This window comes from Oncorhynchus kisutch, linkage group LG17, assembly GCF_002021735.2.
Source record: "Oncorhynchus kisutch isolate 150728-3 linkage group LG17, Okis_V2, whole genome shotgun sequence".
Lineage (NCBI taxonomy): Eukaryota > Metazoa > Chordata > Actinopteri > Salmoniformes > Salmonidae > Oncorhynchus > Oncorhynchus kisutch.
In genome coordinates, this window is record NC_034190.2 from 74,064,953 (window position 1) to 74,209,131 (window position 144,179).

The following is a 144,179-nucleotide window of genomic DNA, read 5'->3' on the forward strand; positions in this document are numbered from 1 at the left end:
ATTGCCAAACAAATAATGCGTTGTTAGGCTGAACCATCAATAAAGAACTTGGTAAATTGTGACTATACTATTTTATATAACGGCCACCACATCAATAGCCACAGTCACCAAAACAATAGGCACTCTGTTGGCCATGAATGAATCGATCCAAACGCGCGTAAAACTAGTACACCCACTGTTTTATTGACCAATATGATTATAACAAATACACTAAACTCGGTGTATTGCATTTCACAATAATCTGCTAAACACACCACAAACTAGATTGTAATTAAAAATCCTGTTTCTGAAAGCAAGGAGCTAATTCACATTGTTATAATCCTAAACATATGCGTTCAAGATCAATGTTCCATTGGTACGTTCCAGCATTTTTACCAAAAATAACTATGATTGGCTAATAATGACATTCTTCCAGTGTTGAGCTTGAAATAAATAGATTGTGCATTTCAACTTGGGCGGAAGGGCAAACAAATGGCTCACAATAACATTTAGATTAAATGTACAATAATTTCCTTCATTCAAAACAGTTTTCTCGTAAAAAAAAACATAATCTTGATTCAGCATTAAATAACTTAAACCCTGTGTCACGTAAAAATAACTCATCAGTATTCGTATAAATCCATGCGATATAACATGCATTTTATATAACTTTGGACTTAAATGAAACCGCACAAATACCTACGAAAACAAAATATATAATATACTATAAATAATCATTCATTCTCTATCCCCCTTCTTAAAGTGGTTTTCTTTTCGCCTTATAACCTTGTAATATCCTCGCCATCCTCTACTCCGGACAGTTCATCGGGAGTAATGCTACCAGTGGCCGAGGAAGTGGCGACAACACCGGCTGATGAGGTTGTGTTGGACCCGGAAGATATGCCCGTGGTGGAGGATCTCACTTTGGTGTTAGGAAGCCTATGGTCTTTTTTCCACTTCATCCTGCGGTTCTGAAACCAAATCTTGATTTGTCGTTCGGAGAGAACCAAGGTATGGGCTATCTCAATGCGCCTCCGCCGAGTTAAATAGCGGTTATAGTGGAATTCCTTCTCCAATTCTAAGACCTGCTGTCGAGTGTAAGCTGTCCTAGACCGCTTGGAATCCGGTCCATTGTAATTCGGGTTCGCTGTAAAGGGGGAGAAGTAAAGAGAGAGAGGGGGAGAGAGAAAGAGAGAGAAAGACAAGGAAGGAAGGAGTGGGTAAACAATAGTGTCCTCAACTGAGACATATGATGGGCAGGGCATAAGGAATGGCTAGATATGCTAGTTATGGTATTAGAAATCATAGAAATGGGAAGTTAAGAACTTGTCTATTTCTCCATAATGAGGGGACACTCACATCCAAGTATGCACTAAATTATTAATGCAAGATTCCAAAGCCAGTCTTTTTTCTGTTCATCTGTCCCCCTCTTCTCTCCATCCCGCACATACATAACAGCAGAAGCCACATGGTGATACGGCTGCCCAGAGTATACCTCTGCTATAAAATTTATGGCGGGTGTAATTACCGACGCCGAGTCGTAAATCCGACTCAATTGTGCCATTTCAAAGGCTTCTCCCCTATCTTAGCAGGGGCTGGGAAGGAGATGGGAGTCAGAGGCACTGATAAAGGGAGGGAAAGGAAGAGAAAGGAGTAGGAGAGTGTAGAGAGAGAGAACAGACAAACACAGACAAGTTGCCTACCGGTGCTGACGTGAATTTTCTTCATCCATGGGTATACCACGGGCTGCTTGGAGGAGGCTGAGCTGTTTGAATGCTCCGGTGTAGCTTGGTTGCAGGCGGAGGATGCAGCTGGTGGAGTGATGGGGGACATGGGTAACTGTGGGGTCTCACATGAGGCTGGCTGCCCTTTCCCTGCAAGCAGGTGCGCAGAATGGGGTAGTCCATGTCCCCTTTGCGTGTCAGGTTCAGGGATGCTTGCACAATTATATTGGCGCTCTTGGTAGCTCGCCCGCGGAGGGTATAACTCCTGATGGTGATGCTGGTAACCAGAGCTAGGGTCCCTGGCGCGGCTGTAATATTCGGGGCTGTGCTCGGGGATGTAGCTGTTTTGTGAATATTCCTCGCATGGAGGAAATTTCGGATCAATGTAGGTAGAGTCCATCAAATACGAGCTCATGATCATTAATTTCTGCAGTGGAAATGTATTTTTCTAGCTTTGTCGTTTTTCTGCTCCATATAGCCCTCCTACTTGCGAGCAGCCCTTGTAAAGTTAGTTTTACCACGTGACCCCACGGCCCAATGGCAGAGTGAGAGCTAGTCCCCGGATAAGGAACCAAAGGTTTTGAAACATATCTTCGGTCGCCATTGTGTGCATAATATCTCTCTCTCTCTCTCTCTGAATTCAATTTTAATTTCTCTCTCACTCTCTCCCTTGTTGTGTTACCAATGCCATTGATATTGCAGCAAAAAATTGAAACACAAACACTTCTTATGTGAATTACCCAGTGTCATTATAGTTATATTATTAGCATAATTTCAGAGGTACAAATAGCAGAAAATAATAATAATAATAAGTATTAATAGTACAAATAATAACCAATAAAAAAGTAGAATGATTAGGCCTGCCTAGATCACAGAAAGTTGGCCTATGACCCTCTCTAAGAATATTATTCTCAAATATAAAATAATCCAACACAAAATGTTGGCCAAATCCTAAATAGGTTAAAAAAAAATACGCCTAATATTCACTTTCACATAGCAGTTCGAATTATGATATATATATATATATATATTTTAACTAGAACTGAGCTTGGCTCATATGAGAAGAAAGTGGACACCAAATGGGCACCGTATCAGTGAAGTAACCACACAATGAGTATTTTGCTTTGCATTTGAGAACTTTCAAAACAGTGTCAATACTTTTCAAACATAGCATTCCAAATACTTTTCAAATGCATTAATACTTTTCAAATGCATTAATACTTTTCGGATGCATTAATACTTTTCAGATGCATTAATACTTTTCAGATGCATTAATACTTTTCAAATGCTTTCATAGTTGTCAAATAGGCCTACTTTGCTATCTTGTGCAATGGACACAAGGGAAGGCAAATATTCTTTAATGATGGTATATCTCTAATGTTTATATCACTGTCATTATTGGATATTGCATTGAGGTCTCTGTCTCTCTCTCTCCATGTTTAGAGACGTATGCATTTGAATACAAATCTTTATAAGGCTGCAATGTTGATGAAACCAGCTTTACGTGCCCTGAAATGACTCGTAGGGACGTTTTGTCCAATCGTAAGTTTATCTCCATCAAAACTAGTGGTTGTCTAAGTGCACGTGTATGGTTATTAATTTGATGTTAAACCTAGATGGGGGAGTAAATCCATTACAAACTCTTGCAGATAAGCTGTCAATTATGTCTGGTAGACTATCCGTTGCCACAGACGCTTTACAGGTACTATTATACTGTCATTAACTGCTGGCTAAATCTGTCAGTGGCTGTAATTCCATGCCTTCAATTATGCACTACACCACAAACCACAGACCTATATAATCAATGTGACCTTTGTGAGTCAATGGAGTTGATAATAATAATAATAATATTAAATATTTAAATATTAAATATTTATATAAAATAAATATATTATAAATGTAGGACCTACTACATACTAGGGATGGATTAAAATAAGATTATATTAACAAGGGTTATAATACGAGGTCAATCCCCTGTTAATCATCATCTAATGTAGCGGTAGTGGCCTTCTTTTAGTCTTATATGAGCAGGTGAAAATGACATAACAGGGCAGATGTTTATGGTTTGTTTATGTGTAGACCGCGCCCGCCATTTCTATTACTTTTGGCAGCGATGTTTGAGGCGTTTTATAGGGCCGTAAAACGCAGTAAATCAGTCCGCTTTAAACGATTGCTGTTTTTTTACATGCTTACTGGTACGGACCGAATACTCGTAGAAGCCCTTTGCTTCCAGATAGCCTACTGTACACAATATAGGCCTATGGACGTCCTGACAATGCCTAGGCTACTTATGTGGAGGTTGAACACATACTGTGTATGCTGCACACAGACTTCTTCTGAGATGTATGCTATTCGTGCCCTATTATTCCTGCTAACACTGCATGCAGCTATAACCTACTGGATAGAAGCGAGGGTTGACCAGACGATTATCTTGACATACGTGGGATTTCAGTAACCCATGTATTCCCGTAGAGACGTACTTGCGATTGTTATCTATTAACACAAATTCGGTTCTACAGGGTACATATAGGCAACTAATGAGTCTTTTCCATTGCAGCCTGAAAAGAAGAGCTCCAACTGGAAGAATTCAGTTAGGTGAAAACCTCTCTCTCTCTCTCTATCTCTCTCACACACACACACACACACACACACGAATAGAGTCTCCTGCGTAATATGTTTTCCTCTATCAGATTCAATCAAAACCCTGCCTTTGAGGTAACTTCTCTAAACTATGAATATTCAGGCAAACACGTGCACTACGGGTACAAAGCGAGCGACCGCGTGACAGCGCAGATGAAATACACGTTTATTTTGTCCCCAACGATTTCTTGTGCTCGCATGCCTCGCTATTACCATACTGACCGCTCCGTAACCCCTCTTCCTGCCACTCCAGAAGTTAATGAGAAGACGGAGATGAAAAATGTTATATCCTGCATGGTGTGAATGTGACCCGTTTCAATAATCCAGAGGGGCAAACATAGGCTACTGAAATCGTTTATATATTTAATATATAGTCTTGAAATAGAATCCAATAGAATGTTTATTTTTTAAGTAATCAAAACAATAACATGTTCACTTAACTTGATAAAATGGTATACCTAGAATATAATATACAATCATCGAAAAGGTGTAGGTAGGCCTGCAAAATACGTCAGCTACCCTGGTAACCATGAGACAAGAGAAGTAGAAAACATACTCAAAATGTAAAGGACCCTTTCGTTCTCATCTTACGTTAGCATCTGCAAATCTCCGCATATTATTATAATTTTTGCATACAAACGCCCCACCCCCGCCCACGCCTTCACAGGCCCCGTGCACGCCCCCAGCACCCCTCTCACCCCAGCTCCAGTGTTGTGGACGCATTTTAATATTCGTTAGACAGCCTGACCTGCGTTTAAACCCTCGCGTTTGACTACTTCCAATAGTTCACTGCCAAGGATTATTGATGGGCGAAAATAAATAAATAATTTCTCCCCACAAATGGCTTTCATCTCTCATCTAGTTCAATATCTAGTTATAATGTAGAACTACAGAAAAACGAGGGCCATAGGCGAACTAATTTGATGTTCCATTTGTTCATGGGAAAAATGGTTAACATTTGCTTTTCTGTTAAATGAAAACCTTTCAGCATGTTCTCTTTCACACGCAAATGCTATGCATATCTGTAACACACGATATGCATGCAACACATGTAGGCTACAACATTGATGGTAGGATGAGAAAAGATTCGTTGTTCTTTCACTGAATAATGTTTTTATTTTTATTTATTTAACCAGACAGACAAGTCAGTTAATTAGGAACAAATTAATATTTACAATGACGGCCTACGCTGTCCAAACCCGGATGACACTGGGCCAATTGTGCGCTGCCCTATGACTCCCAATCACAGTGATTCAGAACCATAGACTGTAGTGACGCCTCTTGCACTGAGATTCAGTACCTTAGGTCGTTGCACCACTCGTGAGCCCAATAGAGCTTTTGAATAGATATCTTTCAGAATATTATAATAAATTGACCACAGTGTGCATGGTGAGGCCCGGTAAGGCCCGGTGAGGCCAAACTGTGTGAAATGCAATGTTTAATAATAAACTCATTGCACAATGGAATTTGTGTGCATATGTCTAGGCTTCGATGAAACCAACTTCTTATCATGAGAACAAATAGCTTCATAGCCATTATCAGGGAACACTGCCCTCTCTGTTGGCTCTGCGCACGGGAAAGGACAGGGCAAGTAGCCTATTTGTGTACAAAATAATAAACAACTTACTGAAACATACATGCTCCCCTTCATTCCGCCTCAGTCCTCGATTGTTGTCTGCAAAATTGAAAAAATATATCGAATTAGATGATCAGTGGGATAACCAATAAGGTTAAAATGCGTATGTATATATTATTCCCACCCCAAATGATTCGGAATGGTTTTAATAAAAGATCTAAAATAGAATAGCCTATGGTGCCATGAAAAACAACATACGATATTGGTAATGGAGGGCCAGGATAGCCTGCAGTATTTTCGAATTTCATAAACCACAAAATGATCGTTATTGTAGAATTATCTAATAAATTAGCAGGTTTGAAATAGCTAAATACTTGTTAATTTGTCAAGTCACAAAAATCAAGTCATACGACACAAATCCCCATTTCTAACGACATCACTCTTTTCCCTGAAATTCTAAATGTATTTGGAAAATACAAACCACATTTAACTTTCCCCATTAAGGAACAATGTTCATGTCTTTGAATTTGGGGACCCTATTAGATTTTTAAAAATTCAATTCAGTCTGGTACCCTCCAAGATGGCGTAGCAGTCAGACGTCTTTTGTCCTCGTCTTGTCGTGTCCCCTGTATATATCTTTTTATGCGCATATCTTTTTTACATTTTTTTCTAAACCTCAACATCAAAACACTCTCCTGCAACCCGCCTCACCCAATGTGGTGCGGATATGTTTTTTTCTAAAGTATTTGTATTCACCTCGAATCCGGAATCCCCCAACAGAAGCTATCCAGCTCACTAGCTAATAGCTAGTAGTCAGCTAACCACTGCTAGCGGTCATCAGCTAACAGTTTAGCTCGGAAAGCTCTCGCCAGTTTGTACAAAGCGACTCAAACCAGAGCATACGGACCTATTTTCTCTCCATATCCCCAGACTCCTACCGCAAGCTCTGGACATTTTCACCTGGATCATCGCAGCTAGCTAGCCGAGTGTCTACTGGCTAACGTCGGTCCCAGAGCAAGCACCAATTAGCCTGGAGCTAGCCCATGCTAGGCCCTTTCTCCCGGTTAGTTAAAGAGGCCCATCAGCCACTCCTGGGCTACAATCCCCGGACGCCTTCTACTGCCGGTACGGGGCACGGAACTCTGCCGATCCTGCACGACTGGACTACGACGTAATCTGCTCAAGGGGGTACTCAACTGGCCTCTACATCACGACGTCCCCTGAATGCCCATCCGCTAGCTGCTAGCCGCTAGCCGCGGCCCACTAGCTGTCTAGAGCATATTGGACTGTTAGCTGTATAGATCCATCGGCCAATTTCTTGGGCCACTATATCTATTTTGCCAATTGGACTTGGACCTCTCTGCTACTCGGAACCCTATTAATCCATCATGACTGGTCTATTGACATCACCACACACGGAGGCTAAAACAGACTTTCCTCCATCGAGATGTTGCTGTAAGGCCCTTCTGCTATCTTGCTAGCCCTGGCCTGCTAGCTGTCTGAATCGCCGTGTCTCCAGCCAACCCAACCACTCACTGGATCCCTATTGATCACCCGGCTACGCATGCCTCTCCCTAATATCAATATGCCTTGTCCATTACTGTCCTGGTTAGTGAATATTGTCTTATTTCACTGTAGAGCCTCTAGCCCTGCTCAATATGCCTTAACCTACCATTTACTTCCACCTCCCACATATGAGGTGACATCACCAGGTTTAAACGTCTCTAGAGACAATATCTCTCTCATCATTACTCAATGCCTAGGTCTACCTCCAATGTACTCACATCCTACCATACCACTGTCTGTACATTATGCCTTGAATCTATTCTCTCACGCCCAGAAATCTGCTCCTTTTACTCTCTGCTCTGAACGCACTAGACGACCAGTCCTGATAGCCTTTAGCCATACCCTCATCCTACTCCTCCTCTGGTCCTCTGGTGATGTAGAGGTTAAACCAGGACCTGCAGTGCCTAGCTCCACTCCTACTCCCCAGGTGCTCTCATTTGTTGACTTCTGTAACTGAAAAAGCCTTGGTTTCATGCATGTTAACATTAGAAGCCTCCTCCCTAAATTTCTTTTATTCACTGCTTTAGCACACTGCCAACCCGGATGTCCTAGCCGTGTCTGAATCCTGGCTTAGGAAGTCCACCAAAATCACTGAAATTTCCATCCCTAACTATAACATTTTCCGACAAGATAGAACTGCAAAGGGGGCGGTGTTGCAATCTACTGCAGAGATAGCCTGCAGAGTTCTGTCTTACTTTCCAGGTCTGTACCCAAACAATTCGAGCTTCTACTTTTAAAAATCCATCTTTCCATAAACAAGTCTCTCACCGTTGCCGCTTGCTATAGACCACCCTCTGCCCCCAGCTGTGCTCTGGACACCATATTTGAATTGATTGGCCCCCATCTATCTTCAGAGCTCGTGCTGCTAGGTGACCTAAACTGTGACATGCTTAACACCCCGGCCATCCTACAATCTAAGCTTGATGCCCTCAATCTCACACAAATTATCAATGAACCCACCAGGTACAACCCCAAATCCGTAAACAGGGGCACCTTCATAGATATCATCCAAACCAACTTGCCCTCCAAATACACCTCTGCTGTACTCAACCAAGATCTCAGTGATCACTGCTTCATTGCCTGCATCCGTAATGGGTCTGCGATTTAACGACCACCCCTCATCACTGTCAAACACTCCCTAAAACACTTCAGCGAGCAGGCCTTTCTAATTCACCTGGCCCGGGTATCCTGGAAGGATATTGAACTCATCCCGTCAGTAGAGGATGCCTGGTTATTCTTTAAAAGTGCCTTTCACCATCTTAAATAAGTATGCCCAATTAAAAAAAATTAGAACCAGGAATAGATATAGCCCTTGGTTCTCTCCAGACCTGACTGCCCTTGACCAGCACAAAAACATCCTGTGGCATTCTGCATTAGCATCGAACAGCCCCCATGATATGCAACTTTTCAGGGAAGTTAGGAACAAATATACACAGGCAGTTACGAAAGCTAAGGCTAGCTTTTTTAAGCAGAAATTTGCATCCTGTAGCACAAACTCAAAAAAGTTCTGGGACACTGTAAAGTCCATGGAGAATAAGAGCACCTCCTCCCAGCTGCCCACTGCACTGAGGCTAGGAAACGCTGTCACCACCAATAAATCCACTATAACTGAGAATTTCAATAAGCATTTTTCTACAGCTGGCCATGCTTTCCACCTGGTTACCCTTACCCCGATCAACAGCCCTCCACCCGCCACAGCAACTCGCCCAAGCCTCCCCATTTCTCCTTCACCCAAATCCAGATAGCTGATGTTCTGAAAGAGGTGCAAAATCTGACCCCTACAAATCAGCCGGGCTAGACAATCTGGACCCTCTTTCTAAAATTATCTGCCGAAATTGTTGCAACCCCTATTACTAGCCTGTTCAACCTCTCTTTCGTATCGTCTGAGATTCCCAAAGATTGGTAAACTGCTACAGACCTATATCTATCCTACTTCCAAAGCCAAGTTAACAAACAGATTACCGACCATTTCGAATCCCACCGTACTTTCTCCGCTATGCAATCTGGTTTCAGAGCTGGTAATGGGTGCAACTCAGCCACGCTCAAGGTCCTAAACGACATCATAACCGCAATCGATAAGAGCCATTACTGTGCAGCCGTATTCATCGACCTGGCCAAGGCTTTTGACTTTTTTGTCAATCACCACATTCTTATTGGCAGACTCGACAGCCTTGGATTCTCAAATGATTGCCTTGCCCGGTTCACCAACTACTTCTCTGATAGAGTTCAGTGTGTCAAATTGGAGGGCCTGTTGTCCGGACCTCTGGCAGTCTCTATGGGGGTGCCACAGGGTTCAATTGGAGGGCCGACTCTTCCCTGGAACATCAATGATGTCGCTCTTGCTGCTGGTGATTCTTTGATCCACCTCTACGCAGGAGACACCATTCTGTATACCTCTGGCCCTTCTTTGGACACTGTGTTAACCAACCTCCAGGTGAGCTTTAATGCCATACAACTATTCTTCCGTGGCCTCCAACTGCTCTTAAATGCAAGTAAAACTAAATGCATGCACTTCAACCGATCACTGCCCACACCTGCCCACCCGTCCAGCATCACTACTCTGGACGGTTCTGACTTAGAATATGTGGACAACTACAAATACCTAGGTGTCTGGTTAGACTGTAAACTCTCCTTCCAGACTCACATTAAACATCTCCAATCCAAAACGAAATCTAGAATCAGCTTCCTATTTCGCAACAAAGCATCCTTCACTCATGCTGCCAAACATACCCTCGTAAAACTGACCATCCTACCGATCCTCGACTTCGGCGATGTCATTTACAAAATAGCCTCCAATACTCTACTCAACAAATTGGATGCAGTCTATCACAGTGCCATCCGTTTTGTCACCAAAGCCCATATACTACCCACCACTGCAACCTGTACCCTTTCGTTGGCTGGCCCTCGCTTCATACTCGTCACCAAACCCACTGGCTCCAGGTCATCTTCAAGTCTCTGCTAGGTAAAGCCACGCCTTATCTCAGCTCACTGGTCACCATAGCAGCACCCACCCGTAGCACGCGCTCCAGCAGGTATATCTCACTGGTCACCCCCAAAGCCAATTCTTCCTTTGGCCGCCTCTCCTTCCAGTTCTCTGCTGCAAATGACTGGAACAAACTGCAAAAATCTCTGAAGCTGGAGACTCTTACCTCCCTCACTAGCTTTAGCACCAGCTATCAGAGCAGCTCACAGATCACTGCACCTGTACATAGGTCATCTGTAAATAGCCCATCCAATCTACCTCATCCCCATACTGTATTTATTTATTTAGCTTTCTCCTTTGCACCCTAGTATCTCTACTTGCGCATTCATCGTCTGCACATTCTACCATTCCAGTGTTTAATTGCCATATTGTAATTACTTCGCCATTATGGCCTATTTATTGCCTTACCTCCCGTATCCTTCCTCATTTGCACACACTGTATATAGACTTTTCTACTGTATTATTGATTGTATGTTTGTTTAATCCATGTGTAACTCTGTGTTTTATGTGTCTAGCTGCTTTTCTTTATCTTGGCCAGGTTGCAGTTGCAAATGAGAACTTGTTCTCAACTAGCCTACCTGGTTAAATAAAGGTGAAATAAAAAATAAATACATAAAAATGAGAACGGTAGCCCCTATCTGCAAAAGCAGGGTGTCTGCGGAAAGCTTCGTGTCTTGGCTATTAATCTTTGCCTTAAAATCGTTTGTGTCATTTACTGCCAAATATGGGTATACGAATGCATAAGGGCAGGCCGAGCCGAATACCTAATTTCAAGATGGCTGCTACCTACGTTCCGGTTTATGTTGTGAAGCATAAACTAAATAAACACGGAATACGTCGATACACACCGAAAGCCGGGACGCCACAGATCATGAGGATGTCTTATTTGTCTGCCAGTGACCTACCGTTATTGATCACCAACGTTTTCACCAAACATCTACAAGGTAAGCTTCGATTTGGTCTGTGTTTGAGCTATAGATACATGGGGAGGTATGAAATGAATCCTTAGGTTTGTAGGAACAAATCTAATCTATTGCCAATGCTATCTGATGATGTATGACTTAATGGAAACATTGAATGTCCACAGAGTGACTATGTCTTTGCGCATGAAAAATGACGTAGGCATCCATTACACAGGGGATTGGCTACTATGGCACCTGACAGTCTTGTAACCAATGGGATAAGCTTTCCAGTGATACAGTGCCTTGCGAAAGTATTCGGCCCCCTTGAACTTTGCGACCTTTTGCCACATTTCAGGCTTCAAACATAAAATTATAAAACTGTATTTTTTTGTGAAGAATCAACAACAAGTGGGACACAATCATGAAGTGGAATGACATTTATTTGATATTTCAAACTTTTTTAACAAATCAAAAACTGAAAAATTGGGCGTGCAAAATTATTCAGCCCCTTTACTTTCAGTGCAGCAAACTCTCTCCAGAAGTTCAGTGAGGATCTCTGAATGATCCAATGTTGACCTAAATGACTAATGATGATAAATACAATCCACCTGTGTGTAATCAAGTCTCCGTATAAATGCACCTGCACTGTGATAGTCTCAGAGGTCCGTTAAAAGCGCAGAGAGCATCATGAAGAACAAGGAACACACCAGGCTGTTCCGAGATACTGTTGTGAAGACGTTTAAAGCCGGATTTGGATACAAAAATATTTCCCAAGCTTTAAACATCCCAAGGAGCACTGTGCAAGCGACAATATTGAAATGGAAGGAGTATCAGACCACTGCAAATCTACCAAGACCTGGCCGTCCCTCTAAACGTTCAGCTCATACAAGGAGAAGACTGATCAGAGATGCAGCCAAGAGGCCCATGATCACTCTGGATGAACTGCAGAGATCTACAGCTGAGGTGGGAGACTCTGTCCATAGGACAACAATCAGTCGTATATTGCACAAATCTGGCCTTTATGGAAGAGTGGCAAGAAGAAAGCCATTTCTTAAAGATATCCATAAAAAGTTTTGTTTAAAGTTTGCCACAAGCCACCTGGGAGACACACCAAACATGTGGAAGAAGGTGCTCTGGTCAGATGAAACCAAAATTGAACTTTTTGGCAACAATGCAAAACGTTATGTTTGGCGTAAAAGCAACACAGCTCATCACCCTGAACACCATCCCCACTGTCAAACATGGTGGTGGCAGCATCATGGTTTGGGCCTGCTTTTCTTCAGCAGGGACAGGGAAGATGGTTCAAATTGATGGGAAGATGGATGGAGCCAAATACAGGACCATTCTGGAAGAAAACCTGATGGAGTCTGCAAAAGACCTGAGACTGGGACGGAGATTTGTCTTCCAACAAGACAATGATCCAAAACATAAAGCAAAATCTACAATGGAATGGTTCAAAAATAAACATATCCAGGTGTTAGAATGGCCAAGTCAAAGTCCAGACCTGAATCCAATCGAGAATCTGTGGAAAGAACTGAAAACTGCTGTTCACAAATGCTCTCCATCCAACCTCACTGAGCTCGAGCTGTTTTGCAAGGAGGAATGGGGAAAAATTTCAGTCTCTCGATGTGCAAAACAGATAGAGAAAATACCCCAAGCGACTTACAGCCGTAATCGCAGCAAAAGGTGGCGCTACAAAGTATTAACTTAAGGGGGCTGAATAATTTTGCACGCCCAATTTTTCAGTTTTTGATTTGTTAAAAAAGTTTGAAATATCAAATAAATGTCGTTCCACTTCATGATTGTGTCCCACTTGTTGTTGATTCTTCACAAAAAAATACAGTTTTATATCTTTATGTTTGAAGCCTGAAATGTGGCAAAAGGTCGCAAAGTTCAAGGGGGCCGAATACTTTCGCATGGCACTGTATGTAGGTGACCTGGGTGGGACAATGCAAGGCCTAGAACCTTTTATGTGTAATGCGTAATGCAAACTATCGCTACCTGGCTCAGAGACGAGACGCATTGAGCAGGTTACACTACATTGTAAACAGCTTTCATCGCTTTAGCATGAAAGCTGGTTTTCTCAAAGGGGGAAAATGTCAAAACGAAGAGTATCGAACAGGAAGCTAAAAAGAAGGCAGCTATGAATAAGTATAACGACATAGAAGCTTTGAATAAAATACCTGTCAGACTCGGATAAGGGAAGCGATTTGGATAACGAGGATTTCGACTCGGCCGATGAGGACTACCTTCTAGAAGGATTGGATCCACTTTTAGATCTGTTAGTCCATTATTTTCATGACTTTATATAGCTAATTTACTATATGTATTTCGTTTTTTATAAGTTGTCTGCTTTTTGTGCTTTGGATTAAGTTTACATTGGCCTATGTAACAAGTCATTTCAATGTTATATAATGCCAATGTAGTTGTTCCTTGTAACTTTGGAGAGGCCACTAAACTCTCATGGCCACTGTTTATTTGTGGTTCTCACCTTTGCCTTTGTGTGTGTGTGCTTCACACCTTCTATGTGAGTCACTGTACAGGTAAAGTTTAGGCTTGGTGTTTTTACTTGACAGTAATGTTGTTTTGTAAATTTAGTCAACTGTAATTCTGTGTGTCTTACAACAGTATATACCTTTATTTTATTCACAACAGAGTGGAGGATGCAGATGATTTGGATGATGGCGTTTGGGAGCCACCCCTCCCCAGCTAGCGCCCCCGCCGGTCAAGGTCTTCATCCCCCACTGCTATGTCAATCACCCGTCTGATGGTTCTACATCCACTTTTCATAGACCTCTTGAAAAAGAAAATGGGGGCTTGTGGCACCATTCGTACTACCATAATTGGTTTCCCCAAGACCAAGGTAAATTACACGACAAAGACAGCGGAGAGGGGGACCATACGTTGGATCAGGACTCACAAGCTGCTTTTTGTGAAATGGAAGGACACTAGGGAAGTAACCATGCTCACCACACAGCATAAGGCATGCAATAACGACCATGTCTCAAGGAGGGTGAAAAAAGGTCTCAATTCCTGTTTCTGTGAAGGACTACGATGCCAGCATTGGGGGTGTCGACCGATCTGATGCTCTGCTAGGCTACTACCAGGTCCTCCACAAGACCAGTAAGTGGTATTACTTTTTTTACCATTTTGTGGACATTGATACAGTAAATTATGACATTTTCTACAAGCAGAAGGTCAAACCCCTCTCTCCCAGTTGGCCTTCCGAGAGCAGCTGGTGTTGGAATTGTCTGAATTGGGGGACCAAAGCAACCTCACAACCATCACAAGACCCCCCACTCAAGGTGAGCGTAGCGTAGCTATCCAAAAAACATGCCAAAAGACAAAATGAAGAACTGCAAGCATTGCACAAAACACAGGGGGGAAAAAGGGGGGAAATGCCAGATCTTCTGTCCGAAATTCCAGTTCGCTTTTTTTCCTGGCAAAGAGGGACTGCTTCAAAGACTACGACGACATGCACGAGCTATGGTGAAATCTAATCATCTACACCTAGGATGTAAAACAAACACAAAGTACACGTTTGTGTTTGAAAATACATTTTCTAATTTGATGTACAGTACCAGTCGGGTTTGGACACAGCCTACTTATTCAAGGGGTTTTCTTGAATTTTTTTTACTATTTTGTAACAGTCTTGAAGGAGTTCCCACATATGCTGAGCACTTTTTGGCTGCTTTTCCTTAACTCTGCGGTCCAACTCATCACAATCCATCTCAATTGGGTTGAGGTCAGGTGATTGTGGAGGCCAGGTCATCTGATGCAGCACTCTCCTTGGTCAAATAGCCCTTACATAGCCTGGAGGTGTGTTTTGGTTCATTGTCCTGTTGAAAAAATGATAATCCCACTAAGTGCAAACCAGATGAGCTGGCTAGTGCTTCAGAATGCTGTGGTAGCCATGCTGGTTAAGTGTGCCTTGAATTTTAAATAAATCACTGACAATGTCACCAGCAAAGAACCCCCACACCATCACACCTCCTCCTCCATGCTTCACGGTGGGAACAACACATGCGGAGAACATCCGTTCACCTACTCTGCATCTCACAAAGACAGCGGTTGGAAACAAAAATCTTAAATTTGGACTCATCAGACCAATGGACATATTTCCACTGGTCTAATGTCTATTGTTCGTGTTTCTTGGCCCAAGAAAGTCTCTTCTTCTTATTGGTGTCCTTTTAGTAGTGATTTCTTCGCAGAAATTTGACCACGAAGGCCTGATTCACACGGCCTCCTCTGAACAGTTGATGTTAAAAAATATATATAATAAAGGGGATACCTAGTCAGTTGTACAACAATGCATTCAACTGAAATGTGTCTTCCGGATCTAACCCAACCCCTCTGAATCAAAGAGGTGCAGGGGGCTGCCTTAATCAACATCCACGTCATCGGCACCCGGTGTGTCTGTTACTTGAACTCAGTAAAGCATTTATTTGGGCTGCAATCTGAGGTGCCGTTTACTCTAATGAACTTATCCTCTGCAGCAGAGGTAACTCTGGGTCTTCCTTTCCTATGGCGGTCCTCATGAGAGCCAGTTTCATTCATTCATTCAAAGTTCTTGAAATGTTCCAGATTGACTGACCTTCATGTCTAAAAGTTATGATGGACTGTCGTTTCTCTTTGCTTATTTAAGCTGTTCTAGCCATAATATGGACTTGGTCCTTACCTTGTCACAACACAACAGATTGGCTCAAACGCATTAAGAAGGAAAGAAATTCCAAAAATTAGCTTTTAACAAGGCACACCTGTTAATTGAAATGCATTTCAGGTGACTATCTCATGAAGTTGGTTGAGAGAATGCCAAGAGTGTGCAAAGCTGTCATCAAGGCAAAGGGTGTCTACTTTGAACAATCTAAAATCTATGTTTGATTTGTTTAAGACTTTTTTGGTTACTACATCATTTCATATGTGTTAGTTCATAGTTGTGATGTCTTCACTATTATTCTACAATGTAGATAATTGTAAAAAATAAAGAGAAACCCTTGAATGAGTAGGCGTATCCAAACTTTTGACTGGTACTGTACGTCTGTTGTAGGTCATTTCCATGTGGGACCAATACATGACCAATACATGACCAATACATGACCAATACATTGGATTTTTTTGTAATGTTTTAAAAATGATTTCTTTATGCCTAGGTTAAACGTTCAGGCACTTTGGAGAGGTTTAAAAAGCACTTGGATATCCCCTGTATGTCCCCAGACACCACCACAATGTTTGAGAGGGGTTGATATGGTAGAAATTATGTTTTTATACTGAACAAATAGCATTTAGGGATTGCAAATATGTAATAGCACTGAAATGATCTAATTTACAGACATGCCACTTTGGAAAGGTTTAGGGACACTTGTAAATGTGCTGTGACCACACCTGACACCACTTACTAAAACATCTGCCCATTTCTAGTTGTTAGGTCTATCAACTCCATTTTGTTTCCTGATATTGTTCACATGTTGTGGAAACCATCTGACATGTTTCCACATGTTGTAGAAGCCATCTGATGTGTTTCCAGCTCTGGGCATCAATAATTCACTTATAGCTTGTCAATGAAAGAATACTTTAACAAATAAATAAACAATGGTTATTTTGTGTGTGCTTGATCTTGTGTATTCTGAACTATGTAACTCCAATCTATTTTCTGATAATTTCCTTATCTCCCAGATGTCTTCTTTCCAAACATACCAATTTTGGCATGTCAGAATCATGTAATTACACATGAATAGCAGTTACTTTTGGGTATGTCTATTTAGGCGGGAAACAAAATGTTGCCATTACATTTACCCGGGGAGCAACAACTGCTCCCCGGGTGCCAATGTCATTGACGTGGATTAAGTCAGCCCCCACACCTCTCTGACTCGGGGGGGTTAAACGCAGAAGACACGTTTCAGTTGAACAACTGACTAGGCATCCCTTTCCTTCCCTATTGTGTTTTATGCAATCTCATCTCATAAAGAAATTATTTTCATAAAGGGAAATTAATATAATCTGAATACATTACAATATTATAAACCATTCAGTCTACAAACAAATGCCTAAGCATAAAAAGCATAATAGAGTTTTCTGTTCATCTAAAAATGTTTGGGCTTCTGGAGGTGGGTCCCTCTACCAACAATTAGGCAATGTTCTCATTGCCAGGTAACACTCTCTCATGATCTAGACTAGACAGTGGCTTTCCTATTGGATGATTATTTGCCAACCATGGGAATACCATGGCTCGATTACAGTCAACAAGATTAGAAAAAGTCAAGAGGAAGACATACCAAGCTTAAGAACAGTGGAGAACTTAGCCACCCCAATGCACTATAATGCAGGCGAATCCCCTCTATAAAAGCATTTCCCAAACTTGGTCCTGAGGCCCACCCTGGGTGCACCTTTTGGGATTTGCCCTAGGACTACACAGCTGATTCAAATAACCAACTCATCATTAAGCCTTGATTATTTGAATCAACTGTGTAGTGCTTGGGCAAAAATCAAAACATGCACTCATGAGGGGCCCCAGGACCGAGTTTGGGATACCCTGCTCTATATCATCATTATTCTCTATTTGGAGGGGGAGCATGTTTAATAGCACCCCCTATTGACTGTGTATCATTGGTTTCCACTCTCTTCATCTAACAGGAAGTAAGTGGTTAAAACTTAACATCAAATTGTATTTGTCACATGTGCCGATACAACCTTACAGTGAAATGCTTACTTACAAGCCTTTAACAATCAATACTTCAAAAAGTTTTTTTTAAAGTGTAAGGTCAAAAATAGATAAATAGAAAATAAAAGTAACAAATAATTAAATAGCAGCAGTAAAATAACAAGCGAGGCTATATACAGGGTGATTAAGGTAATTGAGGTAATATGTTAAAGTGACTATGAGTTAAAGTGACTATGCATAGATTATAAACAGAGAGTAGCAGCAGCGTAAAAGAGGGGTCTGGGTAGCCCCTTGATTAGCTGTTCAGGAACGTGAACCCATCAACTCACTACATCATCAGACCGCTGAGTTCCTACCTGGCCCTTCTGGGAACTGACCAGGAAAACCTCATAATTACAAGGTACTACAAGGGGCCCAGAGTTCATGGGCAGGTCACACGAACAAAACACTCAGGTCAACACAGGATCTTACTGATAAAGGAACTTAACAAAATCAACCACATAACTTTTCCAAATTAACAGAAGCAGAACAAATCAAATCAAACTTGATTTGTCACCTGCGCCGAATACAACATGAGTAGACCTTACCGTGAAATGTTTACTTACAAGCCCTTAACCAACAGCACAGTTCAAGAAAGAGTTAAGAAAAGATTTACCAAAGAAACTAAAGTAAAAAATTATAAAAAGTAATACAATAAAATAACAATAACGAGGCTAAATACTTGGGCTACTGGTACCGAGTCAATGTGCGGGGGTACAGGTTAGTCGAGGTAATTTGTACATGTAGGTAGGGGTGAAGTGACTATGCATAGATAATAAACAGCGAGTAGCAGCAGTGTAAAAAAATGAATGGAAAGGCGGGGTGTCAATGTAAATAATTCGGTGGCCATTTGAGTTATTGTTCAGCAGTCTTATGGCTTGGGGGTAGAAGCTGTTAAGGAGTCTTTTGGTCATAGACTTGGCGCTCTGGTACCACTTGCCATGCGGTAGCAGAGAAAACAGTCTATGACTTGGGTAACTAGAGTCTTTGACAATTTTTGGGGCTTTCCTCTGCCTAGTATATAGGTCCTGGATGGCAGGAAGGTTGACCCAGTGATGTATTGGGCCGTACGCAGTACCCTCTGTAGTGCCTTATGGTCAGATGCCGAGAAGTTACCATACCAGGTGGTGATGCAACCGATCAGGATGCTCTCGATGGTGCAGTTGTTTAACCTTTTGAGGATCTGGGGACCCATGCAAAATCTTTTCAGTCTCCTGAGGGGGAAAAGGTGTTGTCATGCCCTCTTCTAGACTGTCTTGGTGTGTTTGGACCATGATAGTTTGTTGGTGATGTGGACACCAAGGAACTTGAAACTCTCGACCCACACGACTACAGCCCCGTCGATGTTAATGGGGACCTGTTCGGCCCGCCTTTTACTGTAGACCACAGTTAGCTCCTTTGTCTTGATCATATTGAGGGAGACGTTGTTGTCCTGGCACCACACTGCCAGGTCTCTGACCTCCTCCCTATAGGCTGTTTCATGGATCCTCGACTCGTCATTAACAAAATAGCTTCCAATAGTCTACTCAGCAAACTGGATGCAGTCTATCACAGTGCCATCCGTTTTGTCACAAAACCCCTTATACCACCTACCACTGCGACCTGTATGGTCTAGTCGTCTGGCCCTCGCTACATATTCGGCGCCAGACCCACTGGCTCCAGGTCATCTATAAGTCTATGCTAGGTAAAGCTCCACCTTATCTCAGCTCACTGGTCACGATAACAACACCCACCCGTAGCACGCGCTCCAGCAGGTGAATCTCACTGGTCGTCCCCAAAGCCAACACCTCCTTTGGCCGCCTTTCCTTCCAGTTCTCTGCTGCCAATGACTGGAACGAATTGCAAAAACCACTGAAGCTGGAGACTTATATCTCCCTCAATAACTTTAAACATCAGCTATCTGAGCAGCTAACCGATCGCTGCAGCTGTACATAGCCCATCTGTAAATAACCCACCGAATCTACCTACCTCATCCCCATATTGCTTTTATTTACTTTTCTGCTCTTTTGCATACAAGTATTTCATCATCTGCTCATATATCACTCCAGTGTTAATTTGCTAAATTGGAATTACTTCGCTACTATGGCCTATTTATTGCCTTACCTCCTCACGCCATTTGCACACACTGTATATAGACTTTTTTTTCTATTGTGTTATTGACTGTACACTTGTTTATTCCATGTGTAACTCTGTGTTGTTGTTTGTGTCGCACTGCTTTGCTTTATCTTGGCCAGGTCGCAGTTGTAAATGAGAACTTGTTCTCAACTAGCTTATCTGGTTAAATAAAGGTGAAAAAAAGAAGAAGAAGAAGAAGAATTGTTGTCGGTGATCAGGCCTACCACTGTTGTGTCGTCAACAAACTTAATGATAGTGTTGGAGTCGTATTTGGCCACACAGTCATGGGTGTAGGGAGTACAGGAGGGGACTAAGCACACACACCTGAGGGGCCCCTGTGTTGAGGATCAGTGTGGCAGATGTGTTGTTGCCTACCCTCCCCACCTGGGGGCGGCCCATCAGGAAGTCCAGGATCCAGTTGCAGAGGGAGGTGTTAAGTTCCAGGGTCCTTAGCTTAGTGATGAACTTTGTGGGCACTATGGTGTTGAATGCTGAGCTGTAGTCAATGAAAAGCATTCTCACATAGGTGTTCCTTTTGTCCAGGTGGGAAAGGGCATTGTGGAGTGCGATTGAGATTGCGTCATCTGTGGATCTACAGGGGCGGTATGCAAATTGGAGTGGGTCTTAGAGTTTCTGGGACAATGCTGTTGATGTGAGCCATGACCAGCCTTTAAAGCACTTCATGGTTACCGACGTGAGTGCTACGGGGCGATAACCATTTAGGCAGGTTACCTTCGCTTCCTTGGGCACAGGGACAATGGTGGTCTGCTTGAAACATGTAGGTATTACAGACTCAGTCAGGGAGGGGTTGAAAATAACAGTGAAGACACTTAACAGTTGGTCCGCGCCTGCTTTGAGTACACATCCTGGTAATCCGTCTGGCCCCTCGGCTTTGTGAATATTGACCTGTTGAAAGGTCTTGCTCACATGGGCTTACGAGAGTGTTATCACACAATCGTCCAGAACAGCTTGAACTCTCAAGCATGCTTCAGTGTTGCTTGCCTCGAAGTGAGCATAAAAGGCATTTAGCTCGTCGTGTCACTGGGCAGCTCATGGCTGGGTTTCCCTTTGTAGTCCGTAATAGTTTTCAAGCCCTGCCACATCCAACGAGCATCAGAGCCGGTGTAGTAGGTTTAGTGTGGATGTTGCCTGTAATCCATGGCTTCTGGTTGGGATATGTACGTACGGTCACTGTGGGGGCGACGTTGTCAACGCACTTATTGATGAAGACGATGACTGAGGTGGTGTACTCCTCAATGCCATTGGATAAATACCGGAACATATTCCAGTCTGTGCTAGCAAAACAGTCCTGTAACGTAGCATCCATGTCATCTGACCACTTCCGTATTGGGCGAGTCACTGGCACTTCCTGCTTTAGTTTTTGCTTGTAAGCAGGAATCGGGAGGACAGAATTATTGTCAGATTTGCCAAATGGAGGGCGGGGGAGAGATTTGTATGCATCTCTGTGTGTGGAGTAAAAGTGGTCGAGAGTTTTTTCCCCCTCTGGTTGCACATGTGACATGCTGGTAGAAATGAGGTAAAATGGATTTAAGTTTGTCTGCATTAAAGTCCCTGGCCACTAGGAGCACCGCTTCTGGATGAACATTTTCTTGTTTGCTTATGGTCATGGTCATGGTTATACAAATGGTTGAGTGCGGTCTAGTGCCAGCAACGGTTTGTGGTGGTAAATAGACAGCTACGAATAATATCGATGAGAACTCTCTTGGTAGATATTGTGGTCTACAGCTTATCATAAGGTACACATGGTTAGCAGATGTTAATGTGAGTGTAGCGAAATGCTTGTGCTTCTAGTTCTGACCGTGCAGTAATATCTAACAAGAAGTCTAACAATTTCACAACAACTACCTTAAACACACAAGTGTAAAGGAATGAATAAGTACATATGTACATATAAATATATGGATGAACAATGGCCAAACGGCTTCGGCAAGATGCAAAAGATTGTATAGAGTACAGCATATACATATGAGATAAACAATGTTGGGTATGTAAACATTATATAAAGTGGCATTGTTTAAAGTGACTAGTGATACATTTATTACATCCAATTTTTAATTATTAAAGTGGCTAGAGATTTGAGTCAGTATGTTTGCAGCAGCCACTCAATGTTGGTGATGGCTGTTTATCAGTCAGATGGCCTTGAGATAGAAGCTGTTTTACAGTCTCTCGGTCCCAGCTTTGATGCACCTGTACTGAACTCGCCTTCTGGATGATAACAGGGTGAACAGGCAATGGCTCACCTGGTTGTTGTCCTTGATTATATTACTTGTGACATTGGGTGGTGTAGGTGTCCTGGAGGGCAGGTTGTTTGCCACCGGTGATGCGTTGTGAAGAACTCACTACCCTCTGGAGAGCCTTACGGTTGTGGGCGGAGCAGTTGCCATACTAGACGGTGCTACAGTCGGACAGGATGCTCTCGATTGTGCATCTGTAGAAGTTTGTGAGGGTTTTAGGTGACATGCCAAATTTCTTCAGCCTCCTGAAGTTTAAAGAGATGCTGTTGCACCTTCTTCACCATGCTGTCTGTCTGGGTGGACCATTTCAGTTTGTCCGTGTATTGTATGCCGAGGAACTTAAAACTTTCCACCTTCTCCACTACTGTCCCATCAATGTGGATAGGGGGGTGCTCCCTCTGCTGTTTCCTGAAGTCCACGATTATCTCCTTTGTTTTGTGTGAAGTTATATTCCTGACACCACACTCCAAGGGCCCTCACTTCCTCCCTGTAGGCCATCTCGTTGTTGTTGGTAATCAAGCCTACCACTGTAGTGTCGTCTGCAAACTTGACGATTGAGTTGGAGGCGTCCATGGCCACGCAGTCATGGGTGAACAGAGAGGGCTGAGAACGCACCCTTGTGGGGCCCCAGTGTTGAGGATCAGTGGGGTGGAGATGTTATTTCCTACCCTCACCATCTGGGGGCGGCCCGTCAGGAAGTCCAGGACCCAGTTTCACAGGGCGGGGTCGAGACCCAGGGTCTCAAGCTTAAGGATGAGTTTGGAGGGTACTTGATGTAATTGATGAACAGCATTCTTGATGAACAGGATTCTTACATAGGTATTCCTCTTGTCCAGATTGGTTAGGGCAGTGTGCAGTGTGATTGCGATTGCGTCGTCTGTGGACCTATTGGGGTGGTAAGAATATTGGAGTGCGTCTAGGGTGTCAGGTAGGGGGGAGGTGATATGATCCTTGACTAGTCTCTCAAAGCACTTCATGATGACTTAAGTCAGTGCAAGGGGGCGATAGCCATTTAGCTCAGTTTACCTTAGCTTTCTTGGGAACATGCCCTCTTGAAGCATGTGGGAATAGCAGACTGGGATAGGGATTGAATGAATATGTCCGTAAACAGACCAGCCAGCTGGTCTGCGCATGCTCTGAGGATGCGGCTAGGGATGCCGTCTGGGCCGGCAGCCTTGCGAGGGTTAACACATTTAAATGTTTTACTCACGTTGGCTGCGGTGAAGGAGAGCCCGCAGGTTTTGGTAGCTGGCCCTGTCAGTGGCACTGTATTGTCCTCAAAGCGAGCAAAGAAGTTGTTAAGTTCGTCTGGGAGCAAGACATCAGTGTCCGAGATGGGGCTGGTTTTATTTTTGTAATCCGTGATTGACTGTAGACCCTGCCACATACATCTCGTGTCTACTGGGATCCGATCCATTGTCCTGGGTGGTGGTCCAAACAGAGGAAAAGTCGGGAATATCGTATTCCTGGTCGTAATGTTGGTAAGTTGACGTTGCTCTTATATCCAATAGTTACTCCCGGCTCTATGTAATAAGACTTAATATTTCCTGGGGTAAGAGTGTAAGAAATAATAGATTCAAAAACAAAATACTGCATAGTTTCCTAAGAATGCGAAGCGAGGCGACCATCTCTGTCGGCGCCATCACGGCGAGCAATGCCTCGAGACTTCTTTAATATTGGACACCCCCACACCTCGTCTTACCAGACGTAGCTGCTCTGTCCTGACGGTGTATGGAAAATCCTGCCAGTTCTATATTAGGTGAGGTGAGATACAATGTAACAATTGAGATTTAACTTGTCACGCTGCTCTTAAACAAATGTTGGCTTCCATAACCTTCCAGAATAATTTCTATGTTAACATTCCATTCCTCAACTACAAAAATAAACAGTATCACATCTGTGTGTTGATTATGGGATGGCAGGGGATGGATGACATATATCCAATGGACTGCTATACCATGACAGGTATCAATTGGACTGGCCTACAAAGTTAAAGATAGTCAAACCATTGAGCAGTGAACATGATACACTCATCAGTTTCTCTGTCAACAGTGTGATTTAGCAATATCTTACCAAGACAATCCTGAAAAGTGGGTTGCTATGTTTATTCAAGCACAAGTATGAACTTGTAATTTATACACACATCCCAGCTCTGAAACCTGACTGCATTTTTGTGGGAGCATAGCTGTACATAGTAGCTTCAGTTAGTACTGTATGATAGGACATTAACACACACACACACACACAAACTCTTATTTTGGTTATCTGACAATTGTGTAACAGTAACATGAAGCATTTGACAATGTGCAGAACATTATCTAAATTAATAAATTGTGTTCTGTTTAAAGATGTATCGTATGCCTAATGAATGAGAGGAGAGTAAATTAGAACCCAGTCAGGAAAGCTAGAACAGAACTGTCTTTCAGAAGTAACTCTATTTTACTATAGTGGGTTAGGGACCATGCATGATCCATACATTAACACGTTTGTAATCTATTGGAAGACATATCTCCTCTACGGACAAACAAACAGCAAGCAGAGCCAGATATAACATTAAGATTGGTTATAATAATTATAAGGAATGTGTGCCACAAAAACAATTGAACAAATCCTGTTGTATCGAAAACATTAAGCCAACCGAAACACAACATCAAATACAAAAGAAACGCTATAGGTTGACGCAACATGCATGTTAGTAAAAATATGATAAACTTACTGGAGCATTTAAGGATCCATTTGCGACCGAGATATCAGCACCACCACTACAGACGGACTAGTCCTGGCCAGGGTAATCCACACTAACTGAGACAAAGCCCTTTCTTCCTCAGGTAATAGAAGCCAGCAGCTGCGATCCAGGACAAGATTATATATGATGTGTATATATCGAAGGTTTGTCAGTTTTTCCAGGCCATAAACCCCACTTTAATGGCACCACGTGCTCCCTGTGCACCATTCACAGGCCCTGCTCGAGGCAATTGGCATAAATAACATTTCAAACTTTAAAATACTAAAAGAAAGAGACACTAAAAGGGGAATGCGTTAGCCCTATATAACAATGTAGCACGGTTAGGCCCGACAGTGCCATTGAGAAATCAGTCCATGCTCTGTTGTATTTATATAGCAGTGAAACTAGGCTAATATCTGCAAGGTGAGTGAAATATATATATATTTTTCATATGAGGCAACATTTCCTACAGGAAAAGGCATCTGATTAATCCTTTTCCCTGAAACTAGATTTTTGTTTTGTTAAGACATCTTGTTACAATACGTGTCAATAATTAGGCCAGCAGTGTGCCAAATACAGGTCAATGCAAAGCTGTGTTTCAACTTATGGTTTTGTCTACTACACTAGCGTACAATATTGACTCACATGATAAAATATCTACTTAAAGCTATATTAATAAACCGTTTTTTTGTTAGCTTTAAAAAAATGTTTTGATATAGACTGAATATAAACATATAGCATACTCTTAACATATTTCATAACCATAGCTTTACATTTGGTCCGTGAGTAAGGCCACTGAAACATCCAAGTCTGTGAGTGGCTAGGCCTATGGAGAAAGTTAGCCTATACATCTCAACCCATATGAATTTAGAAGCAGCTAGCTATGCTCGCTGGCTCAATCATGTTAAAACAGGAACCATTTTATATCTGTGGTGGAGAGGTGGAAACGCAGTAATACAGTTTTATTGGGGGCTTAAACGTGTATGTGCATGCGTCTGTCTGTCAGGGATAGATAGGCCTACTGTAAATGTTTTAAATAGACGTGTGGGACCTCGAATCTATTTCTTAATACTAAGTGCCTATACATGTGTACTGATACAAAACTGCGACACGAATGTGCTGGTAATACGGTATGGGAGGTTTATTCAAACGTTTTCTCAACACCTGTAAGCGTTTTGATTGAATCACAAGCTTAATTCAGACAATTGTACAATAGGCCTTCTGTACATATGCAATTATTGAGCATCTATGGGGGTGGCAGATTATTCAATATGTACACTGTTTCGATTGGTTCAGACAACTGCGAACATATATATATATATATATATATATATATATATATATATATATATATATATATATATATATATATATATATATATATATATATATATATATATATATATATAAGATATGGAATGGTAGGCCTATAGGTATGGGTGCTGTCCTCAAATACCATCACGAAAGTCTTACATATTTGGTTGGACATAATCCATAGTTCAAAAAGTCAACCGTCTGTTTGCTGTAAGCCCGAATACAACAAAGTCACTCAGCGCCCAAATATGAATTTTAAGACATTTAATCAAATAAAAAATGTTCGTCATTATAAGAGACACGAACAGTTAGGTCTCCTCGCTTTGATTGTATTACCACTCAGGATCACTCACTGACATGTTCTTAATTATTATCTCAAGGATAAAAGAATAGGCAGAATGTTCGTGTATTCGCATTGAAACATGAAAGAGGGAGTGGCCTTATAGTCCACAGCTCCTCCCTAAGACTTCCAAAGGTCTTTACACAATCTTTACATTTAGACAACACATTACTATATTTTTGTTCAATATTTTCCTTCCATTTTTACATCCATCAAGCAAAGAATAAAAGTCCACATGTAAAGTTACAAACACGTAATATGCTAATAATGTAATAGTCCGTAACACAAGTGCTGATTTATGAAAACGGCCTTCACGTTTCGAATAATGGTCTCCCTCTGCATACTTCTTTTAGCAGTTCGTCTCCAGATCAGTCATCAACTCCATGTTTATATTGAGTCCTTTGATTTCAGTTTCGAATCCTTCTTCCACTTCATACGTCGATTCTGGAACCAAATTTTGATTTGCCTCTCGTTCAGACAGAGGGAATTGGCGAGGTCAATGCGCCTGCGACGGGTGAGGTAGTGGTTGAAATGGAAGTCTTTCTCCAACTCCAGAGTCTGGTAGCGGGTGTAACTGGTTCGAGAGCGTTTACCGTCAGATGATTCTGAAGTGGTATTAGAGAAAATATGCATTAGCCTACATTTTAGGAAAATCCAAGAGTTATCGAATATTATAAAATCTTAATTCACATAAAAAATAACCTGAGGTCAAGGTTAATGTCGAATGACGTGAGATGAAGATACTGCCTCTCTATTTTGAGTTGCAGCATCTAAAATGATTCAAATCGTTTACAAATGATGAAACGTTCAAGTGACTAAGCCCCAAAGAAGTGAAACTATTTCAATTCAAATTAACTGCTTGAACGAAATAATGAAATTGAAATCATGGGACAAAAGCTCTGGATGAATGAAATGAAATTGTATTCGTCCCTTGCAGGTGTAAAAGGTGTAAACTAACAGTGAAATTAATGTTCTTCTAATTCTATTTCATTGAATACAAAAGCGTATTTATTCTGGCGTTTGTTCATTTCAAATAAATCTTGGAGAAAAAAAACAGCATTTGCTGCACTGGGAAATCCAGATAAATATTAAAAGGAAGAACACTCGCAAAACTATAATTTTGGTCTTTAAAAGTCTTTAATAACCCACCAAATGCAGTGGTAATATTTAGTGGTAACTCCGGCAGTAGGCTATAGCCTAATGGGCAATAGTGGATTTTGGACATGAATACCATCTTTCAATTATATCTGGAGCTTTCCAAGGTGAAAAGTTCACACGGAGGTCAGGGCACATACTTCAACTAGACTATAGCCTATACTCATCTTAGAGTATGATAACCTGTTAGGAGCTGAAAAGCATTAATACATTCACGTAAAAAAGACTACTCGTTTATCGTTTTCTAATATTTTTGTTTCTCTTATCCAATTATGCAGCCATAAATCTAACCGTGGCAGATCACCTCTTCACAGTAACAGAACAGGTTTACGAGCAATAGACGCCTTTGTCATAACATTTATGACCGCCAGTGTTATTATTTCCTGCGTTTGGCCTATAAAACTCAAGACGAAAAACGGTGAATGGACAAAGCAGGATAGCAGGCGAGAGAGAGTGAGTGAGGGAAGTAGTAGGCTTTAAGTTGGCTTTTTTTTTTCAGTTTACCGTGGCTCAAGTGTAGTTTTGTCATCCAGGGAAAAATCTGCGGTTGCTGTTGACTGTCTTGGTGCTTCTTCGAATGGTTTTGACATTTCACGGGTTGCATAGTTTCGACTTTGATTGCGTTTTCTTCAGTCATAGGGTTTTCGACCACTTCCATTGGCCTTCCAGTCCCTTTGCTCAGTACCCCATCACGAAGGCAGTTTTGCACGGAGTTCCGGGAGCTCGCAGCTGAGCAAGACTGTAGTCGTGGTGGAGGTTGAGTGTCCGTATTGCCTCGCAGGCTAGTTTCCATCTCTTCTCGTTTCAGAGAGTTCGCAGTGGAATCAGAGGAGGTGAATGTTCCGTTGAAATGAAGACCTCCGTTATAGGCATAATTGGCTTGATGGAGGGAAGAGAGAGAGCCATAACTGCCAAAACTATTCATGGTGTTAAAGGAGGATGCCTCGTGCGTTTGCTCCTTAAAAATGTTGTTTGCTACGTACGAGCTCATCTTACACGAAACACACAAAAACGGTGCGCAGGGGATTCATGAAGTAAAAACGGCAATAGACTAACAATACATATTGTATCCGAGAGTAGCCTGGGCTAAATATTTTGCTGTTATATTGTTATTTATATTAGTTGTTGCTATTCATAGGAAGCTCTTTGGAAGTTCAAGGGGTATCTTTTTTTTTAATACCACGGTTTATAGGTGGTGGCATTCATATATGTTTTTTTCTTGATTCGACGTGTAATGCCCAAATATGGGGAATAGGATCACGTGCTGATGTTGGCCAGTCATGCATTGGCTTGATATTCCCGGGGGTATATTGATGAATAGGGGGAATGTGCCCGGTAAACTTTGTGCTTTGGGCTGTTGGGGACCATGTTGGGGTCTGGGTGAGGAAAAGGGCGAGACTGTAAGACAATAGCGTCATCTGGTGTCTGGTGTAGGGCAGACCAGGGCGGTCATCTCATCTATGCCCCTCCATAGGCCCACTTCCCTTGCCCTGCTGCATTACATTACGTACCAGCCTCTAGTGGGGGTGGGGCGGTTTGCCCCATAGAGGCACTATGAACAGCAACACTGATTGAGCAATACAAAACGACAAATGCTCCATAGTCGGCTATCGTAATAATAATAATAATTATTATTATTATTATAATTATTATTATATTAAAATGCTGTGCTATTTGAGGCGCCATTATGCTATGTAGGTTTATCTTAATTTGGTTTAAATCGTGTTGATAGTCATCCCGGAAGTGCGGAAGAAATAGGTCCCTGTGCCCAAACTGCCCATATCAACGTTTATTGAGCAGCATAAACAATCTCTAAGCCATTGTTTATAGGCCGATTGCCTAAAGGTTGGACTAGCTTTCAGCTTTATAGTACAATATGGTTTATGGCTTATGTTTGAGTTGATTTTGGTATCCAAAACTTGTTTCCGTTGCTTCTTCATTTGGAAATGTGGATTGGCTACTATGACTATAGAAACCAATACGGATGCTTTCTTAAACAGTAATATGTCAAGTAATATTCATACATGGAAAGATCCATTCACTTAATACTTTGTAGGCTACCTGTAATACATTAAATACTTTGTAGGCTACCTGTAATACATTAAATACTTTGTAGGCTACCAGTAATACATTAAATACTTTGTAGGCTACCTGTAATACATTAAATACTTTGTAGGCTACCTGTAATACATTAAATACTTTGTAGGCTACCTGTAATACATTAAATACTTTGTAGGCTACCAGTAATACATTAAATACTTTGTAGGCTACCTGTAATACATTAAATACTTTGTAGGCTACCAGTAATACATTAAATACTTTGTAGGCTACCAGTAATATATTAAATACTTTGTAGGCTACCTGTAATACATTAAATACTTTGTAGGCTACCTGTAATACATTAAATACTTTGTAGGCTACCTGTAATACATTAAATACTTTGTAGGCTACCTGTAATACATTAAATACTTTGCCAGACTAAACACAGAAATTGTGCAAAACAACATCACTGTCGTATCTGGATTGTAGTGGAGGTTAGTGATCTGTATTGTGATGACCCGTTGCTCAGAATTGTACAAAAGACAGGGACGGACATGTTTTGAAAACATTTTATTCAATGATACACAATTATGATCAAACATAAATTCACAAACCTAAACAACGTGATTGCTCGTGTATTATTTGTCCTCTTTATTAGGTAGTCTTGGGTAACCCAAAACGTTTATTAGGCTAAACAGTGGTAAGTGCCACTTTATGAGAACGTCCATTTGAGCTACACAGGGTACACATAAGCGTACATAGAATATATACAGGCATATCTACAATTTAGGTAGTGTTGTTCACCCCATGAGAGCTTTCAGGATATTTGCTAGATGCATATTGCACAACACACAATTACGATGGGATTCATGGGAAAGTAAAGCTTCAAATACCTATATTATCAAAAACAAAATAAGTGTGCCTTCGCATTTCCTTCACATTTGGAATGCTTATGCATATTGTGTTTGTAAACCATGCCTATGAATTACTTATGTGAATTGGTTGAAGTGATACAAATCGATACATAGATGGGGGGTGGGCAAATAGCAGAATAATATCATGCATTAGAGTTTCTGGTCCTTGAATGGCTAGGTAGTTTAGTTGTAGTCTCATGATTTCGTTTTAAGTGTCTTTCTTTCATTCATTTTGATTTTTTCCCTCTTCCTTCTCCACGCCGTCTCCTTCCTCCACGGAGGTCCCTGTTAATTCACTCCCTGTCACCGTAGACGTTAGAATGCTCTCTTTCTTCCATTTCATACGACGGTTCTGGAACCAAATTTTGATCTGACGTTCTGTCAAACAGAGAGCGTTTGCTATTTCGATACGTCTACGTCTGGTTAGATAGCGGTTGAAATGGAACTCTTTCTCCAGTTCCAGTGTTTGGTAACGGGAGTATATCTGGCGTCCTCTGCGTCTGTCTGATCCAAATCCAACTCCTGTGCAGTTAAAAGAAAAGAAAACAAAGTATTGGATTACACACACACACACACACACACACATATACATAACCAATCTGTACATTTTTCTGATATCAGATTATTTAATCACCATCATCTAGATTAGACATTACAAAAGTACTGACAATGTGATGGCAGCGATTCATGTCCAAAATAGCCTATTTCTGCTCCGGGTAGTAACGCATCTGGCATGCTGTGAAATAAACAAGCGGTTCTCCAAACCATGATACGTAATATGTCCAACGTCTGTTTGTAAAATATACATTATTTATGCAAATTGTTTAAATTAAATATATAAGATTCAGGTTAAACAAAACATACAATTTGGGGCAACTCTTAGAATAGTTACGCATACTCAGAAAGGAGGCCTTTCACCAGGGCGAGACGATACAATGATGTTTTATGGGGCCATAAAAACGAAGTTGCTCTGTTGCTAAGACATATCGTAAAACTGACCCATTTACTTAATTTATTTGTTGTAGTAAAACTCACCGCTGTGAGAGTTCATTCGCTGCATCCAGGGGTAAATCTGGACGTTAGCTTTCTGCTCCTGCGATCCTCCTCTGGCGTGATCCAAGCTGTACTCCTGAGCACTGTGGCTTTGTGCATTCAGCCCTCTGCTTGTTTGTCTGCAACTGGCAAGACCCCCATCCTTGTCTTGAAGAAACACATTAGATCCATACTCATAGGATGCCCGGCTCGGCCCAAAAACAACATTGTCTTGGGGAGAATAGAAAGGATTTGAGTATATTCGATTCTGGTTCACAGCAGCCCCATACGAGGAAAAATGTCTCACTGTGTCATAAGTTGTGGAATTTAGGGACACGTTTGGCAAAACATCTTGACCACCGGATAAATGGCAGGAGAGCGACGGGTTTGCGAAATACGAATTCATACCTTGCCTGTAACCCTCTCCTTTAACTCTCCCCACTTTATCGTTTTTTTTTATCTTCACTTCCCTCTCTCAGTAGCTCCCCCTTCCCGTCTCTCTTTATACTCTGTCTATCTCACACACCTTTGCAAAACCTTCCTTTTATACGTTATCTGCTTCTGTAAAATGGACGGTTCCTTGAGATTTCAATATTATTAATTTCCAGTAAGACGCACTAACCCGAGTGTTTTAGCTGAGGCTCCGAGAGGGAAAATATGACAATGTCAGCTGACCATTCTCCACCAATTGAGAGCAAGGAGTTAAAAGGAAACCGTAGCTTTTAGATAACCAGCTTTAGCTCTAACAACACAGTCAGAAAACACATGCATGAAGTTAGTGAAGCTACTCAGCAAGAAAACAAGACAATATAAACATATAAGTGACATGTGTATCTGTCAGCAATATCAAACTGCTGCCTGTCCAAAACCAGAATACAGTTTATGTCATTTTATAAATGGGACAACTCAATTGATATCTTTACCTCTGTTTAGCCTGCTTATGGGGAATAGTGGAATATTGTGTGTGTGTGTGTGTGTGTGTGTGTGTGTGTGTGGGTGTGTGTGTGTGTGAGAGAGAGAGAGAGAGAGAGAGAGAGAGAGAGAGAGAGAGAGAAGGTAGTTTGCAAGCACATATTTTGCATATTGTAAATGCCACTAACAAGTACAATGTACAAATATATTTGTATAATGTAATTGTTTGACCTGAGCACTGTACACCATTTCAGGGTGAGTTGTACATTTAGACGTTTATGTATCGGTAGCACTCTCATAAAACTCGCGTGCTTTGTTGGTTCTTGTGTTTTTGCTGAAGCAAGAATTTCTTACATTCTTTCCATGATTTACATCGTGTATGAAATGCATTACATGACGTAGGTAAGTATCGTGGCTCGGCTCTGAACTGGTCATTCCGATTGTTAGGGGGAAGGTCGGGGATGCTAAGAATGCGTTTAGGGTCTCCTCTGTGATGGGCAATAAAACCAACTGACGTTGCCCAGCTCACCAATAAATAACTCTATGTATAAATCTCGAGCCTCTGAAACGAATGTGTTGGATTATAATCTCAAAGAAAAATACTAAAATATGTTTTATTTAAAGTTACTACGCTATTAACTGTTTCCACCTTCTATCCTGATAATCCAACAATCAACCGTGAGTACAGCATTGATCAGGCTATGTCAGAGGATGTACCCACAGAGCACTTTTACGGATACAATCACATCTTAGAAATTTAGAGCTAGGTATTTATTCACCTAACCACAATACTCTCTCACCAAATACTGTAATATCAGTCCCAAATTGCATATTATAAACCGGGTTGTTAGAGTCCTGAATGCTGATTGGCTGAAAGCTATGGTATTTCTGACCATATACCACGTGAATGATAAAAAAAACAATTTTTTTACTGTTCTAATTATGTTGGTAATAAGTTTATAATAGCAATAAGGCACCTGGGGAATTTGTGGTATATGGCCACAGCTATTATTTTTTGTAACTTTATTTGACTAGGCAAGTCAGTTAAGAACAAATTCTTATTTTCAATGACGGCCTAGGAACAGTGGGTTAACTGCCTGTTCAGAGGCAGAACGCCAGATTTGTACCTTGTCAGCTCGGGGGTTTGAACTCGCAACCTTCCGGTTACTTGTCAAACGCTCTAACCACTAGGCTACCCTGCCGCTACCTTGCCGCTACCTTGCCGCCCCTGAATACAGCTAAGGGCTGTACAGCTAACTGTACAGCTAACTGTACAGCCCTTAGCTGTATTCAGGGGCGGCAAGGTAGCGGCAGGGTAGCCTAGTGGTTAGAGCGTTTGACAAGGGCTGTATTCAGGCACTCCGCGTTGCGTCGTCTGGGTATAGCCCCTGGCCGTGGTATATTGTCCATATACCACACCCCTCATGCGTTATTGCTTAAATATATGTTATGTGTGTTTCTTTCACACAAATATTACATAAATGAACAATATTTATATGATTTTAGTATCGGTGACATGATGTAGGCTATCTTAAACAAGGAGGTATATTTTGAAATAGCCCAGGACTTTAGCTCTACACCATATGTATGTAAATTGTAAAGTATTAGGTTTGTAATGTTCTTTTCGTTATGTGTCGGACCTCAGCACTACTAGATGTTGCCATTGGCGTCGGCTAATGGGGGTCCTAATAAATCAAATCAAATCAAAAATAGACTTATAATTGTGTTATATGTAGGCCTATGACATGAGCTCGTGCATAACTGAGGGAATTGAGTCATTTATCATTAACAAGAGTCATTAATCATTGAATGAATACCCGGATAAAATGAGGTACAAACTCGACACAACTGTTGTGATCTTGCAGATAGGATACCAATATTCCCCATTGAAGTCTTTTGTTCTCCGTGTGTGACAAAGTTCATTCAACAATAGACTACTGCAAAGCCTTCCATCTGCAGCATCAAAACAGACCTGCACGTAAATCAATTCAGATTGATTCATTTGATTGTTCAAACAACCTTCAAGCTATTCGATAACAAAACGTTGATTAGAGAACGATATTAGCTAAACATTGCCGATATTTCCAAATTGTTTTCAATAATCAATAGTAATAATATATAGTATTGACAATACATTGAGATTTCACAGTATTGAAACTACAAATGTATACAAATGTATTTGACAAGGGGATATCTATACAGACAACAACAAAACGAATCTTTAACTTGCAGATGTAGGTCTATGCTCCTGTTCTGGCCTAAACAGGCCATAAAAGCGAGGACAGAACAAAGACGAGGAAGTCTGTGGTGCAATAAATGTTTCCCACTGGATTAGTGGCCATATGTGACATCCGCAGACTGGCAAACAGGGAGAAAAAAAATAGGAAAACCAAGAAGGAATATTTCATCTTAAAAACCTCTAATTGTAAACAGTATTACATGTGTGTTATTGTGTTAACTACTTGAGGAAATGAAAGGCAGTTGAAAGTGCGTCATAACTCCGAAATGAGACCTATATGCCGATATCCTTCCCATTAAATGTTCTATTAAAGTTGCTTTCGTTTATACTCACAAGTTTGCATTTCACTAGCCTACATAAATAGTGTCCCCATTCTGTGAATAGAATTAGGATTCTCCTCCTACACTCAACTAAGCCAAAATGGTCGCAGACTGTATAGGACTACTGCTTGGGCTACATAAGTCTGGGTGCCTAGCAAATGATGAGAGCCATACAGCCGAGCGCGCGACCGAAATCAGCAATACTCACAATGTATCAACATCACGTACTTCAATGTGTTGTCAACTGTGACTGAGGAGATGTCTGAGTGCGAACCTCAATGATATGACTGCACTTAATACATCGGTATTTCACTTTTTATACCCTTTATAGGCTCTATACATTTTACCCCTATATGACCGAAGTATTTTACATAATTGTTTATAAACCAACTCTGATGATTTTTGTTTTTATACCCTGGAGTTTGTGGTAGTTCCATTGCATAATTCACAAGAGCTGTTGGTATGCGGTATAGTGATGTGAGCTGGGAGAATGAGCTGTATGCCTATGCCTAAGTGGTTTATGGCAGCCCACAAATTACGTGCTTTTGAAGCAGAGAGGAAAGAGCCCGTTTGGCCGGTATTTCTTTGAAGAGGAACATCTGCACTGTTGCACTTTATAGGCTATATGCGTGTAGCTTACTACCCTATTATCTACTAGGCCTACTACTGCTGCCAATAATAATACTAATAATTTACTCAAAACGATATCATTATTTTAATGATCATTCTTAGTAGTAGTAGTAAATGAGGAAACAAGCCAGAACAGTCCAATTAGGCCTAATAATGGTATCACACACTTGTAGTTGTAATCAGGAGGAGCAACCCGGGGTGTCAAAAACAATTCAAAATTTGACTTTGGAGGAACTTCGAAATTTGACATAAGTGCAATAACGTATATTTCTGCAGTGAGACTGAGAGCTTGTTGGTTGTAATAGCCTACTGTTGCAACGTTTGATCTTAAACTGTAACAACATAATAAAATAGAAATACGAAATACCCTTACCAAATCCAATTAGCTTCCCACGTTGATGCAACGTCATCACATATTTTTTGGGGGGGGTTGAAATGACGTGGAAACTACATTGATTTAACCAGTTTTAGCCCAGTGGGGTATAGGCTTTATGCCTGTTATGCACAAGGCTAATGAGAGATGAGGCTGTTTAAGGTGACTAAAACACATCGTAAATCATGTTAATTAGAAATTATATTCTATTTTGATTGCTGATTCAACAACAATGTGTAATAGACATTAAAACCTTTGACCGTACAGCGCATGGCCCTATTATAAGTTTCAAATCCCCAATAAAAAATAACCCCATAGGCATTTGCTATATTTTCTAAATATAAAAATGTATGATATCCATTGGGTTTGATAAACCTTTAAAAAAGCAGCCAAATACAGACAAACAATAAATCACTATTTTCTGCATTAATAAAGCCAGTGTATATCTGCAAACTGACATCTGGAATATTATACACTCTATTCATTTTTACAAGTGAGTTGGGTCAATCGTTGATGTAAGATTTTGAAGTGTAACGTTAGTTACAAGGGGTTGGGGAAGCGAGTTCGCATGTTAGTAATATATGGCTTCTGTGTTATGAATTTTTTATTTGAAGGATATTTCTCTCACTCTGTCTCTGTCTCTGTCTCGCTCTCTCTCTCTCTCTCAAGGATAACCCACTGAAGAGCTAAGATGTAACCCCCATGACAAGCACAATAGGAAACCATGGGGGGAAAAAGGTTCGCGCACAATGACCTAACATTTGATAGGTGCCAGTATGAATTAAACGCACCTGCGAGCATGCTGAAGTGATCAAATGCTCTTCTTTTAGCAATAATGGCTTTACTTTAGGCTATAGAAATAAATAGAAAAGACACAATATGTAACCCCCCCCCCCCCCCCTTTCACGTAGCTTTGCCATCACTACACATGCATGCCATGTGTATTTAGGGCAAATTAATGTACAAGTGTTTACCATATTTAACCAATTATGCACAGGTAAAGGGTTATATCCTATGGAGCTCAGTATACACTATTGGTGATCCAAAAATGATGACGCTCGTGCGTAAAATCTCCTGCGGGAAGCTTAACGAAGCTCGTGCGTAAACCTTAGCAATTTGATTTACGCGCAAGTTGTAGGCTAGTTAGGCGTGGATATCTTAAGCAAGGATTCTGCCCTATGTGTGTGCATATGAATGTTTATAGGGAATGTGATCATGACGATTATTTTGATAATGATTTATTGTTATTTTTGTTATTATGATTTTGACCATGTTTGCTGTTGCTGGTGTTCCTTCAGTTAATATAATTAAATATTGAATCCTTGTTGTTGTGTACAGCTTTATTATTGTATCAGAAAAGAAAATGTTTATTTTCTACTCATAGGCCGTCTCACAACCCACCAATACAGACATAATTTCAAAATGGGGACGGTTGAAATATTTCATACGATATTCCAAGCTGCGTGCATGCTGGTGACAGGTTCAGTCATTTTGGTATGCACATATTTCAGCTCTATATGAAGTTATATCCACACTATTGTGGTATATATAGCCAGCCTACAGACTGACTAACAGATGTAGTTCTGTCCTTGAGCTATTCATGTCTAATAATGTTCTGTATTATGTCATGTTCCATGTTTTGTTTAGACACCAGGAAGAGTAGCTGCTTCATTCGCAACAGCTAGTGGGGATCCCAATAAAATACCCCCCCAATACCAAATAACCCACTACTCCCCCTACACTACCCCTAACCCCCGCCGTGGAAGCGGTAGGCACAAGGGGGCACTGTTAATAGCAGTGAACAACAGTCGTGTGTGTGTGTGTGTGTGTGTGTGTGTGTGTGTGTGTGTGTGTGTGTGTGTGTGTGTGTGTGTGCGTGTGTGTATGTGTGTGTGTGTGTGTGTGTGTGTGTGTGTGTGTGTGTGTGTGTGTGTGTGTGTGTGTGTGTGTGTGTGTGTGTGTGTGTGTGTGTGTGTGTGTGTGTGTCCAAAACACAGTTCAATGTCATCTCTATAATCTGGAAGAATGGCAAAGAAAGATTCAAGCCCCAAATGAACATAGCGCTGCTTACCACAAAACAACATGGTCCCCACAGTGGATCCTCTCGCAATATTTACCCACCCAAGGCAAGCTATCTTCGACAAAACAAACCACACTCTAGCATAACATATGATTACATCTAGACGGTGCGTCATTGATTTTCTGAACAGTGCACTACTGAAGTATCAATTTACAAGCGGAGGCAGTCTTGCATACTATAGGGAAACAACTGAGGTTACAGTAGCCTGCAGGTCAGGTCACGAATACGCAAAATATACATCAATAGCATTCATATCCAATGTCTTTCCCCTCACGTATCTGATACCATATAGCGTGAATGGCATAACGTCTCAAATGCCCCCTTCTAACAGATACGGTTCATATCCAGATACAAGCCAGTGAGGAAGGATCACGGAATCGCTATCTTACCCGCATCTGCGTTCTCGGAGTTGTTTGTAGTGACCGTGACGCAGGATCACTGGTCCAGTGGAAGGGTATGTCGGTGATCCTGGCAAATGGACCTCTACGCCGCTACACCGCGCATGGCAAATGTCTCCAAATCTGCCGACGGATCGAAAAGCAAAAACTAAATTGAACAATTTGGTAACCAGCATAATTTACTGTCCGCTGCTTTCTCTTTCTCTCTTTGTGCAACCGTTGGGTTATTGTTCCTCTAGGATAGGCTACCGTAGACAGGGGCTGGTAAAGGCTGTGACTGTCGTGAAGCCATTTCCAACGGCGAGGCAGGAGCACGTCGGGAAGGGAATGTAGCCTAGACCAAATGCGTTCCATATCCAAAAGCTTAACTGCTATTTAGTCTATACTGAAGGAAAATAATGTATTGGCGATATAATTTCTAAGCCCCTGCTGGGAGAGCTGCTTATATAACGTGAGATCCGAGGAATAGAGAACAGCATAAAGTTCATGTTCACCGAGCGGGTGTGCCACGTGGCTCGCTGCAACCAATCCCAGAATGGATTCAGTCGTAAACGTTGATTACTCAGCTGTAAATGTATCCCAAAACAACTAGGAATGTATTGGACATCCTAGTACTTTTCTCCTTCTTGAGGACAAAGTTCTATAGACCTAAATATTTTCTTAATATTTCTAGTGTAATAAAGAGCAAAACGGAAGCAATGCAAATACCTGTTCCACCTCAATGATGTGAGAGTATTCCCCAATATGCTACTTTATATCAATATCTCAATGTATCCACCAATGTGAACATTGGCAATGAATAAACTATTGGAAGCTTCACAAACACAAACACAAACACACACACACACACACACACACACACACACACACACACACACACACACACACACACACACACACACACACACACACACACACACACACACACACACACACACACACACACACACACACACACACAGCCTATTAGGTAAGTAGATATAGTTTGAGGCCATGCACCTCAATCAACACCTTCAATATAGTAGGTTTATGCTCAGGTTCAATTAATTCGATTCATCAATCTTCATTCGATTCAAATATATGCTACTATATGCACAGACCTACAACGTGTGAAAATTATATCCTTTCGTTTTTCATATTCTCATGAATACTTCATATAGGGTAAGTGTTAGATATTTCCCACACCCAAAAGCTTGATTTAGCCTTTCCGTCCAAGAACATATAGAGGATTGGAAAGCTTCACATGTGAATTTAAACATTTAGGCATATTCGCTGAAAATGTTAGACAGAACATTGCAGTGAAGTGTACATCTGAAAATCAGACGGAACTAGGGATATAGGCCTATTTGAGCAAAACAAGTCAGTAGGCAGACCTCTTTTAGGATACTGTAAAATAGAAAGGTTCCGAATAAAGATGAGGTAATGTGAAGATCTAGCCCAGGCCTTATGGCATTTAAAGTTGGAAGAGTACATTTCTCGGATAATTCAAAAGAGCAGGCGGTGATATTGGAGAGAAACACGTTTGATTTGTTTCGCAGTAGGTATACTATAAGCCTACAATAGTTGATTACATTTTTTTCAGGCCTACAACATTTTCCATCCTCTTGGCATTCCAAATAGATCTAGTCTTGTCGCTTAACACAGACAAAGGCTATATCATTAGTCTCTCTGTGAGATAAGAAAGAAAGATAGATAATTTTGTAAATTCCACAGCTATGATTAAGATATAAATAAATGATATACATACACCGAGGCAAGTTGCATCTTGTCTGTGCAGGCCATGTGCCATGTCGCAGGATGAGTCGACATTGCACACCATAAAAAGAAAAACACCGTGTTTCCGGATATAGCTAGCCCCATTTATAGCACTATTAAAGTTTATGGCAAGTAGACTAAACCTAAACGGGAATCTGTTAAAAGTATACACACAAAAGCCCGACGGTCAGACAATTCTTACAGATAATTGTTGATTGCACGGAAGCTTCCTGTATTTTCAATACGCTACAAGCATGCAATAATAGTTTTAAAATAAATAACCTTACCTAATGCCAAGTCATTTATCAGTAGGATACGAAAAAAAATGAAAACACTGATAGGCCTATATTTTTTGTGCTACTTTTGGAATGACAACCGAGAAGATTTGAACTACATTTTACAATGTGCATTCATGCAAGTTCCTGAATTTTTATTGAATAGCCGTTTCATTCGAGATAATTATTTTATTTGAGAAAAACAAGTTGTGCAATAACTTATTAAGTAGGTATCTTATAGTAGTAGGCTTTAGAAAATAGGCTATAGGCCTTTAAAATATTATCCTCCTCATTCTTCTTTTGTTTTCGATTTACAGAAACATATCAACACAGAAAATACATCGTTAAGTATCAGTTTTGAATGTTTAAGATGCATTTTGAATGACATTTTGGGATAATATCTGAATATAATTTGTGTTTTGGACTACTGTTGTTTACATGTTTACATCCAATTTTTATTGAGGTGATGCATATTGCTGCAATTAATTAAGTTAAACAATATTTATTTTTAGTATGTGACTAGTTATGATGGTGTATATTGAGGTTGATTTCCATGTAGTAACTGGTTATACAATTTAGGCCGTCATTGTAAATAAGAATTTGTTCTTAACTGACTTGCCTAGTTAAATAAAGGTTAAATAAATAAATGGTTCGAGATAGCCAGGTTGCTCGAGATGCCCCAAAACACATCTTATAGAAAACGGCAAACACATTCTGATAAGGGTGATTGCTATACATCTCCATACATTACCAAAGCTGTACAGTGGCACACAGTTCAAGTCCTACAATAGGGAGTGCAGAATAGCAATGGGCCTCAACCCCGGGCTCAAAACTAATCCCTGTGGAATAGGCCTTGTTTTACGGGGATTTTATCTTTCTCTGAGAACATTTGATCAAACAGTAGAAAGCAAAGGTATGACACACTTGTTTCCTAAATAACAATATAACATTACCAGATTGGTTCATAAACACATTTCTATTCAAGATGTGGGAGCTCTAATCTCTCAAGAATAAACAGACTCCTTCTGATGTTGTTGTCTCCAACACTGCAGTTTTATATGATCCATTCACCCATGCATAAACAATTATGTTATCCCAAAGGTTCGAATCCCGGGTCAGGCAATAGAAGAGACTAACCCACAACTGGAGGGCTGCTAGTTTCAGAACCAAGCTACAATTGGCTGCCTTTGTGCCCTTGAGCAAGACACTTAACCCCTAGCTAACTCCTGGCATGCTACACTGCAGCTGACCCTGTGCTCCTCCCAATGTGCGGTGTGTTTGTCTTTGGGAGGATTGGAACAGAAAAAAATAAGAATGGCTTTCTCTGATGAAGCAATATAGAAGGACTATTATTTTCTCTGATTCTATGGGCTGAACCATTGCTTCTCTACTGTTGGACCTTCAGTCCCTGTATTCATAGAACCATACTCAATGGTCCAAATGCAGAAGACTGGGGTTTGTCTTAACTCCATATTTAAAAGTTATGATTGATAACATCTAAATTCCAATGTTCCACACGTGTTCACACATAAATCTAAAGTAAGTCACTGCTGTCTCTGGGAAATCAGCCTGCAGCCATCATAATTATGATTAACAGTATGGCGAGGAGCAGTCTGTAAACCTTACCTCTTTTGAGGGTGGTGAGAGGTGATACATTTCCTGCAACTTCAATGAATGTTTATGCATGTGGAGCTATGTATGTATAAATGTATTTAATGTTTATGTATATGAATGCTCTGAAGAAGGCTTTGAGGCCATGGCCAATATTTAACCTCAATAAATCAGTGATACTGTCAAGTGCAGAGTGCATTAAGTGTTTTTATTTTATTTTAAGTTATGTATGAAGGTATACAAATACACTGGTCACCTTACATGCAAAAAATTTGGGTTCCTCAAGGGTTCTTTAGGAAGGGTGATGGTTCTATGTGGAACCATACTGACCCAAAGAACACTTAGAGCCCTTCAATGGTTCTTTGCATTTCAAAAAAGTGTTTTTCTCATCTTTAAGTGATAATTAAAATGTGGGGGCGATTGCAGTTCATCCAATCTGTTGTGTTGCCTGTTCCATATTTGATATGACTGAGGCCAGTGACGGTGTGTTGTGAAAGTATGGTCTTGTGTCTATTGAGAACAGTTGACTAGTCAGTAGTTCCTAGTTCTCTCCTCAAGGACCTCCAGCTGTTCCAGAGCTAGCACACCTGATTCAACTTGTTAATAAACACAATAATGAACCTATGGAATTTAAACAATATAATATAGCTATTAAACCAGACCCAGCATGGTTCTACAAAGAAACGTTGAGATTGAGAAAGCATTATCCATAAAGGTTCTATAAAGAACCATAAAAATGGTTCTATAAAGCCATAAAAGGGTTGTAAACATAGTGGAACCCTTTTTTGATGCATTCAGAAAGTATTCACACCCCTTGACTTTTCCACATTTTGTTGTGTTACAAGGTGGGATTAAATTGATTTGTCTTGTTTTGTCAAGGATGTTCACAGAATACTAAATCATTTCAAAGTGGAAGAAAAATACTAACATGTGTAAAAAATTAAAAAATTAAAACATAATAATAATGACAAATAAACACTAATATATCTTGAGTCACTACATGTTAAAATCGCCTTTGTCAGCGATCACAGCTGTGTCATTCTGGGTAAGTCTCTAAGAGCTTTGCACACCTGGATTGTGCAACATTTGCACATTCTTTTTTAACATTTTCAACCTCTGTCAAGTTGTTTGTTGATCATTGCTAGACAGATATTTTCAAGCCTTGCCATAAACTTTCAGACCAATTTAAGTCAAAACTGTAAGTAAGCCACTCAAGAACATTCAATGTCGTCTTGGTAAGCAACTCTGGTGTCTATTTTACCTTGTGTTTTCAGTTATTGTCCTGCTGAAAGGTGAATTTGTCTCCCAGTGTCTGTTGGAAAGCAGACTGAACCAGGTTTTCCTCCTCTGCTTAGCTCTATTCCATTTCTTTTTATCCTAAATAAAACTCTGTAGTCCTTGCTGACGACAAGCATACCCACAACATGATGCAGCCACCACCATTGAAAATATGAAGAGTGGTACTCAGTGATGTGTTGTTGGATATGTCCTAAACATAACACGTTGTATTCAGGACATAAAGAACAAATTCGTATTTACAATGACAGCCTACCCAACCAAACCCTAACCCCAGATGATGCTGGGCTAATTGTGCACCACCCTATGGGACTCCCAATCACAGCCTGGAATTGAACCAGGGTCTGTAGTAATGCCTCAAGCACTAAGATGCAGTGCTTAGACAGCTGCACCACTCAGGATCCCCATCATGGAGTAAGTACAATGTTGTGGATCCATCCTCAGTTTTCTCCTATCACAGCCATTAAACTGTAATTGTTTTAAAGTCACCATTGGCCTCATGGTGAAATCACTGGGAGGTTTCCTTCCTCTTCAGCAACTGGATCAGGAAGGATGCCTGCATGTATCTTTGTAGTGACTGGATGTATTGATACACCATTCAACATTTATTTAATAACATCACCATGCTCAAAGGAAAATACATGTATGTATATTTGTTTTACCCATCTAGCTATAGGTGCCCCAGCTTTTCATTTTTTATTAATTTGTAAAAATGTCTTAAAACGTAATTCCACTTAGACATTATGGTGTATTGTGTGTAGGCCAGTGACACACAATGTCAATATAATAAATTGTAAATTCAGGCTGTAACACAACAAAATAGGGCTACACTTGACCTGTTCCACTGTGTAATGTGAACAGGGATGTCTGAACCATATTCAGTTATTGATATAATGACTCTGCAGTTACATCTAGTAACACTTTTATCACCATTTACATTGAAATGACCAGCAGGTGTAATCAATCATTTCATACAGAGTTAGAAATCCATCAATCATATTACCAATAGACAAACACTCTGTGGCTCGACATGTTTTGAGCGATAGTTTTCCAGTACCAAGTACAATGAGAATTGTTCTATCGGTCTCTTGGAGACACAGTCAACGATAGAGCTAGTATCTCAAAATAATTGCCCTAATGCGGATTTAACACAACAAAATGTGAAATAAGTCAAGGGGCTGTGGCACTGAGAAGCTTCTGGCCGTCAAAGTGGACTATGGAGAAATATGCAGGCTACGAGTACAACTTCAAGTTAAGTGGCAATATTGCATCAGAGCTCCACTGTAAAAAGTCATTCGTTTTGCTAACAATTTTCCGTTGTCGTGGAAACCTGTTGCCAAGAATCATTTGAGTAACTCAACTCAAACACAGGAGGTTGGTTGCATCTTAATTGGGGAGAACGGGGTCATAGTAATGGCTGGAACGGAATCAGTGGAATGGTATTAAATACATGAAACATGGTTTCCATGTGTTTGATGCCATTCCATTTACTCCATTTCAGCTATTATTATGAGCTGTCCTCCCCTCAGCAGCCTCCACTGAACTGAACGTATTTCAGTGTTCAATACATAAGTAATGAAGTGTTTTGGTTCTCCTTTGAAATTCGGATTAGTGATTTTCAGTGGTCGTGTCTTAATGTTTAACATTGTTTTATGTATTTGACCATTTGTCATTTTATTCCACTTTATAGCAGGCATTGTTGAGCACAGTGCTCATTCCTCTAGCAGTAACTGGAGAGAGGACGAAATGACAGGAAGCTGCATTAGCCTCTATCATGAAGAGTGGTACTACACACCTTGTTGATGGTGGGAATGACTTGTCTCATTATTCAACATCAATTTGCCTGACGGTTTTGATATCTATTCATCATGATCAATTACAACTTGTAGCATAACATATGCTTAATACTATTTTAGAAATAAACATTTCTTTCTTTAAACATGCATACAACATTGTGTGAAAGTATCATAAATAAAAACATATATACATTAACCACGTAGCACTAGTATATTCATAACTTGCAAATACGTAATAATTCTATATCAGCACAACACAGAAGTGTTTTTTACTCAAATATCAATGTGTTTGACTCTTACTTTATTCATTTAAGTACAGATGCAAAACATAATAGAATCAAACAAGAGCAACTTATTTAATAAACATTAGATTTACTTTAAAATATGAAATAATTATGACTTGTAAAATCTCAATCACTTTAGATTAGCAGAACACAAATAAATGAAGTTATACTTACTCAATAACCTAATATTTGTTAACTGTACTCAAAAACATTAAGTGATAAGAAATCTTGTTGACATCTGAGTTAGTACGACTTTTATGATTTGAGTTCTACTGACTGTTGGAGATGTTTGAGTAGCCACTACTCAATTTCTTTAATGAGTTCGACAGTTACTTTTTATAGTGTAGTCTAATGGGTATTGGCACAATAATAATCAACAGTGTGCCATTCCTTTAAAATGTTTTGAGGGTATTGTCTAGTCCAGGGCTGCCCAACCCTCTTCCTGGAGGTCTACTGTCCTGTAGGTTTTCAGTCCAACCCTAATTTAGCATATCTGATTCTGCTAGTTAAGGTCTTGTTGAGCAGCTAATTAGTAGAATCCGGTGTGCAGCCCTTGTCTGCTCTGTAGCCTACACTGTAAATGGGGTTACTGTGATTTTGACAGTAGCTTACAGGCACCTCGGTGGCATGTAAAATTCTGCATTTCATATCACACTTACTGTAATATAAACATGGTATCAAAGCAAGTACTGTGCAACGACACATACTACAATACAATACAATTGACTGCATTATACTGTAAAAAAGTCGAGGCTACCATAATCGGAATGAATGAAATTGAGGGGAGGAGTTTGTATTTCACATTATTTTACTGTAATTGCGAGGGATTGGCGCAAGCAGGTTGGCTGCTAGGTAACGTGTTTACTAACATTGCAGCATATTTAAGCAATATGGCCAAAGGTGGTGTGGCGTCTGGCCAATATACTACGGCCAAGGGCTGCTCTTATGCAAGACCCAACACGGAGTGCCTGGATACAGCCCTATTTGTGTTTTGTGCTATATTGGCCATATACCACTAGGTGCCTTATTGCTATTACAAACTGGTTACCAGTGTAATTAGAGCAGTAAAAATAAATGTTTTGTCATGCCTATGGTACATGGTCTGATATACCACGACTGTCAGCCAATCAGCATTCAGGGCTTGAACAACCCAGTTGATAAAAATGTATATTTGGTTTATATATCACATGCACTTTTATAGACCTTAACAAAGGCTTATAAACCGGCAGCGACTACATGGCAAATGTTAAGGTTCAAGGCTTGCTGCCGCTCCAATCTTTCCCCTATACATTTTAAGTTGGTGGGCACGATAACCACATAGGAGCTAAGTTGGTACAGCATTCTCACTCACGTGTGCAACAAATATAGCCTCTGACAATGCATGTCTCAAAATATGCTATTGAGCCAGAAACAACACTACCATGCACCCACTAATGGTCAAAAGGTTGTGGGTGCCCCAAAAATACAGTATTATGTGGGGTGGAATTACAGTAGTATTCCAAATACAGCCATTATTTCCGGAACACAACATTTCCCCACAATGTACCATAATTGACAGTTTGCAGCAGTACAACATATTTTACTGTTCATAATTTAAAACAAATAGCATGTAATTGAGTTTTCCATTGCAGTGTACATGAGGGATTGCTCGGTGTTGTGTAGCGGACAGACAGGAGAAACAGTCATCTAGCACATGCACGCTCAGCCATTTAGCATTCAGTCAACAAGTTCTTACAGCCAAGAAGAGGAACGATTGTGAGCCATCTTGTTTATTCATCTTTTTATGTCAAAAAACAATGGCGGGGACACACAATTCCGTCGTTCACATGGGAAACACCAGCAAACGAGCCTATTAACATCAAGAATATAACAAGACGTACATAAAGATTATATTCAGTGCAAAAAAACTACTCTATTATCACCAGCACATTAAAAGAACACCCTTTACTTCTTAAAACCCTTGCAATTGTAGCAGGTATTATTATCACACACAGTCATGTGCGTTTTCTATAGGCAGTTTTAGTTGTTGGGGAAAATATAGATTTTCATCTAAACATAGCAGTGCCATTATTATTGAATACAAAATGAAGTAAAAGGCAAAGCTCTGTTTTAGTAGGTAGTGCCGTGGTACAATCTGAACGACAAATCGTTGACTTGGCTTTGAGCTAACTGTGTCTTCCTAAGACTCACAAATTGTCTTAAACAAGCATAGGTATATATTGGGCAAATGATATATAATGTAATCATATAACGTTGATATAACACTATAAAAACAATATCATTTCAAATCTCTATTTACAAATCTCTATTGCATTTCCCCTGTTTTAGGTAGCGTCTTGAGGATTTTAAACGATTGCATGTCCCTGGTAATTCTAACAAAACTATATATGAAGTAAGAACCACATGTTCTTGTCTTGGCCATTCACCACAAATGACAATGAAGTATAATAAAAACAATGAAAACATATGTTTTACATATGAGCCTGCTGCTAATCAATGTTATATCCCTCAGAAGTCATACTGCTGTCATGACATTGAACATTGTTTTTAGTTACGTTTTGCTTACGATTTTAAATCACATGTTCGCAAAGATGTCTATTGTGAATGTGTTGTGTATTTACAAGATTAGATTGGCATTGGCCAACGTTTGTTGGACCTTGCGTTGTCTTCCTATATGCATTTGTTTGGTTGTGCTTTTGTCAGATAAACCAAACAAACCATATTCTAAAAGTAGCCTAGCCTACTCTGTTAATTAAACATGCGTTTAAAGTTAACCCATACAAAGATCACCTATGTGCTACCATTACCTTTCCCAGATGTAATATTGGCAAATGTATATTGTAAGGAAACGTCCAAAACGACAAAATAACTCATTTGTATCTCTAAAGCATCGTGATGAGGGAGAAATAGATAAATGATTATGCCAGCAATATCTGTAAGATCTTTTTTCTCTTTCCCTTGTTGACTAATAAAACCGTGTCCATAAAGTTGACGCTCTCTGTCTTCTTCTCTCCTCTCCCCGTCTACTATATGGGACCTCTTTTTACTCTTTTTCTGCCATTAAACCATAAATGACCATAAAATCACTCCTTGGGATCAACTTTCTTTTTCTCTTCCACTTCTTTCTCTTCCCCCTCTTCCCCGTCACCGTCCTCGTTGACCTCCTCCTCAGGCTCGGCATCAGCATCCGCCTCTCCTCTCTGTCCCGGAAACTTGTCTTTGTTGTTTTCTTTTTTCCACTTCATTCGTCGATTTTGAAACCATATCTTGACCTGCCTCTCTGTGAGACTCAGGGCATGGGACACCTCGATCCGCCGCTTGCGTGTAAGATAAGGATTGAAGAGAAACTCCTTCTCCAGCTCCAGAGTTTGGTAGCGACTGTAGGTTTGTCTTCCATTTCGCCTCCCTGGTGCTTAAATTAAATAGTAAATAAGGTTAGTAAATAAGAATGAATTTGATGGTGGCATTCAAATTTCAGGATGAAAGAAAAAACAACTCTCAATTAAATACTGTAGAGGCCCATAGTGCGATTACTTAAATAAATGCGATCATCTTCGTGCATAAGATAAAAGGACATACAATAATAGCTATGATGGTTTGTATTTGGAGTCGGTTTAGGCATTGAAATGTGCATGAGGTAGAAAGTACAACCTAACATTTACTTTTTCAATGATGTAACAGGTAACTGTGTACGCAGGCACACACACACACACACACTCACGCACGCACACACAACACACACAAAACATCACACACCTCACACACACAATGGATACAAGTTCTTCTGCAGATTGTGGAGGAAAGTATATTTAGGCCTAAAAAACATCTATCTAGTATCACATTAAAAACAATCTAAACGATCTAGTCCACAAGGTTTCATTCTAACTATTTAACATCCACTAGCCTATTAGCTTGGTTTAGGGTAAGGAAATCTGAACGGGATGAACGTAGTAGTCATGTTAGCAGCATTACAAAGTACCTCACATTTGTTTTAAATTAATTTATTGTTACTGTAATAATTTGGTCATATTGGTCATAACATTTTTAGGGCATTCTGGTTAGTAGGTTTCTAATAGATTTAGGATGCACTTAGTTGTACTTCTGGTACTTCAAATCACCATTGTTTTAACTGCATTTCTGTTTGTTTTTTTGTCATTTCAGATTTACTCAAGCAAAACACAATCTTTATCACCAAAACCTTCGTCAAGTTAGCCAGCATTGGTTGTTAATTATTTGGGAATTATTACATGAGAACCTGGTTGTTTGTAAGAAGGTCATATGTTTATGTTATACTTTACATAATACAGTGCTAATGTTGTGTATACTTGCGAGAGCTATAGATAGGCCTAATCCACTTACTTTGGGTGAAATGTATATTTGTTGCACAAAAATGTAACAAATAAATAGATACAGCCTCCATCGCTTATTACATATTTTGTTTTTACGCACGTAGGTTACACACACACACACACACACACACACACACACACACACACACACACACACACACACACACACACACACACACACACACACACACACACACACACACACACACACACACACACACACACACACACACACACACACACACATTTATAGCTATATAAAAAAAAGAACACAAAATAATTCTAACCGTGGGGTCTCATCCAAGGAAACATAAGAGTGGGAGACGAGTTCTGATTTAAATGGCCTTGTCCTTCTCCGGGGTTAGAGCCGTTAGACGATTTACAGTCTGGGTATTGCGCGAGGCTTGGCTCTTGCTGGGTACCATAAAGCGGTTGTCTCGGAAGAGCTTCATATCCATAAAATTTCGTTGCGTCTCCATGGCAAGCCAGTGCGCAGGGGTTCTGTTGGTATGCAGGGTTGGAGATCCCCGTGGTCCCATGGTGGAAAAAATCCTGGACATGATGGGACGGCTGTTGAAAGCCCGATGCAGCTGCCCCGGGTCCGTAGACCAGCGTGTGGCTACGGGCAACGCTTTGTGGGAACCTGCAGTCGTAGTAAGTTGGCTCCAGTGATTCACAGCCTTTGTATTTGGAGAAAAGAGGGTTAACAAAATATGAGCTCATTGTTTAGTTTGCATTAAACCACAGACGAGGTTTCTTCGTTGTAGAATATCCCCTTTTGGATTGTGGCAGCCTTTTGTTTAGGTTCCCAGTCGCACACAGCGCAGACTGACAAACCGGAACTAGATGGAGAAACGCTGCCCCCTTAGACAGTCTCAGGCAGCTCTCTTGCGCTCCAACACTCTTCTCTTCGAGTCTCTCTCACTATCTCCAGTATCTTCTATTTTTCAGCCTCAAATCCGGCTCATGGTCTGTGCTTTGGATGCATTGAGGTTCAAGCTGGCTTGCTCCGCGGACAGAGTCACGAGCGTTCCTTTTTTGTTGCTTCCCACCCAACCACCCCCACCACAATTTCCCCTCCCAACACCAATCACCCCCCCCCCCCTTAATTTTTCTACAAGCTGTCAGCGGGTAGGCTACATACCCTTTAAGAGGCAACATGCCCTAACCATTCTATTAGATAGAGGAGTTCAAATTGATGCATAAGATGTGAAAATGATCAAATCAAAATATCGTTGTGGTCATATTACTCTTACACGGTGCTTACATGATACATAGAAGTACACACGTATAGCCTAACGAATATAATAAAAAGGCTTTGTTCATAAAGTCCTCATGTGTACCCTCATGTTTTACAGTTTCTGAGCCATTCCTTATATCAACAAAGGTTTAAATTGGATGCTGTTAGCCTAGACTACCATAAATACTTAGCTTACACAATAGCACTGCTTGCTATACTGCCTGCTATTATGACAGTGAAACTAAACATAGAGTCCTATATAACTTTAAAAACGAGTAGACCAGGCTTAGCATATACAACATGCGTAAGTCTACTGATAATGGCGTACAATAATAAGGCTATAATGACATCTTTAACAAAATCACAAAAATATAAAAATATCTAACCCTCATTGCTCAACATTACCCCATGCTACGTGTTCATACTTGAGATATATATAGGTCTACGCGATTTCCCATGTCTCTCGCGCACTACAACTACAGAAGGCGGTGAAACACCGTTACGCTCAAATATAAACACGACCTGTTGTGAATACCCGACTCACTGTACTGACCCTGTTAAACCTGAGTAGATGTAGTAAATATGCCGCTTGCATTAGATGTCTCGTTATTTCTGCGTACATATTGCTGGTACAATATTTATTTCAGTTGTGTCTAGTGTAGTTGCAGCAAAGTCTCTCCCTGAATGCGCTCATGTGGGCTTTGTGGTGTTACTGACGATTTTTACACATGATCGTAAAATAGGAAAGGCACAGAGAAAATTTATAGACTTGTCGTACAGTCTATAAATATGCTGATTGCTGGTCTTTGTTGCAATTTACCGTCGTGGAAATTTGAGCTGCTGTTATAGACATATTTCAACAACAAAAACACAGAGGATAACTATAAAAACCTCACTATACTAGGCTACTGTTATAATACTGCTTCTGATGTAGGCCTATAATTGCTAATAATAACATTATTATTACAATAATTATTCTTCTAGTATTATAATATTATTATTAGGATCTAGTATTAATGTTAAAATGTGTATTAGGGTAATTGATTATTGAAGCCTATAGTGTTATTTGTCAATACATTGAAATAAATACTTTCTTTATTTGTTCATTTGACTTTGAAGATGTTTTCTTCTTAAAGTGGTTTGATATGGAAATGTATCATATTCTATTAAGTATATATATGGTGACTATTACACGTTTATGGTGCACGGTCCACGCCTCTCCACAGGAAAACTAGGCCACACCACTGGTGTAAAAGAAGAGACAAAGAAGTGATTTAAATTGCGCTTAACTTGAAAAGTGTGATGTTTTCAAATGTTAGTCCAAATGTTAATTGAGCATCAATGTTGGTGCACATATACAGAATCAACCTAATCGATTTTCTAGCAGTTGTTAACAGTTTACAATCATGAATAATGAATCCATAACATGTATACAAAACAGCTTTAGTGTGTTAACAAATACTAGGCTAATGTTCTACTAATTTAAAGGTCATAAAATGTGGAAATGGGACATTTAGGTAAAGGAATGTACAAATGCAAAATAGACCTATCCTAGAAATAGCCTACAATTATTAGGCAATACACACAACACAAGCGCATGAAAGGCTCAACAGGCATAATCTATGGCTCCTGTACCCAGACCTACAAGTGAGACAGTCAATTATATCAAAACATTTTTTCTTAAAAATGTGATGAACGACCGAAGCAGCATTTCTTTCATCAGTAGACCTACAGACATACGCCTAGCCTTCTCCCTGTTTTTGCACCATGCAAATCCACAGCACGGAGGCACTAGCGGTACAGGCCCAAAGAGTCGGTCAACAGCGTCATCTAGTGTTAAGGTCGATCACCAACATTCAACTGCACCATGCATGGTTTTATCAAACCCACATATATTACACGAGGGGGAAAATGCAGTAGACGACATAACAAATGTGTTGAATATGTATTTCACGATCCGTCAAATAAACTATATTAGTAGGCTTCCTACGTTTAGCGTCTGCTTTTATTTCAGTAGACTCAGGATATTTGTTTATTTTCATGATACTATCCTATGGGTTGTCTGCTAACTACTATAGATACATGTACATTGTCCAATGCGCATATGCTGCTTTTGACGTTGGTTTCTTCTTGCGGTCAGATAGCCTATGTCTACTCTGACCTGCTCAGAGAGGGAGCTGCCCTTAGAGTTTGGCAAATGTAGCCTAGTAGTTAGAGCGTTGGGCCAGTAACTAAAAGGTTGCTGGATCGAATTCCCAAGCTGACAAGGTAAAAAACTGTCGTTCTGCTCCTGAACAAGGCAGTAAAACCCACTGGTCCCCAATAGGTCGTCATTGTAAATAATAATTTGTTCTTAACTGACTTGCCTGGTTAAATAAAACATTTGTTTTAAAGGCAGCGGCATGTTTGCGGTGGGCCCAACAGACAAACTAGCTGCAGCAAGCCCCCTTTGAACGAGCCCAACATCACCCACCGTCCCACCATTAAAACCATAAAGTAATTTAGCCCAGACGTCTAGCCAGTTAGTCGGGTTTGCTTTGTTCGTCTGCATTTGAGACAAGCAACTGAGTTCTAGCAGAGCTGTAAACGCAGCATTTTTGTCCTGTGCGGAAATGCACTGGATTGGGCTTTTAAATTACAGCATCCTGTCCGTATTGTTCGACACCACAAAAAGGCAATTTAGGCCAAGACCCAGTAAACAAATGCCAGACATGGGAATTTATTTTCACGTTAGAACATTTTCATTTCGTTACCTTTCAAATAGGTCCAATGTCTCGAAATGTGTTTCTAACTGTAATTTAGTTGAGGTAAAAATATTTATTTTTCAAATAAGCAAGTTGACTGGAAGAAGGTTTAGGTTATAGCTTAAATCCAGGATTCCAGTCGAACGATTCTTACAGGCACTAAACTCTTCCCTTAGCTTTACACACACGTAACGGTATAGGGCCTTATTCAATTGAGAAAATGTGCCAAATTATTAAAGGTTAAAAATATAATAGTATCTTAACCAGCAGCTGTTAGTATTCCTGCTTTGAAAAAGTATTTCAAGTGACACAGATATGACAGGTCTGTGATGACACACAGGTTTATTTGTCAAATTTGCATATGAAGTTGACAACCACATTTCGGTTGTTTGTCTGCCATTTTTATCACGAAATAAATGTATATATATTTTTTCCAAGTTATGAGTAATGACGGTATCTAATTTGTTCTATAAAACATTTGACTACTAAATGTTGATTTATTTGTTTTGGATGTTTACAATTAGACCTAAATGTGGTTTAAATGTGGTTGTTTGTGGATACTTGTGGTGGCCTGTGCATACCTAGTGGACTTGTAAACATATATTAATGCATTCAAATATAATTTGTGTCACAACACCATATAAAAGGAGTACACAAATGCTTCGTTAAATCATATTTAGTTACATCATTGTGGTGTTGCGTTTCCTAATCTACTCGAAATAATCACCCATTTACGGGCGCGCGTGGTAGCCCTAAGAGTCTGCCTAGCCTGGAAATGCTAACAGAAGATTAGGAAACGTTCCATCTGCTTCCAATATTCCACTTGCGGGGAAATTCGGCTATTTAAGGTATTAGAGCTGTTTCTCTCCAGGTTAACAGCAATCTGGTTTGTGTGCATTTGTGTTGACATCATTAATATACTGGCTTGGTCTATTTGAAGCGCCTCAAATGTGTGCTCTACGTCGCAATATTTTGTTTTACATTGGTTTGCACGGGTAGTAAGATTCTATGCATATCTACGTCTGTTTTGTTAAGAGATTGCTTGAAAATACAGAAAACACAAGAGCCTCATGATCATCTTTATATTTGAGTAGGTCTATATCTACACTTTCTATAATGAATGGCACGTGTTGTCTACACAATCAAAATAATACGAAACGCACAAATAAGTACACCGAACGGATACGTTACCACATATACACAAGACAGACATACATTTGTTAAGAGGGCAAATGTTCTCTTTCTGTACAAAATATGCCACAACACCTGCATAACATTCACAAGAAACAAACATGTAAGGAATATTCGCACGGACGTCATAAATTATGGAGGGTAGAAATTAAAATAATTCCAGTGTTCCATTCCTTATACTTTGGGACAGTTATACATTTGTTCAAAATATGTTTAATGTTTAAAATGTTCCTTATGTAAATGAACATAGAGGCCTACGGGTATCTTCACAAGTGCAAATGTTTTCTTTCCTTAAAGGTTATTTTAAACCTGGACAAGGAAAGGTGCATGTGGAGAAACCAAACATATTTAGCATCAAACATGGAAGGTGGGGTTAATAAAAAAACTAAAACATCATCCAACACAAAATCCAACATTGAGAAGGGGGCGTCATGTATTTTTGTTTATCTTTGTTGTTATCCATGGCAATAGTGGTTATTTTACTGTGTCTGATTCTTGTTTTTGTTCTTTGTCGTTGTTGTAACCATTCCTTTATTATTGTTCTTTGTCGTTGTTGTAACCATTCCTTTATTATTGTTCTTTGTTGCGGTCGGTTTTTTCTTTGTTCATTTTCTTCATCTTCATGCGCCGGTTCTGGAACCAGATTTTGACCTGCCTCTCCGTGAGGTTGAGGACTCTTGCCACCTCGTATCGACGGTCTCTGGTTAGGTACATATTGAACAAAAACTCCTTTTCAAGTTCGAGAGTCTGGTATTTTGAATAAGGGCACCGCTTCTTCCTTGTTGAACGCGCGTGAATCCAGTTTGCAACTGGGTTATCTGAAAATCAACACATAAAAACAGATAACACATTATCAGTCAGCAATAATATCAAACTTGAAGCTATGACGCATGATAAGGCCTTGTACTTTTGGGTCTCCAAAAGCTATGCTAGATCTCAGAGGTAGTGGTGGTCCCTCAAATGTATTAGTAAATATAATGCTGTAGGAAAGAAACGTCAAATGTATCTTTTAACTTTAGAACATTTAGTGTTGCTCTTCCAGCTTTTCCTTTTCTTGGACTTCTGAGAAATGCCGTCGTAAAATACTCAATGCCTATTCGCTTTATAGGCCCATAAAAACGGCCTGTATTTCAAGCCTTACATCCAGTGAAAGTCCCTCGAATATGTTGCAAACATTCCTCAACTGTTGGAGTTATATCGACATTTGGTTTGGAATGGAAAAAGATTATGTAGGATGACAACAGACAAAATACACTTACGCTACACCGCGTGTTCATGTGTTGCCATGCTACTGTAGTTCCTTATCAGGGTTTCTCTTTGGTGTTTTTCTAGGGAGGATCCAGTTTTACTGGATATACTTGACATAGCAACATAATATCTCTTTAAAATATAATTGTAGTTTATTTAGTAGTAGACTATGGGGGATATAGTGGCATAGTCTACTAGCATCGTAAACCATAGTGGCCATAAAACATGGTTTATAATGATTATTAATATTGACAGTTCCAATTCTCGGGCAAAAAGTATTTGGCATCTAAAACAGATTTGCTGAGATGCGGGCATGTTGCAGAGTCCCTCAAATTTACAACGTCCATAGGTTTTTCGAGTAGTCCCCTATTTTATAACCCGCTCGTCGTTTTATAGCCCAATCCAACTAGCGTTTGTCTCTTTATAGTCCCTCAAGGTAGCCCCCCTAGCCGAGTAGATTCAGTCGAGGAAAGAAAGGGGGATGAAATTGTGGCAGAGAGACGCTATGGTCTAGCTCTAAACCAAATTAAATGAACACAGACAGAATCTCTTCCAAACTACTCACATTCCCGGTTTTGAACAAGGGGCTCGAACTTACTCGGGTCTAATTCTGGCTTCTCGTCTTTATGCTTCCCGAAAGCCAAAGGCTCGGTCTCGGGAGAAGGGATGTTTGGTTGGGTCTTTTCTCGGATGTCAGCGGTGGTGCAATATATATAATCCGTGTAGGTGCGTCCGTTGGAGGCTAGGCAGTCACTGGCTCGATGCTCCTGGAAGGCGTCGGGCTTCAGCCCATAGTGTCTGGCGTTGGCAGGGTAGCCTGGAAAGGACATTGCCCCCGAGATCGGCTCCAGCCATGACCGCACATACCTTGAGTCCGTTCCTAGATGAGGTTGATGGCTGTATGGATGGTAGACCACTGAGGACTGGGAGTGAACAGGGGTCCAGGATGTAGTGAAAACGGATGGTTTAGAGGCAAAGCTGCAGGAGGGATAGTCACCACACTCCGATACGAGGGACGTCGGACGAGGGCCGGTAGGGTGCGAACCAGAACCCGAGAATCGAGCCGCAATATCATCCTCGCTTTCGTGGTTTATCAAGGAATCTACATAATAATTACTTAAGGGAACCGTGGCCGACATGTCGATGCTGCCCCTCTATTTTACATGCATCCGATAATTTTTTTGAGCGTATGTGTACTTTTTTTATCTACCCATAGAACAATCAAGGCAGGTAATTATTTCTCAAAGCTTCCCCGGCTGCTATTGGCTGCCGAAGCAACACGTGATTATATTTACCCCCCAAAAAATTGCACTGTGGATCAATGCGCGAGTTATCCTGGCATAGCATTGCACTAGACATGGATTATAAAATCATATTCAGATGTTTTTTCCCTGGATGCATAAGAGGTAAATTCAACAGTATTATGTTCTGACGTTGATCAAATAGCAGCAAAAATGAGTAGAATATGTGAAACTAGTCGTCAAACAGGCTGGGGTTGGCTAGGTATGAAATCGTAGGCACTATTTGCTGATGTAATCAATCTCTGTCTAATGTCTCCGTAGTCCAGTTTTATGCGCGAATAGACTTAGTTCAGTAGTAAAATGGATCATTAAACTCACTCTCTAACACATTAGGCTCTGAATTATTCTGCGTTTTTCATTGTATAACCGTATTTATCTTTTCATTTGGAGAAAATATAGTTTACTTGATTTTATTTTATGAGCAGCCTGCATAGATAATATTGTACATTCTATCCTACTACCATTGCACCATAATGTATATACAAGAGAAAAGTTTGCACAGACAACAAAGAAGCAGAATTGGGATATCCCCCCCCCCCCCCCCCCAAATGATGTTTGGATAGATAGAGGACAGAGTTACTACTACGATGCTTGAAACTTGGCCAACTACAGCGGCTATATTCGACAAGTGGCAGTGCATGTTTTTATGCCCTTCAATAAATGTTTACGAGGACCATTTGATTGTTCATAAACGTGTCGTTAATAAAACTACAGTCGAGTTCCTAGCTTAACATAAAACCAACACTGGAACAGTGAGGACAGACAGCAACGACAGGGACTAAGGGATTTTTGTGCTGCAGGGGAGATGAGATATTGGTTCAAGGAATAATCAGGCTTGAGATGTAGGCTTGCAACAAGAGGAATACACTTTCTTGTTTTGTGAGACTAATATGGCATACACTGGTCTATGATCCGAGAATAAGCCATTGTGTTGTCATATATGCCTAGAGAAGAAGTCTACGAATACTCTAATACTCTAGAAAAACATATTAATCTAATCAAATTGTATTTGTCCAGTATTTTTTTTTAGCAGGTGCAGCGAAATGCTTATGTTTCTCCAACAGTGCAGTAATACTTAACAAAACTAAATGTGCATTTGTGTAATCCGAATGGGCATTTGTGTAATCCGAATGGGCATTTGTGTAATCCGAATGGGCATTTGTGTAATCCGATTGGGCATTTGTGTAATCCGAATGGGCATTTGTGTAATCCGAATGGGCATTTGTGTAATCCGAATGGGCATTTGTGTAATCCGATTGGGCATTTGTGTAATCCGAATGGGCATTTGTGTATTCCCGAATGGGCATTTTCTCATCTCAGCCATGTATAGGCATCTCTAAAAAATAAAATGCAAAATCACATTTTATTTGTCACATGCTTCGTAAACAACAGGTGTAGACTAACAGTGAAATACTTACTTAATTAAGGGTCATTTTCCAACCACGCAGAGTTAAAGATAACGATACAAAAAAGCTTGATTCAGATTAACTGCGATAACGACGACAGACTTGACTCTAAGGGATAGTGGGTAGTTAGTGGATAAAGGTTGACATTGGTGATACATGTTGCAAATCGTTGTATGCATGAATCCAATGTAAGACACATACTTTCATCATCAAAATATTCCATTTGAGCTTTTGCAGTCTAAACGAATAACAGACAATAATGCACAATGTTGCCTCCAAAATGACAAACTAGATATAGCCTATTATCTCAAATGTAACTTTTGAATAGTAGATTTTTATTATATTCGTCAAGGGGACTATAACGATGGCCCCTTCGACTGTATCTTAATGTTTTTATTTGACAACTGCTAGTGTGAAGTCATTGCGTTGGTGACCTACAAGATCAAGGGAGGTCATTCGTTTTTGCTTTAAACTGAATAAATGTATGCAAACTTACATCTCAAAATGTGATTATTTAATTATTTCACTAACTACTGCATCATTTGAACTTCCTGTAATGAAAACATGTATATGCTGTACATCATCCTTAGATTTTGAAGTATATTTCTCTTTCATGGCTGTTTGGTTCAGATTCAACCATGAAATATGAACACCTAATAATTATGTAACCTATAGCAGGTGTTTGTGTAGTACAGTATGGTCTTACGGTATTATGGATGGTGGTGAAGAAGGCGACTTGCAAAGTTAGGCAATGTAATGTTTAGGTTGTGTTATAACTTGTGTTTTAAATATTGTGACGAGTAATCCATATATTCTTATCAATACGATGCCACTAAATATCAAGACAGGCAAATAGAAAGTATTTTGCTCAAATTAAAAAGCATAAACCTTGAGCTCACTAACGTTGAGTATTTTCTCATACACGGTTAACATTCAGGCTCAATGAGAGCACAAGCCTATTTTAACCCTAGGGGTTACCCATGATATCAACACCATGAAATCCTAAATATAGCGTATCTATTATAGCCAAGGTAATCTTTCATTAACAAAAGTCTAAAATACATCTATCTGTCATACTGTATTTCAAACCAATGCGTAATGCACGCTCTATAATTTTCCGCATAAAAGGCAGCCGGTACTGATGAAACTAATGAACTATTCACAATAATATCTACTAATATAAATATTTATATGTGGTTAGGATCAGATCAGTTAAATTACAGCTGGTCGGCATTTTGCAACACGTTTTGACTAAACAGATCTTCCTCATACAGCCTTGGAAAAGGGTAGGCTATTGTTTAGTGATTTAATTGATCATTTTATTAGTATAAATTACATTCATTTATTTAAACGGATACTTCTGGATTTTGGGAATGAGGCCCTTTATATACTTCCCCAGAGTCAGATGAACTCGTGATTACCACTTCCATGTCTCTGTGTCCAGTATGAAGGAAGTTTAAGAGGTAGTTTCACAATCCAATGCTAAATAGCGTTAGCGCTATGACTGGAAGTCTATGGGTATCTGCTAGCATGCTGGTAGATACCCATAGAGCCAGTAGACTATCTGCACGTATATCTAAGACACAGAGCAGTTTGAGTCTTGTTCAGTATTGTTAGCCACATATGAAATTAATCTACCAATATTAATCTTGGAATTGCCTATTGAATGGAACATTCACAGGACAAATGTAATTATATCAGGAGACAAATACTAATTTGAGCATGGCTATTCCCTTATTTTTGTCATTACTTTGCTTTCTTGTTATTTATGTTTGAATGTATTTATTGTCCTAATGATTATTGATAATAAAATAAAATATCCAATGTATGTATCCTGGTTTTCATAATATTTTGTGGATACTAGGCTTATTTCCTTTTCTGTTATTGACCATACTTTGAATTCTCTGATAACTTCAGGCTATTAGCCTATTAGCGTGTTGCCTGTGTCGTGACAGCTATTGTTATGATGCTATATGTAGGCCTACTGATAGAATAAACTACGCCATAATGCAACCCCTGATTGGAAAGCCTAGTATAGAATTACTGTTCATTCATTCACTTCAAGTACATTTCATAATATGATACGCTAGAGCAATCCATATGCTGTGCGACCCAAATTCGCTCTTTCGCACGTCACCATGATCCTTTTTATTTATCGTTTGTTCTGGTTAAATCAAAAGAGCCTAACTAAATTGCCAAATATTTTGTATTTTCTCCATAGCCTACTTTATCATCCCTAACAATGTTATTCTATCAAATTCCACTAATGTTGTACATGTATCTTGGACATTCAATATTAGGAAATGCTTTGAAATAATGTATTTACACTGACTGTCAACTTGTGGTTTGACATTTGTTTAGAGCAATGGCATTGGAATTCATTGTCCAAATATGGTGAATTAGTTAGGGCGAGGGCTGCAGGAGATGAAAAGGTGCCGACTGTCACCGTAGACAACAGTAGTGTCCAAAGGTGCTGTCGTCTCAGTGCAGGGGTCAGACTGCAATATCATTTTAGCAGTCGGATTCCCAACTCTTCATTCAGAAATGCTACAAGAGACGCTTATTAGAAATCCATATTTTTTTGCGCATGCATGTTTCAGTCAATCAATAACCAAAACATAAGGCTACTGTTTACGATACATAGGTCTACTAGCTAGCCTACATAATAACGACCATAAGTTGAAGGGAAACAGTACAAAAAAAAGTCCCTTTCCGCTTTGTTAGTAGGCCTACTTTGCGCAATAATATGTTTAAATAAAAAATCATCAGAATCCATAGAACCATTTTTAATTTGAAATGTGATTAGATATAGACCTACCCCTAAATAATTTGCGAATTTTTAAACGTCTTATGTCACATTATATGGATCAACGTCATTGTTGGAAACTATGATGGCAAATGTGTGGAGCTAAAATAATATTCAAATCAGGAGGATAGTATACTGGCTAACTAGAATTTGAATCCACATTTTCCCATTAGTAAATTCTAGGTTTGATCTGAACCCTGCATCTATGTCGCATAACCAATTAAGATTTTTCTGAATGAATTGTGAAAATATCGTATTACAGTCATCAGTTTATTCACGTGCATTACTACGTGAAGGAATCTCAAGTAAATACTTGTTTTCATAGCCTATATGATACATATATTTGAACAAGGGACATGTTGTTGTATTGTCAAAGCTAATTTGAATTGACAAATGAATAGGCCTATACCGTTCAGAATTGGCATGTTGAACTCGTACCCTCAAACATGTATGATGAATCACCAAGGTGTCTATTTGGAAACTATTCAGGGAACATATTGTTATTCTGATAAATAACAGAAACGTAATACCGTCCAAAAACATTCACATACAGTAAGTATATGGTTAAGGCCACTTGGAAAACAAGTGTTATAATTCATACTTTTAAGTGCTATCCTCTGGGTCCACATTGTACATTCTGTTGTATATGTTTTTTACACAAATAAATTAAATTCAAGGCAACAGCTAATTTAGGAAATTAAGGATGAGGTAGGTCTATGAGTTACCCCAAATACTTCAAATAGCACAATAATCTTTAGATGCTACAAAATCTGCCATAAGGTTTCATAAGGCTTCTCATGACGCCCTTCATGACTAAATGGTTATAAAGCGTTATAACACGTCACTTAATTTAATTGGTTAATTAATAATAAACCCAGACCACTAGTAGAACAGCCAAGTGCTTCTTCCCGTGTCAGATCACAAAAGATAGGCAGAATGAAAGTTTAAAGGCCCAGTGCACTCAAAAACGTGGTTTCCATGTATTTTACATATATTACCACACTATGAGGTTGGAATAATACTGTGAAATTTTGAAAATTATGCCCATGGCCTTTTAGTGTAAGAGCTGTTTGAAAAGATAATCTGGAATTTCAGTCTTTTTTTGATGGGATGGAGTTTTGGCCTTCTATGGTGACATCACCATGCATAAATGAGTTAATAGACCAATAAGAAAGATAGTTCCAAACCTCTCTGCCAATAAGAGGACATTATAAGTTTTCCTCTCCCCACTAAAGACCACTCCTAGACAGTCCTAGCAAAATTCTTTACTCCATACCCGAATGACATTGCTCATCCTAATATTTATATATTTCTTAATGCCATTATTTTACTTTTAGATCTGTGTGTATTGTTGTGAATTGTTAGATATACTGCACTGTTGGAGCTAGAAACACAAGCATTTCCCTACACCTGCAACAACATCTGCTAAATATGTGTATGGACCAATAAAATGTGATTTGATAACAAACTAGCACATTCTGAAGAGAGATATAGCTGGTTACTGAGGTGTAGATAGCTTATTTTTACTGCCCAAAGTTATGCAGGTGGGGCGGCAGGTACCCTAGTGGTTAGAGCGTTGGGCCCGAAAGGTAGCTGGATCGAATCCCTGAGCTGACAAGGTAAACATCTGTCATTCTGCCCCTGGACAAGGCAAACCCTCTGTTCCTCATTGTAAATAAGAATTTGTTATTAATTAAATAAATGGTTGAATGCAATCATCGTTGTAATGGTCATTCATTATATATTTTACAAACTGCTAAACATTATTAACAATATTTAAACCAATTCGGATGTAATCAATGTGCTTGCACTGCGTGCCTGCTTGCATTTGAACATTTGACACAGTATAGGCATAGGCCTAATTGAACGTTTTACTGCAGTGGGCTATATCAGGGTCACTGAGTGTTTCTTGGTAGTCTTAAACAAATCTACTTTGAAACAAGTATACACCTCACACACATGGTTATGGGCTTAAAAAAAGAAGACACTTGTACCATGTCAGATATAGTATTCCATTTTTAGTTTGCATTCTAACATTACACTTTAAATACATCACAGAAGACTGAAAGATAACACAAACGTATGACATAGAAAGAACGGATTTTCGGTGGCTTTAAAAAACATGATGGCGCCTTTTTAAAATTATGTTTATTAATTATGAAATTATGAAAATGATTGCCTATAGTGTCTGTATAGTGTATTATCTCCTCATAACTCTGATAATATTCGACAATTCATAAAATTCATAAAATTAACAACGCATGGACACACACACACACACACTAAGGTTACACTAGGCTACTTGCCACTGTGATGCACCATTTCGTTTCAGAATATAGGCCCACCGCAAATGCTTGAATCCGGTACGAGATACCTCTGGTTATGCCTATTCAGATAGCAGTAATCATGCACACATTTTGTTTTGCCATCACACAACAATCAGTGCTAGCCGCTCTCACACGATCCAGCCTTACATCAGCCAGCATTAGGCCTACACATACCCAGACACACGGATGGTTGTGACAATGAGTTAGCCTTTATTAATAGTTAACAACTCTAGTACTTCCCTAGCCGCTCACAGACAGAGATACTGGCCTAGTGGACTGTGAAGACATGTAACAAATACCTCCATTAGCCTAGCTATTCCCTTATTTTCTTCTTCCGTGCTTCACCTGCTTTCGAATTTAAAATGGGTTAATCAAATGCCACTGTGCAGTTGCTGACAGCATGCTATTTTCTATTGAAATTGCTATTAATTTGAGAAATAATAACTTGTGGACAAAAGAGGCAAAAGTATTATCGATGTAACGAGAACCTTTATTTTTAAAAAGTTGCTACATACGTGCGTAATGGCTGTGCGTAATTGTGCGTTAGTGCGTAATTGTGCGTTAGTGCGTAATTGTACACTAGGGCGAATTACGCACGTCTCAGTGTGTAAGCAATGTGTGTTTCCTGTGGGTGCTATTTGGAGTGGTGTAAACTCTTTGTCAGTGATGCATTCCAGGGGGAGACGCCTATTCACTAAACTGAATGAAAATGACTTTGGATTCCAGACTGTCTCTGCTAGTTGCACTTACTGCTGTGATGATGGGAGTTTGAGAAAACAACAAGACAAAATCGCGAAAGAAAATATAAACACATGCTCTCCCAGTGAGGGGACGTTGACTGTGCCATGTAAAAAAGTTATTGGCTAAACATGAAATAATTTCAACATTAAATAATGTTGTTGTGTATTATGAATACAACACACAGATGATATTCCAAATAAAATGGATAACACATGTTTCTCGGCCACGTCTTGTCATTTGGGTCATGTGAATGAAATCAGTTAAATTATTACCACAAACATTTCAAATAAAATTAAATTAAATCAACCTATATGGCCCAACATTCCAATGCTGATAACTTGACATAACCATAACCCTGGGGCGGCAGGGTAGCCTAGTGGTTAGAGCCGAAAGGTTGCAAGTTCGAATCCCCGAGCTGACAAGATACAAATCTGTCGTTCTGCCCCTGAACAGGCCCTGAACAGGCAGTTAACCCACTGTGCCGTCATTGAAAATAAGAATTTGTTCTTAACTGACTTGCCTAGTAAAATAAAGGTACAATTTAAATTTTAAAAAATAAAAAAACTACATGAATGATTCATAAAGAATAATAACATAACATTTGCGAAATACAATTTGTCCACATATGCACAAATGAAATAGGAACAGGACATAATACATAAATAAATATTATGTAATATACCCAGCGTATTTCGTCTATAGGCTAATCTACCCAATTCCTTTCCATTGAATGAATATTTTGTAAATGATTAGATTTTTTTTATTAACGACTTCTTCCTCTGGACGCATTATAGTCTAAATCCAGTCTATGACCAAGTTTCTTGAATCAGAACACGTTTTGTCTTTTGATAAAGTTGAGGAAACGGAAACAATCAAAGGAACTGTGGCGGCAGGTAACCTAGTGGTTAGAGCGTTGTACTAGTAACCGAAAGGTTGCTAGATCGAATCCCGAGCTGACAAGGTAAAAATCAGTCCTTCTGCCCCTGAACAAAGCAGTTAACCCACCGTTCCTAGGCCATCATTGAAAATAAGAAATTGTTCATAACTGAGTTGCCTAGTTAAATACGATAAAAATGTCATGGTAAATATATTATGACGATGGAGTCATTTCCCCTTGATTTAAACAGGTGGCAAATGCGTTACAGGTCAGCAAAACCTACGGGATATTCAAAGGTCCATTCTGTTAACCCACACACAGTGCCACAATCAGAAAAATACTGGACTAACGAAAACTTATATTCAGAAGAAGATTAAAGAGCCCACATGAATACAACATACATTGTTTTAAGATCAATAATATTTGACGCATTTTAGAGAAAAGAAGAATTATGTCAACATTTGGCTGGTTGGCCTGATAGCCATGTGATCTTTAGATGGTGGCCGATCAAGCTAAGCCTGTAAAGGACATTCCCATCATTTCATGGTCTAGAAACCAAAACCCAACCTAAACCAAAATCAGGGGAAACCTAACCAAAAACCAGGAACAAAATGATAAGGCAACAATAGCGGTCTAACGTCTACCCCATGTCGTTTACAACTCATTCTCCATCTGAGAAGCTAGAGTACTTTTTACAGCCCGCCACAAACATGAGAGCCGGGGAGAAAAAGTGTCCGTCCCGGCTATTAAAGCTCCAGTTCATTTACAATGCCATTTGTGATGATTTCAGTCAGAGCCTAGGGTGTAATTTAAACGAAAGTGTCGCCCTTGATGAAGACGAACTGACGTAATCAAGGCAGTTTCTTGTTGCGGAGCCAGGAAGCGAATCCCAACAACATGAAACTACCTAAACCACGCTTCAGCTGCGCGAGACGTGGTGTTCCAACCGGAAGGGAAACGAAATAAACAGCAAAAATATTCAAAGCCAAGTAAGGATTTTATTGTATGTCTACAATAACATAGCTATTACCCGAATGATATTCTTGCCTCTCTCATGCTATCCTAAATAGGCTTATCGTGTAAACTATTAATATAAGAATAATACATGGTGTCTAAAAAAGGCCGAACCAATAAAAGGGAAAGCTCGTTAGACAAAATGCTGAAGAACATCAGAATATGTCATAAACTGTTCTAACGTCTCCAGAAATGGCAATCATGTAGACATGAAAGACAAGACCAGTAGCAGCAATAACAAGAGCTGTCAACCAAGTGCCTTTGGCTGAGCAACCGGCGGACATAGGCTACTCATCTCAAAATAACAGCAGAATAAATATCTATTTGTGTCCTACCTTGCATTTCCTCACACACCCTCTGTCGTCGTGGTCCTCATTTATCCATGCTGTCCTTGTTGTCGTTGTAATTGTTGTTGATAATCATCCATCTGTTTCCTTTCTTGCTGAGATGCGGTATCCACAATAGAAGGCTGTAGCCTGCATCCATAGCAGAGGGAACCCCCCGAGCGCATTCGTTCTATCCAGTAGGCATAGCAGACCCTCTCCTATGTGTAGAGTAGCCTGTCCCTCCTCTCCTCCACACACCTTTAAACGATGCATCTTAACTGCAGCAGCCAGCTAGCACATTATATTTGCAGATCATAAAATCCACCCCTAGCTGTGCGCTTCTACCACGAGACGATTCTGACGTTAGAATTTAATGACCTTGACTTACTGTGCTCACCTGGATAATAATTAAATCAACGTAATGGTCTCTCTCTTCTATTAAAACGGCCATGATCTTCCCAATTTCTCTTATCCGCAACCTCTCTCTCATTCCCTCTCTGTTTCTCTCTCTCTCTCTTAACATAGTGCCAAATGGATAATAAGGGGAAGGACAAACTCTATTTTCTATAGGAATAATCAACGGGACAAATATGACGCGAGCAACAATGTGGATGCAAAAAGTCCAGTGCAAGAATAGCCTATGACACATAGCAGCAGAAAACTAAAGGCAACACGATGAAGCTAGGGAGTAAGAGGACATTGCTCAAGAACAAACAAAACAAAGTATTTTTTCATTCCCGCAGTTCTAAGCTGCTTGAGTGTTGGTGTTCATTACAGGCCTTCACTTATGTGTTTGCTTTTTATAACAATGGAAACGGCACCGCTATTTAATGTTCATGTGTTGAAAGGCAAACTCAAGTGCTGAAGTCCTTCCTTCATAAAGTCGTGTACTCTTGGGTATCGTTCAAATATTGTCATTGTATGACGGAATACTGTGTGTGTGTGTGTGTGTGTGTGTGTGTGTGTGTGTGTGTGTGTGTGTGTGTGTGTGTGTGTGTGTGTGTGTGTGTGTGTGTAAATGGAAGGGTTTTATAGATAATATAATTTCAGGTGAAGTTGTAGGCCGCCATAAGATGATCCCGACCCCGACTTTCACTATTGAGTTTCTTGAGCTTCATCCTTCGGTTCTGGAACCAGATCTTTACCTGTCTATCGGTCAGATCGATACTCTTACTGATCTCCAGACGGCGCTCGCGAGACAGATACATGTTAAACAAGAACTCCTTTTCCAGCTCGAGCGTCTGATGCTTCGTGTACGGGCATCTCTTCTTCCGTCCAGTTTTGGCTTTTAACCAGTTTCCTGGAGCATTTTCCAATGTAAAATCATCTGTAGACATAAAAACATGGAAAAGGTGAGCATGGGCCTACTGAAGGTCTACTTCCATGTTCAAGACAGACTATATCAGAAATACTGCATTCCAATTGGTCTGCGTCAGGTCTGCACTGCCGCACGGCAATGTCTGGACGGTCTCTGCCAGTCTTTATCTCAAATGCACATTCAAGTTCTTGAGCTTGAATCAAATGTCCACGCTCTTTAAATACACGGGTTTAATAAGTACCTATTTTTTCCTTTCTTGGAACGCTTGGAACGAAAATACAAATAGTTAAAATTGAAACATAATTTAGGCCTATTTATTTTGACGTGATTCTACAGTGTCTGTCCCTGTGCTATAGGCCTACAGACAATATACAAGCCCAGACACCATGTAGCCTTTATGTGCTATAGGCCTACAGACAATATACAAGCCCAGACACCATGTAGCCTTTATGTGCTACAGGCCTACAGACAATATACAAGCCCAGACACCATGTAGCCTTTATGTGCTATAGGCCACAGACAATATACAAGCCCAGACACCATGTAGCCTTTATGTGGTTTGAGGCTATAGGGGAACTATACAAGCCCAGACACCATATAGCCTTTATGTGGTTTGAGGCTATAGGGGAACTATACAAGCCCAGACACCATATAGCCTTTATGTGGTTTGAGGCTATAGGGGAACTATACAAGCCCAGACACCATATAGCCTTTATGTGGTTTGAGGCTATAGGGGAACTATACAAGCCCAGACACCATATAGCCTTTATCTGGTTTGAGGCTATAGGGGAACTTTACAAGCCCAGACACCATATAGCCTTTATGTGGTTTGAGGCTATAGGGGAACTATACAAGCCCAGACACCATATAGCCTTTATGTGGTTTGAGGCTATAGGGGAACTATACACGCCCAGACACCATATAGCCTTTATGTGGTTTGAGGCTATACGGACACGCAAATTAGATTGGAAATAGTTTAATAATTAATTACGCATATTCCATATTTCAGGGTACATGGATAACATGTTTGTTATTCCTACTCTTTGATTGCCTATTAAATGCCAAACCTTTTTAAACGATTGATGAAATTAATTCAAACAAAAGAGGAGAATATAAGAAGGGCATCTCTGGATTATCAACGGTCTTATTTCGCTCCTAAAAGACGACGCAAAGGGAATAATATAGTGTTAATGAATGGTCCATAATACCAAAAGGAAGGCTACATTGTAGCGATTAAAATAACCCGATGTGTTGCGCATTTAGCCTACAAATAGCGGTACCGGAAAATATGTAGTCGACACTGTTGAGAAAACAGTGTCGACTAATTAGCAGCATAAACTGGAATGTTATGGGGACTGTAATGATGGTTGCATTTTAATGGTTGTTTTGTTGAATCTTAGTTGTATAATCATAATAATTATAATAATAATACATTGAACATTCGTTAACAATATATATATATATATTCACCATTTGTGTTTCCTTGTATACGCTATCTATCCACCATAATAATTAAAATGCCGTTTAAGCCTTTTCTCAATCAAAGATCTGTAAGGAAAGTAGTATTACCTCTCCATCTTTATGAATGTTATTTCAATCTAAAAAGTAAATCGCAGGCCTACACTGTTTTACCAAAAACAGTAATTATGGAAATTGAGGCCTCATAATTACTGTGTTTGTCTGGTCTATCTGTTTTACGGTGCACGCGCGTTATGAGTGTGTGATCTTGTTAATTTCAATGATAACTGCCCAACTCACCTTCGCACATTAAATAGAAAGGTGATAAGTGCCGTCGCCACAGTAACCCCTGCTAGGCCTGTTAGGCCTGTTCAGAATGTCTCCGATATATACATAGCGTAGATATACAGTAGCAAACCAACAATATAAAAACGCAAACACTGAATGATATGCATGCAGAGGATATTTTAGTATACTCTCTAGCAGAGGCTTTATTGTAGGATTGTAAGTACATAGCACTGTGTGTGTGTGTGTGTGTGTGTGTGCGTGTGTGTGTGTGTGTGTGTGTGTGTGTGTGTGTGTGTGTGTGTGTGTGTGTGTGTGCGCGCGCGTGCGTGTGCGTGAGAGAGAGAGAAGGAGAGAGAGAGAGTGGGGGGTGGGAGCTTTCTGGATTACCTTTCAATTCGTCAGAGTTATCAGAACAACTGTCAGTCTTTGCACTCTCTTCTTTCTTGCGCTTTCGCTGTTCTTCCTCTTCGATGCCTGTTTCCTCGCTAACTTTCTCCTGCGTAGATTTGTTAACCGTTGATTCTCTTGGTGATTCAACAGATGTCTTCACCGGGGCCAAAGACGCAAAGCCTGTCCCGAACTGCTCCTCTCGCTGTCCCCTGCTCTCTCCTGGGTATACCCCTCTTACTCCTCCATAACATTCGGACACCTCCGAGACAGCGGTTTGGTCCGTCTGGCTGCTGCTATTGTTCCCAAGCCGAATGTAAGTAGCCGACTCTGTATTGTCCGTATTAGCCCTGCTGCTACTGTCACCCTGATACAGACAACAGAACGCCTCCTTTTTGACGTTGTCGATTGGAAACGAACACGGTTGTAAACTGGACTGGGCAACAGGTTGCTCGTCACTGTTAGTTTTAGAAACAGAGGTCCAAGTGCCCAGTTGGGATGACAGGTAAAGCGCATCTTGGTAGGAGCCGAGAGGGTGGCTACTCGGAGGAACCTCGTCTTTTTTGGGAAGGGGCGATCCAACTACTCCAAAATGTCTCATCATTGAGCATCCATACTCAGATGCAGCCGAGTGGATGTACATTCCTGGGTTGCTGCTGGAGAAGCCCTCGCCTCTATAGGAAGAAGATGATCCTCCCATCAAAGAATCCATCAGGAAATGACCCGCAGCAATGTTATCCTGGCATGACATTATTTTTTATTGTTGGTGTTGTTGGTGTCTTTTGTGTTCCTGTGGTAACGGTTTTTCTCGAGGAGAATAAGGACAGTAGGACACTGACAACTTTTTGGAGCCAAAAATATCAGCAACATAATTATGGATTCTTGGAGCTCCATGTCATGTGATTTTCAGACCAATAGCGGCGTGGAAGTGGCATTGACGCTCCAGACTAAGGTGACGTCAAAGCGGTCAAGTTGTTAAATAAATGGATTTTTGCACGGTGAAAGGGCGCCACCTAGCGGAGGGATTTAGGGGGGAAGCCACGGGAGGAAGGAACAAAGGGGTGGAGAAAATATTTTGCAATCAGTTACGTGGGTATAGCCGAAATGAAATATAGTTCAATAAGTAATCGTTAAGATAGGCTAACATAAAAACAAGACCGCGCAAATAATTCGATAAATATGATTATTTCTTGGAAGTCGCTGCAAACGCCACTATAGGAAAGTCACTTAGTTCTGGTATTCGTCAATACATTAAGACAATCCAATGGACGTACATATTATCAGCCCCACTCTCGGGTAGGCCTAGACTTGTTAGGCAAACTGATTTTCATAAGAGGTAGACTTTGCATTAAGCTAACCTATACAATCAAATAACTGTAACTAGTCGTTGTTGCACCAGCAGTTGCACAAGAACGTTTGTTCGATTAAAATCTATTTAAAATGTTAACCAATGTGAGTATTCCAAAGTGTATTTTTGTCATTAATTACTTTAGCAGCCCTATTTTTCTAGAGCATTTTACGGTAGTGCTATTCCTTGTATGTGTACTCCTAGAAGTCCTAGTAACGCCTAAGCATATTTAGGTGTTTTTTTAATCACCAAAAGCTATTCAATTAAATATGACCTCTATGATCCATCTACAATTTATCAGGAGTCTATAAAGAATGGTTGGTGGTAAAATATTTTTCTTTACGTTTAAAATTATATCAAGGATTATTATAGTTCTGGCCTTTCTTTTCCACTCCAAGTCGTTTGTAATTCGTGTGTAATATGTCATTCATATAAATGCAGGCGTGATATCAAAATGTATGCCACGTGTAAATTGTTTATTGAAGACAAAGGACCAGAACTTTTCTAGACCAATATCAAGTGTAATTTCATGTGGACATATAGACTATTAAGCAGACATTAGTGTAGGTTTTTTAATTTAGTACTAATTGAAGCGTCGACTCAGACATTCTTAAATCTATTGCGAATATATATGTTGTTATATATATACTATATTCTATAGTTTATACCCATTCTTAGAAAAAACACATCTGGATAGAACCAAAAACGGTTCTATGCTTGCTTCATATATGGCACCCCTTAAGGTTCAATATATAACCGAAATTGGGTTCCCAAAGGTTCTATATCGATTAATTCCATTAAAGAACCCAAATGGAACCCAACGGTTCTATGTGGAACCCGTTTTGGTTCAGTGAAGAAGAAGCTATCTGATCAAAGGTCAAAGGGTTCTGTATAGAACCTTTAGGGGTGTCATATATTAAGCAAGCAATATAACCTTTTTGCTTCTACCCAGAACCTTTTTTCACAGAGTGTACGGTACTATAGTTTCCCCATGAAAATAACGTTCTAGCATTTAAAACGTTGCATAACAATAGGGCTCTAGTTCATGTTTTCTGATATTGATAAACCAAGGCGAAAGTAACATTTTACTTTGAATTCATGTTTTTTAAAATTCCTATTCACATATTGTTTTGAAGTTAAAATGTAAGAGGACGAGTATAAAAATCCTATTTGCTGGACGGTTTGCATGTTAGATGATTGTGTTTCCTTATTTCGAATCACCTTCACAGTGTGAGTCAACACCAGAATCAAAAAGATGCGCATAGTTTTTTCAGCCGAAGGCCTATGAAAATGGCTCTCCATAAGGCATATGTCTAGTGTTTTGTTGTTTTATACTCGAATATATATCCTCAACACGATTGATATTCCCATTACTAAGGTAATACAGTGACATCGACAAACAGTAGGCTACCAGGTTTAGCAACTACTGCCAAACAATGCAGGGCCCCTTGTGTGTTGAGTGTTGTTATTGCTCGTGTGTTGGCTATGACGCTTTATAATGAAAGGGGCAATCCAACCTCTTTAAAAAAAAATGTAATTTCATCACGAGCAATGATAAATAGGGATTATCAGACTTTGCACGTCTTGTATTCTAAACTGATGCAAAAATGTAACAATGGTTACTAGGCCTATGTCTCATTTGAATTGGAACGTTGAATGAAACGTGTCCGTGAATTTCGAGGTTGTTTAAGTCTGGCCCATCGGCCCACGACTTCTTCTGTTCCTTAAATCTAATTCAGATAACACCAGAGCAATTTCAGTTGCATAGCAATAAGTTCAAACGAACCGGATGAAAAAGGTTTAAGCATATTGACAATTAGAGACTCTTTGATTAATTTCGAAACAAGTAACAAATAGTCTAGCTAATAGCCTAACAGAAATTCATGTACATTATTCATGTTTATGTATATTGAATGGTGTGATGCCAAGGCCATTTTCACCTAAAATAAATCATATTAGCTAAATGCTGTGGCCTATTTCAAATAGGAAGATTATGCTAATACATATAGGCTTTGGAGAATGCTGATATTTCTCCACCAACCACTAAACGCTAGAAGTAATACCAGACTGTTTTGATTGGTTTCCTCACCTGTCCATCATTTCACCATCTTGTTAGAAATTGAATCCAGGGGTCTCTTCAATCAGATCCGCTTTAGCCAACATCTGTATTGGGGTTGTTTTGGCGTTGTCCGAGGTGGAACTGAGTTAGAGCTATCAAATCCACAAGCGGCTCCTGGCAAATCCATGCGGCCTTGTTTACAAGATGGAACCCTGGAATGTGAGATGTAATCTACACCTCCATTAGGATTATAGAAACCTTCATTATTTCGTTTAATGAATTTCAATTTGAGCGTCATTATTTCTATAACGCCTAAACTTTCTAATTCTGAACTTCTAACGCGAGTGAGGTGGGTGTGTTTTCGGTACAATGATCACAAGAGCAGCTGCTCGCCGTTTTGACAGCTCCAACGCAGCTACACCTCCAAAACCACCAAAACATCTGCTATGCAGGTGTCTGCTATCACCGGTTAGCGCTTGATCTGATTGAATCTAGGCCTCACAGTCTTCCATTCTAAAGCTAGAATTCAATTTTTGTATTCATGTCTCAGAATATGTTAACAATATCTAATACTGAAATTTACAATAAAATTTATATTTTTGTCCATGTATGCTCTTCAATGGCATGTAGCCTGTAGGCTGAACGCTATTTATGTGTGTCTTGATTTCGTTCTGAACATTCCCACACACAAGCAACTACATGTAAACAATGTTTCATTTTTAGAGTAAGTTTAGTGCACCAACATAGTATAATTGTACACATGTATGGAAAAAAGGGATATTATGTTTATGATCTTACAATTTCCATTAAAACCACTTTTCTTGTTTTCACATACATGGAACCTGGGGTATGACCTCGAGGACTCATCTTTGAATCTGTGCCATTAAGCACCTGTGACAGCATGAGCGCCATCGAGGCTATCTCCATTTTGAAGTAGTCAATTTACTTCATTACTATTTCTTATCCCTCCTGATGACCCAGTTGGACATGACTCCAACAGGGAGCCCATGCTGATATGGCCTTTTGGCCACTAGAGGCCTCTATCATTCTCTATGGGTATGGCATTATATTATATTCTATAAAATGAAAAAGTATTCTCAAATGGGTTTTTATTGTTTTATGATAGAGAGATAATGTTAAATGCTGCTGTAATGTCACCTTTAGGAGGCTATTAAGTTTGCAAACTGAAACCAGCATCCTGAAATCATGACATGCATGTGTGTAATACCGATGCCATAACCTTGAGTGAAAATGCTGTGTGTGAGTTGTACCTTACTCTATCTACCTCGAAATTTTGGCGTTTGAGGAACATTGGAACACGTCTAATTCTGCCGTGAGATGTACGCACGTATGTACAGGCCTACTTACTTAAGCGTGCGCGCACACACAGACGTAGGGGTACGTTTCATTTGCTCGTAGGTATGTCCTTTCCATTCGTTATATTACTAAATAGTTGTTGATTTGTATTTAGTATAAAATAAGCACCGGCACATTTATGTTTTACGTCTTTAAACTTTATTCAGTCTACTAATATATTTACCATCATGCCGAGTAAAGAAAACAGACAGGCTACCCACATTCAGGATTACGCATAAACCGCCCATCCCCTTCCCATATTGAGCATATAGAGACCGAGGGACGCCAAAACTAGTTTGCATTGCAGGCCGCCATGACCACCATGATATATCTTTCCAATTTGATGTAACGAGGTTGAGCTCCTTGCAAGCAGACGTCCACACCCTGTGAATGTGGGAATGTATGGCTGAGGCATGTAGCTTCTTAAAGACAATTATAAATCAAAGGTGGTAATCGGAAAGCACACATTGATATTATATTACATTCCAATATGGTTACGACCACACAAGGGACCGCAGGTTAGTTTCTTCGACGTAGGCTACTGTATATCTACAGCTTTGGGCTTTCATCACATAGGGGGAAGGTAAGCCACCTATGTACGTATAAGCGCATGTACATTGGAAATCACTATGGCGAGAACACATTGCAAAACAAATATTAAATTGTAATTTGTATCAAAATGGACATTTTTCATTTTTGATGTAATCTATTTGTTGGTTGTAAGCACCCGTTCATTTGTTCATTTGTTGTCATTTGGATATATGTTGAGTGCGTCATCTCCCTTCACGTAAGAACTCATTGCAGAATTATTTTCAAAATCTAGGCCTTTAAGTTAGACTCTGAGGAACTTGATAGCGCGGGCTTGTGCTTTCAAAACACTGCGCTCCTGTTATAAACCACCTTTGTTTTTATTTATTTATTTTTATTGAACCTTTGTTTAACTAGTCCTGACATAGCACCTGACTAAAATGTGGACAAAATGATTGAGCACAAACATATTTTCAAGAAATCCACCTTTAATTACAACGACACGTAATTTAGACAGTGTATTTATACTTCCCAACTGAAACCATGTATGGATAAGATAAAGGAATGTTAAAAACATAAAAGAAATTAAATAGTCCTTCAGTACTCACAAAACACATAAACCATAACAATGACACATACATGGAGTCAAAAACACATACATTCTAATTATTTGATCGGTGCCTAAAATGCCATACAATCCATTCAAATAACCATTAGCTACTATCACTTCGAAAAGAGTCATTCAAGATTTCGCTATTTGTTAGGTTAGTTCCTTTTCAACATGATTGAATCACCTGCTATGTACTTGCTCTTACGAAATCTCCAGGCCGTCTCATTGCGTTCGTCTGTGACAGACCCGCCATTTTCCTTCCTAATAGCCAAGCGCCCAACGGGATCAGCTCAACTGAACCAACCGCCGGCTGCATAGTATCCCTTCTCTCGTCGTTTCTCAGGATCAACCACGACCATCACATTAAAACTATAAGACAACTAAAACAAAATAAAATGTAATTCAATATCGAAGATTCCTTGTAGGCCTACATTTTAATGACGTATGAATAAAAGCATCCATCAAAAGAATAACATGATGTTTCTAGTGTCCTATAACTTTATAAAGCCTATTGAAGGAAAGGAAACAAAACAATGCTCTCCCATTGTGCGACCAACACATTCCGGGGTGAATTCTGGCCCCCTGTGGTTGATAGGCAGTTTGAGGAGTCTCGAGCCTCTGCAGAGGACGGTGAATATGTGTGGCAAAGAAATCCAACAAATTACCGACGTCATCGTCCCAGGGCCAAGGTTGGTGGGTGTGACAAGTGAAGTCTTCTAGCCTTGATCTCTGCCTTCTAGCATCTCCCTCCTCATCTCCTGTCACAAACAACATCCCCCTCTTCCGCCCTCAGCTTCATTCTGGAGGGTGACTGGGTAGTGTGTTACATAGAAAAAACACACACACACAAAGAGAGAGAGAGAGAGAGAGCGAGAGAGAGATAACAACATTGAATGTAATTCTGCATCCTCTCAAAGAAGAACATAACCCAAATGCATTATCTATACATTATTTTCCACAAGAAACGATGGAAATATGAAATAGCTATTAAAGCTCATGCCAACATGTTATAAAACTTCTCATGCGTGAAAACATATACATTTTACAGGGACAATAAAGTGTATTTACTGGGCGTGCTAAAGCTGGAAAAGTTACCTGCTGTAGTTTAATGGCATGGGTCAAAGTTGGACTCTCTACACATTCCTTTTTCTGTTCCCACTCACTCCCATTGGTCGATACCCCTCCTGCGCAAATTTCCGGGCAAAAGGGGCTCCTTGATTCCACTTTATTGCAGCGGGTTAGAGGTGAAAGCCTTGACATTATTGAAGTTCAAAGACTACTTTTAATTATAAATTGTAGTTAATACATACACGTGCAATCTTCCATAGACATATGCTCTGTGAGCACGCGGGCGCAGGCACGTAGGCCTATCCACACACACACAAAATCTATCAAATCAGTCACACACCAGTGATGTCCTCGATATTTATAGATATGCACATACACCTACCACCATTGACCTGGAATTCCAAGATCTAATTTTAGGGATCCGTTTTAATCAGCCATATGGCTAAAGTGTGTGTGTGTGTGTGTGCGTGCGTGTGTGCGTTTGTGTGTGTATGTGTGTGTGTGTATCATATATGCAGTCGTATGTGCACAACACCGGCCCGAGGTCAGGTTGAACAGTGTAGTTGTCAAGTTTTTTTGTTCCGACAGCCAGTCTTACTTGTTTACTATTTACTGCGGAAGTGAGCACCATTCCCCCGAACAGACGGTGCAATTAAGAGAAAAAATGTCAATTTAGTGCCTTTGTCTTTATGGCAGTGTCTAGACTGCAAGAGTGGCGATTCCATTTAGTGGGCACTAAAGAAGGATCCCGTACCTCTTTCTTTCTCTGCGTTTCTGAAATTTAGCCTAGTTTGCATGTTGTTGTTTGTGTCTAACCCATATTTGAGCAAAAGCTCACATATGCACTCCTATATGAATGTACCCCTCGACAGTCCCACAACACACTCCCTCAACTTTTTTTGTCAGAAAATGTTTGCATAAAAAGGGAAGGCCTATTCCTAGATGACAATAGTTGAAATACATAAATACCCCGAGAAATACCCCACTCAAATCCCTTAAAAATTAACATCAGATAGGCTTAATGGTTAAAAATAAAATCTAAGACACAAATGCAGTCAGATGTTTTGGCAATACTTTTCAACCATTGGCTACCACTCTTAATCACTTCCCTTTGAAAATGACCAGCAGATAGCCATGGTCAATAATAAAATCTATGACAAAATCCACCAGAGTCTGTTTGTTGTCTATATGTCTGTTTATTTCATAGGTATCTATATAATAATGATACACAGGCACAGCTCCATATTTTCCTCCTCATCTTCCATAGCCAACACCGAGCATAAAGCATATCATTTAAAGGAGCGTTAACATTAAAGCTTTTAAAGTACATCGCTTGTTTGGGCGGTGTAAAGAAAATAGCAGCACCGAAAGGGGGTGAGAAATGAAAAATGAAATCATATTTACAATCACGAATGCACATAGTTGCATAGTCTGTACAAGGGAAACCATCAATACAAATTGTACACGTCACAGTTCTCAATGGCAAAAATGAAGCCTGTAAATACTATTTTGTGTTCAATAGTCTAGTCGAAAAGAGAATCGTGGTTTCATGGTAGGCTACACATAGGCAATACATATACCTATACAAAGACCAGAGGGAAGATACATTTTTAAATATCCAATACAGGCCTATCATTGCTTCCAAATTGTGTTGTAACATTTAATATTCAACAAATAATATACTTGTGAAATGCACAAGTAAATACAGGGAATTAAAATTTGTGGTAAATACATGGAAATTCATATGAACTACGGCATATCAATGATTATTATATCACCTGTAGGCCTATATCTGAAATAGAAATGATTCTGTGCACGAAGGCTACAGGAAAATGGCGGCTTATTACGCATACATAGAGAAACCCCATATGTTGTAAATAGAAATAACCTCATCATAATATTTAGTTGCTCAACGTGGCTGCTGATCTGGGCTCTTTTTTGTAACTTGAACTTTGTTTATTACTGGTGATAAGAATTCACTGAGAAAAGAGTGTCATTGACCTTTGACTATAATCATTAGGCCTATGCTTTAACACTCCTCAGATGCTCACAATAGAGGGTTTCCAGAAAAATATTGCAAACGATCTCTGCTTAATTTCTTTTCTTTCATTCTTCGATTCTGAAACCAGATTTTAACCTGTCGGTCGGTGAGGTTCAGCATCCGGGAAAGCTGCAGCCGTTTCTCTTTATTGATGTAAACGTTAAAGAAGAACTCCCGCTCCAATTCTCGGATCTGGAATTTGGAGTATGGACATCTCTTCTTCCTCGTGCGAGGAGTACCTGGGGTAATCAAACAGGAAGGACATGATCAACGAAAGTTTCAAGGAATAGTTTGTCATTCACGAACGGATATTCACATGAAGTTAAGGTAGCCTAGCTAACACGTATTAACATCAACATAAAGTACGTAGGCTCTTTCTGTGAATACACTATTCAGGTTTTTCTAGAAGCATTAATTTAATGGTACCAATTCTGTCAACATCCAACACGTAATATATGAAAACAATCAGCCATAAAGACTATTAAATTATCCCACGCACTCAAAGTGCAAAGAATATAAACTTACAGCCTCTAAGTATGTGTTTATTTATTATAAATATACAATAACAAAATGTATACGGCTGCAGGTTGCGGGGCATTCCCATGGAATTCAACTATACATTTGCACACTCCTTCATGGTTGTTTGAAACGTTGTTATATATATATATGAGATGAATCCTCTTGTAAAGCTAAAATGGCTCTCAAAATGGCAATACATCACAGTTGTGGTCAAAATCTCATGAAAAAGACTAAGTACAACGACATAAAACATCTCTACAGTAATGCTCTGATTGCGCAACATTAGGCTACACAAACAGACGCCAATGTGTGTGTGTGTGTGTGTGTGTGTGTGTGTGTGTGTGTGTGTGTGTGTGTGTGTGTGTGTGTGTGTGTGTGTGTGTGTGTGTGTGTGTGTGTGTGTGTGTGTGTGTGTGTGTGTGTGTGTGTGTGTGTGTGTGTGTGTGTGTGTGGGGTGTGGTGTGTGTGTGTGTGTGCGTGTGTGTGTATAAATCACTGCAAATTCAGACATAGATATTTCAGGGCTAACCGAATGGGAAGGGGTTCTCAGTTCATACTGACCACAATTTACACATACCCATTCATAACTAAATGCAATACACATAGATGTAGCTTGGATGCTAACACAAATGTAGCTACATAGACTACATTTGGACAGAATGTGTTTTCATAGTCAGTGTTGGGGAAGCTACTTTGAAAATATAGTTTAACAAGCTATCAATTACTTCACACTGGAATAATTTAAGATACACTAAAAATACCCTTAAGAAACATACAACCTTAACTGGAGTAACTTTGAAAAAGTAGTTCACTTCATGCAAACTACTTCATGAAAAAATATCATACCTTAATCTGACTACAAATGACAAGAACAGGTCTCACCTTGGAGTTAGATGTTCACATAATGTGTAATTTAGCTTATTTAACCCCAAAACTATGTTTCAAGGGAAAGTCCGGCAGTTGGTCTGATGCAGAAAAAGAAAGGAAATTCCTGCCTACTTTACCCATCATTTATTTTAGCTACACCGCTACATGGTAAAAACAGTAATAAACTACTGAAAACAGTACCAAGATTTGAATTTATTTCAACGACCAAGCTACAGCAAATTTGAATGAAATTACTAGTTGAACTAGCCTACATGTAGTTCACTACTCCCCAACACTGTTCATACTGCGGTACAGAGCTTGCATTGCGGACACAAGCATGGTCCAGATATGGACACAAACACATAACCGAGTCTCTACGACTGATTTAATTTTTCTCCAGATACATATAAATAGCCTAGATGGATACTTATGGAGCCTGTCATATGGTCAATAGCTGAATTAAGAATACTAGTTTGCCTCCAAGTGCACAAGGCTAATAATCTCCCAGCATCTTTTAGTAGGGTTAGTTTGCATGCAAGCTGCTAAAAGAAAATTAACAAGATACCAAAAGCAATGTTCTGCCCAATTGGTTTTTACTCACGACAGACCAAGGAGAAAATCCCTTAAAATGCCCAACGCAAGTTCATGATCAAAGTTAGCATTTGTCACAATAGCGCGCTCTTAAAATTTCACGGACTCTAAGATAGAAGCGTCTGTGTATAACATGCTTTTTTTTCAAAGCACTTTCCCATCGTAAAAAGTATTCTCGTTGTAAGAAAGAGCTTTGTAGGTTACAATAAAATCCTTTGAATGCTTATAAAACTCCACATAAAATCTGACCGACAAAACACTCGGCTAGTCCCTTAACCTTTCCTCATTTATAGCTTCGATACCTACTCGAGTGGCTGTTCTTGCTGGCACTGCCGTCCTTTGTGGCTGAAGAAGTACACGAGCCCGAATGTGTATGTTCCTCCTCATCCTCTGGGTCCTTGTCTTGGTCTGGGGCGCCCAGTAGAGCCGCTGGCTGCTGGGACTCTGTTTCCAGTTTACTAGACTCGCTCTTATGTAAACAATTCTCTGCTGACTGATTGTCCGCGCCGCAGTATGCGGTCTCAAAAAAGCGGTCGAAACCTTGAGGGAGGACGTTGTTTTTCCCCACTCCGGGGTAGAACCCTGTGGAGGAATGGTTGGAGCTGGGATGGTGGTGGTGGTGGTGGTGATGACTGTACACACTCTCGTTCGTTTTCATAAGCATTTCTGTCATGGTGGATGACGGAAGACAGTCCCTGTGCACCAGATCCTCTCCAGAGTAGCATGATGCATAATTGCTTCTATGGTGCCATTTACTAGAAGGGTCCAATCCATAGGAAACTTCCCGTACCGGCTGCACGTGAGGCAGATTTGAGGAATATGGGTAGGTTATCTGCCGCGACGAGGCCTGTGGAAGAAACGTAGAGACGGCGGAAAATTCGGGGACGTAGTAGGTGCAGTTCGGGAGATAGATGTTTGAGGCGCAGCCCGTTCTGTCCCCAAACTCGGATGTCCGGTCTTTGTGCGTCTGGGAGCAGAAGTTTCCCAGATTCACCGAGTTAAACATCTTTCCCCCGTACTCCGTACTATAGATAGATGTTTTGGATTCGAACTGCAGAAGGGGGAAATTTAGGAAGGCAAGATGACGCGCAATCCGTCTAAGTCGCCAAAGACACGTGATCGAAAGTAGATATTGTCATATATCAATTTGGAACACTTGGATGTGTAGTAGTTCACTTAGGTAAGATCTAGGAGGTTCAAACGATTAATTTAAACACCACAGGAGCACTAAGAAAACCAGTAACATAATCCTGTTTGTTGGCTTAGGTTATGGCAATTATAAAGATAAGCTTGAGTATGAGGCTATTTATGTATGAGAGTGGGCTAGGGTAGCACAGTTTAGCATGTGATATAGCAGACTAAATTTGATTTTGAATTCTACAGGTAAGACCTTACTATTATTATGACTATTATGATTATTATTACTACTACTACCATAGCATAGTATACCTCATGTTGTATATTGTACAATAGCATATAGCCTACTGGTAGACAGCAGAATTTACTCTCACACATTGTAATGTATGACTAAACACTACCAACAAAGTGTACCGAGATCACTGTGAAGTTAAAACAAATCCATGCTTTACAATGAGACCAAGATTCCAACACCACACTCGAAGCGCCCCTGTTTTGAAAAGTGTGTTTTCACACATAGCCTAGCAGGCTTTATGCGATTATAGGTAAATATCTATCGTGAATCTATGACTAACCTCTCTGAAACTGCTCCTCATCAAGGCAATGATTGTGACTGTTTTTGGTTGATATAGATGTTGTCTTGCTTAAGATATTGCAGTTTTGAAATGTGGGGTATTTTTCATCTAAACCACTTTTATAGCCTATATTTACATTTTTAACAGCCACTAACAGACTAACATTTCCCTATAAGGAAAAAAAAACATTAAAACTCAATGTTCAAAATTAACATTTTGAATACGCATTTGGCTACATTCACGTGTTTGAAGGACATTTTTCTATTTAGTTTTTCTCCGGATGGTATATTATTTTATCAAGACATGGCCTTGATGGAAGCCTATATCTTTGGTGTTGTCTCAAAATAAATGTGAACTAAACGGGAATAAAACAAGGATACACAACATAATGTTTAGGGTGCCTTAGTTCGACAAAATCACTCATTTTCTTCATTATTTTCCTTTCTCTTGGATCATGTTAGAGCTGGAGGAGAATAGCCGAGAAACTCAAGACCAAGGTTCCAGGCTGAACGTGGAGGAGAGAAGAGCACAAGTGAAATTTAACCTTGGTCGACAACGGCTGTCAAAACAGCTGTAATCCACCAACCGCGGAGTGTAAAATATAAAATAATCTTAACTTTGAATTGCAGAAATGAACAGTGTTTTAGAAAATGATAGTCTACTCGAGAGGTGACCTAGCTATATTTAAGCAAAAAGTCTAAAGGAGACCATTTATTTTGTTTTGAATTAGGCTTGAGGACATATTTCTGCTAAGGCCCCACAGTTTCACTGGGCAACAAATGAATCGATTTGTCATGGAATACTTTCACTCTGACAGCTGTTGAGAAATAAGAAATCCTTTACTGTATGTCTTTAGGGCTACATCGTGTAACTACTGTACATAGATGCCCGATTAAATATGCATTGTTTTCCAGAGAGAAAACAAATCTCGTTATTGATTCGTTTTAATTGTACTCCCAGACAGAACATACGTTGGTTATTACCTTCGAAATATACATGACGTCTGGAATCCCCATCACAAACGTGGCTGGGCCATGTGATCAAGTAGAGGGATGTATGGTATTTAAATCATGTAATTGCATTTATTCAAATAATACCTCCGTGTGCGATTTCTCTTATGTGGGAAACTTTCACCGTTGTTGAATCACGTGAACCATACTGGCCAATCATCAATACAAAGTAAAACTATGATCATTGTATTGATTATGATAAATATCATTAACTTCCTCTGTTCCAAAATATGTTTTCTGAAGGGTAATCTGTATGCAAATTATATAATTGCATAGCCCAAACCCTATTGTTTCAATAATTTAAATGTTTGTGTGTGTAATCATGTAGGCGCATTTTGGTAGTCGCCTTAAAGCACATTACAGGAAGAAAAACCCACATTACGTCTGCTGTTCCATTTAAACCATCATAAATAAATAATACTATAATAACTAGACCTAGGTATTTTGGAGAGGTATGTGGCAGTGGCATTGAAATATGTTTGTTTACAGACCCCTTTCAGAAGATTAAAGGTTGAAGTACACGATGCCTGCATCCAAGTACAAAGAAAGCAGACAGCTGCCTAGACACAGCACTTGAATTTGACCACTAAAATCTTCTACGTGCCTAACCATAAAACGCCGAATGGCTGTAAGAAAAAGCTAAATCCCTTTGTTCTATAGAACACAATAAAGTGAGAGGGAGAGTAAGGAGTTTAAAAAAATGGAACACTAATAAGTTATACCCTGCACATATGAAGTAGTCTAACCATGCAGTCATACTGTCTATATGAAAACACAAAATGAACAATTCCACGTCACACCACAAGGGACGGGTAAAAGAAGTTGAAAGCATTTTCGAAAATAGCTTATGTTGGACAAATGTTACTTAGCTACCATTAGTTAGTCTGGCTATCTATAGCCTAGAGCGCAGTGAGTCAATTCCCTCTCGTTCAGGCTTGTAGCGTCTAATATTGTAGCCTAATAGAACATGGTGAAAGTTCGGATCCTATAATGACATTCAAAGACTTTGCATACCATATTGGGAAACCATTGGAATATCATGACGCATGACCATAAACCATATGGATATAATTCAGGCCCTGACAGAAGTATATTGCATTATATAGGCCTATTTAATTATTCAGGTTTAGACAATCCATAAACGCACACAAAGAAGCGATAGCTCGACTCTCAAATGCATAGGCCTAAAGCTACCATCCAGTTCTAGGAAGGATTAGTATTCATATTTTGTAAGGAATTCTATATCTTGGATAATGAATATCACAAATCACGATTGGATTATAATAGCGCTTTTTGCTCAAGGCGCTTTGCATTATTTAGGAGAAGCGCGCCTCAAGAACTGATATAATACGTTTAATTGGGAACTTCATACATTCCAAAAAGTAAACTAGTCGAAAACATAATAATAAACCATTCATATTGACAGGTTGTAGAAAATGTACTGTCGTTGTGCTGTTGAGTCATTTCAATAAAGAGTTCTAAACGGCGCTAATTATCCAAAGCCAAAAACAACATTTACTGTAAACCAAATCAAATCAAATCAAATGTATTTATATAGCCCTTCGTACTGTACAGTGCTGTACAGAAACCCAGCCTAAAACCCCAAACAGCAAGCAATGCAGGTGTAGAAGCACGGAAAACGAAGCCTCCACGCAGAATAATTAATTATTAGGTCCTTTGTGGAATTCATTATCGTCGATAGCAAGACAACAACAAACAAAGTGCATAGTGGCCTTCATGTAATAGCCTTCATGTCCATAACACTGTCAGATATTCTCCAGCTCAGAAATCACTAACAACAGCGTTTTCTGCATGCGCTCTAATTCATATGCACAATGATTTTGAAAAGGATAATCAAGCTAGGCCTTAACTGAAAGGCCTAATCGCTGAAACAGGGATATACCTATATACCAGTCGTGTACAATATCAAACAGAGATGCCAACACATTGTCTGTGGTATTACATAAATGGCATGCCCACAACACTTGGGTAGTAAGGAAAATGAACACCGTGGGTAATCCTCCTTCGAATACCTAAAACGATTAATGTCTTACGGGGCTGAAGCTCTAATGCCATCATTCGGGGGATACGATTTACCATGTGTTTATTCTTCTTGGATTTAAGTTAAAGTAAAGGATTTTAGTCTGTAATATTCCACCCACAGTAGGACCCTGGAAGTGGATGGCTGGTGCGCCCTTTCTCGAAATAAGAACCCACTGGGCACAGACGTTATTTCAAATTCTATTTCATGTTGAGTCAGGGTAATTTCAATGAAATGAGGTGGAAACAACGTTGATTCAACCAGTGTATGCCCAGTGGGAAGAGTTTCCTTCATTAATGTTTTTGACTAACTTAAGTCCCTGACGAATATGTCTTCCACACGCAGCGAGTATGATCATAAAATGTACGAAAATACAGGCAGAGGCTTCAACTTAGTAGCCACACATGGCATTTGGAGTCCTGAGAATTTCCTGAAAGAAGGAGGTGTTGTAAATATTTGCCATTCTCTGGTTAAACATCACTGTTCGTGAGCACAAGCTTTTACGACTATGTCAGGAATATAGGCAATGTATTTATACCTCGCACCATTATTACAATGGTAGGTTAAATGTTTTTTAGAACACAAATAACTATCTGGACAAAAATTAACACTAAAAAAGTACATGGGAATAAGTTGAAGTCGTAGGCTATTCTGTTTATAGCCTATGATCGATAGCATGTCTATTATGTGGTCTGGTTCATAGCCTAAACGTATTATGGACTATTCCTTTTCCTTAGCTTTTGGGAACAGACAATGCTGTAAATAACTTAATCATCCACATTTTTGCTTCTGTGCTCCAGACACAGACCTTGTTTCGTCACCACCACGCACCAAAATGGAAGGAAGCACAGTTATCCTGTTGAGAGGCGCACGGCCGGCCCGGCGCGCCTCAAATTAAAGCGGTCTGAACCAGGGCTAAATGTGGGGAGCGTGAGTAATCATGTTACTGTCCCCCCATGGCCTAGATACATTTAATTGGATGTACGTCGGGCTGTTAAACGTGGTTCTATGAGCTGCGAAGAGTTTCAAGCACAACAAGAAAGGCCCTTATTTTTACTGAGGTCTCAGTGAATGCACCTAGCTTGAACGCATTTGTACTGGGAACCAGTAGGTTACAAGATCAGATGATATAAACGCGATAAAAGGGCTCTCCAGAGTCTATTTGTGGACTATAGGAGCACAAAGGTTGACAAACCATTATAGGCCGTTGATTAGTCCTCTCATCACAAAGATATACATTCAAGTTAAAGGAACTCCAGCGTGTGGACATTTAAATAGCTTTGTATTATTTGCGGACAATAATTTGGTGTGTTTTACAATAGTTTTTTTACAATAATGATCAATGAAATGTTGTCATCAATTCTGTGAAAGTGTCAAATTATTTCACACATATTGGCAATTTATTTTATGTTTATCTTCATCCATATTTATCCAGTGATGTGTTGAAGTAGAAACAAACGTCTGCTCCTCTGAGGAGTTTATTATCATAAGCTATGGTAAATATTATTGACTGGTCAAATCCTTTTTATTGCATGGCGGCAAAGTGTAGTGGGCATCCTAAAAACAAAACCAGCTCTTGTTTGGCCTACTTATGAACATGAATAAAAAGGCACACAAAAAATAATCAATAATTGCAGGCCTGAATAACTTCACTTTTTTAAACAGTTATTAAACCTCCCTCTATTATGTTGCACCTACATAAAAAAAAAAACTTTCCTTACCACAATTTGTTTGCATATGAGTCTGGATATGTCCTAAATTCATAAAGTTCTAAATACACAAATCACACTAAAATACATATTTTGACTTTTTTGTAGGTTATATTATCAACTACAAGTATACTTCCATTGCGAAAAGAAGAATATCTTATTACATAAATCGTAAAGATAAATATATTGCACAGGTGCGTCACAGTTCAATAAACGTGTCTATATGAAGTTACATTTTAGTGTGAAATGGAATACATCAGAGCAAAAAAAGTAAATAGGTTAATTTCTGCACGTCTAATCTATACTAAAACGAATCCAAATGTAACTATTTCATGTAGCAAATGTAGCCTGCTTACCCAAATTCAGTTATTGCTATAATTACATTTTACGTAGCCCTATTACTTGATTTGGTTTATTTTGCTGCGATATTTGTTACTATAGTTTCAATTGATGAGTTAGCAAAGCATACCCCTGTTATTGTGTGTGTCAATAAAGATGGATCCCTACCTAATTGCTTTGTGGGTTTCCCTGTCTGCGTTTGTTAGTTCACCTTTGAAGTCGGGGCGGCAGGTACCCTAGTAGTTAGAGCGTTGGGCCAGTAAACCGAAAGGTTGCAGGATCGAATCCCCTAGCTGACCCTGAACAAGGCACTGAACTTTCTGTGAGCCGTCGTTGCAAATAAGAATGTGTTCTTAACTGAGTCGTGTAGTTAAATAAAGCTAAAAAAAAACTCAACACGTCATTTCCCATGCAGTGAGATATTATATACAATGGTAAAGGCCTAAATGTTGCGGTACAATTAGGCATGACAAACGATTGAATTGAACGAGGCCGCGGCTGTGTTGATCAGTGAGCCTAGCATGTCTATACATCATCACCCAAGTCCTGCTTTATTCTAGGAAACAACTGACACTGAGCATTGAATAACGCACATGCGTTACTCGATATAAGCTTGAAGGACTAAAGTGCATGCATATTAAAGAAGCGTAGCGTTTTTTAGGATAATTTCGTAAAGTAGGCCTACTATTTCAATACCACAACGTTTCAAATATAAGTCAACGCATCGTCTGTATTTACCAGTCAGAACTCAATCAGAGTCAATTTTCCCGTTGCACAGCTATTAGGCTGACAGCTCAGCTCAAAGTAAGCACTGTTCCCGCCCACACATGGTGTTCAATGCATTTTACCAACGGTAAGTAAAACAAAATACAAAAATGGAAACTAGTGAGACGTTTGTTTTTGTTTTGCTCCCAGTCGGTTCTATTGCACCCAGTCAGCCAGTCAGCCAGTCAGTCAGTCAGTGTGTTGGTCAGTGTGTTGGTCAGTCAGTCAGTCAGTGTGTTGGTACACTACGGATCCATATAAGGTACTAACTTGACCTTCAGTTTGTGCACTGTTCCCGCCCACACGTATCAGTTAAAGGAGTGGGGGTGAGGAGAACCTATAGAAAACACTCCCCACAACCTTGGATAGGCCCCGAAATAGATTGTGCACGCAGGCATAATGTTAAACAAATAACAAATACAAGCTGAGGAGCTTTGGAAGATCAAAATCCAGTTTGATTGGCAAAACCATGATACTTAAGCTGACAAAATGAATCCGCTAACAAATACACAGTTCACGTTTAGTTCGTCACAGCGTTAGGTTTGTCTGGACCACAGGATTTAGATAAGAATGAAAGGTACCCAATAAATGCTTGTAAAAACGAGAGGGGGACACTCTGGTACAAAGGTCCTCCTCTAAATTGCTATTTCGTCACAAGTATTTATATTAATGCCACTATTGTTATTATATAATTATTATTGGTATTATTATGCTATAATTATTATTATGTCATTATTATTAGGCTAATTATAAAGATAATGCTGGACGATGCTCTCCGATGTTATTCAACACACACACACACACACACACACACACACACACACACACACACACACACACACACACACACACACACACACACACACACACACACACACACACACACACACACACACACACACACACACACACACACACACACGCAAGTGAATATCGTTGCAAACTACTTTTCCTCTCTCTCTAACATGCTTGGTGTCATAAACGGTATGATAGAGAGGGTGATAGAGAGAGGAGAGAGCAAGAGAGAGAGAGAGCTAGAGAGAAAGCGAGCGAGAAAGAAAGGCCACCGAAGGCAGACCTGGCTCTCAAGAGAAGACAGGCTCTGTGCAGGCTCTGTGCAGACCACATACAGGCTCTGTGCAGACCACATACAGGCTCTGTGCAGACTGCCCACTTCCTAACTTCCTGCAAATTGACCATACACATATTTCCCTCAGATTTCACAGACCCACAAATAATTCGAAAACAAATCCAATTTTGACAAACTCCCATATCTATTGGGTGATACACCAATCACAACAGCAATATTTATGTATATGCACATAATATGACATTTGAAATGTCTTTATTATTTTCGAACTTTTGTAAGAGTAGTGTTTACAGTAAATGTTTTATTGTTTATTATCTATTTATCTTGTTTCGGCAATGTAAACATATGTTTCCCATGCCAAGAAAGCCCTCAAATTCTATTTAATTGAAATTGAATTGAGAGAGAGAGCGAGAGAGAGAGAGAGCGCGAGAGAGAGAGAGCGCGCGCGAGAGAGAGAGAGTGTGTGAGAGAGAGAATGTGGCGGTTCTGGGGTGCCTGCTAGGCCACGTGGCTATCTGTGAAGTTCTCTGTGAAGGGCATGCACGTACCGTTTACTGACCTCTGTGACGGGGCACGAAGGGAGACAAGCCACCATAAACAGATTTAGCCAGTCTCAAAGTCAAAAGTGCGATCGGTGTGCATGCAGACCACATATAACCTCATATCTGCATTCTACACAAGAACGAAGAACATCGTCTCAGAGATGGTTTCTTCACTGACATTACCATCATATTTTGAAGGCTACATTTGAGTCAAATGTGCCTCTTTTTCATTGCTGGATACAATGACCGATGCGTAAAAGCACATAACACTAGAAGTAGCATTATGCAATTTACGCATTACGCAATTTACTATAACTGTTCCAAGTCGAATATGTGTTTTCGAAGTGGGAAAAAAACACAGGGAGAAAATGATAACCTGTGATTGATTGCTTATATGTACTCATTTTCTAAGATGCAAATACTTTTTGAAATATAGCCCATATCCAGACAATATGTAGGCTGTATATTGCATAACATACAAAATACTTATATTATTATGATTTTTAAAAAAATTGTATGAGGTACTGGGATAATATTCGTAGTACAATATACTCTCTAATTTAACACATCAAAGGCATTCGACATTGAAACTGCGAGAAAATTCTCTGTGTAATCTCTGCGTAAAACCACTCCAATGAAGACACACACAGAATGTAACCCGAATATTTTCATCTTCAAATACCAGTTTTCAGAGTTCAAATTTGCATGCATTCACTTCTATTAATAAGTACGGTATAATCTAACATGTTAGACTATTATAGAAAATCAGGACCACAATATTGTTTTGTCTTGTGCGTAAAATTCACACATTTTCCACCATGCATTCTCCACAATGTCTCAGGTAGAATACAGCTGAACTTCAATTTTTCTCGATTTAACATTATTAAACGGATGCACCACTAAATACTTATTATTCAGATGATTGCTAGTTGTGTATAGTAGGCTAGTACCCAAAACACGTTCTCTCTCTTTTCTCATTTGTTGACTTTATCTATAAGCAAATCCATAGGCTGCTGCTAGAAACTAGCGTATGGTAAAAGCATTATGGTCTAATGCATCTCTCCGTTGATGACTCAATGCACTTCTCAATATCCTGACTGTAGAAACTGTGAACACGGGTTAGTTAAAATGTCAAAATCACAATAATAATATTGCAGAAGAAATGAGGGAAGCTGAAAGGACGGAATAGTAACTGTGGCAACGTATCACCTCAATGTTCGCAATGTGATGATGGATCAAAATTTGCGGCCTTCTAAATTCTCAATAAACTCATGTATATTTTGAAGATATTGTTGAGATATACTAAGTTCAACACAGTATAGTCAGACAGTTTATAGTAGGATAGAAAGATATAGTTCAACACTGTATAGTAGGAAAGAAAGATACTGTTCAATACTGTATAGAAGGCTAGTAAACTATATTCAACACGGTATGGTAGGCTAGTAAACTATATTCAACACGGTATGGTAGGCTAGTAAACTATATTTAACACGGTATGGTAGGCTAGTAAACTATATTCAACACGGTATGGTAGGCTAGTAAACTATATTCAACACGGTATGGTAGGCTAGTAAACTATATTCAACACGGTATGGTAGGCTAGTAAACTATATTCAACACGGTATGGTAGGCTAGTAAACTATATTTAACACGGTATGGTAGGCTAGTAAACTATATTCAACACGGTATGGTAGGCTAGTAAACTATATTCAACACGGTATGGTAGGCTAGTAAACTATATTCAACACGGTATGGTAGGCTAGTAAACTATATTCAACACGGTATGGTAGGCTAGTAAGCTATATTCAACACTGTATGGTAGGCTAGTAAACTATATTCAAAACGGTATGGTAGGCTAATAAGCTATATTCAACACGGTATGGTAGGCTAGTAAGCTATATTCAAAACGGTATGGTAGGCTAGTAAGCTATATTCAACACGGTATGGTAGGCTAGTAAGCTATATTCAAAACGGTATGGTAGGCTAGTAAGCTATATTCAACACGGTATGGTAGGCTAGTAAACTATATTCAACACGGTATGGTAGGCTAGTAAGCTATATTCAAAACGGTATGGTAGGCTAGTAAGCTATATTCAACACGGTATGGTAGGCTAGTAAACTATATTCAAAACGGTATGGTAGGCTAGTAAGCTATATTCAACACGGTATGGTAGACTAGTAAGCTATATTCAACACGGTATGGTATATATTCAACACGGTATGGTAGGCTAGTAAACTATATTCAACACGGTATGGTATATATTAAACACGGTATGGTATATATTCAACACGGTATGGTATATATTCAACACGGTATGGTATATATTCAACATGGTATGGTAGGCTAGTAAACTATATTCATCACGGTATGGTAGGCTAGTAAACTATATTCAACACGGTATGGTAGGCTAGTAAACTATATTCAAAACGGTATGGTAGGCTAGTAAGCTATATTCAACACGGTATGGTAGGCTAGTAAGCTATATTCAACACGGTATGGTATATATTCAACACGGTATGGTAGGCTAGTAAACTATATTCAACACGGTATGGTATATATTCAACACGGTATGGTAGGCTAGTAAACTATATTCAACACGGTATGGTATATATTCAACACGGTGTGGTAGGCTAGTAAACTCTATTCAACACGGTATGGTAGGCTAGTAAGCTATATTCAACACGGTATGGTATATATTCAACACGGTATGGTAGGCTAGTAAACTCTATTCAACACGGTATGGTAGGCTAGTAAGCTATATTCAACACGGTATGGTATATATTCAACACGGTATGGTAGGCTAGTAAACTATATTCAACACGGTATGGTATATATTAAACACGGTATGGTAGGCTAGTAAACTATAGGCAAAACGCACAAGTGGCAGCAGCGTATGATGTAGGCGTAAGTTTTTTTTGATATACAGGGACTAATGGTGCCAGGAGTCGGTCGCCGGATCCGGCCATCCACAGTTCACTGAAATGCCAACAAATGATCTCAATTCAGAAAAAAACACAAGCCGCCACTTTATTTTGACAAACCCTTAATACCCATTTTTTTCTCAATGATAATTATGTTTGAGAGTTATTTGGCTGACATGTGCAACGCAAACTCCATATTTTCTGTTTACCTGTCATTACCACATAACCAGTGTATCATATTGTTTTACCATTCCAAATGAGAGCGCTTTCGTGTATATCCAAACAAGAATCCAACGCAATAACCGTGTGTAATGCGACTCATTTGTTGTGCCATTATCACATAATAAAGTACTTGAAACAACAGTAAAATGACAGTGGTATAACCTTTTTTATTTTGTAAAGATTCTGTTTATTAGAAACCTTATTCATACATAGATACATTCATGTCATTTTTACTTTTATACAACACAACGTTTTATTAAGCAACCCTCACAAGAGCAAATAAGGGAACGCAATATTGTACAAAAAAATAAGGAACAATAACGTAACACTATCAGACTGAGAAAGGGGATCCTGAAATATCATGTAAATAGTATCATATCATACAATTTTTTATAACCATGTCATGGCTGTATGAAATCTTCATTTCATATAACCATTTACAACCGCAAATAATGGGAATGCGAGATTGTATATTGGAACATTAACATAAAACACTATTATATTGAGATAGGATATCCCCAAATATCATATTATTTCCATACTTTTACAATTTGCTACACGTTATAAGGTAAAAAGAGACACCATATAGTACATAACGAATACCAAATACAGTAGCCTACAAATGATAGTCAGTACCTCCGACCAATGCATTATAATCATTATAATTATAACATGCATATATCATAAAGGTTTTTAAAATGCGACGATATGTCTTTCAATCTTTCAGTTGTTTCTACTTTAAAAGTCATAAGGTACCGAGCAATCATTATGTATCATCCATTTGTTTATTTTTCACATAATCACTAACATGCTTCACTGTGTCTGGGGTTTAATCCATATACATTCAACACTATAATACATTGTGCTGCCCAGATGTTAAAGGTTCACACACCAGCGTTTAGATTTTGTATGTCATATATGTTTATAATACGATATTTCTTTCCACTGAGCCTATTTTTCAGTCAAGTTCTACTTCCAATGATGCCCATTTCAAATGTGCACTTTTCCAGCGGTAACCGTTATTCCTGGGCCTATATCAAGTACAAAAAGCTTATTGAAAGTCTATCTATGGGATGTGCATTTACGAAGAAGACATATATCTCTGCATGTTATTGCAATAAGGATCTCCAACAACTCTATGGTGGAAGAATAATTGAAGAATAATTGTCAGCACGTCTACGAGAACTATGATCTTCGATAGCAGCCAGCACGAACCCGTGTTTAAACAACAACCTCATCTGTTCTGATCCAACCCCCCAAAGTTATTCAGAGGCTGTTGGGGGAGGGGGGGGGGGGCAATATCAAATATCTTGAGAAAGTTGTCAGCACATGAACGAATTCATGGCAAATAATATTTCAAAGCGCTGCAGCCATAGAGAGGTTGGCTTGGAGGTTTAAGAGCCTCTGATTTGCGGCTTGGAGTCTGACTCCTTGCTCGTGACCGTGAACGTGCCGAAACACATGGCAGGGAACTAGAGGAAGCGGATAAGGGCATTGTGTTCATCTCAACCAATGTCATTCGTCTTAACCAATCTACATTGCCAGTGACAGAATTGGTGAAGAATTGGCCTGATAGGTTTATCGCAAACTCTGGCCTGATAGGTTTATCGCAAACTCTGGCCTGATAGGTTTATCGCAAACTCGTCTCGTGTTTATTATATTGCTTTTCATTTTGTTAATTTAGTTTTCAAATAATTTATCAAAATAAATGGTTCATTTTCAAGGGTTTAGGAAATTACATCAGTCATGGACATCATGCACTAATTCCGTCCTTTGGGACGCAATAATATAATCTCACAGTTGATTAACGTCTGTAGGCTATAGGTGTTTTACCACAACACTATGGTAGTACTATCCTGCATAACTCGGCCGATATTCTAAGTTATCGCAGCAGTATCACTTGGTCGTTTTCCTTAGGGCCTACACCTAAAATATTTTCCTGAACATTTTGCACCTTCTGATGGAGATGGAGCGAGAGTAGGCTAGGTGAGTGCATGCATGCATTTATAGCAATTGCAGACAGGAGAAACACTGCCTGTCAATCGATTATCCTTATGGTGCCACGTCTCTACTAAATCTAAAAGAAGCCCATAGCTTGCTCCCTCATCATCAGTCTCTTCTTCTTCATACGCCGGTTCTGGAACCAGATTTTAACCTGTTGATCGCTGAGGTTGAGGCGATTAGACAGCTCCCTCCGCCGCTGTCTGGTGATGAACTCATTCAGTATGAACTCGCCCTCCAGTTCGGCCAGTTGGAGCTTGGAGTAGGGCTTGCGTTTCTTTCTGGTCCGGGTGTGCATCGGGTACCACGGGGCACCTGGAGGGGGCATACAAGATATGGATAAATCACACCAGTTGGGACTACAAATTAAGCTCACAGTCACCTCCAAGACTATTCTCCTTTCAATGTGACTTCCTGTGCTGCGCACATAAACATGTGTTGTGTTACACTTTACTTGTTGTGGTCTAATCTATATAGACCTTTCTAAGTCTGAATCTTATTCGATGACATGGGGAATGTTTGTTTAGAAGCTGCAGCTGAAATTCTGTTTCCTTCTTCGGAGTTTATACATAAAGGCAAAGGGACCACTAATTTACAGTAGTTTGTGTCACATGAACTTTTACTGATGCAGTTAAAGCTGATGCAGTTAACGCGATAATTAAGTATTTCCTTGCAAAACCCCCAACATTCCCCCCCCCCCCCTTTAAAGTACACAGCGACAGATATTAATTATGTTAACGAGTCATTAAAACGAAACCCCTCTCTATTTCATGCAGTCATCCACAGCGCCTCACCTCTTCAAATCACTGCACTCATTTGTTCTGCCTAATATTTGCGTAATATACATGTTATAACAAGCTAAATGATGCAGATAAACCAAACTGATACGTTCACATCGATAAGCTTATTCGTAATTATTTTGTCTCTGACCCTGAGACGCATGCAGTGGCAGTAAGACCCAAGACCGTGGACTAAAATGGTCTGCAGCCTAAAGTCTCCTGGTTGAACACAAACGCTTGAAGCATGACGGAACATTTTAAGGAAACCCCTAGCGGCGTTTGTCTGCCACGCAAGTGAAGTCGCCTACAGGCAAAAAACAAAACATGAGCATCATGATAACAAATCGCTAGAGCCAACAACAAACCTCTGGCTATGCTGAACTACACAATTCCTTTGATAATAAACGAGCATTTTGGGGATTTATAATATCATATAACAGTGTTTGGATGAATGAGGATGGGACCCACCTCCGCATGCAGCTATGTTGCCCGAATGGGCGGTGTGGTTTCCTGGTGACAGAAGGGTCTGAGGGTCGCTGGAGGAAGTTTTGCTGCCCTCGTTGAGAAGCGAGGAGCTGGAATCGGATTCCAGAGATTGGCAGGACGGCGGGTCTTGAGCGAGTTGCTCGGTCCCATAATTACACTTAGAAAATGCACCAATGTTATTGCTGCCCATGCCAGAGTGCATCCCGTGATCAGATGTTATGAATGATGATGTGTCCCTCGCTTTATCCTCTCGCTTTAGGCTGCTCCCGCCACCACCTGAACAGCTCTCTCTGCTGCTCACGCTGCCATTGCTATAATAACATTTACTCTCCTCCGGTCGAGTAATTTCACACGACCGGTTGAAAGAAGGGTTAATAGACACGGGGCTGCTAAAATATGATTGAGAGTATCCATTGCAGGGCTCGGATGGGTTCCACGGGAGGGAGCAAACATTGTCCCTTCTCGGGTAGGGGAGAGATGGTAGCCCCGCCAGTTGTCCCCCCGAGGCTCGGAAATTCGGAAAGTAAAAAGTGTCTCCAGTGTGGATGTTTACCAAAGGTCCCACAAACCCGGGATTAAGAAGATTATGCTCGCCCATTTCCGCGGGCCCGACCAACAGCTTCTAGTTTATTGCAATCTGACATTTAACGTAGTTAAACCTGGGGGTGCACCTGATTGGTCAACCTAAAGTCATGTGATCTAAGGACTAAATTATGCTACACAAGGGTACCACCCACTTGGTCCACCTCAGACAAAACAAAACATTAACTGTATTACGGGGTTTATGTGCTTTAAAAAAATACTATAAATGTTTTATTAAATATGTATAATCTTGTTTTTCTTCTCTGGAACCCAGTCGATTCCAAACCTACTTCTCCTTTTTTCTCCTCTACTATACAAATATATGTAACAGTCCCTAGTCTCGTTTAATATTTTTATTAGCTGGCAAAGGTTTTAAAATACTATTTCTTATGAAAACTATTTATTTTCCTAGAAGGAGAAGGTGCATCGTTTTTTCGAGCAAATTATGTTTGAATTAAATGTCAAATAAAGCTGTGATGTCCGTCTTTTACAAGCTTGTTTTAAGAAAAGACTGATGCTCATTGCCGCTCTCTACTTTAGCGGCTCTGTTAAAATCAGACGTTATTCTATAAGGTTACTTTAAGAGTGTATATCTCACATAATATTATCCCATACACCCATGAACAACTTTAACAGATACCCCCTATAAACATTCGCAGCCAAACTCTATGAGGACGGTGATAGGCCTATACCTCTCACAATTATTTGATATAAACTTTACAAGTTAGCAGAGGGAACTTAACAGATTCAATCGGTGGAGACGTGCTGAACCATATTCCATTAATTAGTTGATTTGTAGTATTATCATTCTGAAGATGCTCTGTAGGAATCGCTATTATGCATCACAGTGTAGCTGTTATAATAGCAAAGCACCACTAGAGAGCAATTTTAGAGGAAAAATACTTTCTTATATGCTATAGTACAACAGCAAAAATGAATGCTTAGTCTCAGCAAAAAAAAATGTAATCACTTTACCATATTTAAAAAAAATACAACTCCTATGCATATCATTCAGGCACGTAGCCAACAGTTAGCAAATACATTCCAATGTGGTCTAAGCCTGTCAAAATGTTCAACATATACGCCAGAGGATGGTATGGTACCATATTCTTTCTCTTTCTTCTCCTCCCATCTGGTCCACAGATCCTCTCATCAATTGCATTGAAGGTATCTGGAAATGCTTAGACTCAGAGTGCATTCTTAGATATAAATCCTTCTAATATATAGCTTAGTACTGACACTCATATTAATTCTTCTGAAGTTACGTAATGTTTAGACACCGGGCGAGACCGACAAAAACAAACTTATCTACACCTACATTACACGTAATTTAGCAGACGCTCTTATCTAGAGCGATTTACAGGAGCAATTAGGCTTAAGTGCATTGCTCAAGGGCACATCGATAGATTTTTCACCCAGTCTACTCTGGAATTGGAACCAGCAAATTGTTGATTACTGTGCCAACACTCTCAACCGCTAGGCTAACTGCCGCCTCAGATCTGTAAATTTGTAATCAAAAATGCATACCCCTTTTAAATGTAATTATGTAACGTCTCTTATGCGCACGTGTGTATACTTATGGGTTAAGGCTCATTGCCTATGATCCCAGATGTCTGTAGCACTGGTGACGATTAGTAGGCATAAATAAGGCCTACTAAATAAAGACTTAAAATAAATTAATGAATGTATATTGCTCTGAATATGTCCGTTCTACTCAAGTGCATGAGCAAAATTGCGCTTTATTGATCTTAAAACATGTTAACCATTCACATTATTTTCATGAAGAATGCGTTACCATAATATCAATTAAATATCACGCGCGGTTTTACGTCATAAGGATATTGCAACATATATAACTGTGTTGAGGGTATGGTAAAGGAATATAACTCCTTACCATCCTATTTGATGTATAATAATGTATAATAATACTGATGATCTGCTATAACGTGGATTTATAACTCTTTGTCCAAAACAATTTGACAATTTACGTTAAGTTCATATTATACGTCATAACAGCATAACTATGTAAAATAGAAAATAGAAAACATCGGTAAATAAAATAACGTAATTGTAGTAGTTATATAACATTTTAGATGCAAATGTTAAATATGTGGCATTTTGTACCTTGCAATTTGAATATTCCCGCATATACAAGAAGTACAAAGCCTTTTCTGAGAATACTAGCCTAATTAGTTTTACATAGGCTACATTGGTCGCTGCACAATTTTCAACTCAGACATTATTTGATGCAACCCACACGTTATTTGATCCATCATCAGCAGTGACAGATATCACAGAGAACCAGCGCGCCTCAGCCTCTAAATAGAACGAAAAATATACATCTGAAATTGGAGACGCTGCTTTGAATTATTTGAGTTTTAATCTGGCCTCGTGCACTTTCAGAATTTCTTCTCCAATCATTGCAGACCCTTAGTAAGTATTGCAATGCAGTACAACAACATAAATGTTATTATATGTTGTGAGTCTAGCTGCAGCCGTCTGAGCACTATGGGAGATTACTTAGTATCGGTTTAGTTCACAACCTCTCATGTTCTTAATTACGACATAGTAATCCATTCTAGGAAAAGTTGCCAAAGCAAAAACCTTAATTACAAGACGAGATAATGTCTGTAACCATGTAATGATAAGTCCATGACCATTTTCAAAGTAGAGCTTTAATTATCGATATATATATATATATATTAAAAGTGAATCTGCATTATATATAATGGTTCCACTTTACCTCAAAGAGAATAGAGGCAACAGCGTCGTTGTGCCGCAGCAGACAGCAGACCAGACCCCCCAATGCCACCACGCCTTCGATCCAGACCAGCTCTCCAACAAGCCTAGTTCACATTCACACTGAACGATTTCTGGATTCACATTTGATACAGACGATACCTTTGGAAGCGTAGGGGAATTGAGCAACACTCAACTGATATTCTGTGATATTCTGAGAAAGTAAGTATTTTTGATAGGTCTATATTATTTTACAAAACGACAGTTGGGAAATACTGGTTGTCAGTTCAAGGTCACTGTCTCGTGCGTTGTCTGGAGGCTCGGGATTGGAATTTCTGTCTTGGAATCTCTCGGCCTGTCCAGACAGGGCAATAGCGGAAACAAAGGACTTTTTTTTACTCCCCTTTGATTTTGTGCAGACAGGTTGCCACGGTTATGGCCTCGGATATTTTTTAAAGTTCCCCTCAAGGATAAGACCTCCCTGATTGTGAACAACGCTTAGAGAACTGCAAGATTTTAAGTGTAGCCTATTTAATTCTGTCTATTTTAATATAGGAAGAAATTTCCATTTAGAAAAAATAATAGTGAACTAGAGTAAACTGTTAAAATAGGCTTCTGTTAGAAAATATGGTTATATTAAACTTTAAATTATAAATAATTAGGATTTAATATCATACCTATAACGAAGTGGCTCGTGCTACAATATTAGATATTTTAACACCAGTCTATGGGTGCACACCCTTTGAACTTGACCGTCAAAACATTTGTTCAAAACATTTGTTTTTGGAAGATCATTGCGAAATATCATATAATTGCCTGTAATATTTTTTTAAATAAATTATAAAGTTCTATAACTATTCGGCCAGTGTAAGCCTGTGCATAGTGACACGTAATATGTGTGTGTGTGTGTGTGTGTGTGTGTGTGTGTGTGTGTGTGTGTGTGTGTGTGTGTGTGTGTGTGTGTGTGTGTGTGTGTGTGTGTGTGTGTGTGTGCGTGCGTGCGTGCGTGCGTGCGTGTATGTGGTTCTGCCTAGCAATTATCAAATTCTTTCAAAACAGCTGAGGGAATTGATTAATATATTTAGTGGTTACAAATCAATCACAATCTATCTATTTTCAATCAATTAACAAATACTCAGGCATTTTACGCATAGCCCAATTATGCATAACATTATTATTCCTAATCCGTTAGAACAGCAATCAGTAGGCCTAAGTAAATAGCTACAAACAAACCACCATCTACATAATTTGGCGTTGGAAGAGCCTGTAGCTATAGCTAAAAAATGACGCAAATAGCATTACCAACACAACATAAACCATTCATATGAATAATCTTGAAAATATTAATCATGTGTCTAAGAGGAAATAGTCGCTAAAACTCAAAATCGCTATGGGCCGTCGTTATGTTGGGATATAAGAAATGTATAAACGCTATGGAGCATAATCGTTATGTTGGGATTTAAGAAATGGATAACATCACCACAACAAAACAACAATATGCATAATGAATATAGCGTACTGTATAATGATAACAAAAACAAAAGTAAAACTTCACTAACAACAATAATAAGAACCACAAATTCAGTCAGTCACATGGACGAGTTGGTTGTTTAGGGTTGGCTTAGATTGTTGACAACATGTAAACTATATTTCGTCTCCAATGTTTATTTGAAAACATAAACACATTTGCACAATGAGCACTTGTTGTCTCTCAAATACATTGTTATAGTTATCGGTTAACTAGCTAGCGAATTTGAGCCATATTAGCATGGACATTAGTCAAAACACCTCAAAACAAGACATGGCATAAATTTAACAGCCACAATAATAACAATACTATGTTATAATATGAATATGGATTTAGTGTTAGGCTCATATATAGGCCTATTGATGTTAAAAAGTAATAGCCTAATAGTAATAATGATCATTGTAAGATGGAGCATCGTTTGTTGTATAGATGGGTTAGCTGACAATGTCACGAAAACAATGCGTGCGCGTCAACAGGGGCAGAAGTCTGTTTGTTGTTGTGATTCTGGATAGCCATATAGCTAGCAACAATTACAATAACTACCATGTGGGGAATCGTAGTTGGCTCGTTTCAGCTGGCTTTATATTGTTCTTGATACCATGTCTTGTTTTGAGGTGTTTTGACTAATGTCTATGCTAATATGGCTAAAATTCGCTAGCTTAATAATCAACATCTGTAACGATGTATTTGAGAGACAAGAAGTGCTCATTGTGCAAATGTATTTACGTTTTCAATAAACATTGGAGAGGAAATATATTTGATATGTTATCAACAATCTAAGCCAACCCTAAACAACCAACCCGTCCATGTGACTGACTGAATGAATTCAAAAATAAATCCAAGTTTAATTTCTACAGCCTGGTATTTTCACCTTGCCACCACCAGAGGTTATCAGCCCCCTTCTCAATTCAGCTTTTTCCCTCTAGAACCCTGCCCAGCAACATGCTGGCTGGGGCCAGCGCCATCTATTTGGTTGGGCCGGGGCCTGGCAGCATCCACAAGCTATTCACTCTATAGCCCTATTTCATATTTTAACCAGACTAAGCCTACACATTAGCCAAAGCTTTGAAACTTGTATCAAATAAGTACTTTTTGGCTACTTGTTCTAATCTAAAGGAAGTAAGTGTACGACTACATGCCATTTTCACTGGACAAATTATTCCATTCCATTTGGAGTGAAGGTGTCTTGTGTTTTTGATTGGACAAAACACTCTTTCCTGAAATTATCCGTTAGAATGCCGAAAATGATTGACAATATTGAGTGAATAAACATTTAAAACAAACGATATAAGCCTTTGTGTGAATGATTCAAGAATTTCGACACCCTCGGTGCCTGACTCAAGACGCAATATCTAAGCTTGTCACATCATAGATATGAGTCAATTTTCATAATTCTCAATTTAAAACGTTCTCAGATATTGTAGATTGAGCGTGATGTATGAAAATTAACTAGGCTAATATGAAATCCTGGATTATATAAAGTAAACGTCTGAATAATTGTTCTGGATTTGTCATGATTCAAATTGTCCATTCACTTTCAGTGTATTTAGTGCAAATACAAGATTTGTAGAAGTATGAAGTAAGTTTACAACAAATAGTTTGTGTGTTGGGTGGTGTGGGTGGTGTGGTTGGGGGGGGCTATTTGTCATTTGGTTTGCCTTCATTGCAAAATATTGTTTTAAATAAAATCGTGTATGTAATATTTGAATAGAAAGGCGGCATATTGACATCCTTAAATAAAGCACCGTGATTTACTTGTCTGTACATGACGATATCTCAAGTAATCAAAGAATGGATAACTATATATGATATGGATAACTATATATGATATGGATAACTATATATAATATGGATAACTATATATGATATGGATAACTATATATGATATGGATAACTATATATGATATGGATAACTATATATGATATGGATAACTATATATGATATGGATAACTATATATGTTTTGAATTTGAGATTAACAATTGCAAACTGAAACCACAATCACATCTCATTTATTTTCAGCATTTATCTTACCCAAAACATTATTAGAACATAGCCAAAACATTCCCCAGAGAGAACCAATTAATTCTTCATGTGTTAAAAACCCCTCTTGTCAAATACAACTATATTTCCTAACACAACAATGCAAACTGGTCGGTCTATTTTGACATACTAAGAGTCAAATTTCCAAAGTTGATAAGAGATTGCATTGTTATTGCACATGAATAACAATGCCTATAGCAGCTGAACCAAGCAAAGTTGTACTTTCTAGCACAAAAAGGAATACCAGTTGTCTAAAATGTGCTGTCATTTGACCAAATATGCATAAATTAAATAAGAAAATGGCTATTACCTTAAATCGGTATGCTGTGGGCGACACTTCGGCATATTTCATTTATTCTCAGACAGAAGCTGCGCATGAGGTTAGCGGTGTCTCGAGCCCAGGACACGTCATGGCTGCTCCCTGCAGTCAGATAGGCGTCGGTGTTTGGAGACGTCAACGTTCTACCTGTCCTTTGTGGTCAATAACACACACGCACACTTCATGATGAGTGCATGAAACCATTGGTTGGTTTTGAGTAGCACGGGGCTGGGAGAGAGAGAGAGAGAGAGAGAGAGAGAGAGAGGAGAGAAGAGAATAACCCACTTTGAGAGAAAGGTATGCTCTGTTTAACACAAACGATGACACAGAAACCCAAATGTTAACGAAAAGGCTCACTCAGAGTTGGTCACCAGTCAGAGATGGTCAGGCCAGTAGGATATCGGTGCATTTCCCCTTTTTATGTATTTATGGCATGTCATTAAGTCTAGCTGTCTAGACAGGGGAAAAACACATTATTTGCCTGCAAACAACCCGTGGGCCTTCCCTGCTAAGCTCGCCCAGCCCCCTGTTTAGTATTCACGCACTGCTCTGATGTCAAGGTCAAAGTGGCTGGCTGCATAGTCACGGTCAAGGGTAAAGAGGTGCCCCAGACGTCAAACACCGCTATTTATACGCTTCGCATTTGCTTACTACAATTTAAAAGAAGCATTATCAGGTTGACCAATGAAGCATATGGCCACAAGTAGTCCTGTGGGTAATGGTGCGTAAATGTTTCAAGAAACTGAGAAAAAGGCATAGTGTTATTTGCTTGATGTTTGGTGAGTGGTCCCATCTCTCTGTGTGTGTGTGTGTGTGTGTGTGTGTGTGTGGTGTGTCCTTTAAAACCAGAAATAAGCCTGGTAACAATAAAAAAAATCTAAGAACATCTACAGTATATTGTTTCTATAGAATAGGCCCAACAATGGCGGAGACGATGATACTATAACTGCTTCAATACATGTACAGAATGAATAGGTTATGGACTTTGGACGGAATTCTATAGCTTGGAATACGGGCGTGTGAACCAACTTTAAGCAGAAATCGATAAATGAATTTAAACGCAAGTTTATATCCAGTTTTAGGCGCAAAATACTTACTTTACATTCCTTGAAAAATTATAGCTAACATATGACATATATATGACACATACACTATTACTCAAGTATACGAAAAGGTATTTCGGAGGCTCGTAATCAACCTGAAAAAGCAAGTCAATATCACGAGTCACGAGTAACTGCGGGTAAATCATGGAGAAGGTCTCCTCTGTTATGGAATGCGTCGTTATTTCTAGGGTAAGGAAAACATATGTGGATGCATTAACTTGCTGTAAGTCTATGGATTTAGTGAAACTGAAGTACGTTACTTTAGCATGAACTTGGATTTAAAGAATATAGCCTAGCTGTCGAAATATCAACATTGTGTGTGCGTGTTTTTTTGTGTGTTTGTGTGTTATGGAATATTTGATTTATTCAGGGTATTGTGTTTCTTTGGGAAGGTAAGAAGACATTAAGACATTGTATAAGGCATTGCTTTGATCTAAATGTAGGTGCGCATGAAAAACCAAATATAGCCTATCACTGATCGTTTATTCGTTTGCTGTTCAATACCGAACACGAGGCTAGCGAATACTGTTGCTGTGTCCTGGTACATTTGGTAAGCAGACGTTTCTATTATATTGAGTTGAGTTAGAAGGAAGTAATTGGAAGAATCAGAAAGATCCAAGAAGACGTCGTAATCTCACATTGCAAGCCTCCACATTAAACTTTGTGGAAAGGTTAATTCTCTACTTAAACAACAGTGCAATATAAACTTATTATACAGGCCTGTATTAGGTGGGCCTATTACATAAGCCTACCCATACAACCTATCCTAAGTTAACGCGTCAAAGGATACACAGTTGAATATGAATCATTTTTGTCCTATGGATCTCCTAGGCGTACATGTCAATTTCATACATGTCTATCCAAAGCACGTATACACATATATCCTCTTCTATACAAACCGTTCGTCAATACCAGGGCTGTTCAATGTCAGTCCTGCTTGTTGGACTGGCCACGAGGATGTCAGACAGAATGCACTGCAAACTAAGTTCCACTGAGTGATATGATTACTTACTACAGGCGTCAGGAAAGAACCACAATATTTAATTCATGATATTTCAACAGATAACCTTGTTTGACCGGGGTGAAAATATTGAAATGATGTTAATCATCATCATGTCTTTATGAAACATGTCACCAGTATGTTTAAAACACCAACATACAGTGCACATAGCCTACCGCAGGAGATACAGCTACAAGACTGTTTGCTTCCGAGGCACCTGAACAGCTCCTAATGATCTGTACTGTATTTAGCCCACTATAAACAGAAACCAAAAGAAAACGAATGTGCATTTATGTGTAATATTCACGGACTTTATTTGCTTACAATCATTCAAGTTGCATGACAGACATTATCCTTCACTGATAAAGGAACACATAAAGAGTTTGAGACATTCCAATTTACAGCCCTGTCATACGAGAGAATATGCATTAAATAATGAAGGCATTGCACTGTACATGTATAACAATAGCAGCCTTGCTTTTACCCTATTAACAAGAAAGACAGAAAAGACAGGAGGACAACATATATAGCTTCTGAAATCCGGAACGGGAGCAGTTTTAAAGAACCATTGTATCATCCGTCGCCCCCGCAAAAACCCAGTCTGTGAGTTCTTGGCTGAAGAAAATACATCTCGTTGTTTTTTTGTGTAGAATTTCGAGTTAATTGAAGTTATCGTTCTCCCTGACAAGTTTATGTCCATATTTCAGTTAACTTCTGTTGATGACGTGAGGAAAATATCTTGTTTTCATCTGGCTGTCTGTTGGATGAAAAGTCTTGGAAATGTCAATATTCCTCGTGAGATTGGTTTGAGAGAAAAAAACACGCAATCCTTGTGTCTTTTTGAAATACAAATATCGTTTTAAATATTATATATTTATATATGTACATTCATATAAAACAAAGTTGAACTGATTTTTCAATATTTTCACAGTTTTTAGAGCATTTCTTTCTGTAAATCGAAAAAAGAGGGTTTGTAGCGTGGAGTGTGTGGACCATTGGAATTTAATTGAAATACACTGCCGACGTGTTCTTCTGGCTTGTTTGTCGCTAAGAGGTAAATCATGGATTGGAAGATGGTGGGATGGATATCAGATGCAGTGTAGAATGGACCGGGAATCTATCAAGTTGTATGCATATGATTACTAGTCTTGGATTTACTGACAAATTTCTTCTCTTTCACCCGTCGGTTCTGGAACCAAATTGTGACTTGGCGCTCTGAGAGGTTGGTCCCGGCAGAGATGCGTCTTCTCTTGTCTTTGGTGATGAACTTGCTGCCAGCGTACTCTTTCTCCAGCTCCTTCAGTTGGAGCTTGGTGTAGGGAACCCGCTTCTTACGTCCACGACGGTAGTTACTGACCTCAGGCTGCAAAGGGACAACGTCTGGAGAGAAAAGGAGATATGTATTACGCAAACACATTTCCCACCACTATTCACTAATCTGATTAATTCAAATGTACTTCATGTATCAATATGTTTGTTATGGAGATGCCTTTTATGTCAAAAATACCTCATAGACATTAGATTCAGCCTAATAAATTATCTATGCGCGAAATTTAAACATGACGCACGATATTTTTGGACGCACAATTGGTATTTACTTTTTTATTGGTATACGTTTTTATCTATAAGCTTTCCTCCTTGATGTTCAAATACAAGCATATATCAAGCACATTGTTATATATATTTAGCTAGGTACGCGAGGTGTATGAGGTATTAGAACATATTTTCTTTGAGTTACAGGCACTCAGTATACATGACAAATTTGTGAAATATTTTATTTCTTCAAAATATAAGAATCTTGATCCGTAATAAAGATATGAACGACACAGAAATGGGCCTTGGGGGTCGATACATCGTTTATACCTCCTTGTATACATCGAAAAGAGGATGTAAGTATAGTATTTTTTCAGATTTTTATGAGAAAAACATGTTTAGCCTTGCTGATGTACACAATGTTACCCCCAAATACTTAACGATGTTCATATAATACTCACAATGTTTATGGTTTTGAAATAAATATATAAATGTATCAACAACACCTATTTCAACAGTGGACATATCTTTGCGTAATTATGCAGGTATGCCCTGGATCTTTGAAGATGTCTGGTATTGTACTGTGATGATCCGATGAGCACTTACTAATCAAGAAACCCGTTGACGCGCTCAACCTTTTGCATAACATCTGACGTTTGATTTAAGTTGGGAATTGGGATGCGACTTGAGCTACCTATAGCTATGAGTTAGGATTGTCTGGCTTGCTCAAAAAGTTGTCTATAACAGACCCATAGGCTACGTGTGTGTGTGTGTGTGTGTGTGTGTGTGTGTGTGTGTGTGTGTGTGTGTGTGTGTGTGTGTGTGTGTGTGTGTGTGTGTGTGTGTGTGTGTGTGTGTGTGTGTGTGTGTGTGTGTGTGTGTGTGTGTGTGTGTGTGTGTGTGTGTGTGTGAGAGAGAGAGAGAGAGAGAGAGAGTGTGAGAGATAGAGAGAGAGAGAGAGTTTTGTGTGTGTGTGAGAGAGAGTTTTTTTGTGTTTGTGTTTGTTTTGTGCGTGTGTTGTGCGTCATGCTCGCGCGCTCGTCGTCCGCGTGTGTGTTTTTGAGGAATCTCCTGGAAAAGGAGGCAAAATGGCGTGAGGGGAGAGCTAGCTAGGGCAACAACTCCTCCGTGTCCGAAATGCAAATACACATTTCACCAAGACGATAAAACCTTGTGGTTAACTAAGCACTCTAGTAAACACCGTGTAAACAGCATACTGGACGCTTATGGACCGTGTTTTCTTTATCAAATATCAGACTAGGCTATGTTGCCAATACAAAAGGAAAGCTTGTCTTTCCAAAAGCCATTGAATTATAAATACTTATGAAATACTTATGCAACACAGTATTTGAGTCAGATATTAGATGCTTTGGTCATGGGCGAATGGAACATTGATTCTCACATGCAAAACGCGCCCTCGCGAAACATTGGGCGCTGTTGACAAAGATTCGGCAGAGATTTATTGGCACAATCCAAACAGTAGCCTAGCTTGCTTTTATAATACAAGCGGCAAAGGTATGTTGTTATGCCGCTGCATGACTGACTACCTGGTTTAAGCACTATTGTATTCATGTTGTGACTGGTAAATAACAAAGCTGAGACTAATTGTTTTGTTTCTACAATGCGCGTTTATGGTGTTTATCACCAGATACATAAAATCACACCGGGTAAGCTATTTTCTAAGACTATAGATTTTTCAGCTGTGATTTCAACTAAAGCACAAACCATTGTGTTGAGTTAAATTGAAGGACGTGACATTGATTTTGGCATATTGAAGCGATCAGCCTCATAACCAGCCAACCGCGCCAACACTGTATTAGAGGACCCAGTGGATGAAAATAGCCTACCATGCCTGACTGTCATTTTCATTACGCTGTGAAATTTTGCACAAATATTACGCTGTCCCTACAGAATGTATCAAATGGATGCTATACATTGTCGTTTATATATAACTCTACACACAACACTTGACATAAAGGCTTAGCCATGGCTTTGGTTTGCCACATGGTAAATTATAAGGCTACGTTATGATGAGGAAACCATTGCATTTAATGATAGGTAATAACAAGGGTGGGGGTTATGACATTTTAAAAATGTTTAATTTCATACCTGGAAATGAAGATTTCCAAAGATGAGTGGACTGTGTTTGCTCCTTGGAACAGTACACCTGCCCATCCCAGCCATTCGACAGAGCCCAGTGCTGGTAGCCCTCCATAGGAATCAACGCGTCGTGCCTGGGTTCGGGGTGGCTGATCCCGGGAACCACTGACATATCTAGATATCCAGGAACCGCTTGGTATGAGCTAGCAAAACTGGGGTAGAAGGCGAACTCTTTCGCCCTGCTAGACAGCTCTTCGGTGGGCAAAGCGGTGCTGGTGGGGTCGCCATATTTCTCTGCAGGGTGGTACGAGCAGGGCTTCTGCTGCAAGTTCACGTTGTGCGAGTGAGATAACCTACAACCGTAATAAGGGTTTCCAAACGGATAACCGTAGCTCAGAGATGGACTGGAGGAGGTTTGGGGAGCAGGACACTGTCGGCCGGTGTCTGGGGAAGATATATCCGAGTACATAGAGCCCTGATGGGTCGCTATAGTGCCCGAATGTCGCCCCAACCCAGGGTGCGACATTAGGTCCCTGCAATGGGTCGCCGGGCAATTCCCGCTCAATCCCTCCATTGTTTGGTTTTTATTCGGATTATTTTCATTCGGGCTTTTTTCATAAACGTACATCAAGGTGTCCGCCCAGCGTGGATGCAGAACCAGTGAAGTTGTCATATCAGGGGTTGCGGATGCTTTTTAAAAGTCGACTACTCCAAGACGGACACCTCATTTCCAACTACATATTACGCGAGCGCATGCGCAACCATGACCCCGTGTGTCCAGTTCGTTATGGTTCTGACACGTGATATGCTAACCAGCCCGAAGAGATTGAGGCTTGTGAGTGGGGGGAGAACATCCCTATAAACAACTAGCAGCTCAAGTTTCATCGCTTCTTTCTGGGGAATACAGGGTCCTATCATTGGCTGAAGTCACATACGCGAACATCTTTAAAGGGGAGGTTGGAAACCTTAGACGAAGAAGGGGAAATGAAAACAACCTGCAAAGTTTGGCCGACACTGGAAAACATTAAACTGAAGTAGCCGCAGGTACTCTAGTGGTTAGAGCGTTGGACTGTTAACTGAAAGGTTACTAGTTCGAATCCCCGAGCGGACAAAGTGAAAAGTATGTGAATTTAACCTTGAGCAAGCCAATTAACCATTATTGCTCTGGACAAGAGCGTCTGCTAAATTACTTAAATGTAAAGGAACATTTAATTACTGAGCGTGAGGAAAAAAACATGTTATTATAATAAATGAATATGCAGGTCTAGGCATTTTTATATTTATACTAAAGTAAACATATTGCATCATATTTCATTCGCTTCAATGCGTGACTGTGTGCTGGTTTCACTAACAAATGCAATGTTCCATACAATAATCTCTTTTAGAGTCAGAGTGGAAAATGTTTTGGCTGCATGACGATTAAAATGCATATTCAGACTTGCATATTCACAGGAGTGGTTAACACACTATTGACCATGTCTACATTTGTTTTAATATCATATTTTTTTCGACTAACATTGGTATGGCAATGCAGACACAAATGCACATTTCTTAGGAATACACATCGTAATGATACGATCGACCATTGGTAAATCATCAAGGCTATATGTTTGTCAGTAAACTGTGTCAACTACGGCTAATCAGTTTCAGGATTTCGAAACTGTGTTGGCATGAATTCAACTTCTTGGTCTAATTTGTAAAAAAAATAATTCAGAGCTTTGAATTATGCTACAGGATTGCACGTATTCCAAATGCACTTTATTTCAGTTCTGAAGATGACTTATCCTTTCTTTTTAAAACAATAATAATCATATTTGTGAGAGAAAATATTGGGCATCACATTTGGCACCTTTTGGGTAATCCAAAGGTAACGCGTAAAAGCTGAATCTTGGGTCAGGTTTAACTAAAATAAGCCAGATCTGTCTATATTTTGTTCTTATCGTCTGCCTTCGTCTTCGAAGAAATATTGATAGCTATGCTTTTGCAAAAAGCTTCAGTTTTTCCAGCCTTTTGCAATCGGTAGACTTCAGAAAGACTTCAGAAAAATTAACCTCGCAAGTGAGTTTTGTTAGTTCCACTATTTTTAATAATACCCTGTCCGCTGAAATAAAAAATAAGCGGTTGGACCTATTCATAGTTTGGAATAAAGATTCCGTTTCTGATTAATTTGTCCTTCTTTCCTTTGGACTAATGCATTAATGTCTATAACTGGTAATAATAGTCTAAATTAACATGTGGAAATCATAAAAATCATAAAATCATAGACAATGAAAATGTTCTGATGGAAGTCACATGTTTCTAATATGTGTTTAGGACGCCAAAGGTTGTCCCGGTGTTTTGGAGGTTGACAATTGGATAGGACTACTGAATATTCAACAAATTAAACAGTTTTACTTGTGATTCTTAGGCCTATCCTAAAATATGTCACCGACTCAGACAACTAATTCCGATCACTTGAATCTCTGGTCCAATCGACTGTAAAGCTGACAGCGAAACAGTTGTACCACCATTGTGCAAGTGTTGTGCACATTAGATGGATATCTACACAGGAAAAGGAAAGCCAGGCTACAACTAGATGGCTGTAATTCGTCGTCAGAGAGACAACTAGTACTCTGTTGTCCGGAGATTACAGATATGGAGGGCCGGCTCATCCAAATGGCAGCTGCACGGAAGTCCAAGGTCAAGGTAAAAAAAAAAACGTAGACAAACAAGGTCGTAATCAGAGTCTAGACAGACAAGAATGAACTTCACACTCACGCTGTCGAGTATGCATGAAAACTCCTTCTGTAGTTTACAGACCCTGGCTCTGAAATACCTGCGGAGGGCTAGTAAGTATAAAGACAAGAAAGGACTGCACTCCAATAGTGGCTCGAGTAATTTCCGGTGTTTTTAAAGGGACAAGACAACTAATAGGTATGTGGTTGTGTGGAGAAGAGGACACAGACAGACGTGCCATAACAATGCATTAGGTAAAACTACAACTAACGCAAGTGCTTTCTATCATGAAACTTTGCCACTGTGAGGTGTTAATAAATGTTATCCATTTTATATGGATTTCGATGGGTGGTTTATAGGCTTATACAAATGTTGCAATGTAATATTTAGCGAGGTATACCCACCACACGATTCCAAGTATACATAGTGTTCTCTTGTTAACCGGGAGTTGCCAAGCCGGCAGTTTAAAAAAAATAAAACCTTTAACTTGTAACCAAATATTGAACATTTTTCCCTTGAGATACATATTTACCTGATAAAGATATATTTTTCAAACTTGTTCCTCTGGTTGAGAGTGGAAGTGTCATAGAAAATGTAAGTTTGGGTGTTATACAGGTATTTATTAAACTAACACCAAGGTTCTGTATCGGGCGGTCAGCTTCTTGAAAAGTGTGCAGGCCCGGCCTATGACAATACAGTTATAGTCCTTTGCGTCCTTATACGTGTAAAGACAACAACATGTATTTTGGGTAGATGAGTTACATTACATTTCCCTGCGCAATAAAATGTCTACTTAACGATAGTTATAATTACATTACTTTGGGTTATAAGACCATTATTCGTTCAGGATATCCTTTATCTGCAGTAAACTAGTACCCAACAATGACACAATACCAGTTTCAGTGCTTCGAAAGTCCAAATATTTCCTCCTATACCATAACCTAATTCTAACGAAGCCATATGATCATGCAAAAGTAGATCTTCCTATCATCTCTTAGTATTCTGATAACTGAGATTTCTAAACATTCTAGTGAAGGTACCCTCATGCGAGCTATGGAACATCCTCTATATAATTATAATACATGCTAATGATTAAACATCTCAATGAGACTTAAAATGTTATATCTCCATGAGCCAAATCATGTCCAATATCCTGTTATATTTCCTTATTTCCCCACATAGCAAACCTATAAACAGTGTTGGGGAAGCTACTCTGAAAAAATAGTTTTACCAAGCTACCAATTACTTCAGACTGGGAGAAGTTTTAAGCTACACTTAAGCTACTCTTAAGAAACACATAGTTGAATTAACTAAAGTTACTTTGAAAAAGTAGTTCGCTACATGCAAACTACTTCGTGATAAATTAGCATATCTAAATCTGAAATGTCATAGACTACAGATTGCATGAACAGATCACTTTGGAGTCAGATCTTAACAGAATGTGTAATTTGGCCTATTAAACAAGAACAAAAATATATGTTTCAAGTGAGAATCAGGCAGGTGGAGCTTCTGAGAAAGAAATGAAATTATTGACTACTCCCATATTTTATTTTTGCAAAGAAAGTAGTGTGTAGTTCCAGTAATTAACTACTGGAAACACTACCATCATTTGAATATAGTTCAGCTACCACCAAACTACTGCAAAATGTAGTTCAATTACTAGTTGACTACTACATGTAGTTCACTACTCCCCAACACCGCTTATAAATATACAAGAAACAACTGATCCAGAAGTCTAGTATGCTGCAACATGCATGCAGGAAAGAGGTCAGGATAGGGGTCGACTTTCATCAATTCCATTCCAGCAACCTTATGCGAAAATGAAACAATGGAAATTATGGTGAACGTTCAATTCAAGAACTGATTCATTTCCTAAATTGACCGGAAATAGATCGGATGGAACCTCACAAGCATAGGCTCGGGCAGCGTTTCCCAAACTCGGTCCTGGGGACCCCAAAGTGTGAACATTTGGATGTTTGCACTTCACAGCTGATTCAAATAGTCAACTAATCATCAAGCATTGTTTAATTGAATAAGCTGTGTGGTGCTAGGGAAAAAAACCTAAACGTGCACCCCTTGGGGTCCCCAGGACCGATTTGGGAAACGCTAGCCTAGCTGTACACCATCAACTAAAATCAACCACTTGCCGACATTTACGCATGTACTTTTCAAGCACCAATAGAATCATTTCACTAAAGTGTGATATAGCTTAGCCTAGTGTAGTGTTGTGAACAAGCATTGAACAGCAGCTGCTAAATGCACATGCCAGGAATTGAGTTCTGTCCAGATTTAACACACAAGTCCTTAAAATCGTGCTGGCTCTGTCTCGCCGGGCAGCAAGGCTGGAAGAATAATTTGGGAAGTAAACTTTGGGTTGGGGCCCACATCACCACCACACCCGCTAGGCAGGTCCCCATGGTGATGGTGGACAGACCGCGTAGGAACCTACATACCTGTGGTGGGGCTACCATGTGTGCTCCTCTGCCTGCTCACCACATAAAGCATGCGATTTAGTACCAGTCATTTGTTTACATAAGGATGTCCTCTATAGCGCAGTGAATTATTAATTATTTTCTATGCGGATTCTTTAACAATGTGTCGGTTTTTCCAATGCAATAGATTAGAACATAGTATAATATAATAGAACATAATAGAATAGAATAGAACAGAATAGAATAGAACAGAACAGAATAGAACAGAATAGAATAGAACAGAACAGAACAGAACAGAACAGAATAGAATAGAATAGAATAGAATAGAACAAAACAGAATACAATAGAATAAAACAGAACAGAACAGAATATAATAGAATAGAACAGAATATAATAGAACAGAACAGAATAGAACAGAATAGAACATAACAGAATATAATAGAATAGAACATAATAGAATAGAATAGAACAGAATAGAACAAGCCAGATCATGTAGGATCTTAATTTGATCACCTTGTTGCAGGAAAACCTTCATGCAATGCATGACGTTTTAATTTAAATTTGTAGTGTATTTGAGGTTCAAAAAGGCTTCTGAAGTTTGACATTTCAGACTTGATTTTCCATTACGAAAATGTATCAACCCCTATAAAAAAATGTAATGAATTGATATCCTCATAGTATTTAACATTTTCTGTTGTTGCAGGATTATTTTCCTGCTGTAACAAACTGTCTCAAATAGTTCTACATCTGTACAAAACGGCAACATTGCAATGTCTAAAACTGTGGTGCAATCTCACTGGTGGAATGACGCAGTATCTTGGCGGATCACGTAGAATTCTCTGAAGTAGCCTCTGGTGTGCAAGCATATGATGGATGGTGGGATGGATGGATGGAGTGATGGAGTGAGTGATGGATGGATGGCCGGATGGATGGAGTGAGTGATGGAGTGAGTGATGGATGGATGGATGGAGTGATTGACTGCAGGTAAATCTCTATGTCGAAACTACTACAGTTATTTACGACTAGCTAACTGCCTTGTCAACAACTTCAGGCTATGCTTGAAAATCTAACAAATTATTATCATAATTACCACAAAAATATGTTACTCGTTTAAATCATCAAAGTGTAGTGAATATGCTAGTTTGTAGTTGATTAATCGAATAAGCATACTACAAAGATCAATCTCGAGATGGAGTTTCGTGCACGTAATGGAACCTAAATATGCGCTCACATTTGGAAACATGGTTTGACACATATCCTGCACGATCATGATATCTGTAAAGTAATGAACTCTAAAATACATTTATAGGCATGAAACACTCATATCAATCAAAATATCCATTCGTAAAACCATGCATAAAAGTGAATTGGAATTATCATAGATAACTTTTCAAAGCAACCCACAAATAAAATCATTTCAATATCTTGTTCGAGTTTTTTTATTGATAGGAACATGGAAATATATATTAATCGAATTAAAGTATGGAATGAGACGTCAGATTAAAAAGTAATTTTACATGTGTGTATTACTAATGCCAAAGCAGTGTTCTGTAGGAACTCTGCGTGTGCGTCTAGGATACGTAGATTAAAACACGTTTCAATCGACATTAAGTTACATTTCTTATTTTACACCAAATATAGTTTTTTTGTTTAAATGAATCACTTTTCCATACATACAGATATATACATATGCATAGCAAAGCATAGCATATCATACCATAGCGCGCGCTTACACACACGCACAACTCGAGTATTCAAGGATTCTGGGATTCTAGGTTTGGAAAGTTAGTCATGTTGGCTCAGGTTTCTTCCTGTGCACATGCAGTTTCGACCATCTTCTTTCAGACCCTGTATGCAGTAGTGCCTCGTGTATGGCAGGCCTGCGTCTGGTGCGCTCAGGCAATTAACAAGCCTACGACTAATATATGTGTAAATACAGGATACTTTTTCTGTTACGTTAGCATGTATGACTACAGTAGCCTGAACAAGTTGATCTCTCAGAAGAAACATACATTTTTGAATAAAATAATGGAGACTATTTGATTATTTCCTTGACAATATAAGCCAATAACCAATAGAAGTCCACGAAATCATTTGATGACGGGTTTGATTCAAACAGTTCTTAAATATATTTTAGACATAGACTTTTTGTAGTTTTGACTTTATTTTGTCATCCACAAGGGAAAAAACATTTACGTTTACACTCAGCGATGTGAAATGAGGCAACATGTGCAGCATTTATAAATCGTTGAAGACTTGAGATTGTCGCCTGTATTTACTACCTTCTTCCTGATAAAGTGCATCTGAAGGCATGTATCAGCTCAAGATAACAGTGATTCAAATATCACCATATCTGAAGGCCAACTACAATCCTTTGTTGAGCTTCTTTAGTGCAGGTAAATCAAAATTCTTCTTAAATGAATAAAAAAAGGTGACTGTTTAAGTGCTTGTATGCCTGCTAACCGCAAACAGTTCATAACCAAATCCGTGCGAAGGCCACACCTAGGCATGCACGAGCAAACTTAGGGGGAGGGGAGACTGCCTGACAGAGGGTGGATTTCCCCACGTGCGTCTTGAGATGAGATACTGAACTATCAATATCGGTTAATGTCGCATTGCGGATATGTTCCATCATTTACGATTTCCTATTCGAGATTAGGCAATTGAAAAACATTTGCATATTCATGCGTGATGCAGAGTCTGAACCACAAACTATGATGTTTGTTTTCTTGTGAGGGGGATTTTGTCTTGTTACACAAAGTTGGTAAGCAGTCAAGCAACGTTTTTCAGGGTCTATGCGAAACAATTATAGATATAGATACACTGTATTCATTTGGACAGTGAAGATAAAAAGGTTTTATTTGGGTCTATACTCTATACAACATTTTGGATTTGAGGTCAAATGGATCTTAATCTGAAATCCAAAATGCTGTATTATAGACTAGAGCCAAATGGAACGTTTCTGCTTCACTAGCCAAATGCATAGTTAGGGGAGTGTAGATGTAGCCTACAGATACTTAGCATATAGCTTATGGTCATTGCACTGTATAAAGCCTCGGTGTTTGCGTTGCTGTTTTGAGTTACAGTAGTGCCAAAGAGTAAAAGCGCTTCTTTCTCGGATCTAAGGAATATGAAATAACAAAGGGTGCTACTTAAATCCAGCACATTCACAATGACTAATAGCGCAGACAGCGACTTGTTATTTCACCATATTTTCATTCTGAATGTGTTTCAAATGTAACCATTTCAAGCAGTTTTTCCTTTCAATAGGCTATATGGTTTTTGGGAAAACAACAAGAGGTCAGTTCTGTAAAAAGTTTGCGTAAACAATGTAGCTCCACATAGGAAATTTAGAATGTAGATTATTTAATATCCCAGTGGGATACAGATCATAAGAATAGTTTGAATTTGACAAACAACATACATTCCCTCGCTGTGGTGGATACTAAACATCAAATGGATTCCCATGCATCTAATAAAAATACGTTAAAGTATATATTCATATCCAAATATGGCATGCAGGCGTACAATAGGCTAGATTGACTTCATTTAGCCTGCACAGGTCCTACATGTAGGCATATTGTCTCTTGGATCATTTCCATTTAGCTTATGCAGAGCAACTTACAATCTGTGCATTCAACTAAGGTAACACAACCAAGAGGCTAAACCTTCCTTTGAAAAAGCATCTATCAGCGAAATCAATGCTAGTAAGACAAGTATAGGGAATATAGGTATAGAGTATACGTATATAGAGTATAGAGAAGCAATGTGTCCAATTATTTGAATCACTTAAACGCAGAAAAAAAACTCCCAGGTTGCAGATGCAGACACATCTCGTCGGAAGTCCAAGTTCAAGGTAGAGCTCAGACAGCCGCTGTCCAGACAGTACGACAAAATACAAGCACGATTATTAACACACTGCCGGCCTATTGGTAGTTTCTTCAAAAAAAAAAATAAGCTTGATTTTTTTGTTAAACTGGTAACTTGAAACATCATAGGCTATTGATAAGGAGATATTATTCGCTTTTTTTATTTCAAATGTGCATGTTTATTAAAGGGTGAAAAGGTATTTTATAATATGAGGTGCGATGAAAACATTCCCACGGAACACTAAAGCACTCACCAGTCAGTGGATGGAGAATTTTTCATATTTGAATTATTCTTCAGATTTTCTCAAATCTAGCCTATATTTGAACTATTATTCAACGGTTATTTAATTGTATTTATTTCAGAATTAGTAAATTAAATAACACATGACGTAAAACATTGTTCTGCTGGTGTGATTATCAAGATTTGATAATAGTCTACACCTCGTGCGTTCTAGTTAGATGTGGAACGTCTTGACCACAGTTCCTTTGTATCTTGTTTGCAAATTATATATTACATACCATATACACTTTATTTATTTTAACACAGTATAATAAGTCACAATATAATATCAGATTTTGATATAATACAATACAAATAAACATGAATATGTTAACATTTACAGTAGCCTATACCAAATCTGTAGGTCTATGCTACTAACGTTCCTACAACATAAACATCCCGAAATGTTTAACATTTAATATGAATAGATTGTGCACGTGCAGCAATGTCCTCATCCATAATTCGATGAGGTAATCATTGGTTATTGGGTGTGGAAGGACGGATGCCCTATAGGCTACTGATGAAGGCCTATCTTCAAACTGCATGGGGTAAAATAAAAGTCAGAATTATTCTGTCAGTGGGACATGTACACTAATCATGTGTGCCACACCACAAACAGGCAGCTAATACAAACGTTGCCTCTATTTACGCTTTCCATCTCTAATGAGAACAATGTTGATACAATATAATGACAATTTATTTTGTATGTTACAATTGCAAAGTACTACACTTGCATTAAATTGACAATACCAACCACAGAATATTAACGTGTTATACTCACTCATCCATAGTATTTCTTCAGATCCATGTGGGGCTCTCTGCTTGTCTTGGATGTAAGAACTGTACCGTGCAAAGCATTTTAAATTCAAAAGCAACGTCCAATCCAGGCAACATGGAATATAAAACATGCTCTGTGAAACCTGTTCTGTGTAGTTTCCCTATTTGCAACAGGTGTTTCATTCACAAGGGGTGACATCACGGTGCATTGAGTGGTAGCCTGCCCTATACAGTACATTCCCAATACAATGCACGGGCGTATTTAGCTGCAATTCAAACTTCCTTCCCCACAGAAATACCGTGTGAAATATAATTGTAAAAGTTTGATGATACTAACCGAAAAACAACCACGAATAAATGGGTATTAAATGTGACATGCTACAATTTAATTCTACAAATGAAGTTCCAAGCTTAAGTTTAAAACTATTGGGTATTACAAAGAATAATGAAAACACATTGGTCGTTTTTGTTTAGGCCCACCAGAAATGCATACAAACTGCCCAATAATGTGACATATTCTCATGCATGTGGCCTACGACACAAATCATAATTGAAAGTGAATTTAGAATTTGAATATTTAGAATGTAGATAGAAGCCGTCTCGTTTTGAAACCTCAAGACATCCCCAAATGCATGTATGTGTCGGCATGAGTACAGATGTAGGATCTTAATTTGAGACGGTTTGCTACAGTAGGAAAATAATGCTGCAGCAACAGGAAATGTGAATTATTATGTGGATTATAATTCATTGTATTTTTTTGTGTGGGTTGTTACCTTTTAAATTAGGGCAAATCAAGTCTGAAATGTTAAAGTGGAAATTACAAACTTTACAAGCCTATTTAAACCTTCAATACACTGCAAGTTTGCATTTCCTGCTGCGCAAGAACATTCTCATAAACAAAAGAGTGATCAAATTAAGATCCTACATCTGTAGGCTACTTCCAAGTAGGTAGATGACACGGTATTGATAACAGCTGAGTATAAAATGTATTTACTATAATCTGCATTATTATGTTTGAGTGCTCTCCCACATTCAGTCAATTAATTTTCGTTTTTTCTCTCGTTTTTTCACTATCTTTCTTCAGTTTAGCTACAATGCAGTTCCCCAAGACGCAACGCAAACAATACATTTTAGAAGGCAGCCTGGAATTATGGTGCGATGCATACCTCATCTCCTCGAGAGGTATGCCTTAGATGTGGCAAACGTTGATGCGCTACATCCATCTAAAGACATGTGAAACAGGCTGACAAAGAAAACATTCAGAAATGCGTTCAAATGTCATGGGATCTCAGGAATACTTACGTCATCCAGAAGAAACCAGAGGGACACGTCTGAGAAGGACAAGATTGAGCCTACACGCATTCAGTCATGAATGAATTTGATCGAGGAATTGATTGTGATTGATAAAATAAAAAATTATGTAAAATCATTAACAAAAAGCTTTAAATAATGCTCAAACACATAAAGCATTGTTGAACATAGCATTTCTATATGTTCAATGTCACAGCTTTTGGAAAGACGTTACATCTTGTGTTTTCTTCAATCTCGTTTGCGTGAATAACCTCCAATAGGCATATCCATTCGTGCGTTTAAGTCAATAGGCTCTATATTTCAGTTGCATACTGATCAAGCACACTTAAAAATAAAACATTTATCACAATAACTGAAATAGTAAGAGTTGCAAGACGTTCATTCAGTCATTTCAGTTCGAGCATGAGATATGAGAAAACTGACCGCTTCCTTCATTAAAAAACAGCCCATTCAGATTTCTATTTAAATGCGTCTCCTCTATTCTCTATTTTCAAGACTCAATATGTAAATATCCTCGCACTTATTCAAATGTCACTTTATGGCCTCTGTCTGTGTCACAGGTCAAGGTCAAGGACGACCATTCTAAGAAGTATTCATGCATTCAAAGTCGTCTCAGACATCTCAAAATGGTCCACAAATTCGTATCGATCAAGTTTGAAATTCGAGAGCACAGCTGGAATTGGCTCACTAATGTCCTCTCTATAACCTCTTGTTTCATAAGTGCTGCATACTATCGGAACATGTTTTCAATAACCTAACAAATTAAATGCGAAATAATCAACAACCAAAAAAGACGGGGGTTGCCCATTAAGCAGGTATAGACCTATTTCAATCGAGCAAATAGCCCAAACAATTTCGTCTTTTAACTCACACTTTAATCCAACGAAAAGTGTCTGGTTGACAATGCAATCCGTCTCATATGGATCGAGTTGAGGAATTGGTATTTGGCTTATACGTTTTATTGTCAAAATGTCTCATATAGGGATTATAGGGATTTACAACGACCATCTCCCCTCAAATGAGAAATAAGACCGAAAAGGACGGATATTTTTTCATATTTTCATGACAGAATGTTTTAGAAAAGGAAGATGGCCATTGACTTCATTCAACCTCCCTGATGCTTTTCTGACGCACAATTGGTACACGGGAATGGTAGTCCACAGGTGGCCTATATGTCAATATGTCAACAGATATTAGAAGGTAACGCTTACGGATAAGGTACCCAACTTTCTCAGGCTGCAATCGACACAAAAACGCAAACCATGCACTTTCGATTTACTTTCTTTCGATCGATATTTCATAAAATACCATATTGCCTATTTAAGTTCATATAATGACTAGACAAAAATAAGACAAAAAGATCTGAGTTCAAGTTCAAAGTCTGTCTCCCCAGACAGAGCCGGGGTGCGCTCAGTAAAATACATCCTCACTCACCCTTGTCGTAAAATAAACGGTAGCACACAGAGCAGGGTCCAAAGACCCGAGCCAAAATAAAATAATAAAATATAGGATCTAACCTATTGTATTATGTCAGTCCAATAAAAATATTAAAATCACAGAGATTCGTTTGACAACTCTGAACAAATTGAGGAGCGCGACTATACCGTTTGGATCAAAGAAGTATCCATGACATGTCCATGTCCCTCTAAAATGTACGAATCTGTGCGTAATGGGACGTACTGCACTGTCAATACTATAGCCCACTATACGTCAAGGAGGTGAACGTTGATAATATTTGAAATGTGATGGTCAACCATAGCCAGACCATACCATCAGGAGCCTGCTGCATCTGTTTTCGTCCTATATCCCTCTTGATCCAAGCAACAACTGTCAGATTTTTTTGGACTCTCCATTTGGATTAGTGTATTCCTGTGTGTTTGTGTGTGTGTTTGTGTGTGTGTGTGTGTGTGGTAGGCTATATCATTGTTTTGTCTGGCTTCTTAACAATTCCATGAGCTCAGTTTAAAATAAAAAACAACTATTTTTAAATCGTACTACAGTAGGTTAATCTCCATGAAAGGCAATAACATATCCCAACTAAGATAAGGTACGTGCAACGATACCTGTAAAAGAGAAACTGCATCTACACAATCGGTTAAGTTTTTAATATTTCGACGCTTGATTTCTGATTAAATGCCCTTAAATGTAATTTCATTTATTGAATAAACGTTATATTAATGTGTATTACCACAACTCATCGTTTGTGCCGATATTCAAAGATACATTGCATTATTACGTTGTGCTTTCAATTTCCATCACAATTACCGGCTAAAATTAGATAACAATATATTGATAATAAGTTGATACAAAATGTTACTCTAAATTGATGTGGTGAGGTATATTCAAGTCTGATTCACACCGGGTTGTAGGCGTCACTTGTTGGTGCTCCCTCTATCATGTAACATGCAGCTCAAGAGGACACAAAAAATGTCAATATTCATAAAAATATAAACGTTAAAATAAAGTAGCATGCCGCTACCCACAGTATATTCCAAATCGAGTTCTTGGAGTAATCAGATAACGTCAAAACATCACGAATCCCAAATAAACTTTTTAACTGTGGGTATCGTTTGTTCTCCAAGTCTTCCAATGTATTTGATTGATTTAATTGGTATGTTTAAAGACCTATCCATGTTTGGATAAAAGTTGTTTTGTTCAGGGAATCATTCTATAAAATACATGAAATTGCAGCTTTTTCATGAACATATTCCGTAGAGTAATGGGGTGATGAAAAAGCTCATTTTGTTACATTTCATCCTGCGTGGGATTTTATAGAAAGACCAACAAAACTCTTCACTTCGAACTCTAAATTCTATGATAGAACATAGAACAAATATAATCGGTGCTGCTTGGAACCTTAATTAATGAACCTCTTTAATTGGATAATTAACGGTTGAACGAGTTGTAAAATAATCTGCATCAGTAAGATATTAAATGCATGAGAGAGTTTTACATGTCTGTAGATGGAAACGATTCAGACAATCTTTTTGAAACAATATAGGATTAGTTACTATGAAACTACCATTCTCATTAACCACGTTTCCACCCATATCTGTTGTGCAAGTAAAGTCATATGATGTAATAAATAAAAAAACACGGCAGCTGTAATGGAAACAGGAAGTCTGGATACAATTTTATACATGCCAAAGATCATTTGTTCGTTTGACATGGTGGGATTTTTTTGTGTCGATGAAATTAATTATGCGATAAATGGAGGTGGAAACGCATTTATGTGCAAATATTGATATATTAACCATCATCATATGGAAGTAAACTTGGAGTGAACGGTGTGTGGTCCTCCCACTATGACTCATACTGATCAACTATGATGAACTTCACAAGGTGGTGAAAGTGCAAGGTGATGAGCTTGATGCTCCTTTCCAATAAATACAGAGGGTCTTATTCTGATGACATGCTGATAGATGCTTGACTACCATTTGACCCCCCCAAATATTCTCGCTCTTATCCATAATAATCTCATCATGTATATTAGCCTACCCGCACAGCCCACAGGCACTGTATCTGCTAGCTGTTTGACCAGAGCTCAGATGCCAAGACCAGAGAAGAATATTTGCTATTTCACGCAACAAGTTTTTGTGACAAAACTATCTGTTCAGTTGAAAATGCAATGGAAACACATTGAACTTTAGATTTTTATTCACACACGAAAACTGAAACGAAAAAGTAAATGTTGTGTGCACTACGTCATCACACACTGACTTTTATCCACAACAAGTCAGTTTTCTGGAAACACCTCACCTGTTCGAAAATGCGCATATTTTTTAATGCAGATTTTTTAATATTGCTTAAAAATCTGTTGCCAATTGGATGGACACCTAGCTAATCACAATTATGTTTTGACAGTGATTGTGTGAGATGCACATTGCAGAACCTTACTAGTAACATTAGAAGCAATGTTAATCAAATTGATCCATTGAGACCATAGTGGTCTGGTCAAATCAAACCAAATCACATTTTATAGGTCATGTACACAGTTTTTCAGATGATATCACAGATGCAGTGAAATGCTTATATTTCTAGCTCCAACAGTGCAGCACTATCTCAAAATAAATCCAAAAGTAAGAAAAATCACAGAAAACGGACATATCGGAATAATCAATATCAGAACGAGCAATGTCAGAGTCCTGAATATGCACTGAGTGTGCAAAACATTAAGGACAACTGCTCTTTCCATGAGACAGACTGACCAGGTGAATCCAGGTGAAGCTATAGCCACTTATTGATGTCACTTCAATCAGTGTAGATGAAGGGGAGGAGACAAGTTAAAGAAGGATTTTTAAGCCTTGAGACAATTGAGATATGGATTGTGTATGTGACCATTCAGAGGGTGAATGGGCAAGATAAAAGATAAGTGCCTTTAAACGAAGGTATGGTAGTAGATGCCAGGTGCACCATTTGTGTCAAGAACTGCAACGCAGCTGGGTTTTTCAAGATCAACAGTTTTCTGTGTGTATCAAGAATGATCCACCACCTAACAGACATCCAGCCAATTTGACACAACTGTGGGAAGCATTGGAATCAACACGGGCCAGCACCCACACCTTGTAGAGTCAATACCCAGACTAATTGAGGCTGTTCTCAGGGAAAAAACAGGGTGCAACTCAATATTAGGAAGGTGTTCTTAATGTTTTGTACACTCAGTGAAATATATGTATGTGAATAGAAAATGTGTGTACAGCAGTAGTTACGTATATAGGATGAGCATTGACTGGAATACAGTATATATATATAAAACAGTATGTAAACATTATACCTATACTGTCTTTGCCTTCTAGATGATAGCAGGGTTAGCAGGCTGTGGCTCAGGTGGCTGAGGTCCTTGATGATCTTCTTGGCCTTCCTGTGACACCGGGTGCTGTAGATGTTCTGGAGGGCAGGCAGTGTGCCTCCGATGATGCTTTGGGCTGACCACCTTCTGGAGAGACCTGTGGTTGTGGGCGATGCAGTTGCTGTACCAGGCGGTGATACAGCCAAACAGAATGCTCTCAATGGTGCAACTGTAGACATTTGTGAGGGTCTGAAGGGCCAAGACACATTTATTCATGCCTTCCCTACCACACTGTCAGTGTGAAGGGACCATTTTAGGTCCTCAGTGATGTGCACGCAAAGGAACTTGAAACGTTTCACCCTCTCAACTGCGATATGGTTGGGGCCATTTTCCCCATCGATATGGCTGGGGCCGTGCTGTCTCTGCTGTCTCCTTTAGTCCACGATCAGCTCCTTTATTTTGTTGACGTTGAGGGAGAGGTTATTTTCCTGGCACCACTCAGCCAGAGCTCTAACCTCCTCCCTGTAGGCTGTCTTGTCGTTATTGGCAATCAGGCTAGCACTGTTGTGTCATCAGCAAATTAGGTGTTTGAGTAGCCGTACGTGGCCACTCAGTCATTGGTGAAGAGGGAGTACAGGGGGTCTTTGAGCATGCGCCCCCGTGGGTCCCCTATGTTGAGGATCAGCATGGCATAAGTGTTGTTGCCTACCTTCACCGCCTGGGGTCGGCCTGTCAGGAAGTCTAGGACCCAGTTGCACAAAGAGGGGTTCAGACCCAGTGCCCCGAGCTTAGTGATGAGCTTGCATGGTGCTATGGTGTTAAAGGCTGAGGGATTGAATATGTCCATAAACACTCCAGCCAGTTGGTCTGCACATGCTCTAAGGACATGGCTTGGGATGCCGTCTGGGTTGGCAGCCTTGCGAGGGTTAACACGCTTGAATGTCTTACATCGTTTGAAGGAAGACCAAGTTGCAATAGATGACACTATAGTGGACCACCAACACTTGTCATCTAATCACACAGCCTGTGGGTTCAACACCAGACACAGAATACAGGTGACCAGATTTTGTTCTTTGGTCAGAATGGGGAACCCAGTTGGTCAACCAAGATAAAGGGTTATAGTTCATTTTAGGGTTCCCTTTCAGTCGGTCACTCGGTATAACATACTATGAGGAGTCAACGACCAATCATATTCACCTGAAGAAAACTGAAATCAAGCCCCAACGGGCCAATTGTTGCCGAGCCCGCCCTGAGAACCCTCGTGTTCCTGGCTATAATTCCAGGGCTCGCATTCATTTCCTCAATTTAGTACAGCGAAAAGGGACGCTGCATATGAATTACCTAGAGCAGGGATGGGAAACTCCATTCCCTAGGGGCCGGAGTGGTGTGACACTTTTTCTCCATCCCTAGCAAACCCAGCTGATTAAACTAATTGCATTCCAAACTTAAGATCATGATTAGTTGATTATTGGAGTCAGGTGTGTTAGCTGGGGTTGGGGCAAAAGTGTGACACCAATCAGGCCCCCGAGAGCTACTGACTGTTTGCTGGCACTGAAGCGTTTCCTTCCAATGTTAGAGGGCCAGCATGTGTTGGTAAGGTCCAACAACAGGACAGCGGTGGCATACATCAACATCAACAGGGGTGAGGTGTTTCTCTCTCCTGAAGCTGGCCCGTTATCTGCTCGTATAGAGCAGTGCACATTTCCAGTCACTCTGGTGTCTCCCCGGATCTCTCAATGTGGGTGCGCATCTACTTTTTAGGTGGGGTCCAATCTCTAAGGAGTGGAGACTGCACCCCTGGTTGGTTACCCAGACATGGGCAGGGCCGACATAGATCTTTATGCATCTTGAGAAAACACACATTGTTGTCTGTTCTTGGCGCTCCGTTGGAAACGGATGCTTTGGCGAATCATTGGCCTCAGACCCTGCTTTATGCATTTCCTGATTCAGGCCACTTTGGAGAGGGTATGTCAGAAGGGTCTGTTGTTGATTCTGGTGCCTCCTCATTGGCCCACACAACCCTAGTTCCCGGAGATCATCCGCCGGTTGGGCGGGGACCCATGGAGTGTTCCGTGTCGTCAGGATCTATTGCCCAAGGCGTAGGGGAGAGTTTGGCACCCAAGACCACAGATATTGGATCTGTGGGCTTGGCCCCTATATGGTTAAATTTGACAGCTAGAGATTTACCCATGAGCATGATTACGACTATACCGTCAGCGCGTGCTCCCTCTATGAGAGGGTTGTATAAGTGGTGTGCATTTGAGGGTTGTTGTCAGGTTAAAGGAGTTTCTCCTTTTCAGAACTCATTGGCGGACATTTTGATGTTCTTGCAATACATTTTTGAGCAGGGCCTTTTTTTCCCACATGGATGTTTTATATGGCAGCCATCTCGACGTGTCATGTAGGGATTGATGGCTCTACCACGAGGTCTCATCCTCTCGTGGTGCGGTTCTTGAAAGGTGTCCCTCGGCTCAGAGCAGTGTCTAAGCCTATGACACATACCTAGCTTTGGTCCTGGACGCTCTGTGTGAGCCTCCATATGAACCATACAGTGTGTAACCCGCCAGCCGTATGTTATTCATGTCGTCGTTCAGCCACGACTTGGTGAAACATAAGATATTACAGTTTTTAATGTCCCTTTGGTAGTTTGTCTATTTTATTATCAATGATTGTACATTGGCTAGTAGGACCGATGGTAAAGGCAAATTTTCCACTCGCCACCGGATCCTTACAAGGCACCTCGACCTTCGTCCTCGATATCTCTGTCTCTTTCTCATGCGAATGACAGGGATGAGGGCCTTGTCGGGTGTCTGGAATAAATCCCTCTCGTCCAACTCGTTAAAGAAAAAATTGTCTTTCAATGTAAGGTATCGCTGTCCTGATTTCCAGAAGTTTGTTTCGGTCATAAGAGACGGTGGCAGAAACATTATGTACAAAATAAGTTATAAATAACGGGAAAAAACACACACAAGAGCACAATTGGTTTGGAGACTGTAAAACAGCAGCCATTCTCTCCGGCGCCATTATTCTTAGATGTGAATGACAAGCAAGCAACATTAGTTTTGGACGTCAAATTGATGTAATCTTTGGTTGAAATCTGTTTTTCTGGTCGAAGTGACAACAGATAACCACAGGACAACCAGCTACAGTAAATACATTTATTTCTGGTTGCTAAAAAGATGCCTAAAACAACACAATTAGACGTCTAATACAATCAGAATGCAACCTGACCATGATGTCACAAAAACGGCAACCTGACGTCATTGCAACCAATTTTGCTTGCTGGGATGGTATTGCATGCAGGTATTAAAGCGGTAGGTCTTAACATTAGGCCTTATAGGATTACAAAAGGTCATTACATACTATATTGCCAACATCTCCAAAGACTTATTCATATTAATCTCTGGTAAATTTACTAAACCTAGTAACTAACAGTGAATAACATTCATAGGCTTCATTCAGAGACTTATTTGTCCCCGGTTACGTCCCAAATGGCACCCTATTCCCTGTACCGTGCATTACGGCCTCTTAGGACTCTGGTCAAAAGTAGTGCACTACGGCCCTTATGGGCTCTGGTCAAAAGTAGTGCACTACAGGGAATATGGTGCCTTTGGGATTCATTCCCCCATCTCTCTTGATTCATGTGGGCGTTAGTCTCCATCTGCACACCCATGTCTGGGCTGTTATTTTATGTGTCCTGGGAATATAATTGCAAAGAAAGATATGTGTATACCACTACAATAAACCACAGCAACTCCCTCTGAAGAAAAATATATTATTTTCTAAGCTACCAACAAAACACTTTGTTCTGAATTGACCCTCGGGATAATAAAGACTCCACTCTACTCAGAGACAATAGTGTGTATAGTGGGGCATACTACACTTATGCAAGGTTAGGCAGGCAGGCACAGGGAAAATGGGTGCGTGGCGCTTAGTTCTATAAAACCCAAGAACATAAGCCACAAATGTGAAGCACAGACATGGATCTTTTCAGGTCCAATTCCTGACCGAATGGAGAAAAAATGTCACACACACACTCCACCAGAGAGGAGAGGAGCCCGCTACCCGTATACACCCCATTTGCCCTCCCCGTGCCCCATCCAAACTCTTTCCACATTATTTAGAAGGTATTGTTTCTCTGTCTTCTTTGACACCTGTGAAGGAGTTTGAACTCGGTTTCCATTACAGCATGCTCTCTACTTAATTAGCCACAATCTGGATACAGTTAAGCACGCTGATGTCACTCACTCACCCACTCACTCACTCACTCACCCTCCCTCTTTCTCTCTCTCCTTCCCTCTTGCTCTATCCCTCTCTCTCCCTCCTCTCCCTCCACCCTGCCCTCCTTTGCTCACTCTCCTTTCCTTGCTTCCCCTCTCTTCAACCCTCCTTCTCTATTTCTCCCTCCCCTTTCCTCTCTCCTTCCCTCTCTCCCTTGCTCCATCCCCCCTCCTTCCCTCTCCTTCCATCGATGTCTCTCTCCCTTCATCCTTTCCACCCTAACTCCGACTCTATCCCACCTCAATCCTACCTCCGACCTTTCATCCCTCTCCCTCTCTCCTTCTCCCCAACCCTCCCCCCTCTCTCTATCCCTCCCCCACCATCCCTCTCTCCCTCCCTCCATCCTTCCCCCATCCCTTACTCCATCCCTCCCCCATCCCACTCTTTCCATCCCTCCACCACCACCAGTGGTATTCCAGAGCAACATGGAAGCCATTAAGAAGCCTGTAATTAAATAGCCAGAAAGTCTTTGTCACTATTTGTGTCTTCTGGCACATAAACCTTTTGGCTTTCCCATGGCACTCTTTTCACTTTATGGTACACTACTTAGAGAGTTGGGCCAGTAACCAAAAGGTTGCCATTTTGAATCCCCGAGCTGACAACAACAGCCCCCCTCACATCTCTGTTTTAGAGGGTTTGGGTTGAAATCAGAGGTCAAGTTTAGGTTGGACCTTGTGTGCAAATTGAAGATAGAAATAAATGTAATCCTTAATCCTTTAAATTAGTTATGCACCCAGATTATTTGGGATCCTATAACAATGTCATATTTTGTGCCTTTACCAAACCAAAAATGTATTGGAAAGAAGTAAATGATGTCACACAAGCACAGCACAGCAGCACAGCACAGCAGTACAGCACAGCACAGCACAGCACAGCAGCAGAGCACAGCAGTACAGCACAGCACAGCAGCAGAGCACAGCAGTACAGCACAGCAGCAGAGCACAGCAGTACAACACAGCACAGCAGCAGAGCACAGCAGTACAGCACAGCACAGCAGCAGAGCACAGCAGTACAGCACAGCCAAGTAGTACAGCACAGCACAGCAGCAGAGCACAGCAGTACAGCACAGCAGTACAGCACCTCAACACAGCACAGCAGCACAGCACAACAGCAGAGCACAACAGCACAGCAACACAGCACAACAGCACAGCACAGCAGTACAGCACAGCAGCACAGCAGTACAGCACAGCAGTACAGCGCAGCAACACAGCACAGCACAGCACAGCACAACAGCACAACAGCACAACTGCACAGCACAGCAACACAGCACAGCAGTACAGCACAGCAGTACAGCACAGCAACACAGCACAGCAGCACAACAGCACAGCACAACAGCACATCACAGCAACACAGCACAACAGCACAGCACAACAGCACAGCACAGAAGTACAGCACAGCAGCACAGCACAGCAGCACAGCACAAAAGCACAGCACAACAGCACAGCAACACAGCACAGTAGTACAGCACAGCAGCACAGCACAGAAGTACAGCACAGCAGCACAGCACAGCAGTACAGCACAGCAGCACAGCACAACAGCACAACAGCACAGCAGCACAGCACAGCAACACAGCACAGCAGCACAGCACAGCAACAAAGCACAGCACAGGAGCACAGCACAGCAGTACAGCACAGCAACACAGCACAGCAGCACAGCAACACAGCACAGCAGTACAGCACAACAGCACAGCACAGCAACACAGCACAGCAGCAGAGCAGCACAGCACAACAACACATAACAGCACAGTAGCACAGCACAGCAACACATAACAGCACAGTACAGCAGCACAGTACAGAAGCACAGCACAGCAGCACAACACAGCACAGCACAGCAGCACAGCATAACACAGCAACACATAATAGCACAGCTCAGCATAACACAGCAACACATAACAGCACAGCACAGCACAGCACAACACAACACAGCAACACATAACAGCACAGCATAGCACAGCACAGCACAGCAGCACAGCACAGCAGCACAGCACAAAAGCACAGCACAACAGCACAGCAACACAGCACAGCAGTTCAGCACAGCATCACAGCACAGAAGTACAGCACAGCAGCACAGCACAGCAGTACAGCACAGCAGCACAGCACAACAGCACAGCAGCACAGCACAGCAACACAGCACAGCAGCACAGCACAGCAACACAGCACAGCAGTACAGCACAACAGCACAGCACAGCAACACAGCACAGCAGCAGAGCAGAGCAGCACAGCACAACAACACATAACAGCACAGCAGCACAGCAACAAATAACTGCACAGTACAGCAGCACAGTACAGAAGCACAGCACAGCAGAACAACGCAGCACAGCACAGCAGCACAGCATAACACAGCAACACATAATAGCACAACACAGCACAGCATAACACAGCAACACATAACAGCACAGCACAGCACAACACAACACAGCAACACATAACAGCACAGCATAGCACAGCACAGCACAGCACAGCAGCACAGCAGCAGAGCACAGCAACACATAACAGCACAGCACAGCAGCACAGCACAGCAACACATAACAGCACAGCACAGCACAGCACAGCACAGCAGCACATAACAGCACAGCACAGCACAGCAGCACATAACAGCACATCACATAACAGCACAGCACAGCACATAACAGCATAGCAGCACATCACAGCAGCACAGCAGCACATCACAGCAGCACAGCAGCACATCACAGCAGCACAGCAGCACATCACAGCAGCACAGCAGCACATCACAGCTATCCGAAATGCCATATGGCCAGTGTGTCTGTCTCTCTGCCTGTCTGTCTGTCCATTCATCCCTCCATCTGTCAGTATGGCTCCCGAGTGGCGCAGTGGTCTAAGGCACTGCATCTCAGTGCCAGAGGGGCCACTACAGACACCCTGGTATGAATCCAGGCTCTATCACAACCGGCTGTGATTGGGAGTCTCACAGGGCGCTGCACAATTGTCCCGGGTTTGGCCGGTGTAGGCCATCGTTGTAAATAAGAACGATTTGTTTTAACTGACTTGCATATTTAAATAAATAAATAAATGTGTGTGTCTGCCCGTTCTTCTCGGTTTATTGTCAAGTTGCTGCTCAGGTATTAACATCTGGGGCATTATAGAGCTGGCCAGCGGTTGCTGCTCAGGTATTAACCTCTGGGGCATTATAGAGCTGGCCAGCGGTTGCTGCTCAGGTATTAACCTCTGGGGCATTATAGAGCTGGCCGGCAGGTGGTCGGGTATTAACATCTTGGGCATTATAGAGCTGGCCAATGGTTTCTGTCTGGTGGGCTGAGGTTTACTTTCAAGCCATACCTGAGAGGGCTCGCAGGGTAGTCTGTTAGGGTGGAGGGAAAATGCCCTCTCCGTTTACCCCAACCCTGGGACAAATCCAACGGTCCCCGGCCCTGGATGGAACCAGACACATTTTCTGGAGCCATGAAAAGAAAACAACTGGTAAATAGAATTCATCAATCACACAGTCTCCAAACTCATTTTCCCCTAACCAATAAACACTGAGTGTACAAAACATTACAGACACCTGCTCTTTCCATAACATAGACTGACCAGGTGAATCCAGGTGAATCCAGGTGAAGCTGTGATCCCTTATTGAAGTCACTTGTTAAATCCACTTCAATCAGTGTAGATGAAGGGGAGGAGACAGGTTAAAGAATTATGTTTAAGCCTTGAGACAATTGAGATATAGATTGTGGATGTGTGCAATTTAGAAGTTGAATGGAAGACAAAAGATTGTAGTGCCCTTGATCTGCATATTGTAGTAGGTGCCAGGCCCACTGGTTTGTGTCCAGAACCAACGCTAATGGGTTTTATATGCTCAACACTTTTCGTGTGTATCAAGAATGGTCCACCACCCAAAGGACATCCACTCAACTTGACACAACTGTGGGAAGCATTGGAGTCAACATGGGCCAATATCCCTGTGGAATGCTTTCAACACCTTGTAGAGTCCATACCCTGAAGAATTGAGGCTGTTTTGAAGGGAAAAGGTGGGGTGTAACTCAATAGGAATGTGTCCTTAATGTTTTGTACACTCAGTGTCTGAGTCAATCACAAAAATACATATTTAAATGACAAATTATATTTTTACCACTGAAAATGTATATAATTAACAGAATGCTTTTTTTGTTGTTTAAATACCATTGAAATGGAAAAAAACAGTATAAATCCACTATAAAGACAATCAGACATAAACATCTTTATTATCACAGACATTTTTAGGTGAACTTTGTGTTCATTACATCATGAACTATAAAGGCCTGCGTTGAAGTCCTACACAAACACGAGTTGTAGCCTGGACCCAGATCTGTTGGTACTGTGTAGCCAACTCCTATCAGCGACAGTAACCATAGCAGTTGGCACAAACAGATATAGGACCCAATTCTACATGAATTGGGCTTATATCCAAAATCCCAACGATTTTAAATGCATTTATTTTATTTCCTTAACTGTGATGTCAATCACTGTGCTGCAGTCACCAGAGCTTTTCGAACAATAAACACTTTTATGGGTACACATAACATTTGATTGTAAATATGTCTAAGCCAACACACAACTAAATGTTTATGCCACTGGAGCTCCACATGAAACTCATTATGAAGTCTTTTATTTTCCTTTTTAGTGGGCTTAGACTAGAGGGAGGGGGGTGAGAAAGAGGCGAGTGAGAGAAACACCGAGAGAGAAAGTGCAGGGAAAGAGAGAGGTAGAGAGAGAGGTAGAGAGAGAGTGAGAGAGAGAGAGAGAGAGAGAGAGAGAGAGAGAGAGAGAGAGAGAGGGAGAGATAGATAGATAGATAGATAGATAGATAGATAGATAGATAGATAGATAGATAGATAGATAGATAGATAGATAGATAGATAGATAGATAGATAGATAGATAGATAGATAGATAGATAGATAGATAGATAGATAGATAGATAGATAGATAGATAGATAGATAGATAGATAGATAGATAGATAGATAGATACATAGATAGATAGATAGATAGATAGATAGATAGATAGATAGATAGATAGATAGATAGATAGATAGATAGATAGATAGATAGATAGATAGATAGATAGATAGATAGATAGATAGATAGATAGATAGATAGATAGATAGATAGATAGATAGATAGATAGATAGATAGATAGATAGATAGATAGATAGATAGATAGATAGATAGATAGATAGATAGGGGAGAAAGAGGGAGAGAGAGAGAAAAACACAGAGAGAGAACAGAGACAGAGAGAGGTAGAGAGAGAGTGAGATAGATAGATAGATAGATAGATAGATAGATAGATAGATAGATAGATATATAGATAGATAGATAGATAGATAGATAGATAGATAGATAGATAGATAGATAGATAGGCAGGGGAGAAAGAGGGAGAGAGAGAGAAACAGAGACAGAGAGAGTGAGATAGATAGAATAGATAGATAGATAGATAGATAGATAGATAGATAGATAGATAGATAGATAGATAGATAGATAGATAGATAGATAGATAGATAGATAGATAGATAGATAGATAGATAGATAGATAGATAGATAGATAGATAGATAGATAGATAGATAGGCAGGGGAGAAAGAGGGAGAGAAAGATGTACCAGATGCTCAGCATAATCTGCTCACACTTACTGGTTTGAGGACAAATCACACGACTAACAACATTGGACACTTTATGGAACACAAAGCCTTCACAATCTCATCCTGGAATATCCAAGGTCATCTGCCTTTGGCCTAAAGAGCAGGAACCTGGACTTCACCAAAGATATCAGAAATACAGACATTGTCATCCTACAAGAAACATGGTATAGAGGACACACTGGTTGCCCTCTAGGTTACAGAGAGCTGGTAGTCCCATCCACCAAACTTCCCGGTGTGAAACAGGGAAGGGACTCAGGGTGTACGCTAATTTGGTATAGAGCAGACCTAACTCACTCTATTGAATTGATCAAAACATGAACATTTTACATTTGGCTAGAAATTGAAAAGGAATTTATCTCAACATAGAAAAATGTCATCCTGAGTGCTACCTATATCCCCCCACTAGAATCCCCATACTTTAACGAAGACAGCTTCTCCATCCTGTAGAGGAAAATCAATCATTTCCAGGCCCAGGGACATGTCTGCCAGAACTGAAACGGACACCCTCAGCACACAGGGGGACAAACACATACCTGGAGGTGACAGCATTCCCTCCCTCATGTGCCCCCTAGGCACAACTATGACAACATAACCAACAAAAATGGGTCACAACTCCTGCAGCGCTGTCGCACCCTGGGTATGCACATAGTAGTTAATGGTAGGCTTCGAGGGGACTCCTATGGTAGATACACCTATAGGTTATCCCTTGGCAGTAGTACTGTAGACTACTTTATCACTGACCTCAACCCAGAGTCTCTCAGAGTGTTCACAGTCAGCCCACTGACACCTCTATCAGATCACAGAAAAATCACAGTCTACTTGAAAAGAGCAGTACTCAATCATGAGGCATCAAAGCAAAAGGAACTGAATAATATTAAGAAATGTTGTAGATGGAAATAAAGTTGTGTGGCAACAAACGATAAAATTTACAGACCACAAATTCAAATTGGCCATACTTTACTCTTTAACATCATCCTCAGCTCTGGCATCTTCCCCAATATTTGGAATCAAGGACTGATCACCACAATCCACAAGAGTGGTGAAAAATTTGATCCCAAAAGCTACCGTGGTATATGAGTCAACAGCAACCTTGGGAAAATCCTCTGCATTATCATTAACAACAGACTTGTACATTTCCTAATTGAAAACAATATACTGAGCAAATATCAAATTGGCTTTTTACCAAATGACCATACAACAGATCACATATTCACCCTGCACACCCTAATTGATAAACCAACAAAACAAAACAAAGGCAGACATCTCATGATTTGTTGATTTCAAAAAAATCTTTGGACTATAATTTGGCATGAGGGTCTGCAATACAAATTGATGGAGGGTGGTGTTGGGGGAAAAACATACGACATTATAAAATCCATGTACACAAACAACAAGAGTGGGGTTAAAATTGGCAAAAAAACACACATTTCTTTCCATAGGGCTGTGGGGTGACTCAGGAATGCAGCTTAAGCCCCACCCTCTTCAACATATATATCAACGAATTGGCGAGGGTACTAGAACAGTCTGCTGCACTCGGCCTCACCCTACTAGAATCTGAAGTCAAATGTCTACTGTTTGCTGATGATCTGGTGCTTCTGTTCCCAAACAAGGAGGGCCTACAGCAGCACCTAGATCTTCTGCACAGATTCTGTCAGACCTGGGCCCTGACAGTGAATCTCAGTAAGACCAAAATAATGGTGTTCCAAAAAAGGTCCAGTCGCCAGGACTACAAATACAAACTCCGTCTAGACAACCGTTGACCTAGAGCACACAAAAAAACGATACATACCTCGGCCTAAACTTCAGCGCCACAGGTAACTTCCACAAAGCTATGAACAATCTGAGAGACAAGGCAAGAAGGGCCTTATATGCCATCGAAAGGAACATAAAATTCTACATAACAATTAGTATCTGGCTAAACATATTTGAATCAGTTATAGAACCCATTGCACTTCATGGATGTGAGGTCTGGGGTCCACTCACCAACCAAGAATTCATCAAATGAGACAAACACAAAATTGAGACTCTGCATGGAGAATTCTGCAAAAATATCCCCAGTGTACAACGTAAAACATCAAATAATGCATGCAGAGCAGAATTAGGCCGATACCCATTAATGATCAAAATCCACCACCTAAAAGGAAGCGATTCCCAAACCTTCCATAACAAAGCCTTCACCTCCAGAGAAATTAACCTGGGGAAGAGCCCCCTAAGCAAGCTGGTCCTGGAGCTCTGCTCACCAAGACAAGCAGACCCCACAGAGCCCCAGGACAGCAACACAATTCGACCCAACCACATTATAAATGAGTACGCAGTGGCAGAATAACTGACTACTGTGACTGACCTATCTACAGACTCTCAAGAGAAGACAGGCTATGTGCACACTGCCCACAAAGTTAGGTGGAAAGAGAGCTGCACTTCCTAACCTCCTGCCAAATGTATAACCATATTAGAGACACATATTTCCTTCAGATTACACAGACCCACAAAGAATTTGAAAACAAATCCAATTTTTACCACAGTGTGCCAACACAGCAGCAAGATTTGTGACCTGTTACCACAATACAACCTGAGCATATGAGAGAGAGAGAGAGAGAGAGAGAGAGAGAGAGAGAGAGAGAGAGAGAGAGAGAGAGAGAGAGAGAGAGAGAGAGAGAGAGAGAGAGAGAGTGAGAGAGAGAGAGCGAGAGAGAGAGAGAGAGAGAGAGAAGAGCGTATGAGAGAGAGAGAGAGAGTGAGAGAGAGAGAGAGAGAGAGTGAGAGAGAGAGAGAGAGTGAGAGAGAGAGAGAGAGAGAGAGAGAGAGAGAGAGAGAGAGAGAGAGAGAGAGAGAGAGAGAGAGAGAGAGAGAGAGAGAGAGAGAGAGAGAGAGAGAGAGAGTGAGAGAGAGAGAGAGAGAGAGAGAGAGAGAGAGAGAGAGAGAGAGAGAGAGTGAGAGAGAGAGAGAGAGAGAGAGAGAGAGAGAGAGAGAGAGAGAGAGAGAGAGAGTGAGAGAGAGAGAGAGAGAGTGAGAGAGAGAGAGAGAGAGAGAGAGAGAGAGAGAGAGAGAGTGAGAGAGAGAGAGAGAGAGAGAGAGAGTGAGAGAGAGAGAGAGAGAGAGAGAGAGAGAGAGAGAGAGAGAGACAGAGAGAGAGAGAGAGAGAGAGACAGAGAGTGAGAGAGAGAGAGAGAGAGAGAGAGCGAGAGAGAGAGAGAGAGAGAGAGAGAGAGAGAGAGAGAGAGAGTGAGAGAGAGAGAGAGAGATCGCTCTAAAGAATGTATAGATAAGCAATAAATCACCAGCAGGACCTGAGGTACTCAAATGCTTTCTGACTGAATCTGTCTCCCAGCCCAGAGCCCAGAGGCTCCACTCTACAATGACTTAAACATTAACAGCAGTCTGTCATCAGAGTATCTGCAGCAGGCACCGGCTTCTAGCAGCTTCTAGCTGTAGTCTGGTGTGTCTGATCCTTTCACCATCCCCCACCCCACCAACCAGCCAGCGTCTCAGCCTGCCTGCCCGCCCTCGCGTCTGCCTGCACTAACCAAACCATGGGCAGTGCAAACACACAAAGACTCACCAACCAACGACCAACCAAAATGGCTCCCAATCCAAACCTCCATTCAGGTGCTTGGAATTATGAAGAGAAAGGAGAAAGCTGCAGCACAGTGAGGGACAGGGTTGTTCTTGTTGTACACAAACCATCTATTTAGTTGTTGTGTGTCTGTCTGTCCCCATTCCCAAGAGTCATAAACTTGCCACTGGCATTTCAGTTGAGAGGTTTGTCTGTGTGTGGAGTTACAGGTGTTCTTTTTAACACTGTTGCTTGAAAAAACGTCTCAGTTTTATGGCTCTTCTTCTATAGAGGGCTGAGGAAATAGAAGTGACATGCTGGGCAAAACAACTAGTTAGAAACACCAAGGATGTTATCAGTTTGAAAGAACAACAGGTACACAGGTTAGAGAACAAGGTTGTATTTACAGACGGCAGTCAACAAGTAAACCTTTCAGTAGACCTTACACACATTGTCAGTCAAAATGCTTGAAAACGTTAATCTGCCTGACTGCATAAGCTTGAAAACAAATGACTACCCACTGGGCACACACTGGTTGAATCAACATTGTTTAAACGTCATTTCAATGAAATTACATTGAAGCAAAGTGGAATTAGAGGTTAAATTGATGTTTATATCGACAGTACCTTTTATGGCTGAAATAATGTCTCTAGTTTTCAAATGTCCTTTAGTTTTCTAGATAACTCTGGTGGAAAGGAGCTCCCTGTAGGGAAAACACTGCTGAGACAAGGCTTACTGTGCATCTGAATAGAGCTCCATCTTTTTAGTGTACAATAACAATAATGTTCCTAATTCATATAGCTAATAAACTCTACGAGCACTGAAAGGGAATTAAATTATTTGACAATTTTATGACCAGAGAAATTACAGCCCCACATTTCAAATTCATTGAACTGTAACTTTCTGGTTTATTTTGGAAAGTCATTGACAATTCATTTATAAGTACAGAACGCATATTAACAGATCCATGCCTGCTGTTTGTATGAAGCGGACTTCAGCATGGATGAACTAAGATATCTTAAAAAAAAAAAAAATCAAATGCAACCTTTATTTAACTATGCAAGTCAGTTAAGAACAAATTCTTATTTACAATGACAGCCTAGCCCGGCCAAACCCTAATCCGGATGACGCTGGGCCAATCACAGCCCGTTGTGACACAGCCTGGAATCAAACCAGGGTCTGTAGTGACACCTCTAGCACTGAGATGCAGCACCTTAGACCGCTGTGCCACTCGGGAGTCCTGTCCATATAGATCAGATCAAATTCAATCTATAGTTCACTGTGCCATGTGTGACCTCTGAATGGAAAATGATAGTGACGTGATTTACCACTAATGAACAGAACATGAATAGAGGACATAAACCAGAGAGCAGTGATATAGAGCTATACAGCTATAACAGCTATCGCAGGACTCTACAGTGGGACAAACCTCAATACTATCAGGAATGAAGGTAAGACCCAAGTGCAGACTGTAACATGTTTATTGTAACCACAGCGCCAGGCAAACGACAGGTCAAGGCAGGCAGGGGTCGATAATCCAGAGGTGAAGCAACGGTACAGGACGGCAGGCAGGCTCAGAGACAGGCAGTGGTCAGGCATGCTGGTACAGGGTCAGGACAGGAAAAGGTCAAAAACCAGGAGGGAGAGAAAAAGAGAGACTAGGGAAAAACAGGAGCTGAGACAAACGTTGGTAGGCTTGAACGAACAAGACGAACTAGCAACAGCCAGACAGAAAACAAGTTATAAATACACAGGGGATAATGTGAAAGATGGGCGACACCTGGAGGGGGTGTCCCGAGCGGAGACCCAGCAGCTCTCCAGACCATAACCCTCCCAGTCAACCAGGTACAGGTAACCCCTGCCCCGAGGTCGAACCTTCAGGAGGAGTCTCACCATGTACGGTTGGCCGGTTGGCTGTCGATGAGACAAGGGAGAGGGGTGGGCCTGGAAACAGGAGAGAAGGGGCAGTCAGATATGGTTTTAACTCTAGATACAGAAAAGGTAGGAAAAACAGCAGAGGGCGAACAACAGAGGGGCTAATGATCTTAGATCGGGGGAAAGGTCTCGGCTTCTGGTATAGTAGCTGCGGCTCTATAGCAGCTTGCCAGCGCCTCAGGCTTGACCTTCTTGGATACCGGTTGGTGCTGCGGTAGGGAAGTGGCAAGGGCATTATTGAACCCCTCCCAGTGGTCCTGGTACTCTTCAGAGCAGGCGGAAAGGTCTGGGGCAATTTCCAAGCCCCCAGGAAAATGTCCTGGGGCAGGCAGAGCTGACTTCAGGCAATGCACGTGGCAGGATGGGCTCCAGCCCACGATGGCACCAGTAGCCCAGTCAATGGAGGTATTGTGTAGCTGGAGCCAAGAGAATCCCAATACCTCGGGAACCTGTGGAGTCTCAACCAGCAGGAATTGGATCATCTCGCTGTGGTTCCCAGACACTCGTAGGTTGACGGGTGTGATCTGGTGGGTGACCCAGCCTATAGAGCGCCCGTCCAACGTTCTAACACCCATGGGAATGGAGAGGGGTTGAGTGGGGATGCCCAGCTCGGACTCCAGGGTGACATCCATGAGACTCACATCGACCCTCAAGTCGATGAATACCCGGATAGACTTGGACTGGTCACCCCACAGCAGGGTGGCATGGAGAGGTGGGAGAGTAAGGGGAGAATAATAATTATCGTTAAGACCCACCAGAGTACTCACTCCAATGAATAAGCTGGGTCTCTTGAAGGGACAGGTAGACATAATGACTGACAGTACCGCAATACAGGCAACTCTGGGTGTTCAGCCTGTGTACACGTCCGGCTGAAGGCAGCCTAGCCCTGCTGAGCTGCATCGGCTCGGGAAGAGGCAACTCGTCAGTCTTCGGAGGCTCTTGGAGGAACTTGGTAAGCTCGGGTCCTCTCTGGGACTTCCGGAGATCATCAGATGCAAGGTGGGATCCTTGAGTAAGCGATTGGGACCGCAATCAGACATCTTCTCCCTCCTACGTTCCTGTAAACGTCCATCGACCCAGATGGTTAAGGCGATGAGTGAGTCGAGATCTGTTGGTAGTTCCCGGGATGCAAGCTCGTCCTTCACCCCCGCCAATAATCTATGCAGGAACGTGTTGAACATCGCTTCCGGGTTCCAGGTACCCTCCGCTGTCAATGTGCAGAACTCCACCACATAGTCTGCCACACTGAGGGAGCTCTGCCGAAGCTGGATTAACTTCCCGGCAGCCTCTCTCCCCAACACCGGAGCCTTAAAAACCTTTCTCACCTCAGCCACGAATTCCTCCAGACTGAGGCAGACGACGGATTGTTGCTCCCACATTGCCGTGGCCGAGGCGGGTGCCTTCCCGGACTTTAGCATAATAATGTACATTATCTTCGAGCGGTCCGAGGGGAACGAAGAAGGCTGCAGCTCGAAAAAGAGGGAGCACTGGGAGCGAAAGGCCCGGCAGTTTCTGGAATCTCCATTGTATCGCTGAGGGGCTGGGAGGTTACCGTCATGGTAGGCTGCCTAGTAGGCAATCCACGGAATAGCTCCTGTAAAGCGTCCAATGCCTTCATGTGTCATGCGTCATGTGCCTTTTACTGAGGAGTGGCTTCCGTCTGGCCACTCTACCATAAAATCCAGATTGTTGAAGTGCTGCAGAGATGGTTGTCCTTCTAGAAGGTTCTCCCATCTCCACAGAGGAACTCTGGAGCTCTGTCAATGACCATCGGGTTCTTGGTCACCTCCCTGACCAAGGCCCTTCTCCCTCGATTGCTCAATTTGGCCGGGCGGCCAGCGCTAGGAAGAGTCTTGGTGGTTTCAAACTTCTTTCATTTAAGAATGATGCAGGCCACTGTGTTCTTGGGGTCCTTCAACGCTTCAGACATGTTTTGGTACCCTTCCAGACAATTCCTTTGACCTCATGGCGTAGTTTTTAATCTGACATACACTGTCAACTGTGGCACCTTATATAGACAGGTGTGTGCCTTTCCAAATCATGTCAAATCAATTGAATTTACCACAGGTGGTCTCCAATCAAGTTGTAGAAACATCTCAAGGATGAT

At 40.1% G+C, this 144,179-nt stretch overlaps 9 protein-coding genes across 10 annotated transcripts; all 9 read right to left on the minus strand.

The window, feature by feature from the left end:
* Positions 1-161: 161 nt before the first annotated feature.
* Positions 162-3,526, minus strand: LOC109908303 (homeobox protein Hox-C4a). The gene is made up of 2 exons (XM_020506923.2): positions 1,683-3,526; positions 162-1,126 (listed from the first exon to the last, which is right to left on the minus strand). Exons 1-2 carry the CDS (start codon positions 2,122-2,124, stop codon positions 759-761), a joined length of 810 nt encoding a protein of 269 aa, XP_020362512.1. The 5' UTR covers positions 2,125-3,526; the 3' UTR covers positions 162-758.
* Positions 3,527-26,725: 23,199 nt separating this feature from the next.
* Positions 26,726-29,390, minus strand: LOC109908305 (homeobox protein Hox-C5a-like). The gene is made up of 2 exons (XM_020506927.2): positions 28,476-29,390; positions 26,726-27,421 (listed from the first exon to the last, which is right to left on the minus strand). Exons 1-2 carry the CDS (start codon positions 28,960-28,962, stop codon positions 27,204-27,206), a joined length of 705 nt encoding a protein of 234 aa, XP_020362516.1. The 5' UTR covers positions 28,963-29,390; the 3' UTR covers positions 26,726-27,203.
* Positions 29,391-30,566: 1,176 nt separating this feature from the next.
* Positions 30,567-32,821, minus strand: LOC109907068 (homeobox protein Hox-C6a-like). The gene is made up of 2 exons (XM_031794578.1): positions 31,961-32,821; positions 30,567-31,447 (listed from the first exon to the last, which is right to left on the minus strand). Exons 1-2 carry the CDS (start codon positions 32,361-32,363, stop codon positions 31,149-31,151), a joined length of 702 nt encoding a protein of 233 aa, XP_031650438.1. The 5' UTR covers positions 32,364-32,821; the 3' UTR covers positions 30,567-31,148.
* A 14,858-nt stretch (positions 32,822-47,679) lies between these two features.
* Positions 47,680-51,313, minus strand: LOC109908304 (homeobox protein Hox-C8a-like). 2 transcript variants are annotated; one of them, XM_020506926.2, is made up of 2 exons: positions 50,563-51,313; positions 47,680-49,332 (listed from the first exon to the last, which is right to left on the minus strand). In XM_020506926.2, exons 1-2 carry the CDS (start codon positions 50,996-50,998, stop codon positions 49,010-49,012), a joined length of 759 nt encoding a protein of 252 aa, XP_020362515.1. In that variant the 5' UTR covers positions 50,999-51,313; the 3' UTR covers positions 47,680-49,009. The 2 variants fall into 2 exon arrangements, with proteins under 2 accessions (XP_020362515.1, XP_020362513.1); XM_020506924.2 differs by having other exon boundaries at positions 47,680-49,338.
* Positions 51,314-55,326: 4,013 nt separating this feature from the next.
* LOC109908302 (homeobox protein Hox-C9-like) lies at positions 55,327-57,900 on the minus strand. The gene is made up of 2 exons (XM_020506922.2): positions 57,297-57,900; positions 55,327-56,268 (listed from the first exon to the last, which is right to left on the minus strand). The coding sequence occupies exons 1-2, from the start codon at positions 57,835-57,837 to the stop codon at positions 56,021-56,023; spliced, it is 789 nt and encodes a 262-aa protein (XP_020362511.1). The 5' UTR covers positions 57,838-57,900; the 3' UTR covers positions 55,327-56,020.
* A 10,594-nt stretch (positions 57,901-68,494) lies between these two features.
* LOC109908300 (homeobox protein Hox-C10a-like) lies at positions 68,495-71,774 on the minus strand. The gene is made up of 2 exons (XM_031794579.1): positions 70,948-71,774; positions 68,495-68,823 (listed from the first exon to the last, which is right to left on the minus strand). Exons 1-2 carry the CDS (start codon positions 71,696-71,698, stop codon positions 68,543-68,545), a joined length of 1,032 nt encoding a protein of 343 aa, XP_031650439.1. The 5' UTR covers positions 71,699-71,774; the 3' UTR covers positions 68,495-68,542.
* Positions 71,775-79,098: 7,324 nt separating this feature from the next.
* On the minus strand, positions 79,099-83,014 carry LOC109908306 (homeobox protein Hox-C11a-like). Its single transcript, XM_020506928.2, has 2 exons — positions 82,241-83,014; positions 79,099-80,196 (listed from the first exon to the last, which is right to left on the minus strand). The coding sequence occupies exons 1-2, from the start codon at positions 82,938-82,940 to the stop codon at positions 79,964-79,966; spliced, it is 933 nt and encodes a 310-aa protein (XP_020362517.1). The 5' UTR covers positions 82,941-83,014; the 3' UTR covers positions 79,099-79,963.
* An 11,414-nt stretch (positions 83,015-94,428) lies between these two features.
* On the minus strand, positions 94,429-98,222 carry LOC109908591 (homeobox protein Hox-C12a-like). The gene is made up of 2 exons (XM_020507257.2): positions 97,535-98,222; positions 94,429-96,602 (listed from the first exon to the last, which is right to left on the minus strand). The coding sequence occupies exons 1-2, from the start codon at positions 98,148-98,150 to the stop codon at positions 96,364-96,366; spliced, it is 855 nt and encodes a 284-aa protein (XP_020362846.1). The 5' UTR covers positions 98,151-98,222; the 3' UTR covers positions 94,429-96,363.
* An 8,938-nt stretch (positions 98,223-107,160) lies between these two features.
* LOC109908653 (homeobox protein Hox-C13a-like) lies at positions 107,161-111,292 on the minus strand. Its single transcript, XM_020507311.2, has 2 exons — positions 110,508-111,292; positions 107,161-108,245 (listed from the first exon to the last, which is right to left on the minus strand). Exons 1-2 carry the CDS (start codon positions 111,169-111,171, stop codon positions 107,986-107,988), a joined length of 924 nt encoding a protein of 307 aa, XP_020362900.1. The 5' UTR covers positions 111,172-111,292; the 3' UTR covers positions 107,161-107,985.
* Between the last annotated feature and the right edge of the window lie 32,887 nt (positions 111,293-144,179).

What these genes read in the sequence shown, in the direction of transcription:
- LOC109908303 (XM_020506923.2), bottom strand. Translation starts at nt 2,124, where the DNA reads ATGATCATGAGCTCGTATTTGATGGACTCTACCTACATTGATCCGAAA. An exon ending in GAAAATTCACGTCAGCACCG is followed by an intron (nt 1,127 to 1,682) that starts GTAGGCAACTTG and finishes CCCCCTTTACAG; the next exon opens with CGAACCCGAATTACAATGGA.
- LOC109908305 (XM_020506927.2), bottom strand. Translation starts at nt 28,962, where the DNA reads ATGAGCTCGTACGTAGCAAACAACATTTTTAAGGAGCAAACGCACGAG. An exon ending in AAAACTACACTTGAGCCACG is followed by an intron (nt 27,422 to 28,475) that starts GTAAACTGAAAA and finishes ATACCACTTCAG; the next exon opens with AATCATCTGACGGTAAACGC.
- LOC109907068 (XM_031794578.1), bottom strand. Translation starts at nt 32,363, where the DNA reads ATGAATTCGTATTTCGCAAACCCGTCGCTCTCCTGCCATTTATCCGGT. An exon ending in GCGAATGAACTCTCACAGCG is followed by an intron (nt 31,448 to 31,960) that starts GTGAGTTTTACT and finishes TTAACTGCACAG; the next exon opens with GAGTTGGATTTGGATCAGAC.
- LOC109908304 (XM_020506924.2), bottom strand. Translation starts at nt 50,998, where the DNA reads ATGAGCTCATATTTTGTTAACCCTCTTTTCTCCAAATACAAAGGCTGT. An exon ending in TCCTTGGATGAGACCCCACG is followed by an intron (nt 49,339 to 50,562) that starts GTTAGAATTATT and finishes ATTTAATTTAAG; the next exon opens with CACCAGGGAGGCGAAATGGA.
- LOC109908302 (XM_020506922.2), bottom strand. Translation starts at nt 57,837, where the DNA reads ATGTCGGCCACGGTTCCCTTAAGTAATTATTATGTAGATTCCTTGATA. An exon ending in GAAGCCAGAATTAGACCCGA is followed by an intron (nt 56,269 to 57,296) that starts GTAAGTTCGAGC and finishes GTTGATTTTCAG; the next exon opens with ATAACCCAGTTGCAAACTGG.
- LOC109908300 (XM_031794579.1), bottom strand. Translation starts at nt 71,698, where the DNA reads ATGTCATGCCAGGATAACATTGCTGCGGGTCATTTCCTGATGGATTCT. An exon ending in TAACTCTGACGAATTGAAAG is followed by an intron (nt 68,824 to 70,947) that starts GTAATCCAGAAA and finishes TTATGTCTACAG; the next exon opens with ATGATTTTACATTGGAAAAT.
- LOC109908306 (XM_020506928.2), bottom strand. Translation starts at nt 82,940, where the DNA reads ATGTTTAACTCGGTGAATCTGGGAAACTTCTGCTCCCAGACGCACAAA. An exon ending in CAGCAAGAACAGCCACTCGA is followed by an intron (nt 80,197 to 82,240) that starts GTAGGTATCGAA and finishes TGATTACCCCAG; the next exon opens with GTACTCCTCGCACGAGGAAG.
- LOC109908591 (XM_020507257.2), bottom strand. Translation starts at nt 98,150, where the DNA reads ATGGGCGAGCATAATCTTCTTAATCCCGGGTTTGTGGGACCTTTGGTA. An exon ending in CAACATAGCTGCATGCGGAG is followed by an intron (nt 96,603 to 97,534) that starts GTGGGTCCCATC and finishes TGCCCCCTCCAG; the next exon opens with GTGCCCCGTGGTACCCGATG.
- LOC109908653 (XM_020507311.2), bottom strand. Translation starts at nt 111,171, where the DNA reads ATGACAACTTCACTGGTTCTGCATCCACGCTGGGCGGACACCTTGATG. An exon ending in TTGGAAATCTTCATTTCCAG is followed by an intron (nt 108,246 to 110,507) that starts GTATGAAATTAA and finishes TTTTCTCTCCAG; the next exon opens with ACGTTGTCCCTTTGCAGCCT.